Here is a 132,358-nt window from a genome sequence, read left to right as displayed (position 1 = left end):
ACATGTGTATGCGTGCATTATATTTTTCTTTGCAGCCTGCCTGTGTGTGCATGTGCTGGAATCTAGGCCATCCCTTGTGGCTTTGTGTCTGAGAGGCGGATCAGTCTATATGAGGGGCAGCCAGGCATATGGGCGTGTTTGTGTGGGGGCATGCGCACACAGGGCTTCATCTTCCTCTGTGTGTATAAGCCAGAGAGAAAGAGCATATACAGTATGGGGTTGTCCAGGGGTGTTTCCACTGGGCAAACACATGAGAGCATAATGGGAACAGGAGACTCTCTCACTTAAATTGTACACACAGAGACACACACACTTTATTTGTAGCTCTCTCTTCCTCACTATATCCTCTCCTAGAACTCAGAATCTCTCCATCACACTTCAGCGCCCCGACACACCACCTCCGAATCTACACACACATGCACATACACACCACTTTCTCTCCCACTCACAGGGTGAGTCTAGGAAACAGCTGGAAAAGCAAATAGTCGCAGGCAGGCCGAGGCCTGGCCCAGTGGCTCTCACACATGACTGGACCTTTACTTGGATGAATGCAGTCCTCACACTGATTTTTCAGCTGCAGTCAAAAAGCACAAGGAGCAGTGCAATTGCACCAACCTAAAGGAATGCTGCAGCAGTTGGCAAACACTCCCTTTGATCAACATCGCAGTGTGCGGTGAGAAGATTGGTAGCAGCGTCGTCTTCGTGTGCCACAAGTTTCTCAGGGATATTTTGGCAGCGACGGCCACACAGAGGATCACACAGTCCAGGGAGGGAGTTGTCCCAGTAACAACCAGGCCTTCCCTCTGTCCCCATTTTAAATCGTATGCTCCTAAGCTCTGCCTTGTCCTCTAACTCCTCAGCAATGTCATCATCAGCTTCCAACATCAATAAAGTTGACCCATATTCACAACAAATTAACCGCATTCTTTCCAATCAGACATGAGGGAATTTGATAGCTGAACAAAACTGGAACGTGGGGTCAGTAAGTCAGATTTCATGCTGTGAAAAGATTAGGATTTTCATGTACGTTTTGTAATATGAAACTGAATGGAAAAAGAAACTGTGAATTGCACAATTTTATCCTTTAATTATAGAAAATTCATCCATTCAGGATCAGAAACTGGTTGATATGTAAAGCAGTATGGATGTGACCTCACTGAATTAGGAGAATATACAGAGTAAAAACTCTGCATTTCATCTTTTATTTATTCAGGATCACATTGATATGGCTCTATGATGATGTGAATGAGGAGAACACACTACGCACGTCTACATCGTATCTCGCTTTCCTCTATGTATTCAGCTCTTCTGGCATACATGTTGCTGCAGGAGGGAATGCATCAAAAAGGCAGAAAATGTGTATGGGCAGGCTTTAAGAATGTGGATATATGAGGAATGTAATACAGACAGCATGTGAGAGAGCACCTTACAGAAACACAGCCCTCCTACTACAACCCTTCATTGCATCAGTCAGTCCCTGGCATGCAGCTGTACAGTCCATCATTGCTTCATCACTTAAACCTGCAGGAGTATATAGCTCATGCACAGCAGACATCACCTGTTCCACATAAACCGCTTTCAGCAGTCTGGACCCCTCATGGACCCTGCTCTGTCTGAATCCTTACAAGCCACGTAAAGATAATTCTAAACCCAAAGACCAAAGGTACAATAAAACATAAACCTTTGACCACCAAGATCCCACTGACTCTGCAGTCCACTTCACAGCATAAACACACAACCAAAAGCGTGAACGTCTGGGCCGCAGAGAATCCATGTTTTGCATCATCACACATATTTAATCCACTCCTTGTTTGTAAATACTTCTATGTGAATTATTCAGTTTGTTACATAAACAGACTCTGAATGGGCTGTTATTATATATTGCTTATCTAATCTGACGACCACTCAAAGTGCTTTTACAACATAAGTCTGCATTCACCCATTCACACACACATTCATACGACAGCGGCTAAGCCACCTGTGCATTACGAGCATTAACCATTCATCAATTCACACACAATGTTCACAGCATCAGGAGCAATTTGAGGTTCAGTATCTTGCCCACAGATACTTTGACATATAGACTGCCAAGGCCGGGGATCGAACCCCCGACCCTCTGATAGGTGGATGACCTCCCGAGCCACAGCCGCCATGTTATCTGATGTAATTGATAGGCTGTTCTTTCTTTTTTTTCCTCCTGGTAATCCTTTTGATATTTTTGTCCTTGATTTTCTATTGTTTTGTTTTTTTCGTCATTGTGCTGATCCAATGCTTCTTTCCAGTTTCTAGGGATACATAACATGCTTGATATTTCCTGAGGAAGTGATGCAGTTTAAAATGTGTCACCTGTGTGAACCACACATTGAGCCGTGTTTGTATTCCATGCCTTTAAAGCTCATTTTATTTGTGCATTCCCTGAGCAATTAAACATGTTTGCTTTTGCATTCAAGTGAATTCCTCTTTTCCTTTGCTGCCGATCCAAAATAAAATCCAAGTAAATACCAATACATGTGGAGTTATATCCACTTGGCCGAGTGGGAAATATATTTGATGGATTATTTCCACTTATTTCAGCTCCTCAGGAAGCGCTTAATGTGAAGTGGCTGGGCTGGGGAGAGGATATACACAAAGCACCGACACTTCCAGCCAGACTGAAAGCTTTGACCACCAAAGAAAAAAAGCTACACAATCATAAATCAGCTCTATCATAATACACCACCTGTGTATCACAAGTGTCAGCACAAATAGTTTCCACCAGTGTCCCTGGTACTGAAAAGAAGAAAACAGGAGAAGAAATAGAAGAAATTAGACTCATTTTCTTCTGTTTTCAGAATAAAGGAATATATGTGGTCCTTCAAACTCTAATACGCTACTGTACTACACAAAATATGTGTGGTAATGATGTGTGTGGATGTGTGAAACATGTGACAATGGGTCCAAAATACACATTACTTTGGGTCACAAGCCTAAAAGACTGAGAATCCCTGGTTTAATATCTAAAAATGATATCAAAGGTATGGCGCCGCACGAGTGGCAGCTTGTTACAGCAGCTTTTGTAGAAACAACATATTGTACATACATACACATGGGCAATTGAATGTTCTTTTCATGCAACAGCATTTCTCAAGTACAATTGCTGTTTTTGCTTTTGTGATACTTGCTGGCTGTGACGACTTAATTTCCCCCAGTGTGGGATCTTATCTTATCGTATCTTACAGTATCTTCATAAATATAGCCATGGAATAAATGCCTTGAGGTCTCTCTCATGTTAAGTGGAGCAGAAGTATGAAGTGGCATGAAATGGATATGGTCATATAAAGGACAAATACGTTAAAATAAGTACATTTCACAAATGTTTTAATCAGATTTAGAGGAATCTGAGTATTCATGATGTTTTCACTTGTTATATTCAAATCAATAAATACTGAATTTTAGACGCTTTAATCCAAAAAAAAAAATAACTGTGTCAAGATTTCCAAATTCATCCCAGTGGACGTCTTACTAAATCTTACTATACAAGCTCCATCATCAGTATTCTCAAAAGGAAATCTTCAAAGCTGCGAGTTAAAGTTCAGTGTGAGCTGTCTCAACAATAAGTTATTTTACTGACACATGTCTTTTTTAACTGATTCTATGTCTGAAATGTGTGGACAGAAGGAAAATAAAATTCTCCGAGTGGGGAGTGTTGACACGGAGGAGGTTAGCAAAGACAGAGAAGAGGCTGCACGCTGCAGACAGACGAGACAATAGGCTGCCGCGTCACCATTCAACAGCCCTGATCAATGTCTAGCTGTTGCACAACACTAACCCCCCCCCCCCCCCGCTTTTGTCTTCCTTTCTTGCTTCATTTCTTGCTGCCCCACATGCCTTCTGTCCTCACTCAGCTCAGTCCACACAGCAAAAGTCATTCTTGCCGCAGTGACAAGAAACAAACTGCTCCAGTGTGGCTTCAACAAGGACTAAAACATTAAGGGTATGATTTCATCAGTTGGCTACAGTGTCCCCCTCACATGTCCGATCCTGCAACAGAAGATTTCTCTTTACGCAATTTCTTTTATTTGAGGAAAGATTGAAGGAAAAATGTCAATGCATACAATGGGTCTCTCTCCTTTCTCCGCTCGCTGTGTTCATTCCTGCCACCCCTCCCTCTCCCTCTGCTCCCTCATGACCTCTGCCCTAGTGGGATTCATCACGAGTGGCGAAGAGGAAGCCCAAATCCCAGCTTCAAATAAATCTGTCAGTGTTTGGAAACACTGTAGATCTCCTCCCCACAGCAAACAGATAGGAGCTGCCTTCTGAAAACACAGTTGAAATTCCAGTCTAATTGTTCCGCCCCTGTGCACTAAGAAGTCTCTGTTTTCCCCTTTATTGACCACATGTCATCCTCTGAAATCATCCCTCATCACCGGGTTGATTCCATGTTTCATTTAAGGGTGTAATGCAACGCTTCTCTGGCGTTGGGTCAGAACCGAAAATGGCTCCTCACATGACAGACAGCACCGGCATGACAGCACCGGCGTCGGTTAGAAACACAGGTCCACCGACGACACACTTTCTCATGAGGATCCCCAGCAGCCAGAACAAGCTCAGCAACTGCTGCTATATTATAAACGCCATGTATAAAAGATGAGGATTGCCTTTTTATAACACAGAGCAAGCAGAGCAGACCAGCAGGGTAAGACTTTTTTTTTCTGAGTGCATTTCTAACTCCCCCTTTTTAGATTTTTCATGGCATTTTTGTCCCTTTTTGATTCAATTTCAGTGAGCTATAAAATCATACACTGTCATTCCATACTGGCAGTTTCATGAAGCACACCACACACGCCACACTTGTTCCCTATGGCTGGAAACTGGCAGCAGGTTTTAAAGAAGAGGCCGGTGTCGTTTCCCCTTTGACTAGTCCATTTTCAATGCACCATTGTTGGTTATTTTTCTTGCTGTTAGCATAGTGGCTTAGGTTGGTCTGCCTTTCCATCCACTGCAGGCTGTATGCTGTCATTTTCCTCATTTTTTTCTGTGTACTTCCTGTTTTCTTGTCCATTTTCTCAGTGCCTGAAATGCACTGAAAGTGTCACCATTCACATTCACATAATGCTCACTTTTACCACGTTTAGGCATTCATCTCCCTTCATGTTGAATTTCCTTTGGCATTTTATTTAGATCTTCTTTTGCATGTTTTTTTTTCCACAAAGCACACACATTATACCATAGACTGTACATACTTTCCAGATGAGTGCACGTACAAGTTCTTTTTGCTGTCAACAACAACAAGAGGCAGTTTCAGTGCAACCATATGGATGTCTCAGTGCACAACATTCCCGTATTTGTCATGTGTACCTATGTCACTGTTTTCTTTAGCATGAACATTAGTTCATTCATGAGTGGACACATGTGACACAGATCACAACATCCTGAAGCACGTGTTAAACTCTCGGGGTTAAAGGGAGCACAGAGCATGTGACTGCAAGATCATAGGTGAGGATAAGAAAGCAAAGGCGATGAGACGGATTGGTTTGGAAAGTGTATTTGTGATATATTGCTGATATTTATTGCTTACTAGCATCTGTTAATATTCTGAATGTTAATGTATTAGCAATCTAGCTTTTGGTTTTCTACCACTGAGGTTGAATTGATTCAAACTGATCGTAGATAACTGAGTTGAACTGAAATGAATTGAATTAAACTATTGAACTGAGTTGAGATTCCACTCTCATGTTAACAAATAAACTGCGTCCATCACATTGTGCACACATGTGACTTGACATGTGACTCAGTGCCTTGAGGCTGTCTTGCTTACTGGACCATGCACAGCAGTGATAAATGGACTCACATAATCTGGAATTGTTATTTGAATTGGAACTGTTTTAATGATCAGCTGGTATTACTGTAATAAAAAAAAAAAAGGAGTCAGATTAACGTTGTCTGCTATCAGTGGTTCGTTTTGTTATCTTTTAAAAAATCACATAGTTATTTAAAACCAGCATTAAGACAGAACAAGCCCAAATTTTACCTTAAAACTGTCACACATGTATTATTACTTGTACAAAACAGTGACATTCAAAACGATAAAGGAGACACATTAAAAAATGGAAAAAAACAAACAAAAAAAAAAAACATGTTGTGACATATAACACAACCATTTCATTCAGTTTGGGTAAGTTACCCAACAGCAATATGGAACACGCTTCAGAGGTCGGTACGACGGCTTGTCATGGGTTGTTTTCTACCCACGGACACCCGGTAAACTCATGACTGGTGCTGCATTGGCCCTAATTGGATACATTTTGACCCAGTGATTTTCAGTCTACAATCAAGTGCTTTGTCAACATTCTCTGGTTTCAGCTTTTTTTTTTAAATGTGAGTATTTGCTGCTTCATATTGTGGCATGTTTAATATATTTGGGTTTGAGACGGTTGCTTGGATAAATCCAAGCAATTTTAAGAAGACGCCTTGGTCTCTGGGAAATTGCAACTGGTAGTTTTCAGTATTTTCTCACATTGTGCTCATCTATACCTTTAACCAAATAAAAAATAGATAAATCAATAATCTGTCTATAAATAAGCAAATGATCTGCAACCATACTCATTGTACCTATTGATTTGATGACTTCTTTGAAATCCCGTCCTGTCTCGCCTTCGACCTCAAAAAAAGATGACGACTGCAAAAGATGATGAGTGCATGCCTATAAGTGCACTTGGGTGGATAGATGTGTGTATGTTTGCATGTGTTCGGTTATGTTTACAAGGTTGCCAGTGTGCAGCTGTACGTTGCAGACATTATTTCCTCTCTCCTTTCAGCCATGCCCCTGTAAGTACAAGCTGTCTTAGATGTTTTGCTCTCCTTCCAAGACAACAGGTGCAAATTTGTAGAAGCTCAACTGCTTTATACATTATCCTGCAGAATTTCACCAGAGGGAAAAAGAGAGAGTGGGAGGATTAAAAGAGGTAAGGGAGAGTTGAAAAAGTGTTCTTGTTGTCTGGCTATGGAAAACTAGTGCGTAATATGTGTCCCGTGCTCCTTTGTGCTCACGTGAGGATATACGGTATGTTTGCATCCATATGGATACGGTTTGTAAAAGTGTGTTTCTGCTTTGTGGTGTGTGTTTAGATCTCATTTTCAAAGAAAAAAAATGGAGAAAAATTAAACTGGCAACCCTGACCGTAATGCCTCAGAGCCAGAGTTATACATAGAAAATTACACACTGGTGTGCCAACCACTCCTGAGTCAAGCCTGTAACACTGGGATACAAAGAGACACACAAAAACACTGAAATACCCCACACAGATGGATACATATGATAAAATCGAGTACAGCAAGTAGCAGAAATGCATCACACACACACACACACACACACACACACACACACACACACACACACACACACACCCACACACCAAGACGTCACACTCACTGATACCGTGTCCTTGACTTTCTCTTTCAAAAGACAGTCAGCACAAGCAGCACTTTACATCCTTCCTTCATCTTTACACTGATGAAGTTCTGCTGCTGCTGCTGCTGCTGCTACATAACCACCCAACTGTTATGCAACGCAAGCTGACTGGCTTTTAATTTTTTAAACGTGGAGTTTGAAAAAGCTGTGAGGTGAAAGAGGAAAAGCAGTATTGTTGGAGCTCTCCATGCAAAGCAATAAGCTCCCTGACATGCCCAGGTTAAATTTTTCATGTAAGGAGGGGGCAAGGGAATTATTTGTTGGCGTATGTGTGTGTGCGTGAGTAACGGGCAGGGCAGACGAAGCCTGGTCAATCTGAATAAATGTTTAAGGCGATCTTTAGCTGCTCAGGCTCAGGTAAAAGCAATGAAGACAGAAGAAAGGAAACTATAAGCATTGCATGTGAATGTTTGATGCAGACTAATTCAGCTTACAGTACATTGTAAATATGTGGTGCAACAATTTGGCTCTGGAGACAGAATAGAAACAGAACTGGTGAGGGTCCCCCAGACAGTGCAGTTACCTCCCTGACCTGCCTTGGGTAAATGTTTGACTTAGAGTGTCCCTGCTTGCCGTATTTGTTGCACGCTAGTGTGCAGAGGAGGCCTGAGAGGGGGAGGAGAGACTGATGTCACCCAGAAATCAGACACTGGGATAAGCACGCACAGAATTAACCTAAGCTGAACTTTCCACAGATTCCTTCCTGGAATTCCTTATTGCATCTATAGGCATTCACGCTGTGCGTACACTCCTGTTTACTGGGGTTATGTGTACTTCTGTGGTTTCCTATTTGCTTAATCACTCCTGCATGTGCCCACCACCTCACTGCACACTTGCTCTTTTATGTCTTTATTTACGTACTCATGCACGTAACGTGTTGCTCCCTTTCTGTATGCAACCCACTTTATTTCGTGTTTTCTTAGAACAATTAACAGTGAGTCTTAACAGCAGCAATAGTAAGTCCTCTTGGTGGCGTACTAACCAATTTACAAGTCTAGTCGTGGAATTACATTGTCATTTATTCAGTGACTCAAAGGCAAGGCAGTTTCATTTACAAAGCGCGTTTCTTTACAAGTAAACTGAGTGTGCTTTATATTGAAATGCAAGTGACAAGACGCATGCCAAAGAATATAATCATGCACAAGAAAGTGCGACAATAGGAAAAGAAGAAAATAAGACTAAACTTTCACTCACTGAAAGAAACCGCAGCCATAAAACACAGACACAGACAGACATAAACATATAGTAGTTCATCACAACCCAGAGCAAACGCAAACATTTTCTCTCTGCTTCTGAATGGAAGCTGTGAAATCTCCACACAAAACTAATTCAATTTTTCTAATCTTTTTTTTTTTTTATGGGAAATATGGTGTTGGACTTGTTTACATTGCAAGTGCTTTTCAAGTTTGAGAGTCCACTTAGGAATTAATAATCTAGTGTCACAGTTTCCCCTCTTTTGAATGGATGCAGGGGGTCACCCACCCTCCCTCCCTCCCTCACAGAAGCCTCATTAGCTTGAGTTTTAGTGGACAGTTAATGTCCCATGTTGATCTTTTCTGCCCTGGCAGGAAACACTGACTTCTTGTTATTTGGTGTATAAAAATAAAAAATCTTTAATCTTGGTCAAAATTCTGAAATTGCTCAGGAGCACGCCACAGACTTGGACCTCTTATAAATCAAGAGCATGAAGTCCAGTGTGGTCACAAAAATCCTAAAGTGCTAAAATGAGACCGTTAACACTGTTCTTCTGTCGGTAACCTGCCCCAACTAGACCAGATTAGAGCCAATCAGACAAGAGGAATCCCAGGAGGAACAGTTGCAGAGGAACGCCAACACGAAATGAAACTTTGGGAAAGTGTCTGACAACATATTCTTATCTCAAGGTTGAGATGGAGAATATTTCATACCATTGAAGCAGCTATTCCCAAGGTCAACAATCAGCTTTCACTCTTTGCCAAAGAATATTCTCCTCCTGAAGCGATCCAGTGGTTCAGCACAAACCTCGTGTTGGAGGAGCCTCCAAAATATGCTTCAAAAATGGTAATGCACTGCTAAACTCTTAGCAGTCAAGCATAATGTGAAATGAATTAGATTTCTATTTGTTGTCTTGGATGAGAAGACACCACTCTAGGCAGTGGGCCTTTTTCACAGCCGCCATTTGTCACAAATTTGTGTCACCTGTGCTTTTTCTGCGATGACAACTGCAAAGTCAAAATTGTGCTGAGGTGCATATTAAATTTCAAACTGCCTTTGAATACTAGAGATGTTTGGATTTGCTTATTGAGTTTAAAAGTGATTTTTTTCTGCCTAATGAAGTCCAGATGTCACATCATCTGGACCCAGACCTCCTGACTGCAGTTGGACATAAAATTGGGGATAACATTTGAAATCGGGACTCTTTGTCCTCGCCTGCATGCCCTGTGATCTGCAGCCTTTCTGCGTGTCATAAAACAGAAGATTCACAGAAAAGTCTTATGTACAGTATGTCGACTCACCACGAGACTCTGTTGCAATACAGTCTGTTGATGGTTTAGTTACCAGAAGGAGAAAAGCAACGCTGAGTGGCTTCTTATTCCCAGAAAGTCACGCTCTCCCATGTGACCAAACCCTGCGCTCATCATTTCGTCTGGTATGTCTTCCATCAATGATAAAACCGTCACTGTGATTGCCTATGCATTCATTTTCTGTTGGTCCGAGAATTCTGAGAGTCAACAAATGTTTGTTTATTTATATATGGTGATAAATAAACTTTTATTTTTTTGTAGAATGTGACACATCTTCAGTAAACTGAATCATTTAGGGTGCATTTCCATGTATTTTTTTTGCCAGATGCTTTCCCCTTATGTCTTAGTTTTTGGGGTTTTTTTCTTTTCTTTTTTTTTTTTGTTTGACAGTCTCACTATTGCCCCTTCGCACAGACACTCACACACGGTCTTCATTTACAGTGTGAGCCTGTCTGTGGGAGTTCTCCTCAGTACAGTGTGCAGTCTGTGGGTTTTATCAGAGGTGTCCCACCTGGAGGGAGTCTGGGAGCAAAAACACAACTAGACAGATTTAGAGCTCTTTCTGCTCCGCAGGAATGAATGAGCAGTGTTTGTGTTGCATGGTGTTTGAATAGTGCTCTTTTTGGCGTGAGCCTCCCATTGGTAAGTGGCTCCTGGAGTGTGGGGATAAATAATGATGCTGTTGGATAAAAGTCTCGCATCTGTAAAATGTCAACACACAGAATGGACAGAAAATAGAAGGATAGAAAGTGATTTGTGTGTCATATTTATCAAAAGTCGGTGTCCCACTTAATAATGTAAACAACAATATACTACTTTTCTGTCTGCAGACTGTGAGTTTTTAATGGAGTGAGAGAAATGACAAAAGCCCCATCGAAGCATATTACAAAAATAATATTTGTATTGTTGTTGTTGATGATGATGTTTTTGGCCTGTGGTCTTTACTCTTCCTTAGTTTTCGGGGTTTGTGTGTGTGTGTGTGTGTGTGTGTGTGTGTGTGTGTGTGTGTGTGTGTGTGTGTGCTTTTTTTCCTCTGATGGATGAACCAGCCATGTGTTGTGTGTCCTCTTAAAATATCATTCGTGACCCAGAATAAGTCAGAGGCCTGTTTCTGCAGTATGTGACTCAGATTCAATTAAGTCAGACTGACTCAGATCAAAACCAAATTTAAAGCAGGTAATGCATAAAAACTTCACTTGTGTTGGTTGTTTATGCTTTTTCAAATATAGTTAAATTGCATTATGTTTATGTATAGCATCTGTATTACCCTTGTTTAATTACTTGATGGTATTACATGTGGTTAAAATGTCTATTAGTGTAAGCTTTGTCAAACATCACATATGGCTCAGATTGGCCTAATATTACATCACAATGATGCATGTTTCAAATTATCCTCTGCTTAATGATACAATGTACTGTTACATATTGCACATTGTGTGCACATGTTGATCATGTATTAAACACATACAGTGACTATGCTGACAACGATGATAAAAAATAACATTTAAAGCTGATGAAACTAAGCTGGTGAATCATCACATATTGCACTCATCACAAACACAATGCTATTCATGAATAATAGGGGAGAGTGTTTCACCATGACATGCGTTGCAGGTTGATATTTAAGTATGTGTCACATTTTTTATCAAAGCATTAACTCGACATTGAAGCCTTGCTGACCTTGTCATTCTGAAGTCGTCACAATGCCACATCCTTAAACGCCGTCTGTAATCTCTCCCAAACCAAAGCTCGGCTGTCAAGAGATGCTGACCTTGTAATCACAGCATCAAGGTCAGGGACCTTTGTAGCGTATCATCCACCCACCTCATCTCTCCCCTCATACGTAAAACAAGCATAATTGGCTTGATTTTCAAGTAACTGCAGATATGATTACCTCTTAAAGTTGCCCAAAATTTCATAATCAAACATAATTTACAGGGGTATTACACTTCGATCCAGAAGCCATGATGTTTCCCGGTGTTAATTGGATTGGCGGATGTTCATTTCATGCCCTGACCACTACACACAACAGCGACTGTCAGGGTAGGTCAGTAATGATCCTTGACCACTGCAGCCTTTTATTCCATACCTTGATTACAGCACAGAGAGTAAAGAGATGAGACAGATAGAACAAAAGAGAGCGGACATACAGAACAGCATGCGGTCGGGAAGGAGATACGGACAGTCCAAGGACGAATTAAACAGTGATGAAAGGAACATTTGTTGGGAAATCTTGCAAACTGATATCTTTCCAATGTTGTGCTTTTGTTAGATTATTAGATAAAATGTGTGTGGTCCTTTCAATGAAACTGCAGTAGCACAGAGAACAGGAGGGTAAATGGAGATGACACAACAATAAACAACGATAGAATAATCAGATCAGCTGGCAGGAAGTTGAGTTGAGTCTTCACATGAATTTTAACACAAAGCCTGAAACTCTAAGAGCACACTGAGGAGAGTATATCTGACATTACAGTTTTGTGGTTCCTGTAGTCATACTTTACTCATTACTCTTGAATTAAAATGCAGGCTATTAACCCATTAAATCACAGGCCGCTTTCTACTGATTCTTTATATGTCATTATCTCTAAATAGCAATTTTTCTTGTGGTTTTTGGCTTTTCTCAGTCCCTGTGTGTCATGTTTTGTCTCGCCTCCCGTCTTTGTGTGCTTTCCCGCCTGTTTTCCGTATCACCCGTGTTTCATTAGGTAATCGGCCTCTCGTGGATTTAGTCCATGTGTTTTTCCTCTTCCAGTTGTCAGGCTCATCTGTGTTTGCTTGCTTGTGTTCCTCCTGCCATCCCAGTTTGTTCTTCATTTAGTTTTTGTATTATACCTTGGTCCCTGGATTGGCCCCAGTCTGCTCCCTCACTTGTTGTTGCCTGCCTGTTTTTCTGGACTGGAATCAGCTTTGTTTTATTAAAGCTCTTTGTTTCTTATACCTGCCTGCTTGGTGTGCTACATGTGCGCCCAGTCCCTCGTTTTCCTGCAGCAATGCATACACCAATGTGATATTTTTGGGATTTTGCCATTAAACCTTCTGTTCTATTATCTTCTCAGTTGTCAATGACCCTGCTCTCCAAGCCTAATCCTAACACACTGTGCCTGTGTCTGGCTGAGTCACAGTTCAGTTCAGTCAGTTCTGTCACACTGAGCCAAGATAAACTCTTAAGCAACAATGCAGTGATCAAAAAAGCACAAAATGTTTGATGTCTAAGATAAGAGCAGTGAAGTGATCTCAGTGAAATAAAATGACTGTGACCAACACAAAATCCCAAGACATGATCTCATGAAAATAGTTTGTTCTCTGGGTTAATTTTCACAACAATGCTAGTGGTAATGTAATGATTTCCACCATAGCTCAGGCCACCAAAGCTGTCAGTTGGCTGTTCTTGTTTGCTTTACATCGCTACTGTCTCATCTGCGGAAGTCTCACCACAGCCAGGCAGGCGTGAAGCGAGGACACTGGGTGACTAGATCACATGTGACAGAGCCGCAGTGAAAGAACGTTGCATGTCAGCCAGTGTGGAGAGGAAGCTCAGAGGGCAAGGTGATGGAAGGGACAAAGGATGAGGAGAAGTTCTGGAGACACCAAGAAGACAATGAGGGAAAATGCCAGTGTCCAGAGGAAGTGAGGAAAAATGGAAAGCTCATACAATGCTTTTCACGCTGCAGGATTTTTCTTGAGAATGAGAGGAAATCAGAAAGCGTGCGCGACCAGCAGCCAGTGTGTCAGTGTGAGATTGAAATCATTAGACGTGGCTCACTGTGAGAGCTCACCCAACCCACTAGAATGAGAGGAAGTGAGAGAGGTGTCAAAATGAGATCAAGACGGCTTATGAGAGCGAGGCTGAGAAGGGGAGCGTGGGTCCAAAGGTGCTAATCTGAAGCTGTGTGTATTACATAAACAGCGTCTCTGCCTCCCTGCCAGGTTGAAGTGAAGTTGCAGGATCAAATCAGAGCATGTGAGGTCAGAGTCAGAGCCAGGCCACCACATGCAGCCAAGAGGAGACCAATAACATGCATGATGCATTGGGGTGATCTGACCAACAAGGGTTCAGTGTGAGGATAGGAAATGATTAGAGGCTTGTTGCCTTGCTTGCATGGGTTTATGGAGACTCTGCAGTGTGGTAAGATGAGCTGGCCTTTTGAAAACCACCCAAGCTTAACAGATTGGGTTGGCTTGACTTGATTTTGGTTGTTGTTAATAAAATGTCCATCTTTTAGTGATTTCTTTGATGAAACCTGACAGAATATGTTAGTGACCTTTTTGGCAAGACAAAGAGAATACACTGATGATATGAATCTGATATCAGCAATAAGAACTGGGACAAAATCCCTTTTTCATATCGTTGAAAATAACAACTAGACCAAAGTGAAGTATTTCCTTTTGGCCTGCACACCCACAGCTACATGATGGCTGATATTTGGGGTAGAAAAATCCTAGATCCAGGTGCTCCTGAGGTCAATTGAACCTTAATTTAAACCTCCATCTAAACCTGACCTGACCATGTGTGCAGCAGGGATGTCTTTTTTTTTTACCCCTGGCCCTGAGATAGTCCGTGCATGCCACTGACACTAATATCTGGCAGTAAACACACATTTTCTAAAAAGCTTCATTCACCAGCTCACATGGAAGCAAATCTTTGGGAACACTGTAAACTGAGAAAAGACCGGAGGGGTAAATAAAGCCAGCTATAGCTAAAGTTTCCGATATACTCTGGGTCCAGATTCAACTCCACAGTCTTTCAACCAATAACAAACATTCTCAGCAGTTGACTCAGAAACCACCTCCTGTCAATCTCATCCCGCTGAAACCAAACCAGGCGAAGCGCAGCAAGACACTTCTGCTGGTCACAGCCTGCAATGCTGAACAGAAGGTAGAGGCTGCTGCTGTTGTCATGGGGCAAGAAATACTCACAAACACACACACACATCAAAAGAAATGGTCAATTATTGTGTGTCCCCTTCCTTATGGGGACTATAAATCATTAAATTTTAGGGGGAAGACTGGGGTTAAGGGTAGACTAAGTGTCCAGGAAATGAATGTAAGTCTATGTCACGTGCCCATGAATGATGGAAACACTATTCTGTGTGTGTGTGTGTGTGTGTGTGTGTGTGTGTGTGTGTGTGTGTGTGTGTGTGTGTGTGTGTATGCATGTATATGTACACGTATAACAGTGTCATTTACCTACACTACATCTGTCTTACCTCTGCTACAGCGACACTTTTTCTACATGCTGCCAGCGTTGTACGCTGCAGCATGGCTCAAAATGTTTTGACTAACCATTGGATGGATTTTTATGAAATTTGGTATAGATGGTCCTCAGAGGAAGAATCTTGTCTTGTTTATCCCCTGACTTTTCAAGTAGTGCCATTTTGAGATCAAAATTTGAGTTTAGGCCACAAAAATAATGACATTCCCATGAGCCTCGGTTGTACTGCATTATGGCATATTTGCAAAAGCTAGCATGCTACCATACTCCATTAAGATGGGAAACTTTATATCTGCTAACATCTGCATGTTAGCATTGTTATTGTGAGCATGTTAGCCACATTAGTTAGCATTCAGCTTCAGCTGGCCGTGGCTCAGCAGGGAGAGGATCGTCCACTGATCGGAGGCTTGGCGGCTCCATCCCCACGTTGAAGACACTGAGCTGCCCCTCCGCCATTGGGGATGCAGAAGCCAGTGTGTCTGGCGTAGAAAGCCTATGCCAAATCAAATATGCAGATCTGCCAGCAAGTAGATGATCTGCTGTGACAACCCCCAGCGAGGAGCAGCCGAAAGAAGAAGCACAAGAAGACTTTCACGAACATTAAAAATCTAAAAGGGTGTTGTAACATTATGACAAACGTGATGGCTGGAGACCAAACAACATGCAATACGTCTGAAACCAAATACAAAAACCAGAGAAAAGAAAAAGCGATGGCTCAGAACAGTCGCTCATACTGTTTGATTTTAGCCTGGAGTCTGTTTATTCCCACTCGCATTGAAACAAAACTTTTTGCATTAAACTCTTTGTAACACTGATCATCAATCAACTGCAATTCAGACAATTTGTAAGGCTAGTTTGACTTCACAAATCTGAATGTGCTCAGAAGAGACTGTCCTAGAATTCACATGATTCATTTAACAAGCCTTTAAAACCGTTTGTGGCTGTCATCATGTTCATGATGTCTAAAATCCCATTTCTTTTGTTAGTCTCTCCTTTTCACCTTTCCCAATAATTGTCTGGAGAACTGGTGGTTATGCTGGCACTATTATCTTGGCGTTCCAGTCTGTGATTAAAAGGATTTTTTAAAATGATCGACATTTATTTTTCAAAGGTGCACTCGATGACTTTCTAGCTGTCATACATTTGCCTAAAAAGGCAAGTTATGATTTTTAAGAAAATAAGAATAAAATGCACTCACCTCTCACATCGTTGGGTTGCAATTGTAGTTTGTATTGATATTAGAATTTGTGCTATGTTAAATTCAATTTTGTACCTAATCTCCATATCTGCTGATATTGTAATTAACCTATTTTACATTTCTTTGTTTCATAATGTTCTGCTGCTGTATTTTTCCAGGCTCTGCATACAGAGTATGTTCTAAATGTCTTTCATTCATGTATTTTTACTGAATATGCACTGGTGTTATTACTTTTGCATGAGTTTCTACAGATGTGATATCACAGAAATGTGTCATCTAATCTACATTAATCTGGTGGTCAAACTCACATGTCAAGAGATAATCTGGCTCATTTGGTAGTGATCTGGGTCTCTTCAGGCAGAGAGGAGTGTCACACTGCGGTGAGGTCGTCCTGTCTTGGGTTATTGTCTTGTCATTTCCTGTTTTATTTTGAAAGTCTAACTCTCCTCTCGTTTCAGATCACTTGCCCTTCCTCTTGTGTCACCTGTTCGTCATCCCTGATTCCTGATTGTGTCCACCTGTTCCCCATTACCCTCATGTGTTTAAATAGTCTGCGTCTCCCTTTGTCCTGTGCCGAAGTGTTTCGTCTTATGTCCGATCACCAAAGCCTGCATCATAGCTCACAGCCACAGTCTGTATTTGTAAGTCTTGTTTCCTCGTCAGAGTGATTTTTTGTTGTAACTTCTGTAGTTTAGTTTAGCATTTATAGTCTTTTGAGTAATTTGCTTTCTTGGTTTGCCTCCCTTTGGAGTGATTTTCAGTTCATATAGTTCATAGTTGTAGTGAGTCTAGCCTCCATCTTTTAGGAGAGTTTTTTGTTTCTGTCCTGTTCTTTCTGTTTCTTTGTTAGCTCTTTCTCCATTCGGAGAGACTTTAGTTTAAAGTTTTGTAGCCTTTTGATTTTCCTCTCTGTGAGTGATTTTGAGTTTGATAATTTTAATAGATCCGTGATTGAGATATTTTCCTCCTTTGGAGTGTTTTTTGTTTTCTCTAGAGTTGTTGAGTATTTTCATAGATCAGGTTTCATAGCCCCTTTGTTTGCTCTGCATAGAGGTTGTCTTGACTCAATAAAAGTCTGCTCACTGTCATTCTCTGCTCCTGAGTCCTGTTTTGAGTTCGGGCCTGACAGTACACTTCGGCCAGTATGGACTCAGCAGAGGCTGGCCGGTGGGCGGCCACGTTACAGGCTCAGGAAGCCCGCATCTCTCGTCAGGAGGAGTTCCAGACGGCGATGGTGGGTCAGCTTGGCCAGCTTTCGGCCCAGGTGAGGGAGCTGACGGACCACCTGCGGCAGACAGCCCCACCATCAGCGGCGCCGGAACCCCCAGCTCCTGCTGCGGCCGCGTCCCAGGGCGTGGCCGGGATGGGAATCAAGTTGGCTTCCCCGGAGCGATACTCGGGGGAACCAGGACAATGCAGGGCTTTCCTTATTGATTGTTCCATACATTTTGAACAGCTCCCGCACGCATTCATCACAGACAAGTCTAAAATTGCATTCATGATTTCCTACCTGACAGGGAGAGCCAAAGCTTGGGCCGCCGCTGAGTGGGCTCGAGACTCTCCGCTTTGCTCCTCTTTTACAGACTTCAAAACTGCTCTCATGATGACTTTCGATCCTGTGTCGACTGACAGGGAAAAGGCCAGGGAGTTGAGCAGAGTGACACAGGGCCGGGACTCGGTGTGCGACTATGCTATTCGCTTTCGCACCCTGGCGGCGGAGAGTGGGTGGAATAACACCGCCCTGTACGATGTCTTCCTGAAGGGGCTGGCGACTCATATCCAGGAGCTGCTGTTGCCCCTGGATTTGCCTGCGGACCTGGATTCACTCATCTCGCTTGCCATCCGGACTGACAACCGGGTTCGTGAGCTCCGGCATCCGCGGAGCAGTGGTTCGAGGTCGGAGAGGGCTCCGTGTTTTCCTGCCCCGGGGGGGCAAGTTCTCCGTGATTCACCGCCTGAGCACCGTTTTCCCTCCTTCCCCACCAGGGAAGAGGAGCCTATGCAGCTTGGCAGGACACGGCTGACACCGGAGGAGCGACGACGACGCCAGCAGGAAGGCAGCTGCTTTTACTGCGGCAAATCTAATCACCTCGTCGCTACCTGTCCGGCCAAAAAGATCCAGGAGGTGAGTCAACCCCCAGCCACGGACCGCGCTCCGCGCAGCCTGACGCCTGTTAAGGTAACGCACCATGCCATCACTATGAACATTGAGGCACTCATAGACTCTGGGGCCGATGAGAGCTTAATTGACTGGGGGCTGGCGGAGACATTGGGGTTAAGATCGAACCCCCTGGCCAGCCCCATCAAAGCCAGGGCTCTCAACGGAAAAAAACTGTTTTTGATCACTCACGCCACGGAACCACTGGATCTGCAGATCCAGGGGCATTGGGAACTCCTGACCTTTTACTTGGTTACTTCACCCTCTCAGTCTCTGGTTTTAGGCTACCCTTGGTTATGTCAACACAACCCCCACGTGAACTGGATAACAGGGGCTATTATGGGATGGGGGGAGGATTGTGTGGACCACCGCAAACCGGTTCCGGTCCAGGGGAATAACATGACTGCTATTAATCACTTCTCTGTCACCTCTGCCACAGACTCTGAAACCTCCGACCTGAGCTCCGTGCCTTCCTGCTACCACCACCTCCGAGAGGTTTTTAACAAAAGCAAGGCCTTGTCACTTCCTCCACACCGGCCCTACGACTGCGCCATAGACTTGATTCCTGGCTCCCCCATACCCAAGGGCCGGTTGTACTCCATCTCCGGGCCAGAGAAAGCAGCCATGAAAGATTACATAGAGTCATCATTGAGGGCGGGGCTTATTCGTCCTTCCTCGTCAGCAGCTGGGGCCGGATTCTTTTTTGTGGGGAAAAAGGACGGATCTCTCAGGCCCTGCATCGACTACAGCCCCCTAAACGCCATCACCGTCAAAAATCGCTATCCCCTGCCCCTGATGACGTCTGTTTTCGACCAGCTGCAGCAGGCTAAGGTATTTACCAAGCTAGATTTACGCAATGCCTATCATTTAATCAGGATCAGAGAGGGGGATGAATGGAAAACAGGATTTAATACTCCTAGCGGCCACTACGAGTACTTAGTCATGCCTTTCGGTCTCACTAATGCCCCAGCTGTATTCCAGACTATGATAAATGAGGTGCTCCGGGATTTTTTAGACCGGTTTGTGTATGTGTATTTGGATGACATTCTCATTTACTCACCAGATCTAGAAACTCACAGAAACCATGTATCCCAGGTCCTCCAACGGTTGTTGGAGAATAAGCTCTATGTGAAAGCAGAAAAAAGTGAGTTTCATGCCGACACCGTCTCCTTCCTGGGCTTCATTGTAGCCCCTGGAAGGGTGCAGATGGATCCGGCTAAAGTGAGCGCTGTGGCCAAGTGGCCCACGCCTGATAGCCGCAAAAAAGTCCAGCAGTTCCTCGGCTTTGCTAACTTTTACAGGCGGTTTATCAGACACTTCAGTGCTATAGCGGCTCCGCTCCATGCACTCACCTCCACGAAGCAGCCATTCCTCTGGACTCCGGAGGCAGAGGCAGCCTTTCAGCACCTCAAGACCCGCTTCACCACGGCTCCCATTCTCACGATGCCTGATCCTCTGCGGCAGTTTGTGGTCGAGGTGGACGCCTCCAATGAAGGGGTTGGGGCAGTCCTGTCCCAGCGGTCGGAACAGGACGGGAAGGTGCATCCCTGCGCCTTCTTTTCGCGGCGCCTGTCCAGGGCGGAGCGGAACTATGACGTCGGCGACCGGGAGCTGCTGGCGGTCAAGCTGGCCTTGGAAGAGTGGAGACACTGGCTTGAGGGGGCGGAACATCCGTTTATTGTCTGGACCGACCATAAGAACTTGGAATACATACGTAAAGCCAAGAGACTGAATTCTCGCCAGGCCAGGTGGGGACTCTTTTTTAACCGCTTCTCCTTCTCTCTTTCTTACAGGCCGGGGTCCCAGAATGTCAAGCCCGATGCCCTGTCACGAATCTACGACCCCGAGCCTGTTGCCAAAGAACCAGAGCCAATCCTTCCACGGACCTGTGTGGTTGGAGCGGTGACTTGGCAGATAGAAAATGAGGTTAAGCATGCAAACGGTGAGAGCCTGCCACCTAGTGGGTGTCCCGAGAATCGATTGTTTGTCCCGGCTGAGCTGCGCCCACAGGTGATCCACTGGGCTCACACCTCGCTGCTTTCCTGTCATCCGGGGGTACGGCGCACCATGTATGCCATCTCCCGGAGGTTCTGGTGGTCATCCATGGAACGGGAGGTCCGGGAGTACGTCGAGGCTTGTTCGGTCTGTGCCAGGAATAAGACGTCCTCCAGGCCACGTATGGGACTTCTTCAGCCGCTGCCCATCCCCTCCAGACCATGGGCCGAAATCTCCATGGACTTCGTCACGGGGCTCCCGGTCTCCCAAGGTAACACCACGGTTCTTACGGTGGTAGACAGATTTTCCAAAATGACTAGATTCATAGCCTTGCCCAAATTGCCCACAGCCAAAGAAACGGCTGAGATTATGATTAACCATGTCTTCAGAGTCCACGGATTTCCTAGGGACATTGTTTCTGACCGGGGGCCCCAGTTTGTGTCACGTTTCTGGAAGGAGTTTTGTCGTCTCATCGGGGCCACGGCTAGTCTCACCTCAGGCTATCACCCGGAGGCCAACGGCCAGACCGAACGCATCAACCAGCAGTTGGAAACCGGCCTCCGATGTTTGGTGTCCCAGAACCCCTCAACATGGAGCAAACACCTGGTCTGGGTCGAGTATGCCCACAACTCCCTGCCCACCTCAGCCACAGGTTTTTCACCCTTCAAATGTGCGTATGGTTACGAGCCTCCTGTCTTCGCGGACCAGGAACCTGAAGTGTCGGTGCCCTCCGCCCATGCCATGATCCGCCGTTGCCGACGAATCTGGGCGGCCGCCCGGCAGCTCCTTATCCGCCAGGGAGACCGGGTCAAAAAGGCCGCGGACCGGAGAAGACGGCCCGCTCCTGCATACCAGCCAGGCCAGAGAGTGTGGCTCTCAGCCAAGAACCTTCACCTCCGAACCACCTCGAGGAAATTGGCACCACGCTTCGTGGGGCCATTCCCCATCACTAAGGTTATTGGTCCTGCAGCAGTTCGCCTGCGTCTGCCCCGGTCTCTCCGTGTCCACCCCACGTTCCACGTAAGCCAGGTCAAACCAGTCAAGGACAGTTCCATGGTCCCGGCCCTCCCGCCCCCTCCTCCTCCGGAAGTTATAGACGGGGGTCCTGTCTACAAGGTCAAGAGGTTGCTGGCAGTGCGCACCCGGGGTCGGGGCAAGCAGTACCTGGTTGACTGGGAGGGTTATGGCCCAGAGGAGCGTCAGTGGGTCCCGTCCCGCTTCATACTGGACCGGTCCCTCATAGACGACTTTGTCAGGGACCATCCTGAACTTCCTGGGCCGTCAGGAGTCGGCCCTTAGGGGGGGGGTACTGTCACACTGCGGTGAGGTCGTCCTGTCTTGGGTTATTGTCTTGTCATTTCCTGTTTTATTTTGAAAGTCTAACTCTCCTCTCGTTTCAGATCACTTGCCCTTCCTCTTGTGTCACCTGTTCGTCATCCCTGATTCCTGATTGTGTCCACCTGTTCCCCATTACCCTCATGTGTTTAAATAGTCTGCGTCTCCCTTTGTCCTGTGCCGAAGTGTTTCGTCTTATGTCCGATCACCAAAGCCTGCATCATAGCTCACAGCCACAGTCTGTATTTGTAAGTCTTGTTTCCTCGTCAGAGTGATTTTTTTGTTGTAACTTCTGTAGTTTAGTTTAGCATTTATAGTCTTTTGAGTAATTTGCTTTCTTGGTTTGCCTCCCTTTGGAGTGATTTTCAGTTCATATAGTTCATAGTTGTAGTGAGTCTAGCCTCCATCTTTTAGGAGAGTTTTTTGTTTCTGTCCTGTTCTTTCTGTTTCTTTGTTAGCTCTTTCTCCATTCGGAGAGACTTTAGTTTAAAGTTTTGTAGCCTTTTGATTTTCCTCTCTGTGAGTGATTTTGAGTTTGATAATTTTAATAGATCCGTGATTGAGATATTTTCCTCCTTTGGAGTGTTTTTTGTTTTCTCTAGAGTTGTTGAGTATTTTCATAGATCAGGTTTCATAGCCCCTTTGTTTGCTCTGCATAGAGGTTGTCTTGACTCAATAAAAGTCTGCTCACTGTCATTCTCTGCTCCTGAGTCCTGTTTTGAGTTCGGGCCTGACAAGGAGCTTGATTTTAAAGTCGCCAGAATCTAAAACTGGACCAAAGGGAAATTTGCTGACCCACTGACCTGTGGTTTGTTTGGACTACTCCCACATCAGCTTCTAGAAACTCTGTGTAACAGTGACCCTGAATCTATATAGTTGATGTCTTACCAGCTGATTGAGCAAGGGATAAGATAAGATAAGATAAGATAAGATAAGATAAGATAAGATAAATTTTATTGATCTGATGCAGAGAGTGTCACTGCAGCAGAGGGAAAACAGATGCAGCATACTGTAGATAAATAACTTTACTGAATGCCATATACACCAACACAAACAGTAACTGTGCAGTGCTCTGAAAAGAAAGAGCAATGCGAGCAGAAAACCAGGTGGACTTGCTGAATAGAAAATGGAATAAGAGTTCATTTGATAACTACACGTAGTTATTTGTGGCAGGTACTTTCACATACTACACAAGCCATCTTATCTTACTGGGATGTGGCTGTAGACCAGCTCCAAATAGGCAACAGTTGAGATTATCTCTAAAACAGGATTTAGCAGAATGACTGGGATTACAGGGGGGAGGAAACAGCACAGATCCACCCACTCATGTGTGTGCTCATGTGTGACTATGCATCTATTATGTGTATCTATGGTAAATTCACACTTGTGCCCACGGTTTGTCCATCTCGAACCCCCCATACCATCTGCCAAGGAAACAGAGCAACTGAGAATTTCTTAAAGTGAGAAAACATTTCATTTCACTCCTTGTAGCCTTTCATTATTCTGTGTGAAACACATGATACTTTCACAATATAGAATTATAGAGGTTTGAATTATTGATAATGCAATTGATAATGTAAATAATAATAAAACAACAGCACAGTTTAAAAAGCAATCCTGAGAAGTGATCAGTACATTTACAATATATTTCTAGTATAAATATATATCTTGAGTATATATAGTGTAAACAAAAAATAAAAGAATGATAGTCAAGGATCATTGTGTAAAATTAGAAATCACGTAGCAGGGAGACTGAAAACAAATAGTCACAAAATATTTTTTTTTCTGTGTGGTTGACCTACTTCCAGCATATCAGGTATAGGCTGAACCAGCAAAGTCATTCTGTATAATCACACAGACTTACACCTGATTGATTTCAGTCATATTCCTGCATCCAAAGTCCAGAACTGCATCGATTTACCACCAATACTTGTTAGCTGGTCAAATATGTGTCTGTGTATGTATCTGTGTAATTGTGTGTGTGTGTGTGTGTGTGTGTGTGTGTGTGTGTGTGTGTGAGAGAGAGAGAGAGAGAGAGAGAGAGAGAGAGAGAGAGAGAGAGAGAGAGCTGGTCTTGAGTGGGGCTAAAGGAGCAGCAGATCAAATAGGAGTAGGCTGCTCACATGTTAGGGATTGTGGTGACCGTGAGTGTGTGTGCATTAAGCTGTTAGTATGTACAAAGGTGCGGGACATAAGGTGGAGCTATCCTCAGAGCACCTCTCTGTTGAGCTGTGGGTGAATGGAGCTCCATCAGCCAGGTTTACATCTGCAAAAACTACCATGATGCTTTGACTGTAATGCAGAAGATCCGCTGCTGTGATAGTCTGAAATTTATATTATCCACATGAAGAAAAAAATGTAGCATAGATAAGAACAAGCAAGTTGGAGGTGTTAAGCAGAATAGATAGATAGATAGATAGATAGATAGATAGATAGATAGATAGATAGATAGATAGATAGATAGATAGATAGATAGATAGATAGATAGATAGATCCTCTGCTGCCCCCACGTGATCTTTTTATGTACTACAACTCAACAATGACAACTACACTTCTCTTTAGCGCATTTACATGCCATATTACAACCTCCTGCAGTTGAAATCATACATCCTTGAGTGCTGTTTTAAACGTTAACCTGTGTGGCGGCGCCTGACGATAACCAAAGATACAGTAGTATCAAGATAGATCACGCCCTATTACATTCGGCAGATGGCTGGTATGTTGGCATCTTTTTAATTCCAAATAAGCATAGTATATAGGCTATATTACACATGTAATGGCATTGTTATTTGTGAAATTATGGAGTACAGGCAGAGAATAGACTGAAAGCGCAAGCCTCAACTACAGTGACTAAACTAAACTGTGGAATAATATGAGAGGACACTGCTCCAGTCTACCCAATGTTCCGGGCGTTTACTGCCGACGTCTTGTTGTCCCATGTTGTGTAATTATATTTCGCGGCGTGTATAATCGGATGTTATGGATACATTAAGTTGTTTAACCTCAACATAACTTATTTCGGTATCGGTACATTTGAGTTAGCTTGGAATTAGATAAAAGGGTTTTCGTTTCACTGACAGATAACCCACCAATCGAGATCAGAGTTGATGTCACAGTTAGTTATACCAGCCTCTGGTTAAGCAACGTCAGCTAGGTAATATCACTGTAAAGTTTACAGCTGTGTTCTTCGACTCCAGGCCAATTAAAGAGCACGGCCAGGTTTACATTGGTATACAGACGTGTATTTATGTCTGAAAGTAATAAATAGAGTATTCCTATACATAAGTTTTACAATGATTAATATCTCCACGGGCCAACCTGGCGATACCGTCCGGTCCCATGGTGTAATGGTTAGCACTCTGGACTTTGAATCCAGCGATCCGAGTTCAAATCTCGGTGGGACCTCGTCGTTTTGCGTTTACAGCAAAAGCTAACAAGTTACAGCTGTCAATCTAAACTTCAGCTAAACGTCTAAATACGCAGCAGAGGAACACATAATGGTGGACTGCCTGTCTTTCCCAACCTTTCGCCTGCTAGCTGATGACCTGGGCACCAGCTAGTCTTCCAGGGGTCTGAAATATTACATCATCACGTTTCTGTTACATAGCGTGCATCTCTAAGGAACAAAATCAAGATCAACTTCTTATGCATACTTAAATGAGTTAGGGTGGGGATTTACGATTAAATTGACGTAAAGGGGGCAGCTATTCCAATGGTGGATGACATATAAGAGTGCACTAACAATGTATGAAGCTGGAGTGGAAATCCTGTGCCTACCGAGTGCCTACAGCACAGTAACAAAGACAGTTATCGACCTTGGAAAATCATACTGTAGCACACACAAAACATTTCACTCAGAAATACAGCTCACACGGAAAACCACACGTTTATGTTCAAATAACTTTATTTCCACACGCAAATTAAAGTGTATATATGGCAGTGTGTTTGTGTGTGTATTTGAAATGCACATTTCTTTTGACATTTTACTGGAATGTTTCTCAAATTATTTCACAAATACGTCAGCTGTTTTTCTACTGAGCAGCATTGGCAGAAGTGCACAGGGCCGGATCCGTGTGCAGCATGAGCCGAGAACCACCGCTCTTCTCCGACTCAGCTGCTTTCTCGCTAACATTATGTTTTATTCCCCGACAGACGACTTGCTCAGTACCACTGGAAACTGAAAAGTAGCCGGAACTGTAGCCTACAGCATGGTACACATGCAATGGAACAATTATTAAAGTATATCTCTGTAAAGTGGCAGTCAATTGTATTTTTGTGTTAGCAAAAAACAAAACAAAACAAAACAAAAACATTTTAACAATAATACAAACCATTAGAAGTAGTGAAACAGCATATTTAAACAGCAAAAACAATAATAACACAGAATATTACAAAGCAATAGGAACACTACAATAAAGACGTGAGCCATCTTTGAAACTGTCTCCTTCCCATGCTGACTGAAGTGGAGCTTTAGTAAGAAATACAAAAAACATTTCTAACAATTTATGCACTAACTTGGCACACTGTAGCTGTCTGCAAAAGCTTTATGTGACTAAAACATGCCAATGGAATTCTACACGTGGCGCTCTGTCTCATCTTTGACATGTGCACACACTCCTTACATACAGTGCACTATTTCATACGCTGTACAGTTTTTCCATGTGTTGTAGTATGCATGCTATTTATTGGCCCAAATTCCCCCACCGCTGTGGTTTTAATGGAGCGAGTGAAGAGAAAGACTGAGATTCAGATTCATTATTGCAGCACTCCACAGCTCCATTATCTCTGCACCAGTAATTCTCCCGTACTCACCGCTCGGCTCCCTGTATGGACCATTAGAGTTGTAACCCATAATGTTCAGCACAAAATCTAGTTCCAGGAAGTAAATCAGTTCGAATCAGATGAGGCTCATAATTAGCTTCACTCTACTTTACATGCACAGTCAGCTGTCGTGTGGCCAGCATGTGGTATTTTGGAGACATTTCACAGGTTGCCGCAGTTTTATCCCACTCAACTACACGAGCTGTGAATATGAACCATGAACGTCAGAAGCCCTTTCAACGTCACACATTCTACGTTCACAGGAGGTCTGCTTGACATGAAAGTAGAGATATTATTTTGGCAAACTGAAGATTTGTGCAAGCTTAGATGGCGCTAGCTAGCTTTAACAAGCTAATTTTATAACAATAATGTTTAGTGTCCAAACTTGACATGCCCGCCTTTAACTAGCTTTACTAGCCAAAATGTAAAAAGCACGACTGACTGGCCTGCAAAGGCAGAGAGCAGAAGACGTTTGCAATGTTTTCAGGTTGGCTGGCAAACAGACAGGTCATAATGCCTTTCTTTCATGCCTTTTTAGGATTTGTTTTATCCTAAAACCACATTGTCAGAGAAACTGTAATGGCTAAAACTCTGCTTTTGGACAATCTTGAAGGTGGAAATGAGCTACCAACAAATATTTTCTTTCTTCTCAGCTTTCTTGTCCATTTTGAGAAGTTGGTTTCAGAAAAAAGCTTTATTTGAATAATTTACGATCCATCAGTGACCGATCTGTTTTTTCTCCGTCATTTCTGTCTCATTTAGTTACATGGAATCATAAACTGAATAACCAGATGTCATCAAAATTTCTCAATTACAGACAACACCTGGAAAATCAGCAGGCCTAAGTAGATGCAGGTTTAGCTTTAGCTACAGCTAGCTGGGGCTATTTCGCTATATAGCTGTCTTGCTTTAGCTCATGTGTCGGCTGTCTGTCCTGTGACAGACAAGCTCACACATGACCAAACCAGAGTGCAGTTACTGCACTTGTTACACCCTGTTTTACCAGTAATTATACATTTCTATATATTCTACATTTTATAATGAAAAGTCTGATTCTGATCTCTTTAAAATTAGTTGAGAAATGTGCATGTTCAAAACTTAAGGCCTCTGGCCACCATACACTTCCCCTGACTGAAAGACAATCCTATCTTCTTTAGATGTCATCAGGAAGGTTCAACCATGATTGTGTGAATTTGGTTGTTTCATCTTGTTAACGCGACTGTTTTTTTAAGACAGCTTAAGTCAAAGGCTGGCGTTCCACACGCCAGTCATGACTCTATTATCTGTCTTAGAAAAGGGCATGTAAAAGAACATATAGATCACATCAGTGGGCTATGACATTCTTTGGTCACTGTGGTGCACGCGTAAAGCAGTCAGAGGCTTCATAAGGCAGTGCACTACACAAACACAGCTCTGCATTTGTGATATCAAAAAGGCAGGTGTGGGATTTGCACCGTTCTGTTTTTTAGCAGGAAACACATTATAAAAACTAGAAAAAATACTAAACTACTTAAATGGACTTCATCCCACCAACAGAAAACATGTACACAAAAAAAAAACTAGAATGACAGGACGACACCATAATATAAATGTTTTCTCAGTGTATACAGGTCCAATAAGTGAAGCTGTTACGGTAAAAATGTGTGTTTGTGTGTGAACATCACATGCTTTTCAAGTGCTCTTCACTCACTTTGTACTTACTGTGCATATACTGGACAATCAGTTGACCTTTATTTTGAAAATTCACTGTTTTTTTTAGTATCTGTATTCTTCATATAGTAGTAAGTGAGTGTGTGTCTTTGGTACCACAACCGTCACCTCTGTGCTTGTTCCAGTCAGATGTCGGTGGTCTCCAGCTTGTTGATAATGTCCACCTCCCCGTTGCTGCATGTCTTGCTGTTCTGCTGCCCGTTGGCGTTCTGCTTGGCGTTTTGTCCTGAAGGCGCAGCGGCAGGCTGCTCTAAACTGATGGTGGCACGACTGGTTTCAGTAATGGAGGAGCTGTGGTAGTTAAAGTGGTTGTTGGTGATCGGGGTTTCTCCCCAGCCAGTTTTACCCCAGGCAGACTTCCACTGAGCCCACTTCCTACGCAGTGCTGTTTGGGCCTGAACATCAACAGTGATGGTCAATTTAAATAACTATATTTTTGCTAGTTTTAGATTCTCTTTGAGACATGTTTCATATCATCGTTTCTACGTACCTCAGCATTACAGAAACAAAATATAATGGCCACCAGGAGTCCCTTAGAAGAAATAGGACATAGATTAAATTAAAATTTAATTAAAAGATGGGATTATCGTGTAAATAATTGTGCAAATAAAGCAGTTTTATTTGAAAAACGGGGACCAAGTGAGTTGTTGTTCTAAATTTGAAACTGGCTACCACAAGAAACCAATTTTAACCTTAATACGTGGAGCATCTGAATGTCCAATTTCCATCGGCAAGAGGCCAAACAACACTCATTTATTCAAATTCAAGCGCAGAGAGTGGCTCCATCGTGCTTTTTAGTGTAGCAGAAGCTGCTGAAAGTGCACTTCAGTTTGAAGTTGTTGCTTAATGAAAATGAAGGGAGGTTAATGGAATTTAATAGCATGAAAAGCCTTCATGCCAAACACCAATTGTGTTTGGAACAGAAAATGTCAAATACTGTAAACTGTGATGTATTCATGAGGAAATATTCTTGGTGTAAAATTGGCTACAGTTAACCTCACAATAAGGGCTTGTTTAATCCGTGACTTGAATAGGACTCTCTCTGGTGTGTAGACTCAAATGTGCAGTTTATTGGACATTTATTGTTTGCAGGTGACTGTACCTGAAAGTGGCAGAAGATATTTACAAAGAAGTCATAGATGGCCCGGCTGATGCGCCCCTCGGGCCTCCAGGGGAAAAGGATGAACTGGACTCCCAGCAGAGGGATGAGGATGAGGGTGGCTCTCACCGCCTTCATGTAGGCTGTGGACTCAGCGCAGTGGGTGTCTTTCAGCTTGGTGATCAGGACCCGGACGATGTTCAGGAGGAAAAAGAAATTCACCTGGACAGATTGATGGTGGGTGGATGGACAAATGGAGGGGGGAGGGGAGAGACAGAGATATAAAGCTGTTAATGATACTACTGCAGTATTTGGCTTTTCTAAACTTGAGGGGAAAGCATATCTTTGCATATAATCTAAATAATTACAATAACTGGCCTGATGGTGGCACTATAACAGCACCTGAACGACTGAGCCTGTCCAGGATGCAACTTTCATACCCAATCATGATACTCTCACCTGTTACCAATGAACCTGTTTACCTGTGGAATGTTCCAAACAGGTGTTTTTGGAACATTCCACATCTTTCCCAGTCTTTAGTTGCTCCTGTATATTCTAGATTTATTAACTCCATATGAAGAATCCAGACCTCTCAGGTCATCAGGGACAGGTCTATTGTGTGTTCCCAGAATCAGAACCAAACAAAGTGAAGCAGCTTTCAGTTATTATGCTCCTCACCTGTGGAACGTTCTCCCTGCACACCTGAGGTCTGCACCAACTGTCAGCTCATTTAAATCAGGGTTGAAAACTTTATTATTTGCTACAGCTTTTACTTAAAGTAAATGTATTTGCTCAATGACTTTAATAATTCTAAATGCTAAATTATTGTGTTTTACTGGCTTCTGTTTTTAATTTTCCTTTAATTGTATTTTATTTTCAATTCTCTATTCTCCTCTAATCTCTTTCTTTCTTTTTTTCTTTGAAATGTATGATTTTAATGTATTTTTATGCTTCTGTAAAGCACTTTGAATTGCCTGGTGTATGAATTGTGCTATACAAATGCCTCGCCTGTCCCAACTTGTTTGAGACATGTCGCTACATCAAATTCACAATAAGCAGATATTTACAAAAATCTATGAAGTTAGTGAAGTAAAACATTAAATATATTGTCTTTGTGTATGTTAAAAAGGATTAGCTAATTATTATATATGTGTGTGTGTGTGTGTGTGTGTGTGTGTGTGTGTGTGTGTGTGTGTGTGTGTGTGTGTGTGTGTGTATACTTTTATAAGTTACTCACAAGCAGTGCAGCTTGAATGGGCCCGTGTATGATATAGAGCAGGTGTGTGTGTGAACTGATCCAACACCTGAAACAAACACAGAGAACAAGAAAGAAAGAAAATTTTGGACACGTTTCCGATGAGCTTTCGCATGCACGGTGACTTAAAAAAGCCTGAGGGCTGAATGAAAGTCTGAATCATTCATTAGCACTACACTCTGCTCACACATATACCACTGAACGAGACTGATCAATATCTTTCAATTCCTCTCAGCCTGAAAGTGATCAGAGTAAAAGAAAGTCACATGAAGCCTGTAGTCATGTTACAGTCGATTGCATATTGTAACGTTCCTGGTCTTGATCTGGACAGAAGAACAGGAAATACGTTACATCTTACTTGTCGTTAAAGAAGAGCCCACGAGCCACAGCATAGGTGATGGCAGGCACGATGGGAAAACCTTTGGACAGAAAGAGAAACACGAACAGGAGTCTCAGATATACAGATATACAAAGATGTGAACTTTAGAGAGAAATGAAAGACTTCATTACTAATACATAAGAGCTGGATGCAGTTACACCCAGGCCTCTAGGATGAATTTTATATAAAATATAGTCAAAAATTCTAGATGTCCTCATATATTCAGGTATATGAATGTTTTTCCACTCGTATTTGGACGACTGGTATAATGCAGTCACTCCTCACTTGGAGTGGTGCTCATATGTCTTATGAGGTCTTGCAAATGCATTATTAGGAAGCACTATGATACTTAAACGTTGTCTTGGTAGACATTGTTTCAATCTTCCGGTCCATCTGCTCACTAATTGCATTTATGTGGTTTGATATGGACAAGACGGACACAGCTTGCACTGAAACACAAAAGGAAATAAGTTCCTGACTCACCCCACCCCAGGACATAATACCAGAACAGCTGCTGTTCCCCGACAAACACGGCCACGATGATGAGCGTGTGGAGGTAGATGCCTTCACACAGCATCCAGAAGTAGTTGGAAGTAGACGTATACTGAGTCAGCACAGCCAGGACCTTACAGCTCACCTGACAGACAGGGAATAGTAAGACTTCACTTTAAATATGATTTCACCCACAGTTTGAGCACTGTATGAGCACACCAAATGAGCACACGATTGAATTAAATAGAGGATTTGTAACATAAGGAAACTGAGGTGAACTGAAGTCCATTAGTGTCATGAGATGAAAATTCAGTGGCTCACTGGGTTCCTGGCATTTATGGCTTGGTTATTGGCCACAGTGAGCGAGAGCCACATTATAGTAACAATGGAGTTCAGGATGAAGGAGAGAAACATGTTCTTGTGGAGGGAGATTCTCTGGCAGCTAAGACTCCTGAAAGAGAGAAGCAGACAGAGGGAAGGGAAAGCAGATCAGCTCGGGTTTCTTTGGAGTTTTTCATACATTAATGCTGAGTCAGATCAGAAATCTCATGGCTCACTTGAAGTAGGAGAAGATGATCAGGCAGATGATCAGGGACACAATGGACAGGCCGTGCCCCACCATTGCCAGGTAGTAGAGACTGATGGCAAACTGCATGGACAACAAAATGGTTTATTCATCATAAATACAAATATATCTGACACTTATTAAGGATGGTTACACTTTGAGTGAAAGCAGGTACAGTTTATACACCATTTGCATCTGTACAGGATGTCACCAGAAGCACAGTGGCCTCTTTGACAGCACGAGAGAGAAAAGGAAACATCTGTAAAGAATATGAGCCTTTTGGGAAAATTGAGAAAAGAAAGTGTTTCCTGAATGGCTGCACATTTAGATCCACTGAAGAAAAGAGTCATGCTGTTGGCCAAGTGTCATGTTAAATGAGATTCATGGAACAATGTCCAAGACAATCTTTACCATGAGAGTTCCTACAGAAATGTGTGTGTGCAGGGCTGTGAGCCTCACCATCACTCAGGCAGAACAAATCCTCAAGGACTTGCTGATTTAAGTCAGCATAGCCTGGACTTGTAGACATGAGGTGAATTAAAAACACTTAATCCTGCAGCAAAAACTGGAGGTCGACAAAATAAAGATTCACAGTACACTTAAATCAGGGCTCCACAGACATCATTTTATGAGCTACAAGCTGAGTTTGAATTCCAAAGATGTAAAATTGGGAGTTGTTCTGTGATGCTAACAGTAAGTTTGCCTCTCCAAATGCACTGTATCGCATTGTACTTTGATACACCTTGTTTGATGAAGTTGCTCTGACACCACCCAGCCAGGGTATCAAATCAGGCTGTGTCATTTAAAGTCACATGCTCGGTTAGCACTGTTAGCATGGCAGAGGCAGGACCCATCTTGTTAGCTGCAGTTTACAGTCTTCAGTGTTCAGATCATGAGTCAGTGAGTCACTTTGTGTTGTTATGCCCAGCTGTGCAGGGACGGGTAACTTCTGACTATCAGATATCAACATCTGTCACAAAGCCTTCTGGTGCACTGCTGCATTTCGTCCTTTCAGAATTCACATTATGGGCTTCAGTGCAAATCAACCAGTGTTGTACAGATTAGCCATTGGTCTCAGGACATTAACAAAACAACTTAAAGTCTCTGGGTTACTATGCATCAGTCCACCTGACAGAGGACGAAGAGTCTTGTTTTTTTGGTTATCTAATTCCCAAAAAATAAAATGAGTCTAATTTGGTTCAAGGAGCAAAACTAAATGTGTTTCTAACTGCTGGAACACGGCGACAGCTCCAGAATCCTCTCACACACATTGGTTTCACTGCAGTGTGACTCACCTTGAGCTTGTCTTTGGTGTAGGCCTGACACTGGGTGTAGTTGGTCCATACTCTGTTGCTCTCTGGGTGGTGGAACCACTGGCCATCAGGATTACACACTTTGGTGACCTTTTCTGTTGAAGACATCATTTACACAAACATTTTTGACGCCACCATTGGGAAGAAAAAAAATTTAAGCCCATATCAATACAAACAAAAAGAAAACAGAAGACAGTAAGTAAACAGCTGTATCTGCATGTGTGAGTGTGTGTGTATTATGGCCTCACCAGCAGGGTCAAAGTCAAGAAAGTATTCAGGACACATCTGCATGACAGTCCCCGGAGCTGAATCCCCCCAGCACAGCCAGCCGTCCCACGTACGGTTACAGTAAGAACCTACAGAGGGCAGTACGGGCATGACATTGGACGGTCAGAGCATGCAAGATAAATGAGTGTGTGCACCACACACGCCCCAGTGAGACTTCACTCGCATTTAGATATAAGTAAGGTTAATCAGTCACCTGCAATCCCACAAAGGGGAGGGTTCAAAATAAAGGGATGAAAAGGAGCAGTGTGCAGCCTTCTTCCACCTCTAGATTCAAAGTGAAGAACAAGTGAGGCATCGAATCCCAAATCACCTTCTTCACAGTAAATTGTTTTATTGTACAGTGTCTACATTCCTTGTGCTGAGTAACAGATCCATTAATGCTACGTTTCGTAAAGGCAGTTTGTCTGTTCAGTGTATCTGCTGTTGCTAAGCCCCCAGTCTTTAAATCAAATAAAGCATCGCTTATGTGTCGGAGGATTCCTCCGAGAAAACGTGTTTCAGCCATGGGTTGATGTTTAGAACAGCAAAAATAAAAGCTGGTGTCCTACATTATGTAAAATATATGATACTCCATGAGTATCATGTGAGGATGAGGTGAGAAGTTCCATAAAATAGCCACAGATCACAGACTCTTTACAGACAAGGCAACATATCCATACCACTTTTCAGCTTGTCTGAGAAAACCTTTAAGAGTACCAAAGCACAAGAGTATATCATGGTATTCCATTCATGTATTTTACTTCAATCAGGCAAAGAAAACATTTGAAACCAACCCATCCAAAGCTGAATCTACTGTAATGTATCACTCGACACATGAATTATAGCAGCTGGGTCATGAGTCTGTGCTGTCAGTGGCTCACATGTCAACAGAGAGTCATAACGGTAGAGAAGTTATTACATTTTTAATAAAGTCCCTGGCTGGATGAGTCATAGAAATGATCTATTCAACATGAATGGTGTGTGCCACTTCTATAAACTGTGTGTCTAACTGCAGCTGGCTCACACAAAGCTTGTCAACAATAGACGGAAACCTGGCGGTACCAGGTTGCACAGTGGCATGTTGGGAAACGGAGCACAAAATAACATTTCAAAGGCAGTGAAGTACTGAGCGGGAGTAACAGGCACTGGGAAAGACACAAAGGGCAAGTTTCCTTTCTTTCAGACTCACTTCCTGCCTCTCTCCCTCTCTTGCTGTGCGCACACTCTGGAAACTTTTAGCAGGTAGGACGAGCAGTAAAGTTAAAAAAGAAAATCTGTATATGCATTACTCAATATTATGAAAACAGTATTTTTTCATTGAAAATGTAGGCATTTTTTTTAACCTGTTCACTGAAATTATTAGCTAATTCAGCTGCCTGCACATCTACAATGCACAATGAACCTTGCAGTGAGGGATGGAAGTGAGCTGAAGTGAACTGTTCAGTTCCACCATGCTAAATTAATTAATCCAAAAGAGCAGCTTTTTATTTTCAGAACAGTTAGCTGATTAGTTGAGACAGTTAACTACTTTAAAGGCCCCACGTGTTGGATTTGAAAATGCCTTACTTTGGCGACTCCTAGTGGTAGACAGCAATGCAGGCCACTAAGTCCTAAAGTTCACACATGCATGGCAAACCTGAACTTATCTAGACATTACCTGAAGCAGCTGTATGTGAGAATGCAAATGTCCAAATCAGCTGGACTGGACTTACTCCATAGTACAAAGTGTGTGTAATGTGTGATAGAGCAGGTCATTGACCGAAGCAAGTGACGATGTTGATGCTGTTGCACAGGGTGTAGCTGCTTCATACTCTTTTCTGCTTGCCTGTATAATGTTTTCCACTCTTTCACTGATGTTGCAAATATGTCAAAATACATATAGTACTGTAATCAATGCAAAAACAGTCATCATCACGGATCAATCTTCTTTGATCCAGGCGCTTAACCTCACCTAAACCAAACAGACTATTTTCAGTAGATTAGAACGTGTCTGACATGGACAATCTGCTGTTGTGTGCTACATGTGTGGAAAGGCAACAACTGTCTGGAGTTCATTTGAGAAAAAGGCTTAATGAAGTCAGCTTCATGATGACACTCAAGGCTAAGTCAGTAGGATTCATCCTCTGGAGACTGGTCCGCACTGACCTGCCGACACACCAACATTTCTGTTCATGACCACAAAAATTCCACACTTAGTGGTTTGAGGTTGACATAAACCTTTGATGAGATGAATTACTTATGGTACGAAGCTGTATCCTATTGATGCATCTGAAAAGATAATTATTTATAATGACCGTTTTTCATTGTTTCACGAGGATAACTGAGCGAGAGTCAGTCACACTTTTTGGATCCCAGCATGACAGTACTTAAAATAGGAGGTCATTAATGGCAAGGCTACTGAGCTCAGTGAAGATGGATTAGTTATAACAGGATATCCTGTAATTCAATTTTTTACTTGCAATATAAGTGATTACATTTGCAGAGGGAGTGATTTCATTAAAAGTGCATCAGCACTGCGAGTTGAATGCAAAATGGAATGAACATTTATCTTCCATCCGCCAGAAGCAAAACATGTTTATACCATTAAGAAGATGTAAGTTCCCGCTGGATGACTATGAATATGAAAATAACAGAACAATAGGTGCAGTCTCATCACCTTCTTCTGTGCGTGGCGGATCATGGATTATCTTCAGGTAGCACTCGTACTGAGCAGCCAAGATCTGGTGTCGGGACTTTCCTAGAACGGTGGACATGTTGCTGAAATTCTCCTGCTCCTCCACCGCCTTCACGACAGCCACCATGGAGCCCACATCCTCAGACTGGGACAACTGGGTAAAAATTCATACAATGTATATTAGAGATGTCAAAATGACGACTGTGTCCTCTTCATTAAACGCTTCTTTTTAGACTCAAATGTCACTTTATATCACATTAGAAACTAATACACTACCAACAGACAAACGCTGTTCCATTAGCATGTTATTCAATTTGAAATGGGAAAATGAAAAAACAACAAAAACATATAGCTACGACTGCACTCACCTCTGAGCCTAATGCCAGCGCAACAATCATGGAGAGAGTTAGGGTCCTCCACATGTTTCTAAAAGGGTAACAAGGACAATGCAATGATTAGACATCTTTACGCCAGATTACCGAGAAACGGCTCTGTGGTTCCCATAAAAAACAAAGTATTGTGTTCAGTTTTATTTTTATTGATGTGGTTGAAAGAAGGCTTGGGACCCTTTTATGTGACTCTTTTATGTCTGTCACTGACATCACACACAGTATCATGATTCAGTGAACTCAGTGAATACAACATCATTTATTGACAGTGGAAGCCCACTGACTGAACTATCATCTGAGGGTCTGTGAACTGAAGGAATATGCAAATGTCTGCTGTAATCTAAATTCAGATAGGTGGTGTGAGCGCACAGTCTTTAACAAGCATGCTTATGTATGTCTTTTGACAGTATGTGTGGTTTCTCATCTATCAGGACAGGAAGTTCATGCTCCACCAGGCACTCCTTTACTCCGCCCCCTCAGGGTCACAGAAACACCCGTCTGTTATTATTGTTGGGGTTAGGAGCAGCTAGTTCCCTTGAGAGTTTATTCTTGAGGCAAATAGGCCGAACAAGGGTAAAATAAATACTCGGCATAACAGCGAGAGGTGACAGCGGCAGATTCTCTAAAAAACAATACAAACACGACAAAAAGTGTCTCATTTCTGGGAAAACATGACATTTGCATGAGGGAGGAAACTGGCTCCAGTGAGTTTCAATGTTCGGACCTCATGGCCAGCATGACATAACATCTTTCATTTAGTTGTAAATGCAATACAAAGTCATCATTTTGTTGTCAATCACAATGTCAGAAGCTAAATTCAAATTTATGAAATGCAGATTGTGCTGCTGTGCATTTTTTTTTTTGATGATGACAAAGAGATTAACGTGTATTCTGGCTTCAGCGATGGAGGAAATGTTACCGTCTTTGGTTTAACTTCCACAGCAGAACCTTTTACATAATTTCAAATTTATGTTGTCCAGGCAGCAGGTTTAATATCCAAACAAATAACCATTAGAAAAAAGCTTTAAAGAGGTGTAAAACATTTACCTGAATTACAGGCAAATGTACAAAATGTGCACAAATAAAATAATTATTAATGGGTCTGAATAGAGCCCAAACACAACATAAATAAAACAGAATGGTATAATTTGCTAATCCTTTTTGACTCCTGCTCAACTGAAAACAGTATGAAGACTTTAAATTCAATGTTTTGCCTCATCAACTTCATTGATTTTTGTAAATATATATTTGTTCTGAATTTGATGCAACAACATGTTTCAAACATATCAGCACAGGAGCAACTAAAGACTGGGAAAGCTGTGGAGTGCTCCAGAAACACCACAGGTAAACAGGTTCATTGGTAACAGGTGAGAGTATCATGATTGGGTGTGAAAGAGGCGTCCTCAAAGGCTCAGTCGCTCACAAGTTTGCAAACAAACACATTTTTGACAGTTCAGAGGACAGGAAAGAGATGTGGGAACATCAGTGTGGACATCAGAGGTTTGAGGCTTTTTGGGAACAGTGCTTTGAAAAGTAAGAAGACACTTTCTTCAATCTTTGTTTGGACCGTCTGTTGTCCTTTCTACTGTTACTTGCTCATTAAGGGCAAGAGATGCATAAAAAAACAAGATACAGCCAAAACTGAATTGAACTGAAACAGAACATTGCAGTAAATGATGTTGCAGTGAGCATTTAAAGCATCGTTTAATGCATCATGTTCAGTGATTTTGTGTAACGTCTTAACTCAAAGTGAGTGAGATGCAAATGTTGTACAGAAGTAAGTACCTTTGACTCACCCCAAGAAATAAAGGCAAATACAAACAAGAAATAAAACATTTTAATTAAATAACTTCTTATATTTATAAGCTATGATAAGATTTTATTGATCCCACGCCAGGGAAATTAAGTCATTACTGATGCTAATAGGCCAGCTGTTTCCCTCTGTGCAGAGCTAAGCTAACTGGCTCTGGCTGCAGCTTCTTATTCAACGGTCAGACATGACAGTGCTATCACATCTTTTCATGTAACTCTCTCCTAAAAAAATAAACAAAAGCTGTCGGGTCATATTTGAGCTTTAAATGCCAATATAATAAAAGCCACTTTACACAGACTGCATTTATGCACATATTTTCCTTATGCATGTTGATTTGTGGGGGTCTGTGTACATGAGAGAAGTGTGTGTTAACCCCAAAAGGCGCCAGACGCCAAAACCACCCACATGTCAATGACCTTTAAAGGGGAGCTCCACAATAAGAAAAATTATATAGAAAAATATAGAATGAATTTTTCAAACAGGGAAAGCTCATCATCTTTTAAAAGACGGCCATACATAGTTGCATAGAGCTTGTAGAGCAATTCCTCTCTCTCTCATCCTGTCAGAAAACAAGTGGAAGATGTCACAGTTTTTTTTTTCCAACTTTTTGACTCTCAAATTCAAACTCAAAGTCCAAGGCATCCCAAAAAATCTTTTCACATTAGAAAGGAACCGAACCATGGTTCAATTTGATCTGGACTGAGACCACCTGTTTTTGTTGGACCAAGGTTCAGCTGTTTGATTGTGGTCTGGGTGAGGTTTCACTTCTGATATTTTGGTTCAGTCCAAAAGTTTGGACCAAATGCGGTAGGTGGGAAAGAGCCCATAGTGCCTTCTTAAGTATAAATAACACCACAGCCAATGAGCTACAAGTTAAGTGTGGGTTAATGTTGGTGTCTGTGTTAGCCGATAAATCTCCCAACAGCTCCATGCATTCCTTTAAAGGAGGCCTGATTTCTTTCTCCAGTGTGATTTTAGATGGTCTGAGAACAGTCACTGTCAAACTGGAACGCATGCCTTGCTTGTCTGGCAACAGCTTTAGAAACACTGAGCTACACTGCACCAGCAACACATCAGAATGCAGAGAAAAGTCATAAATTATTAGCAACTTTAATGATAAAAATATCAGCAGGAGTATCAGCCTTCAAACCGCTCCATCAGACCCTGTAAGGCCAGTCATCTGTGTCATACAATCTGCTGCCAAGTGCTGAAAGCAAATGCTGAGGTATGAGGAGGGGTGCAGCAGTGTCTCTTAGCAACCAAAGCATTCAAGGTAAGTGATGTTTCAGATGAATGTGTCCTTTGTAGACAGAAATCACACATGTAACAATACACACACAAAAAACCACAATGAAACAGTCCAGTCAGGGTCAAATGCACACACACATGCAATAAAAATGCTTAAGACCTCATCCTATGATTGGCCTCACCTGCTACTTCACGAGGGGTTATGGCAAAGACATCATGACTGGTTTGATTGGATAAAGGCGGGACACGCACGCCAGAAACAAAGAATATAAAAATGTGTGTTTGACTCTCACATTGCCAAAGGAGACAAACCCCAACTGAAAAAATTAAAAACAATTCTCCTGAACCAAAAGTTCCCTTTTGGTCAAAGGACAAGTCAGTGTCAGCGGCATTATGGCTAGGCTGTGTCACTAAACTTTTATTTTCTAAACATCTGTTAAAAACAGATGTGCTTCTTAGGATTTATTGATATGTCAGATGTTCAAAAAAAAAAAAAAAAAACGGTTCCAAAAATATTCCCCCTTTCTAAGCAGTAGTGTGTTCTCATTGAAAACATGAACATCAAGAATGTCTATTACAAACTGCACTGCTCGTCCTCAGGCTCACTGAGATGTAGTCTGATATGGACTACTGACAGTCATCTACCAATGAGACCTCTACCTTCATAGGCCTCCCGTATGCTTTGTTATTGGTTGACCCCATCGAGGCTCAGTCAAAATTCGAGCACCTCTATAGGACCAGCTTAAAAGACCATGTGAGTCAATTCAGGATGTCACAAACCATCACCATAAAACATCTTCTACTGTACTCCTGTTAAAATTTATGTTTGGTCTGTGTCCACCAGAGAGGAAAAAAATCAGGAATTTTTTAGAATGAATTTTCTCTTTAATGAACCTTCATGTACATTTATGTAATCTCTGAATCCTGGTCTTCCTGATTCCAGCTCATTTAGAGAACGGCTAACTCTCCACAGCCTCAAGCTTCCCTGTGAGATACTGCTCTCGTGGGGTCATGGGGTCATCAGACGGAATGATGGGAAATACAAGTACTGTGGTCTTGCTACACCAGATTTAGGTCTATTGGCCCTTGCACCCAGTGAAATGGACTGCAGATGCTGCGGTGACGTAAAACAGGATTTCGTCCCGACCCCAGAGGTCATGATTGCTTAAAGTGCAGTATGAGCAGAAGTCATTTAAAACACAGCTTTTTTCTATTACAGATAAACTGTTAATGCATGTGGAGCCAATGTAGAATTGACACCATTTCCAGGCTTGTGTCTTTGCAGCATGCAAGGATTTTGATTTAAGCTCTAGGGAAATGCAAAGCTGCCAAAGTAAGACAATAATTGGACGCAACTGCTTTTGGGAAGAATTGCAGTGACAATATCCAGACACACAGACATCACATATGCTTGAGGAAGTAGAGAACAAAAGCCCGGAGTTAAAGCTTAAATAAGACAAATAAAAGAAAACAGCGTAGCATCAAATAACCGCCTTAAGAGCAAACATTTGATCATTAGTTGATCTTCTTCTCAAGATAGCTAAAACAAATACAACTGAAGGGAACACAGAGTGCTGTGCTGATGGGATAAGATAAAATGCCAGAAACACAAGACCAGGGAGAACAGGAGGGAGCAAAAATACATGACCAATTACTCAGAGCTGACCATGATTGAGAAACAGTAAAGGCTTAACCTTTACTTACATCCCGTGCTTTGTCTGCTTAAAACTGGTGCAGTGAAAGGACTGCTAAATGACAACCTCTACGCAGTTCCTACTATATGGTAAACAGCTATTGATGTGAGGAAAAATACACTTTAATTGCTTTGCTTTGTCCCACTTCCAGTTCAAAACTTGAAGACGTTCATTTTACTATCAAGGAAACAAATATTAACATTTTAAAATCAGGTGGTTTTTCTGAAATTTAAAAATAAATAAAAAGATAATTGAAAAAAAAAAAAATAATAAAATAAAATAAAATCAGGTGGTTTTAGCATTTTACTACTAAGTTCTTCATTCAGTGCTGGAATAAGTATTCACATCCTTTAGAAAGTACCAATAAAAATATCTATTAGATGTAAAAGTCCTGCAGTCAAAGTACTGAATTACTAACAGCATCAAAAGTGAAAGTTCTGGTTCTGCAGAAAAATGATCCCTATGACTGATATATCACTATGTATAACAATGTGTAAGTAGCATTTTACTGTTGCAGCTGGTCGAGGTGGAACTACTTCATATACTTCAGATGCAGATTTATAGTTTAGTCCAGTGGTTCCCAATCTAGGGGCTGGGCCCCTCCACAGGCAGGGATCATGAGGTGATTAATGGAAGAGATGTAACCTGTAAATATATCTGTCAAGTAAGTGTAGCGGGGTAAAAAGTGCAATGTTTCCTTCTGAAATATAGAGCAGAAGTATAAAGTAGCATAGAATGGAATATTCCAATAAAGTCAAGCACTTTGAATTATATTTTAAGGTACAATGTGTACGATATGGCTACCTGTGGAAGGCAGCATATCACCAGGCTAACCGCTAAATGCTGCTCAATATACTCCGTGTTGTAGTCATTGTTTACTGTAGCTACCAGCTGCCATTGGTTTGTTAGCTATACAGCTAGTGGCAATTTTAGCTGACTGGATTCTACTGAGAGCTCGGGGCCAGTCAGCCCTGGCCTGTTACTGGGTGCTCTCTCTACTCACTCTCTGGACCCTCGGCTCAACTCAGCCCTGGCTGTCCTCCTGCTCGACACAACCAGCCATCAACGCGGTCCACACATTTCCAGCCATCCCCCCTCCTCCGCTCCTCTCCTTTCTCATCCCATCCCTTTTGTCCCTGTGATAATTCTCTTATTCGAACTCCAGTGTCCTCACCTCTCTGTCTCGCACTTTGCTCAGTAGCTCAGCCTTAACAAAAGGCTTCAAACGCTAACATTAACCCTGAAAATGAAAAAACACCCACGTCCTTTCAAACGTCATTGTGGAAAGCACCTTGAGTTGCCTTTGTGAATGAAATGTGTTACCTATTAAAACTCTTAACCCAACACCATTATAAGTTCAGTTCACGCCCATCTGTGTTAATTTCATATAACATTTCAGATGAGAAATCAGCATAAGACAGTGATTTTGGCTCATTCAACCCATGTTCATCATCTAGCCATCTAATTCAATTAGAGTTACCTTAAGTTTAAGCACTGACACTGAATTCATACTATTTTCTCAAGTTTCCTCTAATATGCCAAACTGTCAGAGCTCCCTCTTGTAGCTATGCAGGGACCATCCAAGTGTGTGTGCCTGTTGGTTCTTCTCTGTGTGCATCAGCTCAAACATTATTCCTACGTATTTGTATTCCAGTGGGGGATCTGGAGAACCACAGAGAAGCGATACAAACCCCAAGAGTGTGTGTGAGGGGAGGCAGAGGAAGGATGAAGGTTGAGGAGGATGCTATTATCATCCTCTGTCACCCTGCAACCACTTCCTCCCTTCTCCACCTCTAAACAGCCCCACAGGTTAAAAATAAGCCATTGTTACACACACACAAAGGGACATGGAAAGGACTTTCATTGTGAGGGGACATAGCTAACATCCTTGTAGCTTTGGAAACACAAACTCTCTGTTGGACATCCAAAGGTGAGGAAGTTTAATATTCCAGAATTAAGTCAAAAACTTTACCTCTGAAGCAGGGCTGTAGGCCGATTATTATTACCGATTATTGTGTTAATGAATTGATTAAGCTTCTAGTCTACAGTAGCCCAGACGTAAAATAAACGTGACAGAATGGAGAAGTTTACAAGCATCTGTATAGCATAAGCTTGAAGCTGATTGGCCCTTAGACCAAAGCTGAGGGGACGTTATTTCATGCCACCTGAGACCAGTTTTTAAAATGTTATCTCATCTGCCGCTAGCTGTATATTTTTACAACTTCATTCATTTTGACATCTTTAGCTTGTTAAGTGGTATCAACTGGGCCACGATGGTTCAGACACACTCCAACGCAAGCAGACAGACAGATGGCTAACGTGTAAAGGTTTCAGTATGCTTGAAATGAACTGGCGACGCGCAAAGGCAGGACATGCTCTTGTTGTCTCAACACCATGAATCATACAAAAATAAGTTCAATAATAAGTCTCCTATTAGATCATTTTTGTTCCCCAATAAGACCCAACAAAAATATCTGGCCTGCACAGACAGATCTTTCACTTTCATTACTAAGGAGGGTTTTGCTAAAATCAGCTGCCTGTTCCTGCTGGACATGAGACTGATGAGAGCCATGAGACTCAGACATCCATTAAATGTGCTGCAAAACCAAAACAATTAGTTAAAAGAAGTTAAAAAGTACCACAGACTTTCACAGTTGGTAATAACTCTCTGTAGGTTCCTTGACGCATTAGGAATTGATTCAGTGTTCATATTCAAAATCTGGATTAATGCACCTTCAAGGGCAGCCACTTTGAAATGCAATGCACTTTAAAAAAAAAAACCTCACTGCTAACCAAGTAGCACAGTGAGAGCCAAAAAATAACATGCAAGATCCTGTTATGCTTTGACCACAGGGAGGTTCAATTACAGGTCAGACAGGGTACTTGAACCTGCAGGCAGGGGGTGACTGAATAAGAAGGGATGCACTGCGCCTTCAAAGAACAAATATTTTGGATGCAGTCTCCCAGTTAAACTTTAGAGAGGCCCGCACGTGTGGAACATGAGTTGATCTGCAAATGATAGCCCTCACTTGGTCCTGGAGCTCTGAATGAGTGAACACCGTCTGTCCTCAGTGTTTAAGTCAGGCAGTTCTGGGCTTTCATTCTGTGGAAGTGGCCTCCTAACACTGTCTGATCCTGTAAATCACTCACAAGAGCCAGCAGCACCGGGATTTACAGCAAATGAGCTGTCCATGTATGAATGATTACGGACTTGGTTATTTTCCCATAGCTGGACCCAAAAATAGCTCCCCCAGATTGGAGCTGTGCCATCTGCCAAGCGGTGTCTTTTGATTTTTTATTTGTGTTTTTTGTCCCTGGGGCTCCAAAAGCAGCACAAGCAGTACAAGACATGAGAATAGAGGCTTTGCTCCCTGGACACCACAGTCAAACCACGATATGATCACCCCCACGTATACTTAACTCCTCTGTACAACCAAACACAAGCTTTCCCAGCAAACATCTGACCGACACTGAGCTGAGAGAGAGGACCACTATTACAGAAACCATGTTGGCCTGAGCAGCCCCCCCCAACATATCAATCAGTGTGGGAGCCAGCACACCCCGACACAGTCCTCAGATATGGTCAGCCTGACACCACGTTCAACACACGAGCATCTACTGATTCTCTTTTCATCCCATTCCTCAACTCATCTCCCTGAGGTCTTTCCTTTGTTCCCCCCTGAGAATAAGCAAATTCCAAAGATTCATCAGAAAGATGGTTCCCATTGTTAAAGTAGTCTTAAGTAAGATTTTTTTAGAGCTTTATAACATAATTTAATAATAAAGGGAGTTGGTTTTGTTTGTGAATCCTAATGCCTTAAGCATTGCTCAGACTTTAAATTCTAAATTTCAACTACTGGAATTCCAGATGACTCCTACCACTTCCTATTGTGCAAAGCGAGGGGAAATTTTTGTCACTCTAACTACAACCCCTGCACCTATTAGTATGCAACCAAGACATGTCAGTTATCTCCCAGTGAGACCAAAATAAGCACATGTTTTTTTCAGGTACTTTGGGGGTGGGGTTGTTGGCTTGTTTGTGTTATGAAAGGGCTGATGAGTGGAGCGCGAGGTGGGGGTTGGGACCAAAGTAACAGCCAAAGCACCTATTAATACACCGATAGCTGGCTGGCAAGAAAGAGCAGGCTGTTCCAGTCAAAGACACGCTGGGACACTGGTGGGGTGGGGGTAAAATTTTCCCACGGGCCAACGCACGGTCAGACCGTAGAGTCCAGGAATCATTCTGAGGTATTCAAAAGTCAAGCAAGGAACTGGTCTGAGATCAATGTCTTGGGTGTGAGGATTACAACTTGGCAACACAAGGCAGAAAGGGAGTAAAGGGTATTCCTGAAGACACTCCACCGAAATGGAGCCAAATATAGATACAAACACACAATCAAACATGGAAATAGCTTCTGCTGGTGAAATAAAAGCTGCCTTGCAAATTTTGCAGAGGCAAGTGCAAGTGTCGCTCTATTGCAGAGTGACAACTGAGGAATAAGAATACTTATTATGTACAGAAACTCCTGTTCTATGTGGATCAGGCCCAGCAGTCGACATGGAATGACTTTTGTGAAGAGAGCAAGCCCCGCAAGTCTGTAGGGTTTATAGGTGATTGCTAACATGCATGTAAAAGTGAATGAAAATCACCCAGGAAATGCAAATTCACAGAAAAACCAACAAAGCACTTGTCATTGCTGAGACCAGGTTCATAGTAGCCTTATCATAACTCCATGTATCTTCCACTGTTTTTCTCTATGTTGGTGCTTTGGCCGTGATCTGAATGTCAAATTGTGCACTGTTTTATTGGAGTGTTAAACTGCATAAGTCTGTAAGAGAGATATGTTTTAGCATATTTTGACTGATCATCATTCTGAGTGTGTTCACTGAAAACTGAAATATTTTGCTTTCAGGACAAAACTACTGCACCTCAAAAGCTCAAAAAATCTAACAGAGCATCTGCTTTTTAAAAGCTGCTGGATTAGAGGCTGATTACAGCTTCAGTGAGTCTGACAGAAAACACTATCAGCTTCCAGTAACTCTTTCCTGTCTCGTCTCATTCCGTTTTAACTCTGTGCTGACTTACTGCAGCGTCCCTAATGTTGACCAAGGACTCATCTGCCATCTGTTGCGTTTCAAATTAGTGGAGATAATCACAGCGACACTGTTCAACCCTATTCTTTTTCAATTTCTATTCATATGGTACTTAGAATTGCAACTGTAGAAGCAGGCAACAAGCCAGCTCAGGGCGTGACCTTTCCCCAACCTGCATTCATCTTCAATGATACTTTACAGCCCCATACAGAAAAAAGACAGTTATATTCATTTAATATTACTATAACAACTTTTAGTGTGTGTGTGTGTGTGTGTGTGTGTGTGTGTGTGTGTGTGTGTGTGTGTGTGTGTGTGCGTGTGTGTGTGTGTGTGTGTGTGCGTGTGTGTGTGTGTGTGCGTGTGTGTGTGTGTGTCAGTCAGTGGTAACTTTATAGAGCTCTTAATATGCTTTGTGATAATAAACTCAGTCCTATAATATTCCTATAGTCTTCATAAAGGAGCTTAGATTCTATCTATGGCGCTAAATTGTGTATTAATAGACATCTTAAAGTATTTTATGTTGTGTTGTGCTTGATGTTGATCTTGTGTTTATAATCCCCATAATGTTCCTTGAGTCACTTGTCTTGTGAAATACAGTTATTTTATATAAGTATTGATGTTAGAATTAGTATCATAATTATATTAGCTGTTGTATTGCCTTGTTCTTTTTCCTGAGGGCAAAGCTATATGACATCCTGAGTTGTATGGACACCTTTCACCCGACCACATTCAAAGCAAGCCTCATAAAACCACCACAATAAGTGACGCCAAGTACCGGGCAGCTCGTCCTTTGAGTGAAGAACAGAGACTATTTGCTTACCTTTTCTTTGAGTGAGCTGTCAAACCTCCAAATATCCCCATGCTTGCATGATCCGCGCAGAGGAGAGTCTCATGCTGCTATTCTGTCAACACTGACCAGTCTACTCAACTGTAGCAGTCAGCGGACACGCAGTAGCAAATACACAACATCCTGTTACCGCTTTCAAAATAAAACGCTCACGGCAGCGATGACCTTTTTTGTTTGGAACTATTAAGAACTGAAGTGAAGTTTGGCCACTATTTTCTTTAGTCATCATGAAAAACACACACTCTCGCTTATTAACAACACACATTTGGCTTCATTTAAAATAAAAACCGATTAATATTTTGACACTTGAGCCTAGTCATTGTTTCAAAAACCAGCTAGTACAGACAAAATATCAACTAAAATCCTAAGAGAGTACAAATATGTGCTGAATTAGTTTCATTCAACTACAACAGAATAAAAAATCTTAATCAAGGCTTTTTTAAAGTTCTTAGCTCCTGTTATTCGTAATCTGTGAAGTATTTTATAGAATATAACACACACACACACACACACACACACACACACACACACACACACACACACACACACACACACACACACACACACACACACACACACACACACACACACACACACACAATGTGCTATTCTTAATTAATTATTAAATTGTCAATGACCTGAATGGGGGAAATATAACGACTGATTTAAATTCTGGTCTTCAATTCTGGTTGCAATTCTATTCATTTATCTCGGATTTGTTTATTTATTTATCTTTGATTCTTTAAATTGCTCTTTGTCTGATATTGTTGCTTTTTGTATATCTTTTTATCTTGCCATTCTCGTGGACGGCAAAGTAAGAATTTCATTGTACTAGGAAACTTGTTTCTTGCTGTGCATATGACAATAAACACTTTGACTTTGACTTGACTTCAGCAGCAACCTGTAGTATTTTTTTAGTGAAGTACGACAGCGCCATCTGCTGTGTGTAGTTTGCGGAAGTTTGACTATATTAATATAGTAAACAGCAGCGAGATAAGGCCAGACGATAACAGGAATGTATAACGCCATTAACATCATGTAATAACAAGTTTAATCTGACTCATGTTGATTTGAGGAGTCTTATTTATCTTAGTTCATGCTGCCTTTACGTGCTGCGGGAAAACGTTATATATAAGGGCAGCTGGTCTGTATCAGGTAACGCAATTTTCACTTTCTTGTCACTTTTGAAGTCACAAAGTATTTCGTTAAGTGTTTTGTTGTCGACCTTGTGCTGTGCATGTTCTGCAGTTCAGTCATACAAACAAAGTGCATCACAACATTTCAGGTAAACTATGCAGAAGTTGCATTATTTTATTTCATATTATTGCATACCTGTGTAACCTTATTAGATTTTATATTACTCGAAGAGGAGATTCACAGGCACCAGATGAACATCTAATGAAAAAAGTGCATGTGCACTGCTTTGCAACTTTCAGCTGTGTGCAATGGAGAGCTATGATAAGCCAAATTTGATCGCATCCATAAATTACAAAATTGTTTCGCTTATAGCGCGCTTTTATTTAGTCTATGTTTGAATCGGTCTTAAACGTCAATTGCTCAAGGTCATGTAAGTAATTTAATTTACTACCACTACACTGATAGTGCAGTCTCATGACAAAGCCACTTTTTAAAGTGCTGCTGCTGGTTGAAAGCTGCATTTGAATTATATTTTAGTCCGGTCCATGGCAGTGCACCCCAATGTCCCCATTTGGCGACGGACCCGTGAAAAAAACATCGCCAGCAAATCTCTTCTTTATTCTATTTCATGGACATGGTTGTTACAGAGACCGTAAATGCATCGGCATGTTTACTGATCGATCATTGGTCCATTCTGCTCCAACTCTGGTCCAATCACAGCGCAAACGGGCAGAAGCGTGCGCCCCACCTTGTTTCGGTCACGTGATGTGAGCCTACGAAGATGGTGGAAGTTTCTTCTTCCTTGAAGTGAAGCCCGGACTGAAACCTAAACATCCTGCACACTGAGGGCTGGGAGTTGACCGCAGCGTTACCACCTTGGTTTTACAGCCTCTCTTCGGACCTGGTAAGTGATAGAAAGTAATTACTGCATTTCTCACTGGTAGAATTTGTTTTTTTCATAGCCTTTGGACTTTGGGATTTCCAGCCAGCCATGATGATGACATGAGCTAGTAGGCTAGCAGTTAGCCAGGCTGGGATGGCAGCAGGCTGTCAGGACCGGTGGCCAGCTGACATTCAACACGTACTCAGCAACTCTTGTGACCACACCGCCGCTGTAAACACACATCATGTTCTGCGTCAGTGCAGTTTATTAGCTTAGCTAACCCAGCCATCCTGTTTCTCACTGTACGGCTAACTTGGGTTAGCGTTGCCTCGTTATTCAATCCTAGTTAGAGTGAATTATGTAATCTTTACCAGCATTTGTTAGATTAGCATACCATAAACGGAATGTAGAAGGATAATGATTACAGATTGGTGATCGTTGTCTGTAGCTAATGTGCCTGCTAGCAAGCGCAGTGGGAGTTAAAGTGATCAGAGTTGTTTTCCATAGCTACGTGTTTTCACATGACGCCAAACTCCATGTAGGATCAATTAGTTTGGTGTTGCCGCGCTATTTGGGGAAGTTTACAAGCTTTGTTTTTATTGATATTAGCTACATGGTGGGATTTCCAGCAAAGCGCTGGGGCAGCGTCATTACTGCGCGTTATGGCACTCGTTTCCTGCTTTCCGGTGTCCCTCACCAGCGGCTGTTCTGACTGCATAGTTTGGTCTCCTTGGATAATTGGAGTTATGTGAGAGAAATAGAATTAACGAAGGATAGAGACAATGCTTACTCTTGTCACAGTTGTTAGCCATCTGTGACTTGACAGGGTTGGCTTGTGTCCTCATCTGTCACTGTTGTTATCTAACTTTACAAGCTCTATCAAATGTTAAGTAATCTGGTGACTGACAGGGAGGCCTGCTGCCGTCCCCTCGTCTAAGTCATGTCTGATTTTCATCAGAGACCTAGTTTGTGATCACATCAGGTTTTCATTCATTCATGACATGTAAGCTATTGTGTATTTCAAAACAAAAAACAGCCCATGATTTTACATTTTGGGTAAGTGTGGACAGTGATAGACGTCTAATAGATGCAGGACTCTCCTGTGTTGTTTCCTTGAAGCATCATAATAGAACAACCTGTTTGTCCCTGTATCTTATCATCATACAAAGCTGGTCATCGTGATGTTGTGTTTTGATGATATGCACCATTGTTTTGTCTTCTTAGTCACAGTGTAAACAGTTTAAGATAAATCCAAGGAGTCACCAGTTTAAAGAATCCATTTTTAGCCTAAACCAGATGAAGCTTTGACAAGTTTGGCTCATGTTAGAGTTTCAGGTGCGCAACACCCTGACAAAATCTACAAAACACAATTAACCGGCCTGTGGATGATGTTATTCAGCTGGTTTAAAAATCCGAGGCAGTCCATTGTAGAGTTAAATATTCAGTGACTACCCTCATCTACATCTTGCGGTCAGCCTGCTTGCGATGCTGCGAAGTCAGCAGTTGCAATTAATTATTGACTGAGACTAAAGCTGTAGCCAAAGTGAAAGTTTACCCAGGAGCTCCTCACTTTCTCCTCCTCTGCCATGTGCGCCCTGGACGAGATAGACTGAGGAGCATGCATTATTCAGTGATGCATCAAGGTAACGGACCAGATTCCAGGACAGATCACAGGACCTGACCCCCGTGCCCGTGTTTCCCTGTCTTTTCTCTTTCACTGACACATTTGTCAGCGGCATTGGATTTTTAGAGTTCATATCTTCTTGACATGCCTGTTTTTTTGTCTTTTTTTTTTTTTTTAAACTGGCAAGCAGCCATTATGGAGCTGGCGTTGACTTCTTTTAAAGGGAAAATTATCCTCCAAACCATTTATCACTGTTGTGTTTCTTCAAATGGTATTTTATGTATCTGTTACAGTGGATTTTGTGAAAATGTTTCAGTGATCTCAAACAGAAAGCAAACAGGTGTTGGTGTCAGTCCCCTCAGGCTTAGGGGACACCGTAGTGGCTCACCGTAGTGGCTAATTCATGATCCCACTAACTGAAGCAGAAATCGATGACTTGTGTGTGTGAGGACAGATGGTAAAGGCTCCAGCCTCCACATAGTAAGCTGGTATAGACCTATCAGCCACAACATTGAAAGCAGCTTCCTGGTATTGTGTAGGTCCCCTCGTGGTGCCAGAGCAGCTCTGACTCGTCTGGGCATGGACGCAGCACGTCTGGGGATGTTCTTCCCATCATTCCGAGGTTTCCCAGAAGAACATTGTGTCGTAACACGATGATCTGTTTCATTCACTTCACCTTTCAGTTGTTTTAATGTAGCTGATTGGGGTGCAGAGATCGTGATGGATGGATGGATGGATGGATGGATGGTTAGAAATCCAAGTTGCAATGCAAAGTTCAGAACAGCTCCTCAGTATAGCCTTTTTGCATTCAGCTGTTGACCGTTGTGTAGACACATTTGTGGCTCTGTTCTCAGACACAGAACAGGAACATGGGCGCAGGTAGTATTTTGCAGTCAGGTTAAAGTTGAAGATGCTACAATGACAAAATGACAATTTATATGCACAAGCAGCATTTCCCAGACTGTAGGCCTGGCCTTGGTTTTCTATTGCCTAAAACCTCACATGATGATCTGACATGTAATTGTAACTTCGAGTTTACAGTCTGTTCCCCTACTGCTATCTTGAAAGCAAATGTTAACAGTTGGTAACAGTTTCAGTGTTGAGGATAGATTCCAGGATCAGAAGACAATTTAAAATGTAGCCGGCCGCTCCATCTGTTGAAATTGATGCTGCAGGTGAGCATCATGACATTACACTGCATTCCTTTTGAGGACACTTTTTTCCAAAAATGACTTACAGCAAGTACATTGGATGTCATCAAATATTGCAAGTGCAATTTTATTTCATGTATTATTATTTGTATTTCATGTAGCTAATGGCTACATGGTGTGTTGTGGAGTTACGGTGAGCTGTTTGACCTGGTTTAGACGGATAATTGACTGTTTGACTTTTACTGAGAATAAAGCAGGGAAAGACTGGTTTAGGCCTCAAGCGCAAAAAGATGAAGGGAACAGTTGCATGTCATGAATACAGGCGAAACAAGTGAACTTAAAGAAGGTGCACGTGAGACCATCTTATTTCTACTGACAGGTAGAAGTGTCATTTTTGCAAGTCTTTCGTACTTTGGCCTAAATATGTTTCATCGAAATGATCTCACGTGAATGCTGCATATCTGTTGTAGTGTCACCACCCTAATGATGTGTTGTCTGTGCTGCAGGCCTTCATCCCAGCCCTATGTCATGGCCAGTGGAGTCACCAAGTCGGGCACTTCCAATGGTTACCCTATGAAGGCACAGCTACAAATCATTGGTAAGTTTTCAGTGTGCTGCTTCAGCTTCAGGGTCCTGTTATTGTGCATGCTGGCTCATTGTCTCACTGTCATGGCTTACTGGGACTCTTAAATAGGACAGAGGGATCATTAGTGTTTTAAGTACCACCTGTGCTTTTCTTACTGTTATGCCAAAATGACTGCTGTGTGTGTGATAAAGGCCTAATGTGAAAACTTAAACTTTTGAGCTCGTCACAACTGCTGCCTCACGAGCAAAATGTGTTTTGTACTGGTTTTAACTTCTTCTGATATAATCCAGATTTCATTGCACTCATGTCCCCCTGTTCTGCTTTTCATTTAAAAATGTGTGCTATATGCAGAATTCCCCTGTTGCTGAGTTATTGTTTTCCTTTTCCTCTTTTTCTTTCTGCACCAACACGACTGACTGTCCGCCGCACGGTTCCTGCTCCGCATCTCCCTGTTTCAGTGCTATCAGCAAAACTGAAAGAGAACAAGAAAAACTGGTTTGGTCCCAGTCCTTATGTGGAAGTGACAGTCGACGGCCAGTCCAAGAAAACCGAGAAATGCAACAACACCCACAGCCCCAAATGGAAGCAGCCACTCACTGTGTGAGTCAGTCTTGCCGGGAGTACCAGACCTATGTGACATTTAATCATATTTATGATAATCAGAATTTTGCTGTTCTGTTCCAGCCTGACCTGTGTGACGTCGTATTTAAAATGCAAATGTTTGGTCTGTTTTGTTTGGTCTAATGTTTGAATGATCACAGACATTTTACTCAGCTTTGATAGACCTCTCACCCTAACTGTTAGTCACCCTATTGTGTTAAATGTCACCAGTCTGGTATTCCAGGAAGCTCAAAACACCCGTAGCTGTTGTTAGCAAAAGCTAATTTTCTCATGTATGCCTCCAACACAGTTTTTATGTGTGCACACATTGTTTTAGATTCCAGTTTTAAGTTCAAGTTGAAGAAACTCTCAGCACTTCACACTTTTTGTTAAATCACAGACTGTTCTGTAACTGAAACTGTTGCCCATTGGTGCCCAACCAGTTTTATCAGTAATAGCTTTAAGGTGCTCATCAAGAATGTTGTGGTGCTTCAGATATGTTGAGAGGCTGAGAAAGAAAACATACAAATGCACCCAGCACATAGTAATCAGTACCTGTGCTGCTGGAGTACAGTTCACCTCACATGTACAAACACTTGTGCAAGTGTATTGATGGTCTGGTAGAATAAATTGTGGTGGCTCTTTTTGGAATTCCCCATAGAGTGAATTAAGTGATTAATGAAATCGCTGTAGTCACTACTTGAGTTTTGGCTTTGAGGAAGAAGCATATCTTGACAAATTACTGCTGACTGTAGTGTTTGGCATCCGAATTTCCTCCGAAAACTGCCCAGAGTCCAGACCTTGACGAGCATCTCCAAAGCCTACAAAACGAGACTTCCTCATAATTGTCTAAAATTGCTGGTATAACATATGATCTTGATCCTGCCTGCAGCAGTTTTCTCTTACAGTGAGTCACCATGACTTTGTTTTCGGGAAGGATTTTCTCTGTAGTGCACCTCTTGAGTTCAGGATAATGGTGTGTACAGTTTAAAGAAGTGATATGCTATCTCCAGTGGTTAAGGCTTAGCAAGGAAAATGCCACAGAGTGGTGAGAGAGTCGGTCCAGTTCGCTTACAGGAGTCCTGTTTTCAAAGCGTATGCTGTACACTCGACTCCCCGCAGTCCAGCATGTTCACACATCAGATGTCCTCTTAATTTTAGCCTGTCCGGGACCTTCTGCTGTGCACAGCGACCTTCTTAATATAGAGCTCTCCTACAGTTTCCCTCGGACCCACGAGGTCAGAGTCGTTATGTAACAAGTGTTTACTATGGGATGCAATCGGACCTGAGCCCGTGTGTCCACAAATGTTTTTCCCTGGGTCGCTGAGGGTGCCAGCTAAACAACTGTCATAGTGATGGTTATAGACACTCGCTGTCCCCGGATAGCTTGTGAACTTTATTGTCTGTGGGTTGCTTTCGGCTCACACAGCCACAGCAGCTGATGGGTTACGAACTACCAGCTGCTTTCACGTTTTTACCTGTCTGATAAGTTAATTTTTCATCCTTGTTGCTATCAGAAACACCATTTCATGACACAATATCATTTGAAGGAAATGCCCGTGTAACAAATGTTTTTTTAGGCAATGGCAGTTGCCTCCTGAAAAAGAGGAAATAGTGCTCAGTGAAAGACCTTGAAGAGCTTTCTGAAATCTAATACTCAGCAGACAAGAGCAAGACACCGCTCTTTTATACTCCTTGTATCAATGCATGGCACATTCCAACTGAATTGTTTGTTTCCACAGGATTGTGACTCCATTCAGCAAACTGGTGTTTCGTGTGTGGAGCCACCAGACCCTGAAGTCAGACGTGTTGCTCGGCATGGCCACGCTGGATGTCAGTGACACGCTCAAGTCTAACGACATGAAAAGTGAGTGTATGGGAGGTGCCCCTCAGCGCGTTGGCCGGGGTTTGATTTGGAGCCATTTGCTGCGTGTTGTCCCGCTCCTCCCTTTCCTGTCTCTCTTCAGCTGCACTTTCAAATGAAGGCTAGAAAAAGTGACTGTGTGTAGTAGACACAGCTGTTTCTGAGCTGTTTTCTGGCAAAGAACTTGTTTTGTTGCTGTTTTGTGACCTCTACTTTTTCTACTCTATTATTTACACCATGCATAATGTAGCTTATACCACCACCACCTTCTGATGAAACAGCTTTGCGTGGCCTAGTTTGCTCTGAAACAATTCATGGAAATATGTCTGACATGGCTCCAGACACACTTGGCGATGTGTATATAGATGTGCAATAAGTCACATATTGGTCCCAGATGACATGACCCTTAAAACTGATTGAGAGCACCCACCACTGATCACAATAGATATACAGCTGATACTCTGACACATAGCAGTCAACAAATACATTGCACGAGATCTTGAACGAGGAAGAGGACCCACACAATCAACAATCATGTGCTCAGATGGCTAGCTAATAGCCAGAATGGGATCTTCTTAGGTTTGATTTGGCTTCCCAGTTACCTGACAGGTCTGGCATGCCTTGATGTAACCTGCAAAGCTTTTCTTAACATGGGGCCAAAGGAAATGCATCAGAATGCAATTATATGTTTTACCAACACCCATGCTCCCCTGTTCATCATGAGAGATGAGCAAGAGCATATGGTGAAATTTGTAGGTAACAACAATTTAATGAACTCGATCCCCAAGAAAACCCCCGTCATGCGGCACCGACTGCCTCAACAGCACTTCATTTTGATCCTCCTCTGCTGGGAGAACAGACTGGAACAGCTCCTTTCGCATGGGATTGTCTCTTTGCTCACTTACCAACTCGCTGTGCGAGATAAACAAGGGCATGCTAGGCAGGACTAAACAATTTCATGGCACTATCTCCTGCTTTTGCATGCTCTGAGGAACCTGCACCGTGACAAGCCACATTCATGGCAGGGAAGTTTTTTTCATTTTCATCAGGGCCATTACTACACAGCTGTAATGGGACGACTAACGGCTGAGCTGGTTGATCAGCACAGACATGTTCCCCATTTCAGAACAGCTGGCTGTAAGCCTCAAGGACCAGTTCATATGCTTTCAATACAGCAGCCTTAACCTAAACATAATCACTGCTGTTACCAACAGTCAACAAGGCAAACACCTCCCGAGTGCGCCCAGTCAAGACGTGCTGCAGCCTCATCTTTTCTGGTGCCAGTGCCTTAGTAAAATCTGTTTGCTGTCTTATGCTTCCCAACTGAAACTCCAGCTCTTTCTCTAATTTCATCTGCAATCTCAGCAACTCAACAACAATTTAGAGCCAGATCAGGACATGAACATTAGCCCCTAGCCAGATTAATAGAAACAGGTGATGCTTGTGGGGGTTTCCAAACTTCCATCTCCTCTAAATTTTCCTTTACAGTAGCCAACATATTCCTTTAACCTTTTATCACCAGCATGTATTTTAGAATGATTGGCTAGTTTCATCAATTGATAGCTAATACACTTCTCTGAAAAGGCCTTAATCTCTATTCATGACATCACAACACCCAATGCACCAGTAAACAAAACTCTGTAAACAAAGAAGGTTTGGTGTTGACCTAAGTCATGTGAAAGCAACCTCGCAAATTGAGCATCTCCTCCAGCTGCCTATCCTGCCCTACCTAACTCAAACCTTGAGGACTTACTGACAGCAGGTACTTATGCACCAACCTCAAAAATGTGGCAAAGCAGGCTGGCAATCCTGCCAAAGCTATGGATGCGCTCCCAAAACAACTGCTCCAACCACCTTCACCCCACACTGCACAGCAAAAAAGGTAAAAATTGACCTTTCTTTGTCCTGTAACTATTTGGAAGAAAGGAACAAAATTGCACAAAAATGGCTCCATTCCAGAGCACCTGACTAACCAAGAAAAACAAAATAAATAACATAATTCCTCAACTCCTGACATGAGCTTCCAACAGCCCCCATTCTGTTATGGCCCAGCTCTGAGACCATCGCAAAGAAGGGAAACACATGTAAGAGATTAACCTAATGAAAGGAATTTTATTTAACAAAGATTAATTTTGAGTAACAGATAGAACAAAAGAGTCTGTTCTAACAAATGAAACTGTCAGAACATGCTGCGAGATTAACAAACACAGAAAACGAGAAAAAGGACTGAGTGGTGGTGGGGGGGGTGGGGGGGGCAGCGAGAGGGAGAGCCAGGCTACCAGGAAGGGGCGGGGTTTATACCATCTGGAGACATTGGCCAGCTGCCTCCAATTCCTTGATGCCCTCCAGCTCTAACCAACCAGGGACCAGCAGCACTGACAGACAGACAGACAGACAGACAGACAGACAGACAGACAGACAGACAGACAGACAGACAGACAGACAGACAGACAGACAGACAGACAGACAGACAGACACATGTACACAACACAGCAACACCACAGCAGGCCCTGGTGCTGTCACTGCATCCATTCAAAAACTAATTTAAAAATACTTGGTTACCTTCAATCTGCAACGTGGGTAAACGATGTGTTTCCAGTGTTTCCTCTTACGTTCCTCTCACATCTTTGTTCATGCTGGTGAGATGCATTGTGTGGCTCAGAGTATCATGTCAGACTGGACGGTGTTAATCCAAACATTGCTTTTCACAGTTTTTGAGTCACATCTTATCTTGTACAATATGATCACATGCCTTTTTTTTGTTAAGCGATATCACTGATGCTGAGCAGTGCGTGCTTTGGTTTGTCGGATAGTGTGGAGGGTATTTCCTTTTGCTTCCCTGTTGATGAACTTAAGTTTGTGAAGGTGGGGCTTCTATCTGTTCAGTCATCACCTTTTCTTTCCTTTATTTGAAGCTGCCACGTGGTACAGGCTGACACAGCTGTGTTCCAGCAGACAAACAAAACGTAGAGATAGTTTAAAGCTGTCAAGGCTTCTGTCTATCAGCAACGAGGCAACCCTGAAATACAGAAAGCATTTCAAAGCGTTTCCACATGTTGTTATCAGACTTTTTTAGAGTAAAAGCCAAACCACAGAGGTCGTCCTCTTTATATTTCTCAAAGAGGCTGATGCTTTTTGTCAGCCTGTCAGTTTTCCCTGGTCGATTTTTTGGCTGTTTATCTTTGGTTTGTTCTCATAAAGACTCCATTCACTGCCCTGCCTGGTCATTTTTTATGCATGGACCCTGTCCAGTGATGCTAATGATGGAGAACTCTGGACACAAATCACATGGCAAGAGCTGATTGATGTTCCATGTCAGAGCAGGATAATACACACTGATCGCCACATGTTTATTATTTAACTAACTTTTGAGGTTATTTCTCAACGTTAATAATCTATTTTGAACTGCTACTGTGTGTCTCTGGTTTGACTTTGATGAGGTTTAAAGGGACAGTGCATCTTGTCAGTGATTGGTCTAACGTGTCTGCATCATTAACAGCAGGCAGCATGTTTCACATGTCATCTTACCATCCTGTGTTTTTGTTGTCTCAATGTAGTCTCTGAAGTGGTGCAGACCTTACAGCTGTGTGCAGACAGAGACCAGTCAGATGTGGTGGGAGACCTGTCTGTCTGCCTGGACGGCATGACCGTCGACCCCGAGATGTTCGCCACGGCTGAGGCCGACCATTGCAGTGAGTTAGAGCAGAGCCACAAACTGTGGACGTGAGGACATAAGTGTATTCATAAGTTGTTACTCTTCATTCAGTATCATTTCTCAGTGGACAGCAGTACAGGGTTATGAGATAATCAAGAGGGTTTAGTTCACTCACTTTAGGTGCGAGATTTATTTGTTTGTTTGACTGGTTTTGTCCTATTTCTGCTTTATTTATGTTGGGTATTTTAGGTAAATCAAATGGGGAATCACAACCAAATGGGGATCATGTCATAAGGTACAGTATCTATTCCCACCGTCATTCAAGTTTGACTAGCGTCACATTTCTAGTTTATGTTTTTTCTGGTTTATTAAGCCTCATCCACCTTCCCTCTTCACAGGCGGAGTCGGGACAGCTCTCCAGCCGTGGACAGTGTCGAGCACAGGTCTTCTCCCAGTGGCCGAAGGTCAGTGAACAGCACAGGGTCTCCCTCGGTGTCATCAGGGGGCTCGAGGCCTCTCCGACCACCCAGGCCTTCCAGACCTCCTCCGCCAACTCCCCGCAGACCCACCTCTTCACCAGGTCAGACATTTACTATTCTAGAGACTTTTCAACTAAGAGCAGGAGGGAAACAAAGGTCACGTGCTCTCACAGTCTAACCAGTGATACTCACATGAGGCACCGCTGAGGTACATGTGTTTCTCGAGGATCTACGATTTAACTCTGTGACGTGTGATTCTTTCCTCAGCATCTTCCAGCAATGGCTCTGCACCAGCTGATGGCAGTGATGGTCAGTCAGGTTCTGATACACCGGTGCGAACACCGGCCTCAGGACCCTCATCAGCCACCTCATCAGCCCCAGACTCAAGTCCATCAGCAGGCCCAGACAGGAACTCCACATCCACGGGCTCCAGCTCTGGAGCTGCGGCAACCAGACAGCCAACCAGCAGCGTCACGCCGGCTGTCACTCCCAGGGTCCCCGCTGTCAACGCTGGTCCATTGCCTCCTGGGTTAGCTCTCACTTTGTTGTCTTTGCAGTAGGGCTCAGGGGAGACAAATAACATCAGATCTTCCATTGTCATTCTCACCAGTAAGAGTTATTGTAGTGGCCTAGCCAAAACAGCCGGTTCAAATATTTGCTGCTTTATGTAATTGAAGAAGAAGAAGAAGAAGAAGCAGATTAAAGACAGTGCAAGCTTCACAAACTTCATCTCCAGAAGGATCAATCACTCAGAGGAGGATTAGCATGTTGCAAAGAAACTGGTCTTTGAGCAAAAAGTCGAGTCTGTCAGACTCTGAGATTTCATATTAAACCTTCACTGAAACCCATAAGAAGATGTGAAAGAAAAGTGTTCAGCCTGTGTGCTGGCACTTTGTCACATCCTGAAAGTGACAAATGTGAAGGTAAAGACATGTTTTCAAGCACACGCACATACAGAGCATGTCATTATTATTATTAATAGGACAGGGTGAGATGTTTTCTTTGTCTCTAGAAAACAACAAAGGTGTGTCCGAACATTGATTACATCTGTGAGTTAGTCACTAAGGACATTTTCCGTGTTACTGTGGCTGTGACTAACTGGCTCTATTATCATTACCATAAATACCACTGTTTCAATGTCGTCATCGCGACAGCATTGTGATCTTCACTGGCTGTTCGCTGCTCTCGTAGTAGGATGACTCGCGTTGTCAGCGTTGTTTTAAATCCATTTATATCCCATGTGGTCGTAGCTGTGCACCATAACATAATGTCCTCAATTTTATTGCTGTTGTTTTATTGTCTAGGTGGGAGCAGAGGGTAGATCAGAACGGCAGATTGTATTTTGTTGATCATGTGGAAAAGAGAACAACGTGGGAACGTCCTGAACCTCTGCCCCCTGGGTGAGAACTCCTTCCCTTCTGATCTGTCTCTTCTTAGATACAGATAGTATTTTCCTTTTTAAAGTTTCTAGAACTCAAATCTATTCGTTGATCAAATGAGATCTCCCCATCTTAAATGATATAAGTACTAGTATACTGGCTGCAAGCAACAAATCTCACTCTCACAATTTCCGGGTGTTACTGGAGCCTTAGCGTAAAAAGCTAATCTTTGAATATGAAGGTGGACCTAAACTTATCTCACAGGCTGTTTGTCAAAACACCTTATTGCTGCGTGTCCTGATAAATCACTCTCTTCAAATTCTACATCGGAGTGAGGTATACACCCTGCAGTCTGTCTCTTATCTCACATGTAATTTGCTGAGGGCGGCCTGCGGCCTGATCCTGTGACACATTCACCTACCTCTCCCTCTTTCTTTATTGACATAGCTGGACATTAAATTAAGTCTTATCACAGTCTATACAAAATGTGGATTTCTGAAATCCAATAAGAGTTTGTATTTAAAACCACTGTGATGCATTCATTGATTTAAATATTGCATAATGACTTTAAGATGCTTAAGGATTTAGCCTCCCTGTCATCAGGCTTTCTTTCTTCCTCCCGTTGCCTTCCCTCATTTCATGTGTCGTTAGCTGGGAGCGTCGCGTCGACCAGATGGGGCGGGTCTACTTTGTCGATCACATCACGCGAACCACCACTTGGCAGCGCCCCACGATGGAGACTGTGCGTAACTACGAGCAGTGGCAGCACCAGCGCAGCCAGCTACAGGGCGCCATGCAGCAGTTCAACCAGAGGTTCATATTCGGGGTGAGACCTCCTCTTTGTAACGGTGGCTTGAAGATGTTACTTTGGTTCAAGCTACTTTCTGTCTCCTCCCTCATAATCTGTCTCGATGAACCAGAGTTGGACTAGTTCATTTGTTTGTGCCTCAAATCACAAATATAAACACTGTATTTGTCCTTTAGGTCCTTTTTGATTCATGTGAATTATTGTGATTCTCTGTTGTGTAGCTACAAGACCAGGTCTCAGCCGCTCAGAATAAGGAGTTTGACCCCCTCGGTCCTCTGCCGCATGGATGGGGTAAGACCCTTAAGGTTTTTCAGAAGCGTCTGACACTTTGATTTTATTCACTTGTACAAATGTGCGTTGAAGTGCTCCACCTTACCTGTCCTTTAAGAACTAAATTAAGCATTTTGTTTTCGAGAAGTAGCTTTCAACAGTGATTTCCAACACCTGTGTAACTCAGAGTTGTACCTGAATTCCTTTTGAAAGTGGCCTTCTTGGCCGCTTGTGGGGGAAAAAACTAATGGCAAGAGCATGCTGCTAGCATTTTGGCAGGGGGTGCTAATGTGACTGACATAGGAACGTGACAGGTCAAAGGTTCCTCAGCTAATGTTAGCTTCATAACATTAAATTAGGCACTGTAGGACGATAGTCAAAAGTTTAAGGAAGCTTTAAATTTGACAAGTGGAAACCCTGAATTGCCACCTTTTTCTGAGTGCAGACAAGTTGTCTCATAGACTGATTGTCATTGTTTCAGAGAAGAGAACAGACACGAATGGCAGAGTTTATTTTGTACATCACCCGACGAGGACAACGCAGTGGGAGGACCCACGAACACAGGGGTTAGTTTGTGTGTCTCAGCTTATTTAAATGTACTCTACTTGCATGTGACATAAATGTGTTTTCCGTATACTTTTATCTTCTCCTGAAATAATCCATCTCGAAATGTTGATGTCATTTTTTTTAGGTTGCTGAATGAGAAGCCTCTTCCGGAGGGCTGGGAGATGAGGTTCACAGTAGATGGTATTCCCTACTTTGTAGACCACAACAGGAGAACGACCACCTACATTGACCCTCGCACTGGAAAATCCTCACTGTATGTCCTCCACTGTTTGGTTCACTACTTCCTCAATACCTTGAGACATGACAGTCACACAACAGTATTACCTTGTTACATCAAGAGGTATCACATCACCTGATCTTACAGACCATTGGTCAGTGACCAGCAGATATTACTAAAATCAACAATTCCATGAGAACTGTCATTGACCTTCTTTTAAAAGATAGGATATGGCATAGTCAGTCTGATAAAATGCACCTTTTTTATGTACTGTAGTGAGTTAGACACTTTTAAATGAAGAGAGGTGCCAGTCAGAGTCGTGTCAGACAGATAAAAGAAGTAGAAAGCAAATAGCTCTGTCAACCGATACAAAACAATAAGCCAAATATCAAGTAGCAATGAAATGTACATCACCAAAAACCAACAGCACAACTCAGTTCAGTTTTCAGTCGGTGTATTAAAGGGAGCAAGCAAAGCAATTTTAGTGTGCAGGTCTCTGTGTGTGTCCCACAGTCAGTTGAATACAGTTTGTAATTACTGCCTTTTGTTCTCCTCACATCCATAAACCAGTTCAGTCCAGTGCAGTTCACAACCACAAAAAGAAAGGCGACTCAAATAATTTTTGTTTGGCTCTAGTGTAAGGCATTGTCATTGCAACATAATGTCTTTATAAAACAAAGACATTCGAGACGGATGAAGTGGGTTTAGGGAACGTGGGCGCATAAACGGTTGAATGACAACAGTGTGTCATTAAATAAGTGAGGTGATTGAATGAACATGCTGGATCATTGATGGAATTTTCTTCTTTTAAGTGAGCAGCTTGATAGAAACAAACCCCAAAACATGTTTTCTAGTAGGTCCTTTTTAATTATCATACCTTGGATACATGTTGTGTGGCCCGAGTTCTTCCAGCACTGCTGCATGCCACAGAGGAATGAGTGATGTGTCTTTACAGCTATGCAAAACCACAGAAAGCTGCAATCATAATGTCATGAATGAACTTATAAAAATGAACTCCTAGGCCTGGGATTAAGAGAAATTCGTGTATTTTTATTTTTGTCAGCCTATTGTTTTTTAATTTAGCTTGTAACAGCACAAGGCTAGCTCTGTTCTCACAGGTTGTTCAGTTTCAGCAGATTCGTAGCTGAATGAGTCACGGCCTCTGAAAGGCCCCTGTATTTTCAGAACTTGTGACGCATTATCCTGATGTGAGTAATGGCTCACCTGGTGTCTTTTACTTTCACTCTGTCATTCTCACGGATGAAGCTCCTCAGTTGATTCATGATAATGGCTTGTGAGCATAATATGACTTGAGAGTCATTACTTTGGTTTGCTCCCAGTGGTGGATAAACCTGTTAGGTGAATGCTCAGTATGAGGTGACAGGAGCAGGGACATACTGGGCAAATAAACTTAACTTATTGACACCCTTATGAAGACTTGTTGTATTGTAATTAGGCTGGGCGGTATGCTGGTTCACACCGAATACCGGTGTGTATTTTTGTTACGATATGAATTTCTAATATACCGCCACACCGGTATATGTGATTACACCATGTCCAGAACTTTGCGCCACGCGACACTGTTTCAGACAAGACCGTTAAACAGGCATGTCGCGGGGCGTGGTGAGGGTAAACTCTAGTGCTCTGGTGTTACGTTACGGTGAAGATGGATGGGACAGACATCGACAGTTCTGAAATCGAAGCTGCAGAACTACTAGAACATGATGACACAGAAGAAGGAAAAAAGAGGAGTCGTGTCTGTTGATTTGTGTTTGTCAGGCTAACTGTTTTATTTGCATTTCATCCTTTTATGAGAGATAAGAGCATTAGCAAGCAGAAATAAGGCTGAAAAAGTGTTTTCAACAGAGGAGTTTCTCCATACGCTTGGACGAGAGAACAGTACTCTGCCCAAATGAGCGCCTGGATATACCTGTTAAAACATCTGTCCTCCAAATGAAAGAAAAAAAATACCGTCATATACCGTGAAACCGTTGTAATTTTAAAAAATACCATGATATACATTTTTGGTCATACCTCCCAGCACTAATTGTAATATTTGGCATCAAATCAACAATGGGGGAAAATCATGCATGAAAACAGCAACAATTTTATACGATAATATTTAATATGATTTAAGCTGATGATTTAAGAGTCTGCCTCTGCTTCTCTTCCCTCACAGTGAAAACGGACCTCAGATCACCTATGTACGAGACTTCAAGGCCAAAGTGCAGTACTTCAGATTCTGGTGCCAGGTAAGAGTCATATCAGTAATCTGACAGGTTGCAGTTTCATGTAGGAAATAGTCAATAGCCAATATACACAATTTAGATGAATTACACACTACAGGTAAAAGGAAAATAATAATTTTGGGATGAACTTTCTTCCTTTTCTCCAGCAATTATCGATGCCTCAACACATCAAGATCACCGTGTCCAGAAAAACCTTGTTTGAAGACTCCTTCCAGCAGGTAAAGTGAGCCACAGCCACACACAGCTCACTGAACACAGGGACGAGGCGAGGTTCAGAGGATGTGCCTCACCTACTCCACTTCTAGCTGAAGTCGGGTCGACTTGGTCGTTACACTTCTCTAGTGGAATTTAAAATCTGTGTAATTACATCCTGAACATAATCATAGTGGATTACCTGCTGTTTTTTAGTTAAAATATTTTCAGCTTATATGTGTTCACTGCAGTTAATAAAGCTAATTAATTATTAAATATTATTATTCATATGAAGTTGAGACCAGACATTGGTATTAACTCAATAAAACTGCACAGATAAAGAAAACATTCCGATCCATAACAAAGTCATGCCAAGTGTAGTGGCACAGGGGTTACAGGTGCAACTCCTCAGCTCTCATCATCAAACCTGTACATGTAAAATCTGAGATTTATGGATGTACCGCAGTCACTGGATCATGTCCACCTCAGAGAGGACAAACAGGCCTCTGATACAGAGGGGAGGATATGAATGTATTCTCTGTGTATTATGCTTGTTTGGTAGTGGAGGTGGGCACAGAGCATCTCAGTGCACAATGATTACACCATGAATCTATCAGTACATTGTCTCTGTTTTAGATAATGAGCTTTAATGCTCAAGACCTGCGAAGGAGACTATGGATCATCTTTCCTGGAGAAGAAGGCCTCGACTACGGAGGCGTTGCCAGGTAAGTTAGGAAATGGCTGAACGTGAATGACTGCCAATGTGTGCTCACATGTAGAAAATGTGTTATGGTGTTACAAAAAAGTACTTTTTATTGTCATTGTGTTGGTCCATCAGTCACTCCTCTGAATAATTATTTGGATATTTTGCCCCTATTCTTGGCTCACAACAGGCTGACGTAGACTATTGTTATACAAACCCTCATTCCAAAAACGTTTGGATGTTGTAAAGCATGACTAAGAACAGAATGTGTTTGTAAAACCAACAGCTTTTTTTTAAACTGTTCCTGAGACCGTGTCGTAATCTCCTCTCTACAATCATGTGTTCACAAAGTGGTGAACCTCTCTCCATCCTCGCTTGTTAATGACTGAGCCTTTCCAGGATGCTCCTTTCATACCCCATCATGATAGTATCACCTGTTCACCTGTGGAATGATCCAAACAGGTGTTTTTGGAGCATTCAACATCTTTCCCAGTCTTTAGTTGCTCCTGTTTGAAACATGTTGCTGCATCAAATTCATTTATTTAGCTAATTAACCAAGTGGACCTTCTCATGTCTGTACTTACAGGGAGTGGTTCTTCCTGCTGTCCCATGAGGTCTTGAACCCCATGTACTGCCTCTTTGAATATGCCGGTAAAGATAACTACTGTCTCCAGATCAACCCAGCCTCCTACATCAACCCCGACCACCTCAAATATTTCAAGTTCATCGGACGCTTCATTGCCATGGTTAGTCACTTCTCAGTGTGTGGATTTATGTTAACTAGCTCAAAGTGGTTTTAGGGTTTTGAACTGCACACAGAAGAACTTGCAGCACAGCCACTTGATGTGAAACATGGAAGAAATGCAAACAGTAAGCAGACTGTTTGTGTCCCTCAGGCTCTTTTCCATGGCAAGTTCATCGACACTGGTTTCTCACTGCCGTTTTACAAGCGCATCCTGAACAAGCCTCTGGCCCTCAAAGACCTGGAGTCAATAGACCCAGAGTTCTACAACTCCCTCATGTGGATCAAGTGAGTACACAGCATTTTTTTTGTTTAATAACTAAATAATTACCTTTGCAAGACGAAAGTATATTGTGAACTTTCTACACCGTCGCTACTGTTAGCGGAGCAGAGCAGCAGTCATCCATAGCAAACAAGCCTGGCTGACCGACACACTGCAGCATTAAATTAACCAGCTGAGGTGAGGGGAGTAATTCTGCTCAGTCTGTGTCACCTCGAAAAACCTTGCTCGCGTCTTGTACAATGACGGCTTTCCCCAGAGCCAACAGCGCAGCAGAGAGGCTGCTTTCCACTGCTCCAGATATAACATTAATAACACAGGGGAGCAGTCCGCCTCCACATCCAGCCTGAAGACTGTGAGGTGCTTTCAAAGTAATGAATTATTACTGTAATCTTTTTTAAATGAAAAGGCTGTGGGTCATTTATCTTAATTGCCACTTAGGATTCATGTTGTATTTCAGTGGACTGAGGACACCACACAGTCCACTGGAGCAACAGGCTGAAAACAGTGCCCCCTTTTCTATGCCTGTCAAACACTCATTAGTCGAACGCTGGATGTATATGAATGGATGACAAGCTGTAATTGGTCATGCTGCTCTTTAGGGATAACGACATCGAGGAGTGTGGGCTGGAGATGTTCTTCTCAGTTGACAAGGAGATCCTCGGGGAAATCTCCACCCATGAGCTGAAACCAGGAGGAGGAGACATCCAAGTGACCGAGGAGAACAAGGAGGAGTATATTAGGTGAGTTTTGTTGAGATACGATTCAGTCATGAGTCAGTGAGTTCGACGTGGTGCTTTGTAATATCTGTGTGTGTTTGCCTCTGTCCCCCCCTGCAGGCTGGTAGCAGAGTGGAGGCTGTCCAGAGGAGTGGAGGAGCAGACACAGGCTTTCTTTGAAGGCTTCAACGAGGTCCTCCCACAGCAGTACCTGCAGTACTTTGATGCTAAAGAGCTTGAGGTGTGGATGAACTGGCAACTCTATCTTTTACATGATACAGTGCTGTGAATTGAATTTGCATTGTAGAGAGGATAGCTGGCGTCACTCTCACAGCATTTTATCAGCATGAATTAAAAATCAATAACTTGTCTCCTGTTACAGGTGATGCTGTGTGGTATGCAGGAGATCGACCTCACAGACTGGCAGAGAAACACCATCTACAGGCACTACGCTCGAAGCAGCAAGCAGATCATGTGGTTCTGGCAGGTCGGTGTGGCCCAGCAGTCGACACCTGTCTTACTGTCAATTAATTTACTGTGTACGTGTTCTTGTTCCATTAATTAAACAGCGCGTCACTTTATCCTGCAGTTTATAAAGGAGATGGACAATGAGAAGAGGATGAGGCTGCTGCAGTTCGTCACCGGAACCTGTCGCCTGCCTGTTGGAGGGTTTGCCGACCTTATGGGTAATAATTACAGCGATATAATCATTTAAGCTGGTTAAAGCTTGAATTCCAAACGCAGATGACGTGTAGTTGTAGACCAGTGCCTGGATCGTACTCGAAGCCTCACTCAAACACAGATGGTGTTTTGTTCTGTTTTGATTGTCTGTAATCTAGTTCTTCAAATGTATCTCTTCTGACTATGTTTGCCTCATCGTGGTGTGCTAAATGAACTGTGATCATTTTTGCTCCGACTGACCCGTGCTTCACTTTACAGGGAGCAATGGTCCTCAGAAGTTCTGCATTGAGAAGGTGGGAAAGGAAAACTGGCTTCCCAGAAGTCACACGTGGTGAGTTCATGCCAGCTGCTGTAGACGCCAACAGCAGATTAGTTCAGTGTGGATAAAACCCCCAAAATGAACATTTTTATTTAATGCTAAATAAGCTATGGCCCAGCCAAGCCTGTCAGTAGCAGTTCATTGTAGGAGGCTTCTATAGGTAACATAATCTCAACCAGCTACAAGCAAAGACCTCATAGCACAAGGATTTCTAGGAATGAGGAGAGTAAGATTGAGAGAGTGAGATTGACCACATCAAAGTACAGGTTTCAATACACCCGATATGCATTGAGGATGTATTGTGATCCAATCAGCCCAACCACCCCCAGAGGTGGCCAGACATGCATTGTGACCACATTGAATACAAGTGTAAATTCAATTCTGTTTACAGTCCGCATACAGCCAGCCAGGTAGTAGCCGTTAGCCAGTTAGCGAGCTACAGATATTCAAGACGAGATCATTTGTCGGCTTTCAATTTGGTCCAACAAAAGTCATTGGCATTCAGAAAAGCCAAAGCCAAGTTGTCCGGGGCACTGAAAGGGTCTCTTATTTAATGAACTGGATGCAGTGCTGGGTGATCAACTAGCACTTTGCTCTGATGAAGGGGATGTCATAGATTCCCAAGATGCTAATATTAGCATGTACTCCATTAACAAACCAGAAGAAGAAGCAGGAGCTGACCAGAGCGATCAGCTCTCAACTGGATCTCAGTGTGGACACTGGAGGCCGTAATCATAACAGCATGTGTTGATGTAATCAGGTTAAATCATATCTAGACACATGCAAGGTGCACGATGCTCATTCGAGCAAAAAGAGGCGTTATCTTGAATGAGCACTGGATGGAAATAAGTCCCATCTCAAGCTGAAATACACTTTGTTTTGTATTTGACTTCCCCAGCTTCAATAGACTGGACTTGCCGCCCTACAAGAGCTACGAGCAGCTGAAGGAGAAGCTGATGTTTGCCATCGAGGAGACGGAAGGCTTCGGGCAGGAGTGACAGCAACCAGGAGACGTCTAGATAGTGGATGCAGTCTGAAGGAGTAAGACTACCACTATTCAAATCAGGGAGCCTCTTCAGAAAGGGCGAGTGTTTTGTGTGTTTGTGCTCACGCATGCACACACACCTGTCTGTGTGTGTGTGTGTGTGAGAGACTGTTGCCTGAATGCTGCTGAAAGGAACTGGGTTTTTGCGTCTGCCACGCACGCCACGCTCGCAGCAGGCCTCTCAATGGCTGATCGGTACGTTAAAATGTTGTATTTCTTTCAAACCAAAACACAGAAGCTGCTCTTGTCTCGCAGAATGTGCAGCCAATTATGCATGGGATCCTGAAAACTCACCCTCCATGACATCTGTTCAGTGGGACTGCTGCTGTGTTTCCTCTCCACGTGTGATCATGTCAGGCAGCGGGGCGGCCTCAAGGTCACGGTCTCACAAACAGAGGGCTCACAGGTTCGGACAGTAGCGGCTTGTCCAGGTGTCTCTGACAGCCTGGTTTCTTCTGAAGTTTCTCTGCATTAAAGCATTTTGGTAAATGTCAAAGTATTGCATTTTAAGGCGAGATTGAGAGGGTCTGCTTCTTCTAAAACAGGGTTAAGTTTCACCGCAAAGCAAACTTCGTTGTTCTACGATTGTTGCGTTAGAATGAGTTGCGTCCACGTCATCATTCCTCAGCATGTCCTCAGATCTGTCACACTGTCGTCTGCATCTCTGCTTACCAATAAAGCGGATCCTTCTTTGAAGTGAACATGGCAATATAAGATGATAGCTTTGACTCAGCGAATTTAGAAAAAAAAGGTCGCTTCAAATCAAAGCTTGACTAACAACCTCGGTGCTTCGGAGACATTTGGGAGATATTTGCCTAATATAAGTAACAGCAGAGATACAGGTTTTGTATTCCTGGTTCAACAGTATTTGATCTGTGAATCACTTAATTCTTGTGAAAAGTGTTGTAACCTTCATTATTTATTGTGGTGGGAGACGTGGAAGACTTCAGCAGAACTTTAACTGACCCTAGTTTTATAGGGCCCGAGTTTGAACACTGTGATGTGGAATTGGGCGTCTTGGATGAGAGCATTGTGGGAGAAGTTATTCATCTCAATATCAGCTTCACAGACATTTTCCGCCTTCCTACTTTCGATTTACGGTCTTGTTCAAAACAGGATCCTGAGGATGAAGTAATATTTCAAGGTGACGTTCGGCATATTCAGCGCTGGAGATGTACTTGACTTAATTGTGAAAAACACCAAATGCAAGTCAAACCAAATCCATGTGCTTCAGTTTAGGTAAAACCTTAAATCTCATTTTGAATGCGTAAGCTGCAAAACTGGAAAAGAACTTGCATGTAGCTCCTCGTACACATGTAGCATTTGAAGGTGAGTGGCAGACCTGAAGTCTTCTCTTGCCCCACAGCAAACCACCGAATTGATAAGCAAAATGTAAAAAGTTAAAAAGATGCAGTGTGGTGTTTAAAACTTTGCTCCTTCCTTTTTACACTTCGAGTAACATTTTACCTTTCAGTATTCACACTTCATGATCGGCAAAACTCCCATCTTTTGCAGTTCCACAGACATGGCTTTAAAATGAATTATAAAGACATAATACGTGTGGCTACGTTTTCCTTTTTCCTCCCGTTTTTAACAGTTTTAGGTAAAGATTCTCTGTGGTTTTGATCATGCATCCCAAGAACAGCTTACTTTGTGTGCGCACAAAGAAACGTCCAAAAGCTTTACCACTGAGTAAAGAGCCAGCCTCTAATTATAACTGGAACCGCTTTGGTTTGGTTTGGATCGGCTGATGCTCCACTTTAAAGAAGATAATCTCGTTTATCTACATGAAATAAAAGCTGCAGGTCGTGTGGTTGCTCATTTTGGAGTGAATGAATGAGTTACACGCTGAGAAGACAGGCGTGATTCCTGAGGAGCGTTGGATTCGGCTGTTGTTAGTCTGACAAAGCACAGCACTTTTTACAAATTTCCCTCCACTTTCTTCTCTTGCAGCATGTGGGGCATCCAGTCCTGGTTGTCAGTAAAACTCGGCTCTTTGTTCCCATGTGGAACACGGAGGTGGTCTTTGTCATTAGCCTTCAGGTAGCCTTATTTCAACCCTCATGCATCAGGTATCTTTTTAGCAACTTGATGCCGGCAGAGATTATCCACCACATGGGCTCTACAGTCAAATGAATAATCTGGACTCTCGTCAGTCCCTCTTGACCCTGCTGCAGAAAAGAAACCAGGCCAAGTGGGGTTTGTTAAGTTATTCTGAAGAAATTGCACCAGTGTGGAAAAGCTATAATGCCTCAGCTGATGACACGCGGCCCGTTTTGAAGGCGAATTGTGACGTCAGCTAAGATAACTACTGAGACAAAGTCAGTGCGATCTAATGAATGTATCCTGATGAAAAGTTGATTGATAAAGTTGTTAGCCCTGATGCAGAGTGTTGTTTTAACCTTGTTCTGGGTCGATCCCATATTAAAATTCCTGGGACGTAGTACTTAAGCAAATGTGTAAATATCATAATTCACTTTCTTGTTTTCTCCAGAATTTTCCATGTACAACTAAACCACTGTCGCTCTTCTGTATAGGACAACAAGTTGTAAATGGTGTCGATAACAAATTTTCTTTTGTAAAAGAAAGGTTTTAATAAGAGGTTTATGGTAACACTATATTTTCTTTTCCCTGGTTAATTTCTGATGTACATGAAAGATGTGTAATATGGAAATTGTCACCTTAATAAATTAAAAATGTGTGTGCGTGTGTGTGTGTGTCATGCCTCCGGTGAATGAAATAATGTAACATCTCTTAATGTGAGTGTGATTTGTGGTCATTTCTGCCAGTAGAGAGTGGTCAGGGACACAGTTGCATCTAGATTTTTTTATTGTTAGAGTAAATTTTGGATTTTTAATCCGTCTTAGTTACTTTTTATAGTCACTACCCATTACTTTAGGTTGTTGTAGGAATATTTCCGAATATATTCGACTATTTTATTCCTTTTTTTTTTTTTTTTTTGACATTTTACTGACATTTTCAGCCATTTTCCCTAAACTTTAGTTACAATTTTTGTATTTTCTCACACATTACATTTTCTGGACATTTGAATATGTTTTGGGCATTTTTCAGACCAATTGTTTATTATTGTTTATTTTATCTTTATTATCTGACATACTAAATTAAGTTTTATAACTGGGTTCAGGAACAAGACCATGTCCCAAACACATCCCATTTCTGTATTTTGACTCATTTCCCCTTCGACTCAGCCTTCACACGTGTTCAGTTTACAGTTATGAGTTGAGGATTTGTCATTAACCAGTGCCATGGCTATATCACTTAACAATGTTGCAGAGGTCCTGGGAAAGCTCTTTGTCTCTACCCATCATGAGATGTTTCTTCTGTTAGTTTGGTAATTCAATGCATGACCAGTCCAATAAATCTTAATGCCATTCTTCAGACTATTTGGCATATTTTACTTTCATGAACATCGCTGATTTTTTGTTAGATACAGTCTGTTTTCTGTGTCCATCCTACAGCAGTTTTTTTTGAGGAGGGTGCCAGTGAGCCAGTCCTGCCCCCTGCACATAAAAGATGTTTCTTAGTGATTGCAAGTCTCACACTAAACTCACATGAAACCAACATGATGTGGCGGTGCTCGCTGCTGTGAAAAGGTGGAGACTTTAGTTTGTTTGTCTCATCCTGAAAGAAATATGCATGTGTACTGTAACATAAATGTGTAATCATATAATGCATTTACGCCATATGAAGTATTACCAGCATTTGGTTATTTCACCATGCTTTTATTCTGAATAATTCTGGGTAATACCAGCAGCTGGAATTAGTCTGGTGGCATCTGCACAAACTCTTTTGAGGACTGGGTCAACGCTTTGACTTGGACGCACCTGTTAATGTTCAGCTACATTTGGATACAGCCCCTTTCTTTGTGCTCCTGCTCGGTGGTCTCAGAATGTAGGAAATCACCAACCGCAGTGGAAGAAAACAATGACAGTTGAGGGAAAACTGGTACACCAACAAAAATTGGTCATACAGTAAAATACAGTAAAGGAGTACCAGAGGGTGGAATCTGACTCAAAATGCAAGGATATTTATATGGACATAAATATATTTTTAACTTAAATTCAGTTCATTTTTGCTACATAAAATTAGAGAAAATGTTGCCATTGGTTCTCACATTATGGCATCTTAGATGAACAACTATAGATTAACTTGCACAAAAGATCACAATAACAAAGAAACTATAAAAGAAGGAAGGGCGCTTTGCTCACAGTGTCAATGCTCTGGTGGTGAGTTCAGGATGAATAATCGTTATTCAGAAAATCTTCATTCCTTCTTTCTTTTATTATCCACAGGCTGCTTCACAATGACTGACGGGTCTGATAATCGCTAATGTTCAGGGTACATCAGGTATTCCACATTAATAAATACAACATCTACAAACCTCCTGATATTAAGTGTGCTTTAAACTAACCCTCAGCAATAATTATAAATCCAGCATAACATCAGCGTTGACTTGCATGTAAATAAATTATTAAATTAACATACAAACCAAGCAAACAGGCCTTGTGCATGAAACATTAGCTAAACAATGCACCAAATATACTGGAGCCCCCATCATAACCTGTGAAACTGAGAGGGGCGAGCTGAGGGAGGGATCTGCCCGTTCATCACTACACAGTGACATCATGACCCTTCCTTCTTTCATCGTTTCCTTTTCAAGAACACAGAAATGGTCCACTGGCTGTTTTGACAGTGTACGTACTGTACAGCTTACAGTAAAAGAAGTACAAGCAGTGCATATAATTTAGATGTTTTAATTTAAAACAAATGAAAGAATTTCCCAGACTCTGGTTGTTGGTTTTAAGTCATGGATGGAGGTTGTTCAGTCCATGTCCAGGAAACGTTCCTACGATGCTTAAAACTACAAACATGGCTGCTGCAAACAGTTTTGGTCGTTGCTCTGAATCTGCTGTAGTGCTTCAGCACCGTGTTCCATCCCGTCAGCGTCCTCTTCTCTCTCTGTCTGCCCTTCAATGGCGGTGATGGACATTGCAGCCTGACAACCCTCATCAGTCCTCCTTCCCTCTCCCTCCTCCTCCTCCTCTTCCTCCTCCCCATGTGTTTCCACCTGCTCCTGGCTGCCAGTGGAGCTGTCATCCTTCTCTCCGTCATCTCCCCCAGTCCCCGGCCTTTTTGCTTTTCTTGCAAACCTTCTTCTTCTCCCATCATCCTCTCCATCCTTCTCCTCTGCCATCGGCGCTCCCTCGAGCTCGTCTCCCTCTGCCTCTCCAGTCCCTCCTTCAGTTCCCGTCCCGTTCCCTGCCGCAGGACATTTGTGATCTCTGTAATAGCTCTGTCTGGTGAATCCCTTGTTGCAGGTGGAGCATCTGAAGCGGTAATTATCTGTGTGGGACTGCTGATGCTCAAGCATGTGAGCCCTGCGGCTGAATGCCTTCTGACAGAACAGACACTTGTAAGGTTTGATACCTAGAGGAGAGAAGACTTTGTAAGATTTAATGGAATCATGTTTCAGTGATTGTTGGAATTTACAATTCACGTCTAAGGTATGTCACCCTTCCAAAAGCAGTCTTTATATATGTGGGTCACCAGCAGTATCTAAGCTAGCGGATCTGTTCACTGAATTTCATTTCAATCTGCTCAGTCTTTACATATTCTGCTGACACACTGTCCATTTAAGAAATGAGTCGTGTGGGAATGGAAGTTTCATTAATCCTACGACTTATCAGAACATCACAAACAATATGCTTTCATCTTTGTTGCAATAAAAATATTATTATCTGTAAAGTTCACTCACCAGAATGTGACAGAATGTGGGCTTTGAGTTTGTCTGGTCTGTTGAATTCTTTGGTGCAGCCTACATGTGTCCTGATGGAAAACAGAAACATTGGCAAAAGATTAAATTGAAGAACTTGTGAGAAAAGTCTGAAAGGAAAGAATGAAAAGAAAAAAAGAATTAAATAGAGGGACATAATAGTGCAAGTGAGGGGGAAAAGGAAAGAAAGTTTGATGTAAGAAAAGTTGAAAAAAGTCCAGCAGGGAAGGAGACAAGAAGGAATTCAAGAGGAGGGACTCTTTCAGTGACTTCAGCCTATCAGGCGGTTCCCTTGGAGAGCCTCACCTAAAGGGACACTTATATTTCTTGAAAGGTTCGTGGATGAGCATGTGTCGCTTCACTTTGTCCTTCCTGTTGAACGTCGCCTCACAGAGGGAGCATTTGTATGGCTTTTCACCTGGAAAATGGAATCAGCATCGAACATATCCTTATTTTGATCAATGAATTACATATTAATCACTTCAGTTACATGAAATACAAATGGTGGTGAACATAACTGCTCTGGAAAAATTCTTGAAACTGCTTAGTCTTCCAAAGCATTCAAATGCTAACATTTTAGCCCGAGATATATCAACATCAACTAGTAGCCTCTGAGTTTTCTGAAAGTCCTTCACACCTGAGTGAATGCGTGTGTGCAGTTTGAGGTAGTGCTCTGTCTTGAAGGCCTTCTTGCAGATCTGACACTTGAACCTCCCTCCAATGCCGTGAGTGGGGAGGTGCCGTCTGAAGTACCTTTCACACGGGAAAACCTGATGGCCCGAAAGAGAACACATCAGACGCTGCACGAGGTCTTAAAATGTCACGTGAGGAACAAAAACCTGATATATCTCAACCCTGAACAAGTGATCTGCATGTTTTAAAGCTAAGACATCAAGCACAGGTGACTTATGACTGCTGTAGCTTCTAACTTATAAGTCCAAATATCACCACCATCACATCGGTGTGTGTAGTACCTTCTGACAGTGTGGGCAGGGAAAGCTGTGTGAGGCAGTCAGTAGATGTTGCTCCAGTGCCTCCTGGGTAGAATATCTGCTTTGACACTTCACACACCTGAGGTGAAACACAAGGGGGAAAAGCAGGGGGTTTTGTTACAAATATGATTGCTGTGCCAAGCAAATGCAGTAGGATACCAGTCATACCAAGAAGCACGTCAAGCAAGAGCATAAAAGGAGGACTAACGACCGCTGGGAGGGAGGATGTTCTGAGATTTGTTTCTAGAACTGGGATGAACAGATTAACAGATCAACTTTATTACCACACACAGGGAAATGTGTTTGGTCAAGTGCTTCAGAGAGAAAAACACCATAAAATCCACATTCAAAACAAATGAATACACAATAAAACCACAACATAATCATAACAAGACACATTGCAACAGTGTAGCTCATTGATGTGGTCCATGTTTCCTGGTTTACTTGGAATTCACTGCAGTATGAAGCCAAACAAACTAAATACAATGGAATAATCTGCTGACACACTGGCATCCTGGCTGCTGAAAGAAAGAGACTTAACAGACTGTTTAAGAAGTCCAGCTCTGCCCTGGGATGCGCCCTCGACCCTCTGTTCTATAATGTCATCAGTACACAAGGACCAGTGCTTGAGCTGACCTGTAGACGGTGGTTTCCTTGCGTGTGTTCTGCTGTGGGCAGAAACAGTGGGAGTACTGGTGCACTCCCAGTTCAAACAGCGACGGGAACACCTTGCTGCAGAGGTGGCAGCGGTAGGTCAGCTGCTCCTGGTGTGTCCTGATGTGCTCCAGGAACTGATCCAACTTTTGGAAGGTCTGGGAGCAGGACTTCAACACGCACTTATAAACCTGCAGGGAAGCGAAGGGGGTTATTAATCCTGCATTGAAAGACATAATAATTATTCTGTGACTTCTTATTAACATCATGTTTCGCCACATGGTGAAAAAACTAAACTAAAATTAGACTGTGGTAACTTTTGTGTTGTCTTTGTCAATCAAGAGTCATACTCCACGTATCCCCTCCTCGGCACTCACCTGCTCCCCTTTGTGCTGGGTCAGGTGGGACTTGAGCTGGAAGTAGGTCTTGAACTTGCTGGCGCAGAACTGGCACTGGTAGGAGCTGTCGATCACAACTATCTGTTTGGACTGAGCTTGGCACTGTTGGTTCTGGCTGGCCTGCATCTGCACCTGAGGATGCCCGTTCTGCATGGCTTCCCCTCGGCCGCCCTCCGGATCAGCATGAGCCTCACTCGCACTCTCCTCCAACTCCCCTGGAGCTTCTGTAATCAAGTGCCATATTTACTGAAAAATGCTGGAGCAGTAACTCAGTACCCTGCAGAAATTTCAGGACTAATAATAACAGGTAATATCAGATATTACCTGTTTGAGCTGCCTCCTCTTCTGCTTGAATTTGACTGTTCTGCTGCTGTGACACCTCCTCCTCTGGTTCACCCTGCTGCTGCTGCTGCTGCTGCTGCTGCTCCCCGCTGCCCTCCTCCTCATTGGATGACACTGGTATCACCTTTACTGTGATTGGTAATCTTGACACTGTGCTGGCCACTCCCATAGGCCACACCTTTTAGAAGAAGACAGCTGTTGTCACTGTGCTGCTGGTACTACGCTGAGTTCAGATCTCATGGGAATAATCAATGCTTACACTAATGTAGCTGCTCTGTCCTGCTCCTTATAGGATTTTGGGATGTTTACACTCAAGCAACACCAGCCAAAGTGTTATGTTCAGCTAACACATTGGTTAGTCCTCAGCCTGAACATATTTTCTTTGAAATGTTGAAAGTAAAAGAAATTGTAGCTTCTAACAACGCTGTCTCTTCATTTCCATGTCTTCCACGTGAATGCTGACTTTTTGCCTGGGACACACAGCTTCAGCCTCAGACTTTAGCATGACATAACGTATGTAGCCATGCTATGGTAAATCTGCCACTGTTATTGTAGCTGCATACAGTATGGCAAGAACGATAAGCCCTACGATAAGGTGTAGACATAGTAAGGAAGGGGGCAGCGCTTAGCAAAAGACTTATGCAAAAACAAACATTTCTGTCAGAAACAAACTGTTTCGAACCTTGTGCGTCTGCATGTGTTTCTTCACGTTGGACTTTTGGGCAAAGGCGCGGCCACAGACGATGCACTGGAACGGTTTCTCTCCCGTGTGACTGTAGGAAGAAAATAATTGGAAGTGGTGACTGGAAGAGAACTGAAATCCTTTCTTGTGGGTCACAGTCTGCCATGCTGGCCAGTCACTCACCTTCTGATGTGCTGCTGAAGATCAAAGTTTTTTGAGAAGATTTTGTCACAGAAATTACACTTGAGCTTCGGACCTTTTCCCTTCAGCTGCTCTGCTGAGTGAAATTCAGTGAATGAAAATTCATCCTGCGATCATCATACAGTTGCTATCTGTGTGCAGTTTCATTAATGAATTAAAAACATAGTCTCATCTCTCTCCTCATGTACCTGTGGCTCCGTCTGGGCTTTTTTTGCTACTCCTCGGTCGTTTTGGAATGATGACCTTTTCAAAGTCGCTCAGCTCTGTCAGGTTGGTGGTGATGCTGCAGATCTTTGTTTTGGTGCCCTGCTTCCCGGGGCTGTAGACAGGAGGGGTGGTGAATGACTGGCTCTCCACACACTGACTGGGCACCTGAGGGAGACACACATGCTCAGTGCTTTGTGTGAGACTGCTTTTCAGTTCCAGTCCTCTGTGCACACTGCATGCCTTAACTAATCACGTAATACAGCGAGATGGTCACCAAACAGCAAGCTTTACTCACTTGTACAGGATGGAAAGGCTGCAGACCCAGGGTGTGGATCTCTGCACCACCACCCCCCGCCATATGGGGCAGCGTGCTGTACACCTGGACCACTGAGTTGCTGTGACTCGCTGGGACCTGCGAAGAGAGCGGCTGCTGGCCGGGCTGTCCAGCTGGCATGGGGTGGGCCGGTGTCTGGCCAGGGGGCAGGGTGTGGGAGGACTGCTGCTGCTGCTGCTGCTGCTGCTGCTGGTGATGATGATGATGATGGTGGTGGTGGTGATGGTGCTGCAAATACGATACACCAGCTGTGTGCATGCTCAAGTTACTCTGCAATACAAAAAAGGAAGCAGATAGATTTGATCATCGTGCAGCAAAAATGTATTATTTCAAGTATATTATATGTTTAAAACGGGCTCAAATTTGTCCTGAATCATCTCATACTTATGGTGATTTTGGAGACACGATTAAATACTAAGCATGATACACAGTGGCCGGCAAGGATGCGATGCTTTGCAGGCTTTGGAGGTAGAACATCTACTGTGTGATGCTGTGCTGTATTACCTGTACGGGCGTCTGCATGGTGGCCATGGGCTGGTCGATGGAGGTGAAGGCTGAGATGGCCGACATGAGGACATCATCACTGACCAGCACATTACCCTGGACTAGAGTGTGTGTCAGAGGGGAGGGAGGGACTGTGATGTAGGTGGATACCTGACATATAAATGGGGAGTAATACACAAACAGATGAGTTCTATTTGTGCTCTTGGTTCAGAAAAAAACACACAGAACGCATGCCTGTGTGTAAAAATGTATAATTCTTAGCCATTTTGCTGAATACTGTCATCACAAGGAATAGATATTTGTCTCACAGCTCTGTTTTAACTTAATGTACATTTGCATTCTCTTTTATAAACAGTTTCTACCACATAATTCATGTTTAAAGATAAGTTTATATTGATCAAACAATCAATCACCCACATAAAAATCTATCCTCACCTGTCTGTTGGCAGGAGTTTGTGGTCCCGAGCTGATTGACGGGACAGGTGTGTAGGCATTGCTGGAGGCCAAGGACACTGTGGAGAGGGAGGGCGCACTCGACTGGCACTGCTCCCTCTTGTGTGTCATGAAGGCTGGCAGAGAATTGAACTGTTTCTTACACTTTCCACACAGGAACACGTCCTCGTCATCTGGAGAGAGGACAGAAATGGATGTTTGAGACACATGGAGAGACTGGCAGACTTCTGGTGCTGTATGCTGTAGACATAACCTCCGGCATTTTCCGACGCAAACACATGTAGATATATCTGTATGTATGTCCTTGCAAATGAATGTGACATACAGTAGTTTTATTATATTCACAGAGGTTTTGAAAGAATATGTATGTGCAGCCTTTTATTGCACACTGCAATGATGATGTGAGCTGCATAATGTTATGTTTGCTACTAAAGGAACTTTAAATAATGTATAAGAATGAATAAGAGAACAACTTTTCCAGTCTTGCATATTCACCTATTCAATAGGGTCACTAGCTTGGTGGCTATTTTGTGGTTCTACTTGGTTACACAAAGCAAGAATGCTCTTTTGACTGTGGGTCTCTTTGTTTTGTAATGCCTCAGCTGTTATTTACTGTATTCGCTGGACATACCCATAGACTGAATAGTGGACGTCCCAGAGACATTCTGGTTACTGGGGTCAGGAACTCCGCCTTGGCCATCCAGCAGAGACTGGACTGCCAACACTGTCTGGTTGTCCATGCCTGAAGAGGAGGAAGGTGGAGAAACATGAAAGAAACCACATGCTGCTAACGTCCAGTGCTCTCAATGGCTGTATGTTTCAATGAAATGTGAAAATGTGAATGTATTTGTGAGGCAGGTAATAAGGTTATAAACTGAGAGGGAAGAGTTGTGTCTAGCCCTGCAGATGGCAGGGATCATGTGTCTCATTAACACATTTTGACAGGGAGTCACAAGGGTTTGAATGACACTCTGCTAAATCTTCACATGGAAATGAAAAAAGGTGCATGCTTTAATTGATGGTAAGCAGCTCAAAGCATAAGGTCGCTGTAAATTCACTACCAGCTGACAGGCATATTGTCAGCTTGTCCTTACAGTGCTATAGCAACAATACATTGGGTTTTCATTAAAATGGCCTGTGACAAAAACGTAAAATGCAGTGTGAGTACAAAGAGAGAGCCCACGTTATTTATTTTTTTCTTCAATGTAATGAGAACGACTTACATAAGCATATTCATAAGGTCGGAACAACAATCAATCTGTTTGTTTACAGTCAGTCACTGTCCCTCCATAGAGTGCTTTGATAGTTCTGACAAAAATAGACCTTTACATCGTTTTTTAAAGAGTTTTCCGCATATTGAAATGGTACCGGTATATTGACGTTGTTCGAAACACACATTCACGTTTTATTCTAGTAGTAGTTACCTGGTAATTAACAAATTATTCCTACCTTCAAGCACTTCAAATATTGCTTGCGCCATCTTGTCGCTCCTCCGCTGCGCGATAGGTGCTCGATTGGCAGGGGCTGCCTGTTGATGTACGCTCCCTGCAATTCATATGAAAGTTCAATGAAGACACTAACACCAAGAAATTGGAGACAGGCATTTGCCTAATTAATGGCCGCAGTAGAATGACGGGGAGTACAAAATATATACTGTCTGGAAACGGAGCTTGTTTGTTTGTCGGAGGCCAAAACATTAGGACTGAGGTTTTTCGTTGCTCCAAAGTACATTTTCCCATGTGCCACACAAACGTGACACACTTGAGTTTTCAGTATGATAGTGACACACGCAATACTTGGTCAACGACTGGCGCGATATTAAGTTCAAGCTATGGTCTGTTAATTTGGTGTAAAATAGGAATACGAATGTGAAGCTAATAAGTTTGCTTTTCCGCGTAACCTGAACACACCACCGGAATCTGCGCTCGATAAAATGACAGACTACCGTTTACACCAATCAGAGGCCGTTCTCCCTGCCCTGCGGAAAGTGTAGCTGTTCGTCCAATAGTAACCCTGGGATTGATACACGTGCCGGTTTCGCGGCAAAAAAGATTTCGCGCGAAAACCGTCCGATCCTTGTTTAGATGTAGATCAGCTGGGACAATAACAACAATAACAGCCGATAACGGGGTCGGGACGGCGCTTTTATAAATGGGCCGTGTACGATGTGAGCACCAGAAGGACCAGCGGCTGCTATTTTAAAGGATGCGTGTGTATTTCGCCACTTTATTTCGTTATATTTCGTTTTGTCGAACTGCTTCCTGCGTGCCCCAACATAACGAGGGGGTTGAAGAATTGCGGCTAATAACTTAGCTAGCATGCTAATCTGCCCTATATTGTCATATTCAGCGATAAGTCTGTATACTCTGCTGAACTACCTGTCGTTTGATTACATATATTCTCAGAGATGCTTTTGAGTAATGGCGATGCCTTTAGCAGTGTAGATATTTTATTTCGATAGCTCACTCCTGGAATGCTGCTATAAAGTTTTAATAGCCATTTAATTAAGCCCAGCCTTGGATGTAACATTAAGGATAAATAATATCGTTTTGTACCCTTAAACTGGTAGTTTGCCGGCTGCATCGGGTTGTTTGCTAACTTGTTTAAGTCTTTGTTGTTAGGGCACAAGCTAGCTCGTTAGCAGGGTTGGTTGCTGTGTTAAGGGCAGTGTGGCCAGGCCTCGCGGCTGTACTGTACTGACAGGAGAGATGAAAACAAAAGATTAGCCTGCTCCCTTGCTAGCTCGCTAACCTGCAGCGTTTAATACCGCCGCGGCCCCTTTGCGACCCTTTCTTTGGTAACGTAGTAGCGCCTGAGACTGAGCTGGCTGAGTTGGTATGCATTTTGCAATATTATTTTATTTGCCAAATTTCCTGTTTGGCAGAACATCCTGTCTGGCTGTTTCACCATCAATCTGAAGTGTTTCCAGCAGTTAGCTTCAAATAGGTGATAGTCCTAGTGTTAATGCTGATGTGTTTGTAGTAGCTGGTGAATGAACGTTGAGGTGGACAGCAGAGACAGAGGAACTTTATAAAGACATGTTCAAGCTGCTTAGAAACACCTGCAAGCAAACTTTGAGAAGATTTCACCGTTGTTCCTTAAATCCACTGAGTACAGCAAATTCAAGCTGGTGTTGATACTGTCAAACTGCAGCATCTTGGTTTGTGACCCCTCAACACCCTCAAAGTCCAGTGAAGGGCTCCTCAGTGACACACTGCAATGTCAGAGACTCTGATAACAGGACAGACATCGGAGGATCTGTTGGCCGACTTCGAGACCTTGCTGAACTCTGGGAGCATTGACCTGGGCGAGGACCACCAGATAGTGATCATCACCAGCCCCAGCAATGAGGGACTCCACCCGGCCGCCGTTCCCACCAGCACGGGGGAAATCCTGCTGTTCGCCACGCCGCAGGGCCCAGCTGACGTGGGGATTCAGGACAAGAGACGGCCAGCTCTGGGAAGACCTCCGGTGAGGAGAGGGAGGAGGTGTGGGAAGAAGGTGGAGAGACAAAGTTGAGAGAAAGTGAAAGAGCGATAGAGGAAGTGGTTAGCTGAGAGGTCGTCTGTTAGCATATGCTGACATGTTTACATAAATGTGCTTCCGCCTGTGTAACATGGTGTGCATATATATTTATTCCACCCCACCTGTTGCTTTAAGACGTTTTGTTTGTCTTTTCATTCAGTCCTTTCCTCCTCTTCATACATAATTAGTACACACTTGCAGTAACACATGGTATATTACTGTGCTAGTTTTTTTGACTGTTTCTACAACAACTGTCTTTCATCAGGTCAAGAGGAAGTTGGACCTGGACAGTGACCATCAGTACGTCAGCACCACGCGACCGTCTGTAGGCCCAGCTCCACCCTCCACACCTGCCCCTCCCAGAGGTACACGCACGTGCGCGCACACGCACACGCACACACACACACACACACACACACACACACACACACACACACACACACACACACGGGCAGCTCATTCTGCTGATTTTTTTTTTTTCATTGTTACCCCAAATTCACCGTAGAAGCAGCACATCAGCTGCACATCAGCCATCCGATCCATACATGCTCTGACCTTTGCTACAGCCATCATTGTCCCAAACAGCTGTCCGTCCGGCACAGACAACAGCCTGCCGGCCTGTTTTTGTCTTCACCAGGCTGACCAAGCATGAGAAATATTTAAAACTGCTGGTGTGTTCAAAAGAGTTTTTAAGCATACAGAAAGACAATAGCTGTCATTTATTCATTGGTTTTTGCTTTAGCGTTTCTTCCTCCCGTTGATCTTGATCAGTAGTTGTGGTTCAAAAGGTGGAAAGATGAGGTAGGAGCTAAGAAAGGTTACTGATGACAGCCACGCTTCACTTCATGCACAGTAAGCAGAATAGAAAACAGGCTTTTCTTTTTTAAGTGTTTTTTTTAGTTGTTGGTTGATAAATGAACAAAATTCAAATTGTTATCATGTCTTTCAAAATGGGATAAATACAAGGCAAGCAGTGCAAATATCAACTGTATTGAAGGAATTGTATTTTAAAAATGGCACGCATTATAGTATAATGAAAATACTGAAATGGCTTAAAGAATGACACACAAATATTTTATCCTGAATTCTGAATTGAAACTGAAAAGTTTCTATGAAATAATGTGAAACTGACGAGAAGCATCTGAGATTCAGGAACATTTCTCTAAATATGAATTCCCTTGTATTTAGCTGAAATCACCAGCTTTATAGAATTTGTATAAAATCCTGAAATGTGTATGAAATTGCATTTTAATAGATTTCAGTATTTGTTTATGAAAGGAGGAAAATATACACTGAAAAGATGGAGAAAAGCTCCATGCCCGCCAGAAACAAATGAACTCTGATCACAGAGTTGTCTGACGTATAAATCAAAGAGCCTCGGCGGTCCATTTCCCTGTGCTGCAGATGAGGAGCTTGTTTCTCAGGTGTAGCTGAGAAAAGAACTCCAGTCTGTCATGAAACTCTCATGTGTTTCCTCTCTTTCTTTCCAGTTCCACGAAGCACGACGGAGAAGTCGCGATACGACACGTCCTTGAACCTGACCACCAAGCGCTTTCTCAACCTGTTGTCCCAGTCAGCTGACGGTGTGGTGGATCTGAACTGGGCCTCGCAGGTCCTGGATGTCCAGAAGAGACGCATATATGACATAACCAACGTTCTGGAGGGAATCCAGCTCATTTCCAAGAAGTCCAAGAACAACATCCAGTGGCTGTGAGTATAAAAAAAGGCTATGTGTTACCATGGCCCATGAGCAGGAAGGGCCACAATACAGCAGTAAAATGTTAAAAGTGACTGGTACGTGAGTCCATAAACCACTCGATTTTTGTTTTTGTTTTGCTGCCTATCTTCTCCTGCAGTGGTAATCGAGTTGATACAGCATTGGTTTCCCGCCACAAGGAGTTGCAGAGGGAGGTGTGTGACCTCACAGAGGCTGAGGAGCAGCTGGATGAACTCATTTCCAAATGCAACCTACAGCTCCGACTGCTCACAGAGGACCCACAGAACAAGAAATATCCTTCTGACAGGACACTTCAACGGGCGAGACAGGACATGACAGGGAGTCACCCTTAGACATGACTGCAGCAGAAGTTAGAGGTGTATGAGCCTTGTTAGATTGGAAACTGCTCACTGGCTAGCAGAGGATGGCTGTCACGATTGATTATATTCTGTTCTTCTCATTTCAAGTAATGTTTTTAACAGCAGAGCTTTATCTAAGCACTGCTGCAGTCTCGGGGCTCTGTTGGTCTAAGTGTGGCACCACTTGCAGCTGTATTGTATTCCTTAACTGCTGTGTTTGTCACATTGGGCTATGTGCGGTGCCAGGACTTAAGGAAGTCATTTGATTCTCCAGACCAGCTGGTAATGGTGATCAGAGCTCCACCAGAGACCCAGATGCAAGTTTCAGAACCCAGCAAGGTACGGGCCCTGAGCAGGATTCAGCTTTTTAAAATGTGTTTGTTTTTGAGGTTGTGAGATTTTTCATGACCGTGCACATTTTGTTCACATGTCTCCAGGGTTACCAGGTGTCGCTGAAGAGCACGCGGGGTCCAATTGATGTCTTCCTCTGTCCAGAAGACAGCTCTGGCATCTGCAGCCCCATGACAGGAAGTAGTCCTTCGAAACCGAACGCTGACCGCTCCCCGGTCCCGCCTCCCACACAACCCACAGAACAATCACAAGTTAGATTGTCCACAGCCGCCCTGGAAGTGGGTTTACCATCATCATCATCATCGCCAGAGTCCACGTCATCCACAGTGACAGCAGCCTCCCAGCAGGACCCCTCATCACTGGTGTTAGGTGGTGACACAGGTGAGTGAGCTGCTGTCATGGAAGACGGAGGCTGTGGTCAGCCTGTCTATATTACACTCAGAACGTGGATGCTAGTTAGCCTAGCTTGCTGGCGTTTGCACTCTATCCCACTATACATTACTTTTCTTCATTCATGTTATTTCAACACCTGCGAGTCATCGTCAGCTCCTGCGCACGACACAAAGGAGGGGGGCTAATTAGCATTAGCTGTCTAGATGCGTTGATGGCAAATGACCAGATAGCAGAATCTCAGCAACGGTAACGACAGCCCTCGCTACGTCACCCGGTGATCGCAGTCACAACACAGATGTGATGTGTTACGTGGGAGTGTTGAAATCACAGATGGGACAAAGCAACAGTCAAAAAATAAATGCACTGCAGCTATTTTTAGTGGCAGCGCACGCAGATATTGCATCAATCAAATAACAACACCAACATCATCAGTCAGAAGCAAAAATTCCTGATCTTCCTCATTGAAATGTTTATTTATGGTATCATGTGAATTTGAAAAGATAAGCCATCTTTGTGTTGTTTAACCTTTATTTAAAAAGGGAGCCAGTGAGAGCAAGCTCTCTTTTACAAGGACGTCCTGATTAGAGTACAATACAAGTACACAAAAGTCACAGTATATGTCAACAGACAGACCAAGGACATTAGCATGAGGGACAACATCAGTTTAAGGGAAACACAGGCGTTCACAGAGTCTCTGTTTCCTGTCGTGCTGCCTCCTGTGTCAAGCACCACGAGAGAAGCATAGCGGAGCATTTGTTTAGAGAATACCAGTGCATTTGTAGAGTCATCCTCCTTCTCATTCAACATCCTCCCACAAACGGTGTGAGCCGCTCAGGTGCTTTCAGACAGCAAGCTCCCGCCCGCCAACATCACTGTTGTGTATTTTGAATCATCACCGGCTTCTTTAAATCCATCCTAAACTCTGAATGCAGTGACAAAGAGCTGCGTATGTGCATGTTCATGAAACACCGCTGCCCTCCTTCTCCTTGCAGCTCAGGTCAGCTGCATTTGGACTGAAAACAATGGAGGCGACGGCGGCATCCACTCGTCTGAATGCACCTTTAGGGCTCCAACTAACGATTACTGTCCTTATTAATCACTCTGTCAGTTGTTTATTATCATGAAAAGCATCAAGTCCTTACATTTGAATTTGGAATCTTTACGTTAAAAATTATTAGAGCGATTATTCAGTCATCAAAATAACTGCAGATACATTTTACATCAATTGACTAATTGATTATTCATCTAATCTTTGCAGCTCTATAAACAGTTATCACCTTTCCTGCTATGACATGTCAAAATGTCAGCTGTGAAATAGACGTGTATGAAGATAATCTGTCCCGTACACGATGCGCGCTGTCACAAACACAAAGGGATGATGCTGTTTATTGATATTTGCGTGTTTAAGTCGTTAAATCCGGCTGTGATCTCAGTATTTTTCTCATTCGGCTCTCTTTAACAGAGTCCCTCCTGGGAGGAGACCCGTTCGCCAGCCTCGGAGACATGCCCGACTTTGACCTTTCACCCCTCTCCACCTCGGACTTCCTCAACGGAGAGGGCCTCTCTCTCCCATTGGACGGTTTCATCAACCTGTCCCCCCCTCACAGCCACGACTACCACTTTGGACTGGAGGACCATGAAGGCATCAGTGAACTGTTCGACTGTGACTTTGGAGACCTATCACAGGTCTTGGGGGACAGTTAAATGAAAACGGACAGGAGGACTGGCAATCAGCGTGGTATGGACAAACTGACTAAAACCCAGACCTGATGCTGTGGGTTATGGGAAAATGTTTTGTGTAGTAATTGGTCGTGATCTCCAATGACAGAATCTCAAAAAGTCCCCCAAATTGTACAGCACATGCTTAGCACTTCTCTTTGGCCATTGGAACATTTTAGCCCAAGACTTTAGCTTTAGTATAGCTATTTAAATTATTTATATGAATTTTATTTTGATATTTTTTGCCAAGTAAGGGTTTTGTTGTTATTAATGTTTTATCCAAGTGATTGTGTGTGGAGCACGGACCACAGGGCTGGTTTCCTTTTCACTGATTAGCTTACACGCTGCGGCTCATAAGGCTGGTTTCGACTCGAGAAGAGAAAGGTTTGCATCCCGCCGCTGCAGGCTGAAGCTGCGTCCATGAAGTCGGTGTCATGACGAGTGCAGATTCAGTGCCGGGTTGTCCAAAAGCATCTTGGAGCTGTTGTGCAGCTTCACGCTCTCGTTCCACAATGATAGAGGTCATTATAAGCACAAACATAAAGGCTTCTCCATCAATAATTGCAGTAGTTTTGTCTGAAACACTGGAATCCTGAAAGACTGGTTTCTGTCTCGTCTGTCTGGCGGTGACGTTCGAGGTGTCATTGACCCAAATTCATGACGCGATTTGCACATGTTCCACATCCTCCCACGGTGGATTAACAGTAGTTTTAAAGGGCCGTCTGTGTGGGGCTCAACAAGGCTTAAGATGCTTTCAGGGGGCTTGACCATCTTTCTTCACATCAGTGATAACAAAGGGTTACTGGGACATTTTGAACATTTGTTATTTTTCTTCAAGAAGCTTTGGTCATGTGGAGAAAAGCCATTTAGAGAGTGAAAGGACAAAGGTAGAGACTCCACAGTGTGGCAGATAATGTGCTTTTGAAGGAAAAATAAGCAATTCAGCTCTGGAAGGTCGAGGTATGTTTCGTCGGAGCGCCGGAAAACAGGCGATAATGGTTCACTGCAGTCATGTCGGCAAGTAGAAACACACAGTGAAGATGTCCTCTCTTCGTTAGCAGGGCGTTCAGCCAGAGTCTCAGGTGTTTGGAGCAGAGCAAAGTCTTAAATCAACGTTTTGGATGCAGACATGGGCGTCGTGTAGGTTGAGAATAGGTTTAGAAAATGCTTGAAGAAGGTGTGTGCGTGTTTGTTTTCATTTCCACTTTTTCAGCCCAGAGTTCAAGTGAGAAAAGTTGGCCAGATGCCTCTAGATGAACGCTCCTCAAACCACCTGCCGGTTACTGTCATGTGGGGAAGCTCCCAGCAGAGGAAGTTCAGAAGATCAACACAAAGCGGAACGACACAGCCATGTTTGACAGTTCTAATCAGTGGAGAGCAGCGGTGACTTCAGGAAGGGCTCAGTGGAGTGTGGGACATGCCAGATCAGTCCAGAAAGGTGGTGTTCATGCCTTAAATCGGTGGCCTCTACCATGTGAAGGAACATACCCGGGATGTCTTATCTTAGCCCAGAAGTATCCAGCCTTTCTTTATTTTATTATTTTTCTGCAATAGTCTCATCAGGTTCCATCCTCATCTACTTCTGCATGGTTTGGTTGTACGGCATTGATTTTCAGTTCAAATAAGCAGCAATAACAAAGACGTGTCCACATCATGTGCTCAGAGTGTGAGATGAGAAACTGTCCATGTGTGTGTGCGCGCGCGTGCGTGCGCGCGTGTGTGTGTTTATCGTCGTAGTTAGAAACGTCTGCATCAAACTTTATTTGTTGTTGTTGTTCTAAGTAACGTAAGCTAACATGTTTTTACATTCCTGAAGTATGGGGTTTTAATGTGTGTGCGGGTGCATGTGTGTGGAAAATACAACTCGTTTAGTTGTATTTCGTATTTATTGAAACAAAAAGGGTTTTAATCGAAAAAATGGTACAAAAAATGTTAGTTTTCTGGCAGGAAGTGACTTTATACCCAGACTTGGTAAATCCAAGCAAATGGTGCATTAATACATGTGCCCTTCAGTGGTGAGTAGAAGTATTTTGTTTGTAAATTAGCATCTCATTGGAAGCATTTATGTTTTTCCATGTTTTGTTCCCTCATAGAGAATATATTTCCCTGTCTGTCCCGTTGTGCATGTGCAACCTTTGCATTGGTTAATGATGCAAAAAAAATATTTTCCTACTGAAAAATATTCAGTATATTTGTCATTTTTGACTGAACTGACTCATGTGTAACTTAATTTTCCGTATCTTATCAGCCTTTTCTGTCGCATCAGTTTAGTTTAAGGATATGTTGATGTTGCAGGCAACATTGCTAATCTGAGGTTGTACATGTATTCTGGTGGAGCCTTTTGGTGCCTCACGCTGTCGTGAATGTGTGAAAACCTTCTAACTACAGTCAGCTTTTGTCTTGTTAAATGTTTCCTTCAGGTGTTTGGAAACCTGAAAATCCAGTGTGTAACTTCAACAGCATCCATAAGTTTAAAGCTGACAGCGGTGTTACAAGCCACTGAAGTCGTAGGCTTCCTTTATAACCCGTGTAACCTTTAGAATGTATCATATTTTTGTTTGTCTTGGTCTTTAACTACAGGCGGGGGTTGAACTGATCAGCATCACTCGCAGAATGTGAGCAGTTCACCCTTGTTAGCGATGTGTCTCTGCAGGACTAATGCAGTGCCTTGTTGAGGGAGAATATTAATTGTTGATGAATGCTCAAATCAGGATTTGTTTTTGTGTGCGGCCATGGTGACGGAATGCAATGTTTTCAGGTGTTTTGTGTGGTTTTTGTTCGAGAAACGTTCCAGATAATGCTGGTACCAGGGTTGAAATCAAATCGCCTTGATAAATGTTTGGGAATTCAAAGCATGTCGAAGGAGACATGTTCTAAAACAGCAGGTCCGGTCTGTGTTGATTTCATTCTGAAATATGCGACATTCGATCCGAACTATACAACTTTTTAAATATTGATAATGTGGTAATTTTCTGATGACTATAGAATATCTGTAGTTTAACAGAGCAAAGTGAATTGACTCCAACCCTGATCCAGTCGCTGTTCAAAGTGCTTTCAAAGGAAACTTATCCAGCAACTTAACAATCAGTCACAGTTACTCTGTTTCTTATTTTACAAATTTTATTTTTGTCGCTACATACATACAGAACAAAAAAAAAAAAAAAAAAAATCCAGGTTTGTACTTGTCAATTATTAATGGGCCCCAATATGCCATTTTGTATCAAATTTTCTTTGACAAAAATAAAAAGTTAACTATTTTTGATTTGACCCATCTGTACCACTCCTCGTCTTTCTGGAGCACAAAAGTGAATCTAGCCCTAAAAATGCAATGTCTCCTTTCACCATTCGCATTCATCTGACATGACTTAAGACTGTTGATTGTATTTAAAATGCTGGAAGAGCTACAGACATTTTCAGAGCAGTGGACCACGCTTATGAGAGGTTTACATTCTACACTTTAAAAGGTAAAAGATGCATTTCCAGTAGAGAGCATGCGTGATTGCTGTGAGTGTGTTATAGTCGTGGCCGAGGCTCCAGGTTTCTCCCTCTTCATATGTTTCCAGTGTTTGCGCCTCTCTCTCCCTCTCTGTCTGTGCTTGTTGTGTGTCTGTGGGTGTAGCGATCCTCCTGCACACCTCCAACCATCCACTCCTCCTGATTGCATCAGCCAGCACACCCGCTCCTCATCATGCCATCAGCCTGCAGTCTTCCAAGCCTGGTCCTCCCGTCATCAGTCTACCTGTGTGGTGCTGATACTCGGGCTCAGTGGTGAGGTTTGTTAGCGTCCTCGTGGTTTCCTGAACCCTCATTCATTTAGTTCCTGCTGGTGCCTCAGGTTCATGTCCTCCTGTGATGTCTGCCTGTCTCACCCAGCGTCCAGCCAGCCTCTCAAATCAAATCAAATCAAATCAAATCAAATCAACTTTATTTATATGGCACTTTTCATACATTACAGTAACACAAAGTGCCTCACAGAGGGTAAAAACAAAAACAAAACAATACAAAACACTGTGAGAACCCGAAACCTCCCACCCCCCCAAATATACACACAGATACACAATTACATACACACTCACGCACATACATAGACATACGGACAGACATACATACCCACACACACAAACATACACACACATACACACCCCCACATACATCCACTATCTGTCGCTGTGGAGACATGGCTGGGCACCGAAATCCGAGGTGAAGAAGAAGCTGCCTTTGGGGGCCATGCACACCGAAAGGAATCCTGGTCCATGACTGCGGGGGCGCTGACACAGGGACCACCCCAGCCCAGGCAGACAGGAGGCTCCACACCAAGGCGTGAAGCTCTCTAGCTACCCGGGCCAGGGCCATCCATGGAACAGCCCCCCCATCGGTGAACCAGAATCGATTCCCGGTGTGGTAGGCCCCCAGGAGGAAACACTGGAAAATGAGGGGCTAGAACAGTAAAATAAGATAAAAGGTATAGAAGCTGAGGATAAAACAATAGAATGTATAAAACAGACCATAAATAATGACTAAAACAATTGAAATAAAACATTGAAATAACACAATAAAAAATAAAAATAAAAAATATTTTTTTTTATGAAATAATAATAAAAAATGTAAGAATAGAAGTCAACTTAAGAAATTATAAATAGTTAAATGGGTCAGTTAAAAGCCTGATTAAAAAGATGGGTCTTGAGCCTCTTTTTAAAAACATCAGCTCATCAGCTTTTCTAATAAAACTACATTGAACGGCTGCAGGTACTCCTTGTCTGAGTCCTACTCTGGGGCTCTAAACTTTATTTCACATAACACACACTGATTTCCATTAGTTATTCACCATATTAACGTTTAACATATTTAACATATTTTCATTTTTAATATGCTTGTTATGTTAAAAGCCATTGTGTTGTAGGACATCTTGTAAATGGAGTTTGTGCAGGAAGAATGACTTGCATAAGAAATTGGTGAATTAGGTTGTTTTTTTTTTTTCTTTCCAACTAATAACTAGCTCAGAATGAGTGATTTAACCTGATCATTTGCTGAAAAATCAGTCAAGTCTGTCTGATGGTCAGTCCACTACTTTAGTCCAAATGTTCTTAAAGTTTTAAAAGTAAAAGTAACTAATTTTACTGTTGTAACTGGTTGAGGTTTAGTTCATTTTTAACTTGGTCTGGAACTATTTATGGATTAATCTGCTGATTATTTTCTCCATTAATTGCTTGATTGTTTGGTTTGTCTAAATTCAGAACATAAAGAGAATTCACAATTCCCCAAATCCCAAAGTGTCCAACCAACAGTTCATAACATTAGAATAATTAATAATTATGTACCATAATCAGTAAATTGAAGAACTAAAAACCTACTTTTTGTATCTCAGCAAATGTACTACACATCATCTTCAAATTATCATTACTAGGAAAATGAAATGCTGAGACTGAGCTTATCACTGTCAGAAATAACCAGGAAAAAAAATACAGTTGGAAGCGGAAGCAGAAGGTCACTGATTCGATCCCCAGGTCGGGCCTTTCTGTGTGAAGTTTGCATGTTCTTCCCGTGCATGCGTGGGTTCTCTCCAGGTCCCACAGACCAAAAACATGTTCATTAGGTTGATTGGTGAGTCTAAATTGTCCTTAGGTGTGAGTGTGAGTGTGAATGGTTGTATGTCTGTGTATGTTGCCCTGCAATTGACCGGCGACCAGTTCAGGGTGGACCCCACCTCTGGGATAGGCTCCAGCCCCCCCACAACCCCGAAAAGGGATAGTCGGTATAGAAAATGGATGGATGGAAAATACATGTGTAGATCAGTTAACTCATTTTCCAGCAGGATCATTAGAGTTAATACAGTCTCACCTGTGCAGCTAGAGGGAGCCCTTCACCCAAAACAGCAAAGAGAGAACAGGAAACCAGCGCAGCGCCTGACAGGAGTGCATGATATGTAGTAGAAACTGTCATTGTCTCTAAAATGTGACTTAGTGTTGAGTCATTTGGTGTAAAAGGTGAGTAAATCTTACACTGAGGTAATACTTACATTGCTTTACATTGTACAGGAGTTTCTATTTTTGTGGTCACTCTGTGGTCTTGGTCTGGTTATTATTATCACCTTCAAGTCCTTGAAAACTTTCATTCTCTTACATAATTTAAGGTCTTTAAGGAACAGTTTGACATTTTGTGCAAAAGCTCCTCTAATGCGATTAAGCGTGTTTCATTGTTTCCCCAATTAATGTGATATCTCCTTTGTTTAATCCGTCCAAAAAGCAAAGGATAAAAACAAGTTGTAGCTCTCCAGACTTTACTCTGAGCTCAGATACCCATCTCCTGATTCTACAGAGATATTACATTTTCTCCTCGAGCTCTCATCAAGAAAGCTAATTTGCGTATTGCCCAAAATGTCAAACTAATCTTTGAAATACAAAGAACACCTCACACTTAAATGATTTTCCTTTTATTTTTTTCTTCAGATCGCTGCCTCCTGTGGGAAATCCCAGTCACTTACCTAACATGTTTTAATATGTGTGGAATGAGGGAAAGCTGGTCAAAAAAGCTTCATATTTAACCTGTGAGGCAACCAGTATTGCATATTATATACATGGTTAGACCACTCCTCACCTGCTGCTGCTCCACAGCCAATAGTATCAGTTTAATAATTGTTGAAATGTTTGTCAGAGAGGTTTGGCTTGCACCTATGGACTACTGTGTGTTGAAGGAACCACAAAGATGTTGGTGGATGGCCACGATGTGTCATTTTCTTCTCAGTTACTTGCCATGCCTTTCTAGAGAATGCATGCGGGCGGACACCCCACCTGTTCCTCAACACACCTTCAAACAGATGCATTTCCAAATCAAAACATGTGTGATAGCTCTCAGACTTTATGCTTGAGTCATCGACGATGCTTGAGTGTGTGAGACACTGTGGAACTCATTACCTTTACTCTTCTGTATTGGTTTTAAATTTAGATAAATAAATCACTAACTGTAGGCTTTACATTTATAATGCATAAACTTTACATGTGGTCATGAACTTACATTTAGTTATTGTACAACCAAACGTAAGAACATAAGCTCAGTAACTGGATGTAATTGGAGTTTATACTGCAAAGTGTGTGTGTGTGTGTGTGTGTGTGTGTGTGTGTGTGTGTGTGTGTGTGTGTGTGTGTGTGTGTGTGTGTGTGTGTGTGTGTGTGTGTGTGTGTGTTTGCTTGCAGAGAGGTTAACTGGTGACTCTTAAGTGTCCACAGGTGTCATTGTGAGCATGAATTTGTCTCTATGTGTGTGTTTGTGTCAGCCCTGTGATGACTGTGATGAGTGGCATCTTTTTCAGGATGTACCTCACCTCTTGCCCAATATCAGCTGGCTCCAGAACGAGCAGGACGTTCAGATCTACCTGAGAACGAGTTGTAATAACTTTAACTTGTCATCTTCCTCCATCGTTAGGTCAAAATTTGAATTTGTCCAATACCTGACGAGCTAAGTAAGACATATTCCCACAGTGTCTGATGTGCTGTGTATTTAGTGGTAATAAACAAACATCTGCATGTTAACACACTAAATTTAGATGGTGTGGCTGTGGCTCAGCTTGGTGGTGGTGCTTGGTGTGTGAATGGTTAATGCTCGTGATGAGCAGGTGGCCTAGCTACCATTTTGTGTGTGTGTGTGTTTGAATGCAGAAAGCATGTTGGCTGGTCATTGGACTTAAAAAATTGCTATATAAATACAGTCCATTTAGCATGAAAATAGTTAACATTATACGTGATTAACATCATTGTGTTTTGACGTTGTGGGCATGTTAGCATGCTGATGTTAGCATTCAGCTCAAAGCACTGCTGTGCACTGCCTCAAAGAGCATCTTAGTCTCTTTGAATCATTAATTAACTAAATAATTGATCAAAATCCAGCACCTGCAATGTCACTTTGATCCTTTCAGTCACTCAATATTTTTCACAATGCACTCCTCCACAAAGGAAGAACAGGAGTTTGTTAAATATTGGCAGGTGGTCCATCTGAACAGTTTCCACACTCCCTGACAGCAGACGGTCTGTACTGTTAGGCCTACAGACATTTTCACACCGACAGAAATAGCTGGAGAAACCAGTCAGCAGTTCATAGATAGCAAACAGACAATTCTCTCTCAAAGGGGATTTCATTAATGAGGTCAATTGCAAGGTTGATCAAATATGAGCAAATATTTAAGTCACCAAATATTATAAGCCAGGTGTGAAACTGAACTACTGATTGGCTCAAACTACCCAGATCCCAGAAACCCCACAGGCCTGAGGTTCACTGTGCTTTTTGGTTAATGTTACTAAGCATGGGACATGTTTTGTCAACCTTATTTGTATAAATGGAGAACCAGGATACTGCAGTTTTACCATATGAAGCCATCCAACACCACAAACAGACTCAAAAATGACTCGAGTTGAATCAGCAACCCCCTGACAATGTTAAAACTAATAAAACATGGCATGTCACTGTGCTTGTTTCTGCCATTAACCCCCAGTGTGCTGTCACCTGTCTCATCTTTTGTGTTAGATGTCCTTGAATATTATTGAAGTTTCTTAACATAGAGTCAGATAAACTAAACGTTACACTTGGTGAGACTTTCAGTGTTAAATATTATAGTGCGCTGTATGCTCAGATACCTTCACCTGCTGCTGCTATCGCTTGTTGTAACTCCATTGGTTTAAAACTGTCGTTAATGACTTACTGCTTCTGGGGCATGGTTTGCCACTATTGACTGCTGTGAGGAGAACATAAAAAAAAGAGGACAGGGAGATGTTCATCAGTAGGAAGGTGGAGCCTGCTTGTCATTCCTTCAGTCACTTGTAACTCCTGCTGTCAGACAATGAACGGCATGCAACAGACAGTACACAACATCTGTGGTGAGTTCACTCTGTAAATCATGCGTACCTTCAAGCTTTTTCTTCTCTGGAGAAAGGTGTGTGCATGCTTTTGAGTTACTTTGAAATGAAATGAAGCTCTATACTGATGTACTTTCTTCAGATTTTACATAAACTTGTCATTTGAGACTCAGGTTGGCAACACTTTCTAACAAACTTTTAACGTGGATCAAGTGAATTACATTTACAGTGTCTCAATTTTTGTTGTACGATTTCAACAGAAATCAAGTAGATTGATTTAAAATGAGTGACTAAAATTACTTTTATCTGATATTTTGCTGAAGGATCTGTACATATCTTTTCCAGTTTGTTGAAAAAAGTGTGACTTAAGCATTAAGTATTTTAGCTTCTCTTTCATTTCAGCTGCTGCTCCACTTTCTGCTTTTTGATAGATCATTGTGATGCATCCTGTGAGTGAAACCCCTGTTTCTTCGACTGTCTTTAGATCAATGTGGTTTTCATGACACATCATTTGTTTTTCCAGGCACTGATAACGGCCACTGCCGACTGAAGTTGGTCAACTTTGAGGCTCATGAAAACCACATTTCCCATGAGACACAGGGGCTCAGCAGAAAGCACCTGGTGGTGCGAAGAGGGAAACCATTCAAACTCACTCTGCTGTTTGGCAGCTGGTCGTGGAGGCCTGCCACCGAAAGACTGGTCCTAACTGTTTGGCTAGGTATAAAACATAGAATCAATTGTGTCATTTCCAAAAGAATAAACTAGAAAATTGACATAAGTCTTACGTCTGTGCCTTAAGTAAGGAGCCGGAGCCATGATGTGTTTTACCCAACTAAGCATAAAGACAGGAGACAGTGGAAACAGCTAGCTTGGCTTTGTCCAAAGTGAAAAGACGCATACACCAGCATCTCTAACATTTTCAAATTAACACATTTTATCTCTTTTTTTCAATCTGTGCAGTAAAAGAAGTATAAAAACAGCATTTTTTTATTTTAAGGAGGTACGTAGCTTCTCTGACTACACAGTTGAAATTATTTGAGATATAGCAAACCACAAATTATTAATTGAATTTTATTTTTGTGTATATATTTTGCAAATTAGATGTGTGTTAGTTAGTGAGCTTTCTAGGCGATGAAGCCATTTTTCCTGCTTCCAGTTTTTATGCTATGCTAGGCTAACTATGTTCGACTCCAGCTCCATACTCAGCACACAAACATGAGAATGGTATCAATCCTTTTAATTCGTGGAAAAGAAGAGCCAAGTAAAGGACAGTAAAAGATGGGCAAGAGGGATGATCGAACAAACAACACAGACAAGGACAACACAGGAGAGTAAAGGTGTGAAGGGCAGCAGAGGACTGGATGCGGTAAACAGGACGGCGCAGGAAAGACGTGATAGAGTGAAACAGAAATTAACCAAAAACAATAGTGCCTCATTCAGAGCATTTTACATTTAACATTAAAACTCTGGACATGTCAGGTTGTCCCTCTCTGCAATTAAGCTGCGTTTCAGATGGGCACAAGACTTTTTACTCACCTTGCATACCTACAGGCTTAAAGTGAGACTATGCAACTTTTGCACAACATTGGCCACTGTGTCACATGCTACATTGCTGAAGACTGCCCATTATTCTGAAACCCAATAGTCTGAAAAATAATGGGCCACACACCTGCCACCATAAGCAACTAGTGATAATTATGCAGTCTAGCTTTAAGTAAACTGTGTTTTCTTTCATCATGCAGGTGATATGTCAAAAAGGATCCCAGTCCAGCCCTCTGGTAAGCAGTCCAATCCCCAAGACTGGTCAGCCAAAATCTACCCAGGTGACAGGCATCCTAAGTCAGTCACCATCCACATCTGCTCCCCTGTTCTATCCTCTGTGGGTCTGTACCACCTCCAGGTCAACATAGAGGCCACACAAAGCACAACGAGGTATGCAGTGGGAACATTTGTGTTGCTCTGCAACCCTTGGCTGAAAGGTGCGTGCCTGTACTAATACTCCTGTCTGTTACTGTTTGCATGTTTTTGTCGTTATCTTGTTATAGACCTCATTCCACACCACTGCCATTGCTTTTCAGACGATCCTGTGTACATGCCTTCAGATGTCCAAATACAAGAGTACATCAAGAGTGATTATGGGTTGGTGTACATGGGAAGCAATCTAAACATTAGTAAGCAGCCCTGGTCATTTGGTCAGGTATGTGACACCCAACTATATGCAACCATGGCTCATGTATAATCACAGCATTATGTCACAAACTGGCTCAATATATGTGCAAAGGAGTGTAAAGCAGCCAAATCAGAGTAATAACACTCCCCTTGGCAGGAGAACACAAGTTAGTCTAGTGCAGGCTGAAGGGGAGGGGCGAGACAATTATTTAAGAGTAAGACTTCAGTACAGCTTTGTTTGTGTTTCCATGTATACAGTATGAGCCTGGGGTCCTTGAGGCATGTCTGCAGCTCCTTCATGTCAGCCCTCAGCACCTCAGAGACAAAAACAAGGACTACATCCTACGAGCAGACCCTGTCTACCTCAGCAGGGTGATCTGTGCTATGGTAAGACAGCACTCACAAACACTGTATGTATGTGTGATAAAAATGTACAAACATGTACAAGCAGTTCCCTTCATGCCTTATGTTACTAATTAAACTATTTCTCTGCAGTTTCACAGTGAAGAAAGAAGCACTGGTCAGTAGTAATTCTCTGTTTTCTTGCCTCCTGTCAAAGGTGAACTGTAATGATGACTATGGTATTTTGGAAGGCAAGTGGAGTGGCAGCTACAAAGATGGTGTCAGTCCCACAGAGTGGAGCAGCAGCGCCGACATCCTTCACCGCTGGGCCTCGTCCAAGTGCAGCCCTGTGCGCTATGGGCAGTGCTGGGTCTTTGCATCTGTCCTCTGCACAGGTGCTTTGAATAACTGACACACAAGATTGCATTTATGCCAAAATCATGACATTTGAGCGTCACTGCAGAGCAGTTGCCCAACATCTCATTTCATTTTAATTGGCCTGCAGAGTCCAGTAACATTCGTAGTTATCACAGGTTTTAGTTTCTTGCCATGGTCCTGACATACACTAAACCCAACAGACTATATTAATGATACATTAGTCAGTGTTATTTTTTGGTTTCATCCTAGTTATTAGTCGCTCGTCCTTCCAGAAATCAACACTATTAATTAGTTCCAGGACTTGCTCACAAGGCTTGACCTAAAACCTAAATAAGTAGAAGAATATATTGCAAAAACATGATTCCATGAGGCCACGTTTGGTGACTGAATGGTTTGAGAATGATGGTTATGGGAAGTTAAGGTCCTCACTCACCAAGTCTCAATCCAGTTGAACACCTATAGGAGAGAAATTAGGGTCTGTCTTTTGGATGAATGCTGTTCATCCATCCAGGAAACCTCCAGAGACTTGAAGATGTGTGAAAATAGCACCGTAGCTGTTCTGGAGGCTTGTGGTGGACCAACACCTGACTAAAGTGCTATTAGTATTATTATTATAAAGTGCTATTATTCTTTGTATTTTCAGTGACCTTCAGTTTAACGCTGAAAGTTTAAACTTTTTTCTTCCAGTGATGAGAGTGCTGGGGATTCCTTCCAGGGTGGTGACAGTTTTTAACGCAGCCCATGACGGTGATGGCAACATGAAAATTGTAGAATATTACTCCAGCACGGGGGAAAAGCGCAACGTGTCGAAGGACAGCATTTGGTTGGTGTCTCTTGCTATCACAGTTGGTCTTTTACTTGTTTAGCTATCGGAATGATTTGACATTTACCTTTAATAGGAATTTTTCAAGAAGCTCTCTATTGATTTACTACAATTAAGTGTACTGCTGTGCGGTTTAACATTGAGCAAATGATTGTTTATATGAACTCAGAAACCCTGAAGCCTACATTTCTGTGGGTTGAAGTCAACATCTAAGTCATATATCTACGTCCGTCTTGCAAGTTCATTTGCCTTTGCTCATATATATCATTCCTCTTGAATGCTGTGTGCATTGGTTCATGCATACTCATTTGAAGAGAATGTGTGTGTATGTGTGTGCATCCATACCTGTGTGTCCTCTTGCAGGAACTTCCATGTGTGGGTGGAGTGCTGGATGAGGAGACCAGACCTCGGTGCTGGGTTTGATGGCTGGCAGGTAGTGGACCCGACCCCCCAGGAGAAGAGTGCAGGTGGGTCCCTGATCGAAGTGGGATTCAACATGGTGCTGCCATTTCTTCACATTTCTTTTTTTTTTAGCTTTGACTTTCAAATTTGGACCCAAATCTTGACCACCTTGCTATGTCAAACATTCTGTGCAGGGATATACTGCTGTGGCCCTTGCCCAGTAGTTGCCATTCAGCAACGTTGCCGTGGCACCCCTTACGACTTCGCATTCATCTGTGCCTCTGTTGACGCCGACGTCCTACGACTGATTGTGCACAATGGACAGGTGGTGGGCGAGACAGTGGACACTGAGTGCGTGGGACAGATCATCTACACCAAGAGCATCGATTCAGACAGACCAGAGAATCTGACACAGAATTATAAGATCAAGAAAAGTAAGACAAGGGCCCCTGTCTGAGGCTTCCCACAGAGAGATTTACTGAGTTAAAAAATACATTAGATATAGTGTGGTGTAACTTCTTTAAAAAGCAGCTAGTTGCGTGTGTGCACAGTTTGTCAGCAGAAGCGGCATCTGTTTTTGTTCTCCACATGTGTTCTAAAGTTTTCTCTGTATTTTCTGTCCTTTGTCAGGGGAACAACTCGTCAGAATGAGAGCGATGCTCTGCGGAGGTCAGTGGCTGTGAAACGAAATGTCTTGGTCCTCCTTTCCCCATGAAAGCATACAGTACACATTCACACACAAATACCTTAAAATGAAAGTTATTGCAACCTGACAGACCCCAGTGGACGTTTTTTTTTCCCCTTCATAAGCGCTTTCGAGCTGTTTTTATATGAGTTGCTTCCCATTCTGTTTATCTCATGCACACATGCACACATGGGATACGCATTCCTGCCAAAGACTTCACACTCTTCTGCTGATCTACAGGTGACAGTAAGTTGCCCAGAACGTTGAAGGGTAGTGGAAGGAGAAACAATGCAGGGCACAGAAGACAAAAACAGAAGTTAATGTGAAAATATTCTGATGCAAATTGTCACTGGTGCTTTCTGTTGGCCTCAAGCCATCCCACAGTTTTCACTTGGACAGGAATACATTTCCTCCAGGCACACTTCACTTGAAGTACAATGTAAGCTGCACAACAGATAACTGACAGCTCTCTCCATCACTCAGACAACAGCTTTAACTTGCATGGACAAATGCACCACTAAGCTTGTCTGCTTTTCTGGAAACCTAAAATTCCTCCCTAAATATCCACATACCGGTTTTGAATAATTACAAGACACAAAATAAGTTTCATTTCCAAATGAAGAATGATATTTTATGTCTGCCAAGCCTAATTTTACGAATGAGCTCACAGCATGAAGTCTGGCTGCCATTTTTTTCTCCTGCTGAAAGGTATCCTTTTATCCTTGATGAACTGTTGATCATTTTCCATTTGCTTTCACAGCTGCTCTCTCAGCACAAAATGCTTCTGATGCTGGTTCACTGCGTAGTAATGCAGGTAAGCTCCCATTGTAGTCTTGCTGTCACAATACATTTACTGAGTCACTATTCTGGCTTCATTTTCACAATGCCACAGGGTGTCTGCCACCGAAAAGGACTAATGCTGTCACAGTACTGGCATCACATGTACTAATAATATATATGCTAATAAGTAGTAATATGCTTAGTAGTAATATTAGTGTGTGTGGACAAGGAACCTGGGACGAAAGCATTTTAGACTCTATATATATTGTATATACACAATGCTGAAATCATTCCCTTATCCATTTCTTTACTATTTCTCACATAATAAACCCTCAATACTTCATCCTGTAGTGAGCAGTATATTGAAATTTCTGACATTTATGAATCATCATTTGCTCGCCACAGACTTCCGGTAGATTGGAAGGCGAAGCTTTACATTTTTAGTATTCAGGTTGTTTCAATTCAAAATTTCTCTTTTGTCCAACCACAGCAAGTTGTTGAAGACATTCCAAACTCTGAAAACTTTTACAGTTAGTCTGGAAGCATGCAACATGTACTGACTATGAGGAGCAGGAAATATGCACAAATAGCCCTCATAATATTTGAGTTGTAATGATGTGCTCTGTGTTAATGTGTCTCCACAGGGAGGTTAGATGTGAAATATTACGTGTTTCAAAGTTCCATTTTACATGGTCACTAAAATCTAATAAGATATATAACTGGTTGTGTTTGGCAGTTATGTTGTCAGTTGCAGAACATTAAAGGGACACTGATTTTATTCACCTGGAAATGAGGCAGATTAACCCACCAATCAGAAGGGATGTCTGCATACTTTCGGCCATATAGCGTTTAATTAAACACAAAAAACATTGTGTTCAAGGACTAAACCTGACATGTAAACATGTGCAGTTTACATCAATAGTATCAGTTTATTTTTCACCTGTAACAAATGCCGTCTGCTCTTCATTGACTTATTTGGTAACTATTTGAAACAATGCCCACATCTCTCCCCTTCATCTAAAGGAGAAATGTCACCTGGTTTGGGGGTGTCCCTAAACATAGATGAGGTGCCATCGGTGGGTGACAGCATCGTCATATGCGTGACGGTCACAAACCAGTCAAGCAGCCCCAGGGTCCTGACGGAGCACCTGAACGCTCAGCTGAAGGAATACAACAGCGGCCCACAGGAGACCTTCTGGGAAAGACACAAACAAGTGCACATCCAGCCAGGTGGAGGTGAGGAGCCCAGGACATTTAGGATTCATGGACAGTCTGAATATGTCCACTGTCTGGAACTATTGTTAAAAGTAATTTTAGTAATCTAATTTACTCTGTTAATTTGGTTTGATAGTTTGTTTCTTTCATGTTCATTCTTCCACATCCTTTACGTTCTCTGCAGTTCTGAGGCTCTGCCACACCATCCCTGCCTCTGAGTATGAGTCGATCCTTGCGGATGATGCCATTGTGAAAGTGGCGGTGGTGATAAAGGACGTGAGGACCAAAGAAAGAGTCCTGGCTGCACAGGAGTTCAGTATAAGATCGCCACAGATTACCATAGAGGTACAGCAGCATCCAGCATCCCCACTCTCCAACTCACCAAGTGTTACAAATAAATTATGTAGTACTGTCTTCTTTTCTTTTTCTTCTTCATCGTTGCTCACCTTGATCTCTTTCGTGGGTGTTGTTTAAACATGACAAGGTGAATTACGATTTTAATGACAAGCAAAGACAGAAATTCATATCAGAGGAGTATTCAGCGCCAGTCTCCTCTTACTGTGCATCTGTGCAACACAGGTTGGTGTTAGGAATCTTTAATTTTCACACTCATTAAAACATATCATGATGTTTATATTACACCATATTTGATACACAGAATTTGCCATATATGACAGTGTTCAGTCAGTTCAAACTGCTGTCACACAGTGTTATAGGTCATCACTGTACAGTAAAAATCACATGTACTGGCACTTTTAGCTATGGCTCTTCTGTCAACCAGAACATACAAATTCTGCCCCTTTCAGATGGATCAAATGTACTGGGCACTACATTTCACTGTATTCGACATGTTACTGATGTTAAAGTTAAGGGGATCCACACAAAAGCTAGACAATATAAACTTACGATAAAAAGATAAAATCAATAGATACAGAAAGAAAATAAAAAACAAGCATGTTCCAAAGAGCAGTAACTAAGGAATGTGTGGGATTTCATGTTGGCGTGGAGCAAATTTCAGGCAGAAGAAACTGCACAGAACAATTCATCATCCAGTTCGTTTGTGGACACGGCACAACCAGATGACCAGTGCTCACTTGACATGTATTATGAATGTCTCCGCTTGTAACTGTGACTTGTCCACAGATTGAAGGAGGGGACAGCATCCAGATGAAGAAGGAGCAAACAGCCCAGGTGTCCTTCATCAACACTCTGTCCAAAACTCTGACCGGAGCCGTGCTAACCGTTGAGGGATCTGGCTTGTTGCAGGGCAAACATGAGGCCAGGTAAGTCTGTACACAGTTGGACTTGAAGACACACAGTAAATCCTCACTCTCAAGTGGTATTTCTGGTTGTCATCTGCATGGCTCCCTAGGGTAACAGGTGTTGTTCAAAGAAAAAAAAAACAACATAAGTTCTGGGTCACATTCCTGGGGAGGCATGCACAGCTTTTTTGTTTGAGCTGGGAAGAAAAGGTGGCTGGTGGTTTAAGTGTCTGAGGAATGCAGTCTGGGAATGCTGTCGGTTTTGTTGCAGCAGCAGGAACATAATGTTGTTACATCCCAGTGTGGTCATGTCACTGTGTGGGGAGAGCGAGGGCCCATCAACCTCAGGGGATACATTTACTAATATATTCACACAATGAACTTTCCTCTCCTCCATAAAAATAATAGCATAGTATAATGACAGGAAAAACAAGCGACTGAAAACAATAACAAGTGACAATAGCTTAATAATTGAATGTAATGAAAAACCATATAAGAAAAGACACTAAATATAAAACTAAATTGCAACACAGTTCAGATTCATGTGTTGTTCTACTGGTTTTACTTCAGGCTGGTAAACAGGTTGAATCTTGCTTTCTATACAAATTAGATTTCCTCTGGGTTGCCAGGTTTGTCTGTGTTGACCAGTCTCAGGCTCAGATTCAGGTTGTATGTGTTTTGACTCTGCTACTCTGCCACTTGGTACTCTCTGCTCAGTGCTAAATGGTAATTAACTTCATTTAGATGGACCAAAAACAACTCCTTGTTAATCCTGAGGAAGGTTAAGAGACACACATTTTCTGTCTCTCAATAATCACCTCATGGTCAAAGAATGTTTGTGGTGTGAAGGTGTAATCCTCCTCTCCCATTTCCTCTCCCTGCTTCACCACTTTAACTGGACAAACTTTGTCAATGAAAGTTTGAAAAGCTTTAAAGCCATATTTTCCTGGTTTGGTTCTATTTCCGCTTTGTTTCAGTACCCTGGAGCCATGGTGGCTTTTTATTGGCACAGACAATGATGCAAAAGTTTCAGCCCAGAGAGAAATAAGTTTGCTAATTAGAAAAGAGATTCAGCCAAAAATCTAGTTAAGAAGTAACCCATCACCGTGCTAAGTACTGGAACAATGAAACTGCTTTGGCAGTGGCTTTTTTGGCTTGAGAAAGGACAGAGTGGGAGATCTGGGAGCCAGAAAAATCTCATGATATTGCTGTGGAGCATCAAAAGATCTTTCTAATTTTCCTCTTTTGTTCATCGTCTGACATTATTACCAATGTACAAAACAACTAATCTCCAGACTTTTTCAGTTTCACCGTATGTGTCTTTGTGAGAGCTGAAGTTTGCAAAGATTTCTCTTTTCCGTCTCCCAGATTGGTTCTCCTGCAGCCAGGCGACAAAATAGAGAAGACGGTGTCCATCATGGCCACCACACCTGGCACCAAACTGCTGATGGCCACTTTCTCACACAGCATCAGCCCGGGCATCGTTTCCAGGAGTTTCCACAAAGTCTCTGTCGTGACTGAATGACACCGGCGAGTCCGTCCTCCCTAAAGCTTCAACAACTGGAAGTAACCTCTTTAAACTTTTGAGTGGAGTTAAACCAGCAGCATACGTGAATGTTTTTGTACTGAGACATGCAATAAGTATTCTTTTTTATTCTTACAAGACTGTATTTAGAATTTTTTTTCTACACATCTTAGGCAAAGATGACTGATTGTGTTTCTCAGTAAAGTGTCTCAATTCAGAGATCCATTCTGAATATTGGATATAAAGACAATAATGAAATAAACCACAGTGCAAGTGTTGGAAATTTGAATAGTAACTCATATTATATTAAAGAAGAGTGATGGCAAACATCCAGCCTTTCAAAACAGTAAACAAACAAAGAACTACATTTAAGTAGTATGGAAGAAAAACACATGGCAGTAAGTTAATAACCACCTCTTCGTAGGGCTTTGTCTGCTGTTCAGGCACAATAAAACCCTGGCTATCAAGCAAACGTTATCGTCACATTTTCACATCTGGGTGTGACAGCTACCACTCTGGGTGGCCCCAGCACACTGTGGCACACAGTGTTGGGAAAGTTCACTTTCTACATGAACTAGTTCAAAGTTCAGTTCACAAATTTTAAAATGAACTAGTTCAGTTTATAGTTCATAATTCAAAATTTTGAACTAAGTTCACCGTTCCAAAAATGAACTAGTTCATAGTTCTTTTTTTTCCATATGTTGCTGCGAGCTATTATTTTTCAAAATTATTGCCACAGCCCATATAGAACCACAGACAGCAATTATTTGATCAGTTTTAACACTGTAACTAAGGATTTTTCCCATCCTCACCAACCTTGTCATAAAACTCATATGACGCCTCCTTGCTGCTTTGTCACCTCCATGCTGCTTTTTTTTTTTTTTTGATGACGCATGCGGTGGTGCGATGCTGGTGTTGCCAGATTGCGTGTTTTTTCTGCTACATGTTAAGGCCTGATTGTAGTGTGTTTTAACCAGGTTTTCGCCTGGAAGGCTCTATAGATATCTGGCACCCTATTGAATGAAATTAAACTGAGACAGCGTGCCGTTCACAGACACCAGAATGAACGAGTTCACAGTAACGTTCATCAGGCAGTAATACAGTACGTTCAGTTCACGTTCGCCCAAATATGAACGAGTTCATGAACTATCGTTCAATGAACGTGTTCAGGCACAACACTGGTGGCATGCCCATGCTGACACAACAGCTTAACAACTAAACTAAACTAGTAAACTCTGAGAGATTAGGTTGGAAGCTGTGATAAGACCTTGCATTACAGTTATTTGGTCAAGCTACAAGAAGTGGGTTGTAACCACACCTAAAGACCAGACTCATGGCCTACGATCAAGATATTATCACAGTGATCAGATGTTCTTATCTTGCCAGGGTTGCCAGTGAAGCTTCTCACCATCCATTGGCTCATACAGCGTCACAGACCACTTGGCACAGTTAGTAAGAGGAAGCTGCATGTCCTGTCAACACCCTCCGACAGGCCCAGCTGCCTGTCGCTCAACTTCCTGCCAACATGGTCAGTGAGTTGATACCTGGAATCTTGCCTTACAAGTCAAAGTTGGTCAAAGAATGGTCAAAACCAAAGCAAACAAACCCCTCCCTGCCTGTAGTGATTGTGATGACTGGTATTTCAAACTATTTCCTGTTCAAAATGTACAGCCCCCAAACGCAATATGAGATTGCTCAAGTGGTACTATTTGAGCAATTGCTCTAACTTTGTAAAGCTTCCCCAGAGCCACAGAAAACATCACACACCTGTTTCACAGACTCCACATGGTTTGTAAATTCATTCTGATGTGTAAAATTGGTGTATTGCCCCTTTATAGCTTTGCCTTGATTGTGCTGCATTGCTGTATCTCAACCATACCACTAGGTGGCAGCATTGGAGTGGCCACTTTTATGTCTGTCTGATATGTTCTCTCTGAAAATCTGTTTAACTATTGAGATGAAGAAATTAAAAAAAATATTTTGTTTTGGTTTGGTTCAATATTTCTTCTGTGGTTGTTCTGTGGTCTAGTCTCAGGCTCAGGTAAAAAAAAAGTTTGGCAGAGCCAAACCAAGTGTACACGTAGGGCTTTTGGCCTGTTTTTAATTCTGTGTCTGCTGTGAGAGAAACTAGGCTACAGGAGGGACACAATGCAACCCCAACTTACTCAAGAATGTTTCCCTGCACAGTCCCACACTGTCTTTCCTAAGAGTCAGCTGCTTTATGTATTGTTCATGTGAAGATACCGACTTTATGCAATTTGTCAAATGAGCACAGTGTCTTAAAAATGCAATTATCATAGAAAAAGTGTGGACAAGAGAAAGTCTGTGAAGGTTAGAAGTGGAGACAAAGACATTCACCATCAACCCCGAGAGACCAAGAGCAACTTTGACAATCCTAGAGAAATTCAGTGGAATCAATTGATCTCTTGTCATGAATTTCATGTAAATACATACATTTGATTAGTTTTAAGTTAATTCAACAAAGTTTTTGTTTCTCCGAATTCATAAACACGAGTTCTTCTATGTTGGAATGATGAGTTTAATAAATGCACTCATGAGAGTTCAAATAATCAAATTGAGAAGAAGCACGATCAATGTATTAGCAGAAGGCCCAGCATGCATTGTTGAGACCTGTTTTGTAGTTTAAAGAAAACAGAAATATGTGTCTTTAGCACATGTTATGATGGGTCGTGGTTGATTCTTCCATGATAATAATGAAAACAAAGCTAACCACGAGGACGGTTAGAATCAAATTCAGTCCCTTTCCCTGCACATATATAACTTTACACAATCACTGGGAGCAGCCTGAGCAGTTGTACTTGTACTAACTGCAGCCACAGCATTAAATCCTCTGTGTCATATGAAGAACTGACACTTCAAATTGAGAAAATGTAGATGGAAAACAAATCTGACAACAGATCCTCCAAACAACACAGTACATTGTTTGTGCATGACTAGAACGACAGGAGCGCTTTCTGATCTGACACCACGATCTGCAGGATGACATGACTTGTCTGTGCTTTCCACAGCGGTTACAAATCACGGGTGAAAAATTAAGACTTAATCTGGTTCATGATGTGACAATGCTGTTGTTACGGCTTGGTTGGGTGAAGGACAAAAACAACTTGGTGTGGATTAGACAGTCATTGTGGTTTGCTTTATTATGTAAGGGAGATTTGTCACCACAGTTCCAATAATAACCCTGTGGTTCAGGGATAACCGTGATGATGACCAATAGAAAGCAGCGTGGTAGGAAACAGGAGACAAATAGCAGTCTGGTCTGGTGTTTTGGTGACCCACCAAGTTCAGTTAACCCATGTTGCTAAGGCAGAAGAGAAACTTCAGAGGTATGTTTGCTAATATGAGGACAGCTTAATTTTCCATATTCTAATCCCGATTCTCCTGCATGGTGGACAAATCATCAACAGATGCTGAAAAGCCATTTTGGCCTAACAGAGACATTGAAAGAGAAGCTAGTTTGCTGTGAGAGACCAAGTCATTCCTTCCCCTGCTCACAAACAGCCCCATCAGATAGCCTGTAAAACAGTGAGCTCAGACAAGGCCACTTTACTGCAGGTCCTGCACTTCTCCCTGTCAATATAATGCCCTTATAAATGGAGGAATATAGAAGATATGAGGTCTGTATTTGGGCATCTCATTTGTGGAGAGGCTGGACGCTTCACACAGAGACACTTTGTGATGCAGCTTATAGACGAGGATTGTTTTCACCTAAAGGATTCAAGGCTCACATGTGTGTGCCGAACAGCTTGTGATCTCACCTCGGTGTCAGGGAGATTGAGGTAGAGGCGTTGGCAGACGGAGACGATAATCAGACTCCACGCTCGCTGATTTTCAGACAAATTAAACGTCAGGGGAAAGCAGGGAGCGGGACCGCTGGGCTGCTTTGAAAAGCTGAGGCTATCATAAATTATTAATGGCTCCCCGTCACGGCCTCCCTCTCTTCATCCCTCGCTCTTTTCAACCATCCTGTTCTTCATCCATCTCTCCCTCTTGGGTCCTCAGTGTTGATGGTGCTTTTTCCTTACTTTGTTCTTCTACCTCACTCTCCCTCTGTCCTCTCTCCCTTTGTCCCTTTTTAATGTTGATGCTACCTTCTTCCTCTGTGCCAATCACCTCCTCTTTTCATCCCTCCTTCCTCCCTTCTCGCCCACAGTCCATACCTGTCTGCCCTCCCTCTGTTCTCCCCCTCCTTCCTTCCTCCTTTTGACTTCACCGATTTTCATGCCTCCCATCCAGCTGCTCTTCATAACCTCCTGCCTCCTTAATCTTGATCACTTTTTCCTCTTCTCTATATCCCTCCTTCCTCCTTCTCTCTTTCTTCATCCCTTCCTCCTTATAATCCTTCTTGCATGTTTCCTCTCTGTTTTTCCTTCATCACCCTCTCCCCCTCCTCTCTTCAACCCTTCGTCCTCTCTCCTCTTCTAGTTTTATTTATCATGGCTCTGTTCGTCTCTTCCCCCTGCATGTCTCATTTCTTTTACTCAGTATTGAAGCATAAAGGCTGGCTGCCACACACAGGACTGCCTTTCTAGTTAGCTGGTAAACCTTTTTGTAGGCTGTGCTCAAGAAGAACTCAGATCCTTTTTTTTTCGCTGTACCACATTGTAGAAATACTCTGGACCTACTCCTTTAAAATTTTACTCAAGTGAAAGTACAAATGTATTAGCATAAATATATACTTAAAGTACTTATTATGCAGAATGGCCCATTTCATAACAATGTATATTATTGGATTATATTTTCTGGTGTAGTCATGTGTTCATCACTTTAATGTTGCAGCTGCAGGGCGAATTTTAAGTACTTTATATCCTGCTGGGTAGCTTGTGAATTTAACCCTGGGGATCAATAAAGTGCGATACAGTAATATGTACTGTGTTGCTCTTCAGGCTCTGTGTGCCTCAGCTTTAGGTCCTCCCCCACCCTCCTGCTATTGGCTGCTGAATCTGGGAACCTGTTACCAATCACGGTCCATCTCAGGGTACATAAGCAGCTGCACCTGCAGGCTTCCTGGTCACTTTCTCACTGCCTGCTTGCACCCAGAGTTGCATTGTTGAAAGCAGTTTGCTTCAGGACTTAGTCCATGCTCTCTTGAATGCTGTTGCCAGGTGTTGGTAAGGCTCTCCTCACTGAGCTTAAAACTGACGGTCTTGAATAACTTGGTATAATGAAGCTGGTAGTCAACTGGCTGTGTTAACTCTGCGTTTTGCCGTCCAGCTGTGGGCATGCTGACTGAAATATTGCAATGTAATCTTGGCTCTAAATAACAATACATGGATAGAAGAGACAACAGACACTATTCACAGTTGCCTCATGTTATTCTGAGCTGCAGCGACAGAATCAAAGTGTAAAAGCATCAACACTGTGAGGAACCCTGTCGGGAATGAAAGAGCCTTCAAACACAGCTGTAAAGTAAAGGTGTCCAGAGAAATTAATGGAGATATTGTTAGGATTTTCACCCTGTGTTTTAGATTGAACCCAAAGATGCAGACCAGAACAAAGGTTATAAAAGGAACACAATTTATTCAAAATAACAAAGGGTGCAGTCAAAAGGAGTGGAGAAATAACTGAGAACAAAAAGCACACTCTAACAGAGTGGAGAAAACTAAGGGAGCTCTGTTGCGACGGGTCTGAGGCAAGGCACACATGGACGCGGCAGGCAGGCAACTGAAACAGAGAAACAAACCTTGAGCGGTGGTACATAAGAAGAACATTAGCACACTCACAAGTGGAGGAGAAAGAGAGTTCATACTCACACCACAGAACACACGATTACACTAGAACTCAGGAGGAAGGAGTCTAAAACAATCCAGCAACAGGTAAGAGAGAGCTCTCCCCTTTTAACCTGTGCCTAATCAGCATTATGCACATCAGGTGCGCTCCGGGGAAGGCGGAGCTTGCCAGGTGTAGAGACACACCCAGCTACACAGACAGGGGAAACAAACAGACAAAATCTACACTGAGGAAAGGGAAAGAGAAAACACAAGGATTAGACAGGTCTGCAGGATCCTAACAGATGTAGGAGGAACAAGAGAGGAAGAGGAGTGGGACAAGGCTTTGAAGGGCAGAGAAAGGACAAGACAAAAAAAATGATGGATGTAAAGACAAACAATTCTCATACTTTACTGGACACCTTTACTTTTAATCCTGTTTGCACTGGACATGTGGACATTTTTACTTTTAACTTTTAATTCTTTGCTTGCTGTGCTTTTAGATTATTTATTGCATGCCTTTTACTTAAGAGAGCTGATTGGTCAGTAGGATGGCTGGTTGGCCAACCACTGCAACTACTGACGGCTGACAGGTTTTGACCTGATCCTCTGAAGCTTGTGTTATCATGGTGATCAACGCTGGTTAGAAGTGAGCTGTCTTTGTGATACAGGAAAACCTGACTTAAGCCCAAAGACAGCCGGCTGACACACTAATCCTGCCTCGTGGTACAGGCCCCAGGTGGCAGGAAGGTAGTGATTCTGCTCTGTAATTCCAGTTAAGTCATTGTTTTTGTATTTTAACACCATCTTTAGCTCTTTTGTCTTTCTTTTGAGTAGTTTATTCAGAATTGTGGTTTTATTTCTAGTCAGGACTGCTTAGTTTGTTATTTCAGTTTTATGTTACTCTTCTCTCTCCTAATTGGAATTGCATGTAAAAAAACTAACTAGCCACAGAGGTAATCTGTGGTTTTGATGTTATTTTCTGGTGATAAGGTTCTCTAACCTCTTGTCTAACTAAAGGCTGCTATCATGTCCTGTCATAAACAAGAAATCTCATTCTGTATGATTCCTAATGGTGTATAAATACTAGAAGCTTGGTGTTCATTTAGCACTCACTTTTCGTTGAGTCACCTGAAATGACTAGCCAACAGCAGAAAAAGTCTGTACCTGAGAGACTTCTGTGCCGCCCCAAAGTGAACACTGGTTTCAGTCTGGGCCCCGCTGTGAGACTTGTTTGGCTCCACCTCTGGTTTTACATCCATCATTTTTTGTCTTGTCCTCTCTCTGCCCTTCAATGCCTTGTCCTACTCCTCTTCCTCTCTTGTTCCTCCCACATCTCCATTAATTTCCTGTAACATTTTAAATGGCAACCAAATGACAAGTCCCATTTTTTGGTGTCACCCCCTCTGAATATCTGAATGAAGATGTAGCTGTCCAAAAACTATCCATCACTTCATTTATTCTCCTCAATTTAGTCGGTAACATGGGAAATGACTTCAAGGTTGACACTGGAAAACAATGCTTTCTAGTTTTTTGATCCACAGCAGCAGTTGAAACTAATCCTAATGAGGGTATAGGCATGACAACACCACACAATGAGCAGAACAGCAGTGCTTGCTTCCAGGGGAGTCATTTATCAAGTCACATCATTGCCGTAGATAGCAGGTATTAGATTACATTTTTGATGCGCTGAACACTGCTAATCCACTCCTCCCTCTGTTTTGCAGCCTGGAAAGCAGAAGTTTGTAAACTTCCTGCTGCAAGTCGACAAGAGGGGGAGCAATGAGGGAGCAGACTGATAGATGGGCGTTTGATGGATTCCACTGAACAGATGGAACAGCTGCGAGGCCCTGAAGTGGCCGTCCATCGTCAAACTCGTGTGAGCAAACTGAGGCAGGATTCGTAATGGGCCTATTCGCCAGATTGAAAGCTAGAACTTCGGCCCACGATGGGGGGGAAAAAAAAAAAAGGTTCATTCAAGATTCCACAGCAAAACGGACGTCCAAATATTATTTGAAAGTAGAGGCCTTCCTATTACAGTGGATAAAATATGAGAGAATTCCAGTCAAAATGCTCCGAGCTATCGTTTAGGCGAGGGGATCATTTTTCCCAGTATTGGCCTATAACTGCTTGCAATGCTCTCTGTCTTGTGCATCACCCCCCCCACGCACCCACACACACACACACACACACACACACACACACACACACACAAGCATGCACCTCGACCAGCAACCCCGGCGAGCTGCAATAAAGGCGGCGCTGATAATTATGATAATGAATCTAGCTTCTGTCTGCCGTCTATTGTCACCTGGTAATGAGTTTGTCCCGAAGGTCACTGCTGTAATAGCTCATTAGCAACGCTGGCTAATGCTACTCTGTGATGTAGCCCACAATTGCCGGAGGTGCATTGGTCAGCCAGGCTATTTGTTTGCTGTAGCGGCTGAATCGTTGTTTGACTGGCCTTTTTTTCACCATTGATCAGAGCGAGTTTCATCACCGCTGAGGGACAATGTGGCTGTGTGTGTGTTTGTAAGAGTGTATGAGCGCCATTGTTTACTTCCATTCATTGTACATGGGCATGCATGCCTGCATATACTTTCATGTGTGTTTGGCATGTGTGAAGGTTTCCTTTGTTATCTACATGTTTATTTGTTTCAATATCCTGTATGTTGCTGTGTGCATGAGCAAGAATGTGTGTGTGTGTGTGTGTGTGTGTGTGTGTGTGTGTGTGTATACACAGAACATACAACAGAATGACAGAAGAAAATATGTTACAGAAGATACACTGATGTTTCTGCAAACACATTTCAAAAAGTAAGTGTCAATGAACACAGTGTTTCAGAATATACTGTACCTCATTCTAGAAAACAAACCTTCAGACAACATTGTTTTTCGGAAATATCAATGTTTTAAAGGAAAGCAACACAAACCATATTACAGAAACATTTCATGACTAAAATGTTGCTGTTTTTGCAGTTTAGGTCCACAGTAATTTGAGCATGCTTCTCTCCATCCTGTGTGGAAGTGTGTAGTATGTTCACAAGTGCATGATCAAGAACATGTGTGAGTGTGTTCTAATGTGACCAGTACTCAGGAACCCAGCGCTGCCTCATTAGCTCAGTGCAGATGGATGTCCCCGGTCACTGCATTTTCCTGTAGACAAACTCTTGCTATTGCTGCCTATGGGGCATCCTAATATAAATGAATTGGCCCCAGCAGGTTCTTGCATGGGCACTTGGCAGCCCACTGATAACACATTTTCTCTCTAATGCAGGCCTTATTTTTCAGCCTGGGGCCCAAATGACAAATTCATCCTCATTCTGAGGCCAAGGCTCATGGAAACATATCACTAATTTCACCATAGATACATAGGTCATTTGGAGTTTGCTCATATTTTATAAACAGTGAACAGAAAATGAGCAGTTCAATGAAATCTTGTGAAACGTGATAAAATGTTAACGATATATGTAACAACATAATCCTGTCAGGCATGATAGTTATAGTTCTGGCCCTGAAATGAATCAGAGACTTACTGCTGCTGGATGCCTGCAGGAGAAATAAAACTTTAACTTTGTGACTGACTGCTGAGAGCTGGAGAGTACAGTATGTGTATTGTGTTGTGTCTCAGTTAAGGAAGGTTATTCTATCGCCTGGCATAACAAACCTATTCATGTGTCAGTCATTCTCAATTTGTTTATTCATGAAAGCATGAATCAGAGGGGAGAGTTCACAGGTTTGCTGACAGCTTTGTGAGGTTGTACTTAGGCACAGTGGTGCTTTGAGATAAGTGCTAACATCAGCAAGCTAACATGCTGATGTTTGACAGGGACGTTATCCGTGCTCATCGTGTTAGCTTAGCATGCTAGCATGCTGCTAACATTTACTAATTAGAGCTAAGTACTGTAGCTGTCGCAGGGGATGTCTTTTGTTTTGCAAGTAATTAGTCATAAACCATAGCAGACCTGCCAAAGCCTGTAGAATTTACCTTCTGGGCACTTTTTAGATATTCCACCAATATACCACCAATGCTGTTTCTGGAGCAATGCCACTAGTAGGGTAAATAAAATGGGTTAAAGATGATAATATGTTTTTTTTCCCTTTTTTTAACTAAAACTTTGGGTGTCTTCATCAAATGTCACCAACTTCCAAACAAGCTTGTGATGGAGGTGTCTCCCCTCTGACCTAAAAGCTTTAGGCATCTCACCATATGAAACCTATGAGACAACAGTCCTGAACACATCTGATGAGATTCTGAGGTAAAGAACAAACCTTTGTCACCATGTCAGTGTTAACAAGTGGAGATAAAGATGCTAGTAATTCATATATGAATTCAGCAAAAACATCCAGGCCAACCCTGTCCAACTTCCATTTCTTATACTCTCTAATGGCTGCTAGATGAAAAAAACCCTTAAAGAATAGTGGCTATAGCCTCTAATTCTTGTTTTTACGAACATGTAACATGTAACACGACATAACGACACTGTAGATATACACATAGACAATTGTGTCTTTAAAATTTGGCATGTTGCATGGTTAACCTGCAAAGTGTCAAAGAGGTCGTGAAGAGACAGAATATGCCTTCCTGTCTCCCCGTGTACTCAACGTCAAATGTGAAAGAAATTAAAGAGAGAAGAAAAACTATCACAGTGCCCATAAAAGTCAAGGAAATTGGATTGCAGTCAGCCATTTTGCAACCAGAATATGTGTCATAGTTTAATGAGTCAGTCAGCCATTTTGGCTTCTGCAGACATGACTTAATCAGTCAATTAGAGCGGCAGTTGATTAATATGACTGGACTGGGAGCAACCTCAGCCAAGAGAGAAATGGGCCGGTGAATGAATAATCACCACCGGAGTGCTGGAGCGAGGCTGCGCGAGTCATAATCATCAAAGATTAAAGGGGAAATAAACTCAAATCTTAAATATGGTCCTGGCTCTCAGCTCCTGAGGATGATGATCCATGGGCCATTCTTCTGAGTGAGTGGAAAAGGAAAAAAGTTCAAAGAATTGAACAATAACGATACCTCTGGGAGCTATAAGGAGCAGAGTAATGAATAAAAAAGTGCTGGCTATAACTCACACTCTCCTATACTTCAGTTACACAAGGCTGACTAGCCCTGAGATGCAAGAAAACTGAATCGTATGTTTTAATAATCAATATTTTATGAGATCCAGAGTAATTTTCATTTCCTTTCAGCTCCTTTTTGGTCATCTTTGAACCAGGATATATCATCATTGAGCTGCTGCTTTGGAAAGTGCTATTAGACTATCAAAACTGATCGATTACTGGGGCTGCCGCGGAGCCAGCAATGCTGAAAACTCAATACTTAAAATGTAATACCAGAACTTTAGTCCCAACTTTCATACCTTTCAAACAGTAAGTTATTGCATATAGTGTTGAAACTGCATCCATTTCTCCCATGTGTGAGCTGATGTCATCTAAGGACGTGTGCTAAAGAAATAATCTCAGCCTACTGTCTCACTTCTAATAATGTCAGCCTGGAGAACTGAGCATCAAGCCATGCTGTCACTATTATACAGTCAGAACTGTTGCTATCTGTTTCGCTGCACAACCTGCAATACAGCAGAAACAGAACCTGATAACAGAAAAGATCATTTGTGTCACACTGCGGTGAGGTCGTCCTGTCTTGGGTTATTGTCTTGTCATTTCCTGTTTTATTTTGAAAGTCTAACTCTCCTCTCGTTTCAGATCACTTGCCCTTCCTCTTGTGTCACCTGTTCGTCATCCCTGATTCCTGATTGTGTCCACCTGTTCCCCATTACCCTCATGTGTTTAAATAGTCTGCGTCTCCCTTTGTCCTGTGCCGAAGTGTTTCGTCTTATGTCCGATCACCAAAGCCTGCATCATAGCTCACAGCCACAGTCTGTATTTGTAAGTCTTGTTTCCTCATCAGAGTGATTTTTTGTTGTAACTTCTGTAGTTTAGTTTAGCATTTATAGTCTTTTGAGTAATTTGCTTTCTTGGTTTGCCTCCCTTTGGAGTGTTTTTTGTTTTCTCTAGAGTTGTTGAGTATTTTCATAGATCAGGTTTCATAGCCCCTTTGTTTGCTCTGCATAGAGGTTGTCTTGACTCAATAAAAGTCTGCTCACTGTCATTCTCTGCTCCTGAGTCCTGTTTTGAGTTCGGGCCTGACAGTACACTTCGGCCAGTATGGACTCAGCAGAGGCTGGCCGGTGGGCGGCCACGTTACAGGCTCAGGAAGCCCGCATCTCTCGTCAGGAGGAGTTCCAGACGGCGATGGTGGGTCAGCTTGGCCAGCTTTCGGCCCAGGTGAGGGAGCTGACGGACCACCTGCGGCAGACAGCCCCACCATCAGCGGCGCCGGAACCCCCAGCTCCTGCTGCGGCCGCGTCCCAGGGCGTGGCCGGGATGGGAATCAAGTTGGCTTCCCCGGAGCGATACTCGGGGGAACCAGGACAATGCAGGGCTTTCCTTATTGATTGTTCCATACATTTTGAACAGCTCCCGCACGCATTCATCACAGACAAGTCTAAAATTGCATTCATGATTTCCTACCTGACAGGGAGAGCCAAAGCTTGGGCCGCCGCTGAGTGGGCTCGAGACTCTCCGCTTTGCTCCTCTTTTACAGACTTCAAAACTGCTCTCATGATGACTTTCGATCCTGTGTCGACTGACAGGGAAAAGGCCAGGGAGTTGAGCAGAGTGACACAGGGCCGGGACTCGGTGTGCGACTATGCTATTCGCTTTCGCACCCTGGCGGCGGAGAGTGGGTGGAATAACACCGCCCTGTACGATGTCTTCCTGAAGGGGCTGGCGACTCATATCCAGGAGCTGCTGTTGCCCCTGGATTTGCCTGCGGACCTGGATTCACTCATCTCGCTTGCCATCCGGACTGACAACCGGGTTCGTGAGCTCCGGCATCCGCGGAGCAGTGGTTCGAGGTCGGAGAGGGCTCCGTGTTTTCCTGCCCCGGGGGGGCAAGTTCTCCGTGATTCACCGCCTGAGCACCGTTTTCCCTCCTTCCCCACCAGGGAAGAGGAGCCCATGCAGCTTGGCAGGACACGGCTGACACCGGAGGAGCGACGACGACGCCAGCAGGAAGGCAGCTGCTTTTACTGCGGCAAATCTAATCACCTCGTCGCTACCTGTCCGGCCAAAAAGATCCAGGAGGTGAGTCAACCCCCAGCCACGGACCGCGCTCCGCGCAGCCTGACGCCTGTTAAGGTAACGCACCATGCCATCACTATGAACATTGAGGCACTCATAGACTCTGGGGCCGATGAGAGCTTAATTGACTGGGGGCTGGCGGAGACATTGGGGTTAAGATCGAACCCCCTGGCCAGCCCCATCAAAGCCAGGGCTCTCAACGGAAAAAAACTGTTTTTGATCACTCACGCCACGGAACCACTGGATCTGCAGATCCAGGGGCATTGGGAACTCCTGACCTTTTACTTGGTTACTTCACCCTCTCAGTCTCTGGTTTTAGGCTACCCTTGGTTATGTCAACACAACCCCCACGTGAACTGGATAACAGGGGCTATTATGGGATGGGGGGAGGATTGTGTGGACCACCGCAAACCGGTTCCGGTCCAGGGGAATAACATGACTGCTATTAATCACTTCTCTGTCACCTCTGCCACAGACTCTGAAACCTCCGACCTGAGCTCCGTGCCTTCCTGCTACCACCACCTCCGAGAGGTTTTTAACAAAAGCAAGGCCTTGTCACTTCCTCCACACCGGCCCTACGACTGCGCCATAGACTTGATTCCTGGCTCCCCCATACCCAAGGGCCGGTTGTACTCCATCTCCGGGCCAGAGAAAGCAGCCATGAAAGATTACATAGAGTCATCATTGAGGGCGGGGCTTATTCGTCCTTCCTCGTCAGCAGCTGGGGCCGGATTCTTTTTTGTGGGGAAAAAGGACGGATCTCTCAGGCCCTGCATCGACTACAGCCCCCTAAACGCCATCACCGTCAAAAATCGCTATCCCCTGCCCCTGATGACGTCTGTTTTCGACCAGCTGCAGCAGGCTAAGGTATTTACCAAGCTAGATTTACGCAATGCCTATCATTTAATCAGGATCAGAGAGGGGGATGAATGGAAAACAGGATTTAATACTCCTAGCGGCCACTACGAGTACTTAGTCATGCCTTTCGGTCTCACTAATGCCCCAGCTGTATTCCAGACTATGATAAATGAGGTGCTCCGGGATTTTTTAGACCGGTTTGTGTATGTGTATTTGGATGACATTCTCATTTACTCACCAGATCTAGAAACTCACAGAAACCATGTATCCCAGGTCCTCCAACGGTTGTTGGAGAATAAGCTCTATGTGAAAGCAGAAAAAAGTGAGTTTCATGCCGACACCGTCTCCTTCCTGGGCTTCATTGTAGCCCCTGGAAGGGTGCAGATGGATCCGGCTAAAGTGAGCGCTGTGGCCAAGTGGCCCACGCCTGATAGCCGCAAAAAAGTCCAGCAGTTCCTCGGCTTTGCTAACTTTTACAGGCGGTTTATCAGACACTTCAGTGCTATAGCGGCTCCGCTCCATGCACTCACCTCCACGAAGCAGCCATTCCTCTGGACTCCGGAGGCAGAGGCAGCCTTTCAGCACCTCAAGACCCGCTTCACCACGGCTCCCATTCTCACGATGCCTGATCCTCTGCGGCAGTTTGTGGTCGAGGTGGACGCCTCCAATGAAGGGGTTGGGGCAGTCCTGTCCCAGCGGTCGGAACAGGACGGGAAGGTGCATCCCTGCGCCTTCTTTTCGCGGCGCCTGTCCAGGGCGGAGCGGAACTATGACGTCGGCGACCGGGAGCTGCTGGCGGTCAAGCTGGCCTTGGAAGAGTGGAGACACTGGCTTGAGGGGGCGGAACATCCGTTTATTGTCTGGACCGACCATAAGAACTTGGAATACATACGTAAAGCCAAGAGACTGAATTCTCGCCAGGCCAGGTGGGGACTCTTTTTTAACCGCTTCTCCTTCTCTCTTTCTTACAGGCCGGGGTCCCAGAATGTCAAGCCCGATGCCCTGTCACGAATCTACGACCCCGAGCCTGTTGCCAAAGAACCAGAGCCAATCCTTCCACGGACCTGTGTGGTTGGAGCGGTGACTTGGCAGATAGAAAATGAGGTTAAGCATGCAAACGGTGAGAGCCTGCCACCTAGTGGGTGTCCCGAGAATCGATTGTTTGTCCCGGCTGAGCTGCGCCCACAGGTGATCCACTGGGCTCACACCTCGCTGCTTTCCTGTCATCCGGGGGTACGGCGCACCATGTATGCCATCTCCCGGAGGTTCTGGTGGTCATCCATGGAACGGGAGGTCCGGGAGTACGTCGAGGCTTGTTCGGTCTGTGCCAGGAATAAGACGTCCTCCAGGCCACGTATGGGACTTCTTCAGCCGCTGCCCATCCCCTCCAGACCATGGGCCGAAATCTCCATGGACTTCGTCACGGGGCTCCCGGTCTCCCAAGGTAACACCACGGTTCTTACGGTGGTAGACAGATTTTCCAAAATGACTAGATTCATAGCCTTGCCCAAATTGCCCACAGCCAAAGAAACGGCTGAGATTATGATTAACCATGTCTTCAGAGTCCACGGATTTCCTAGGGACATTGTTTCTGACCGGGGGCCCCAGTTTGTGTCACGTTTCTGGAAGGAGTTTTGTCGTCTCATCGGGGCCACGGCTAGTCTCACCTCAGGCTATCACCCGGAGGCCAACGGCCAGACCGAACGCATCAACCAGCAGTTGGAAACCGGCCTCCGATGTTTGGTGTCCCAGAACCCCTCAACATGGAGCAAACACCTGGTCTGGGTCGAGTATGCCCACAACTCCCTGCCCACCTCAGCCACAGGTTTTTCACCCTTCAAATGTGCGTATGGTTACGAGCCTCCTGTCTTCGCGGACCAGGAACCTGAAGTGTCGGTGCCCTCCGCCCATGCCATGATCCGCCGTTGCCGACGAATCTGGGCGGCCGCCCGGCAGCTCCTTATCCGCCAGGGAGACCGGGTCAAAAAGGCCGCGGACCGGAGAAGACGGCCCGCTCCTGCATACCAGCCAGGCCAGAGAGTGTGGCTCTCAGCCAAGAACCTTCACCTCCGAACCACCTCGAGGAAATTGGCACCACGCTTCGTGGGGCCATTCCCCATCACTAAGGTTATTGGTCCTGCAGCAGTTCGCCTGCGTCTGCCCCGGTCTCTCCGTGTCCACCCCACGTTCCACGTAAGCCAGGTCAAACCAGTCAAGGACAGTTCCATGGTCCCGGCCCTCCCGCCCCCTCCTCCTCCGGAAGTTATAGACGGGGGTCCTGTCTACAAGGTCAAGAGGTTGCTGGCAGTGCGCACCCGGGGTCGGGGCAAGCAGTACCTGGTTGACTGGGAGGGTTATGGCCCAGAGGAGCGTCAGTGGGTCCCGTCCCGCTTCATACTGGACCGGTCCCTCATAGACGACTTTGTCAGGGACCATCCTGAACTTCCTGGGCCGTCAGGAGTCGGCCCTTAGGGGGGGGGTACTGTCACACTGCGGTGAGGTCGTCCTGTCTTGGGTTATTGTCTTGTCATTTCCTGTTTTATTTTGAAAGTCTAACTCTCCTCTCGTTTCAGATCACTTGCCCTTCCTCTTGTGTCACCTGTTCGTCATCCCTGATTCCCGATTGTGTCCACCTGTTCCCCATTACCCTCATGTGTTTAAATAGTCTGCGTCTCCCTTTGTCCTGTGCCGAAGTGTTTCGTCTTATGTCCGATCACCAAAGCCTGCATCATAGCTCACAGCCACAGTCTGTATTTGTAAGTCTTGTTTCCTCATCAGAGTGATTTTTTGTTGTAACTTCTGTAGTTTAGTTTAGCATTTATAGTCTTTTGAGTAATTTGCTTTCTTGGTTTGCCTCCCTTTGGAGTGTTTTTTGTTTTCTCTAGAGTTGTTGAGTATTTTCATAGATCAGGTTTCATAGCCCCTTTGTTTGCTCTGCATAGAGGTTGTCTTGACTCAATAAAAGTCTGCTCACTGTCATTCTCTGCTCCTGAGTCCTGTTTTGAGTTCGGGCCTGACAATTTGTGACACGTCAAAAGGGTAAAAACACATTTACCTCTTTCTTCTTATGCCTTCCTCAGGGTGCTCATAGACTGAATCCAAAAGAATACTTATATCGAAATAATAATACTCACTGTAGGTGTCCCTGTATCACTTGCATAACATCACATCCAAGACAAAGCAGCGGGATCACATGCATGAAGCGAGCTATGAATAAAGACTGTTGAAAAAGAAGGTAGCTCTTTAATCAGAAGCCGGATACGTGGAGCTGAAGGGAAACAAATCTTAAGGCTACTCTTGTGAGAATCTTATTTTCTAAACCTGCAACCTTTAACACCTACATGGATGTTTCTTTCCCTGCCACTTGTGCCACAGCATCAGAACTGAACTGCCATGTATTGCTCAGCAGTCTTTTTTCTCAGATATACTGTTTTAAAAGCACAGGGCCATACTTTAGCCTGTATAAACCATGGATGTACTCTCTTTGACCTCACCCATCGGTTCCTGAGGGGCCATTGTGAAGATCAGTGACAGCCGTTCCGGCTGTTGCCATCTGAAACTTATAGCAGCTAGCTGTCACTCATAGCAACCCTGCCCAAAATTTTGCACAACTGTAAGCCTTAATTTAATTGAAACATGTGAGTTATGTGAAAATTCATGACTGTACATTTGTCACAAACCTGGTAATTTGCTGTAGAGTGCAAAATGTTTTATTTCTACCAGGCTGTCAGCATGTTTATCTCTGTTGTAGAGTTGGGCATTTTGATACAGTATGGAGGTCTATGGGGATTGACAGCCAGCCTCAAGTGGCCATTTGAAGAACTGCAGTTTTTGGTGTTTCCACATTGGCTTAATTTTTCAGCCCTAGAGGTTGCCGCTTGGGACATACAGCTTTTTGCACCATATTAGAACTGCTCATCTTGATCAAATCAGGCATTTCAAGGCAAATATTCTTGCAAGGATCACACCTAATCATAAGCTGGTGAGGGTAAGATGTGCTGTTCCTTTGCTTTGTTTATTTGTTTGAGCAACGTGTATGTACTTTTTGTAACATGACAATCTCATATTCCTATATATTTGATAAAAAAATATAATGTGTAAAATGAGCAGAGCAACTTGAGCATGTGCACACAGACACAGTCTATTCTGTTGATTTTATCATGAATCTGTTTAATCCCCTTGTTTGTTTAGTTCTTGTAAGCTAAATTTAAAAGCCTAACCAAAGACTGTGGCTGCAAATAGCTTCAGTCAGACACACTATACATCTACGCATGTATACTTCCATGAACATCTTTGTGGTCTGCCGTGAGGTTATGTAAACTCAGAGGAGATAACTGGAATTTTGCTTTGGAATAATGTAATTCAGTCAGTGTTAGTCTTTAGCTCCATGACTGTCAAGAATGCTGCAGTGCTTGTAAGATGAACTAACAAACAGAATAAAAACACACCATGGTCTACTGCAGTTGTTTTCTTTTTCTTTTTTTTTACCTGATTAGGCCTCTCCTCTGGGTACGGATGGTATTTGATTGACATCTCCCTCCACTCTGCTGTTGCACCTGACAATTACTTCAACCTGAGCAGAGTTTAAAATGGAAGATTTTTGGAAATGTTCCTGTAATGGCTTCAGAGAGAGAGAAAGAGAGAGAGAGAGAGAGAGCTCCTATTTCACCTGATCAGTGCTTTTTATTGTATTTCTTGAAGCTCAAGGATGATTCCTGTAGAACGGTCCCTGATAAACCTCAGTCTGCTACCTTTATAGCTTCATACTTTTCCTCTCCACGGGAAAACGGGTCACAATTCTAAGAAAAACAAGGATCCTCCAAGGCAGTGACTGCACACAAGGACTGAATAATTAATAAATTGTCAGAGAAAACAGCAAACTCTTTTCAGCATAGCAGCCACATTCCCAGAGGAAAGAGTCATGTATGCTGAACAATAATAAGCAGTGGATAATTCCACCATGAAGGAAAATGAGTGTAAAAAGTGTTTTCATCACAGAGTCTTGGACCAACTCCAACCTCATCAGAGGGGCAAATTTATTTCGGAGTCAGAAATGCATTGGCTTTAATTTCACGCTGCACGCATTTCGATACCAGCAAGAGGGAGGAAAAAGAGAGGAGAGACAGAGAGACACAAAGAGGAGGAGATAGAAAATATGAAGTTTAATTTTCTGCCAAAAGTCACCATACCAAAGAGAATTAAAGTCTATACACTTACAAACAAAGCAGGGAGAGGGGGGAAATAAGATAAGGGGACAGGGAACGGTTTATATGGGGGTTATGTAAAGTCAGGGGAGGTAGTTGGAATTTTGATGTTTGTCTCGTCAAGAAAGCTATGGCGCGTTTGAAATTCCTTCATTTTATTTCTGGGAGCAGTGTCAAAGAAAGGTTACGAGCACAAGGAAATGGCTGCGTTGATGCTGTTCCTGTTGCTGTGAAGGCTCCTTGTGCGCCACTGAAATGAGCACTTATGCACCGCAGTGTTTCTGTGGGTGAAGATACACACCGATCAAAACAATCCTCGGTAGAGCCTCGATGGTTGAGTGGCTGCCTTCATGATGGGTGGAAATCCTCAGCTTTTACCACTGTGGACATGCAAAGCCTCCAAGTGCCTCACTTTTAGCCTCTTTCACCAAAATGTCACCTAGCAGGACCGCAGAGCGACTGGCTCACACTGTGCTGCGTATAATGACAATGACTGCTGATAGAAAGTATGATTTTCTGATGGTTCATAGAAATCCAAACCAGCTCAAACTGGGGTGTATCACTACTGTGGCTGTCTCCAATAAATTTTGTTGGCATCCAAGCATTTTGAACTGCAAATATGTTTAAGGGAAACATAATGGCCACTAAATTACACTCTGAAGTAACAAAATGAGGAAATGTTGTTAATTAACAAACCTGACAAGTCTCAAAGAAAGTTGATAATGAACGTATCAGCGAAATGGTCACCGCCAACACGTTTCATCTGTTTTAATGCCAAAATAGGCAATCTTGCAATACACTGTCCACTCGTAGTGGCTGCAGCATCAGGCTTAGTGCAATGGAAACAGGCTTAGAGAATAAATCATGACAGAATGTTTGTCCAATGAACACATGAAACAAACGTATCAAACGTTTTATTTCCGTCACGTTTCACACATGCTTTTATGTCGTTTGAGGTTCAACTCATTGTGTCTTCTTCTTCTGCAGTAGTTTAAAGGCACCCAACAGGAGAATTAATGATGTTTATATCAATGCACCCAACTCCTAATATTCACATAACAGTAGCTGATTTTGTTTTGCAGATTTTCTGGAAATTCAGTTTAATTTGATTGGAAGTTTGACTTGTGAGTGTTTGTGTTCAGCTCAGCCGCTGACTGCTCTCAGAACTCCAGTTCTTTCTGTTCTTTCCCTCCAGTCTCTCTCCTTTTTCAGCTATAATTGAAACATTTTGAATTCATGGCAGTTTGTCTTTGTTGCTATTGTGCCACCTCTAATATTCTCACTCTCTCTCCGAGCACACAGTCGGTCTTGTTTTAGATTGGTGGGAAAATACATTGTCATATATAGAGTGCATTGTGTTGATAGAGACAGATATCTTTTTTATTTCGCTGGTGGAAGTTGACGTTTTTCTTTTGACAGCAGCTTTGTGTTCCAGCATCAGCTCGTTTATCTTGTGGGCTGAGCTGTTGATACATAATGTCATCATTTACCACCTCAGTTCACCCACTGTTGACACAAAGACAGAGGTATGAGAAGTATGAGGATGGATGAGGGAGATGGCATATACTGTATGCATGTGTGTGTGTGTGTGTGTGTGTGTGTGTGTGTGTGTGTGTGTGTGTGTGTGTGTGTGTGTGTGTGTGTGTGTGTGTGTGTTGGAAAATGTCTCAAATACAGTGAAATAAATGGGAACAAAGCTGTCGGGTGACACTGATTCCACATTGAATGTTATTCCAAGTTGTAAATAGTGCTTTTAAGGAAAAAATCCTTCTATATTTATATTCTTAAATGATATTTATGGTTATCTGGGTTATTCTCAGTGTTTGTGTGTTTTGGACTTCTTCTTCTTTAAAAACAACACATACAAAATACTGTGGAAAACAATAATTTGAACATTATCTCCCAGACGAAAATTACTAAATATATTCTCAACTTCCCCAAATGGTTTCCATGGTTTGCCATTGGAAAGCTCTTCGTACCTCTGAACTCCTTCCAGCTCTGTCATTCTCTCTGCATCAGTCTGCATTCGGCTGCCTCCTGCCTGCTTTACTGTACCTGCCAAGAGCTGCTTCTATTTATGGAGCTGAGAAACTGCCACGAGGACCTCATGATACAACATGCATGACAGTACAACACACACTCTCATACAACTGTAATGCCTTCATGTGATTAGTGTACTGATGAGAAAGGCAATTAATCCTAATTAGGGACAGAAAGTCCACCAGAAAGTATGAAAGTGTGTTTTGAAAGGTCTTAAATGACAAGATACTTGTGTAATCCTCAGATCAGCCCTTGACCCCGTCTATTTTTAACTGAGCCAATAAGTTTTTAAATGCTCCAAAGATGATGACCGTACAGGAAGCTTGTTTCACGGTAATGGCTGAGTCACCACTCTGCTGCTCTGTGTGAGAAATGCATGTACAAGTCAGATGTAAGCAGGCCGCAGAGGGCACAGCTTTACATAAACACACACACAGCAGCAACACAGCGAGCAAGGCAAAACATAGCAGTAGCTAAAGTGTAACATCCACTCGGGACAAGGGGACAAGTGGGCCCCCACTTTTTTAGCCCAACAAAACGCTGTTAGCTCTCTGGCACCCCGTATTTGAACGTTCCACTTGATTAGTCTGCTACTCAGCTGATGAGACACCAGCATGTGAGGGGAGAGTGTCAAGTGGACCCACTCTCATGCTGTGAGTTGCTGAAAGTTTGTGACTAATGTGGTAATGTTGTGCTGTAAATGAAAACAACAACATAATATCACCTATGTTGAACATGTCCGACAGCAGGTGCCTATTTACAGATCCAAAAAACGCATGCATACATACTGTGACGTTAGCTGTCACCGTGTGCATCTGTGTCCCTCCACCTCAGCCATGTTTCAGGCCCTTTCACTGCCATTTTGGTCTGTGATTGTGATTGGCCGGCTTCTCAACTCTGTAAACATTGGACAACTTTTTTTGTTTCCTCATCAATTTTGTAAAACTGGGGGTTATTTCTCGCCTCAAAAACTTCCCATTGTTGGCCTGGCTAGCCAGCCACAGTCATTTCATCCAACAAGCAAAGCTTTCAAGCTTCCACCACCTGGAACTGGAACCTGCCTGTCTGCCTACCTGTGTTGATACTTGCCTGCCAACCAGTACCTTCCTGTAAGCATTTCTGTATCAACATATCACTAAATTCTTCCCATAAATATATACACACACACACACACACACACACACACACATATATATATATATATATATATATATATATATATACTTGTCTACTATTGGGTCCAATCCTGTGTTTCCTGAGCTGAGCATTCGTTTGGATTGTGTTTTTGTCCACAAGACTGACTTAAAAGGCTAAAGCGCTCTGTAGAGCTGCACATTTGAATGATAATTCTGTGGGCCAACACTACAAGCAACACCTGTCATATTACACATAGTCATGTGAGCCATTGTCGATATAAAAGGGTTGATTAGTGATTAAGCGCTGACTGATTACGACATGATGATCTTCAGCGTGATCGAGATCTGATTTTCTTTAAGCTTAAGAGCAGCTACTTCTGCTGTTCTTCCTGTGTACAAACAACAGGTTAATCTGTTGCACATCCACCTTAAAATGCTCTGAAGTGTGATTTAATCTACTTTTAAGCACTTCATCAGAAATGATGCAAGGCTTCGACAGGCAATATCAAAGCAGCAAAGATGCATGATTAGCCTGTTAACTCTGCAGCTACATTTCATTCCACAGATACCATCTGGGCCTTCAGCACTGACCAGTCAGAACAAAGCCAGCACATCAGTGTGAATGCATCTTACAGTACAAGCAAATAGACTGAGCGAACACACGTATGGACATCCATCCTGACACATAAAGGAGGAAACTGCAGACCTCGGAACATAATGTGCAACTATCTTCACCACATGCTCATTTTAAAATCTAATATGTGCTACAAACTGCGTAATGACACGAGGACAATGATGGATGACTTTATAAAGCAAGTCCAGCATGAAGAAACATGTTCAACATGCACAAGTCAGAAAGCAATTACAGCAGAGATAATTCTCATATATACACAAATGTCAGCTCGCTTCTCCCTGTCTTCTTCATCCTGTCTGTTTCTGTTTCCCTCGCCACCAGTCAGCTGCACTGTACGCGTGTGCGTGTTTTATGTGATCAGCAGGCTTGAAATGAGGTACATCTTTTTATGACAAGGAAACTCAGGCAGTGACTTTTATTTTTAGCATTTAAAAACAACAAATCCAGTCGATTAATTGTTGTGAGCCGCCGTGATTTCGATCACTTTAACCATCAATGATTCTTGCAGCTGGAGGAGGTTGTCTCAGGGAGAAAAGTGCTACTGTGTTTTAGATTTTCCATGAAAATTACACAGAGGAGACCAAATGGAGACAGAACATGATGTTTTCCAGTCAAAGAGAGTGGTTGTTTGCTAATACTCTTAACCACCTTTCTTCAGTGCAGTTGTATTTTGATAGTCTGTTTCTTTAGATTGCAGTAACAGTTGCAATAGATTGAACATTACTCACATGTAGTCCACTCACACAGGTGCTTTCACTTGCCTGATTTGACCTCTTCTCTTTGTTTCGTTGCACATGGTAGAGCGGGACACTTTACACAGTTATCAGTAATAGTTCAGAGCTTGGTGACATCACCTGGCATAGGTCCACACAACTTGAATAGAGGTCTAATTGGCCAGAGTGATTGGAACTTCCGATGTGGGTGCACAGGGCCTTTTCTGAAATCACAATCGTTTACATCTACCTAAACAATTCTGATTTCAGGCTTATTAGAGCTGTACAAGTCTGTCAGTTTGCAGACAGTTCTGGGATTGTTGAAATTTCTGTGAAAACATTGATGGGAAACACACATCTTCAAATAGGAACATCTCACATCTCAGAGATATGTGTCTATTCTCTCTCCTGCACACTCCACTTCAGGCGACTTTTCTTTCTTCTGTCCTCCCTTTTTGTTCCTCACGATACAGCCTCAATACAGCAGGATGTCCACGCCTTCACACACACACACACACACATGCACACACAAATCTATTACTGGTCCTATTGTCATTGCCAGAGTAACAGTGAGCAGTAACTTGAAACAACACCTTCAATAGCTATATCACACACACACACACAGACACACACACACACACACACACACACACACACACACACACACACACACACACACACACACACACACACACACACACACAAACAAGGCATAGATACTGTACCCATGTAGGCCCCAAATAGACCAAACAGCACAGTATATGTGCACTCTTCACACTATTACAAAGACGTAGAGATGCACATGCACACTCTGCAGCAGACTGGGTTGCTATAGTAACATGAGTGGAGAGATACATCGAGCATCTTGTTTGGTCACTGCCCTTTTCAAATGATCGTCACCTGAGGCACTTTTCTGAGGAGATGAGAGTGCAGACTCCAGATATGGAGTACAGGGCTTCCTCCATCCTGCATCCAAAGGTTTGCAGATAGTCCTGCTGCCGGTGTGCCGATCATTCAAAGCAGAACACCACAAAAATCCACCAATTTCCACTGTTAAAGTTTTCACCGGAGCTCTGCTGAAGAGCTGCAACACGGCACTTTTGTCGGCAGTATTATTGTGGCAGTTAGTTTGATTTGATTTTTATCACTAAAATAAAAAAAGGGCACTATATCCAGGCTCTAACTCTGTGTCTAACTGTGTATCCTATAATTGACTTGTGTTTTTAGTATACTGAATTATAACATGAAACATAATAGGCAGTTAAGCTAACTGGTCTTGTTTAAGGTTACTAAAGCCAAAAAGACAAACAAACAGACAACAAACAGACAGACAAACGAACCCCCTTTAAATATTTCAGTGTGTTGCAATAGATTTCTAGTGATATTGGCCAGCTGAGCCTTTATCGCCACAGCAGAGATCCTGAGGTTGTGACATCTGGCATGGCAACAAATTCTTTCCATATGCAAACATTTGTCAGCTCACCATTTATGCCCAGTGCCAACACTGAGCGTCAATGAAGGTGTGTGAGAGTAAAGGTGTGAGGGTCGGGTGATGGATGGGGATGTCGAGAGTCAGGAGACAGGAGTGTGTGACCTGTCACAGACTTGCATTTAATATTCGCTTTTATTTTAACCATAACCACGACGTGTTCCTGCTGCCTCACTGTAACCCAGATAACCAGGGTCATAACTATTCTCTAACCTCCTGACCTTAACCATATTGCAGTTGCCACATGCTGATATTGTGCAAATGAAGAATCTAAAAAACTTCAAACATTCTAAATGTTAAAATCAGCATTAGAAATGAACAATCATTGAATATAATATGTGGTTTTGCTGAATTGTGCAATGTCGATAATTGTTGTTTGGCGACAGGGGTTGCAAAGAAAGACACAGAAACACCGTCACTGATCCAGATCCAGCCTCTCTCATGTCAAGAGTTTTTTTGCGGGGCTCCCACCCATGTCAAAGCTCTTGTATGTACTTGAATTTATGTAATTATTTTTTCACAACCTTGCCCTTATTTTCATAGTTTTGTCCCTTCTTTCAATTCTGATGAAATGTTGCTCAGCAAGTTATCCGATTAGATGACCAGGCACTTTCTAAAAGATTAAACTGGGACACCACAAATCCCAGTTTCATTGCGTTGAAAAAATGTGCATGTATAACTTTGGTAAG

General features: G+C 42.9%; 5 protein-coding genes and 1 non-coding gene across 7 annotated transcripts; 4 read left to right on the top strand and 2 right to left on the bottom strand.

Annotated features, from left to right (window-relative positions):
- The first annotated feature begins 25,188 nt into the window (after positions 1-25,188).
- Positions 25,189-25,260, top strand: trnaq-uug (transfer RNA glutamine (anticodon UUG)). The gene has a single exon. It is a non-coding gene; the product is annotated as a tRNA-Gln (tRNA).
- A 484-nt stretch (positions 25,261-25,744) lies between these two features.
- calcrl2 (calcitonin receptor-like 2) lies at positions 25,745-47,594 on the bottom strand. The gene is made up of 13 exons (XM_070969313.1): positions 47,489-47,594; positions 36,799-36,856; positions 36,413-36,584; positions 33,738-33,845; positions 33,472-33,584; positions 32,169-32,260; positions 31,933-32,062; positions 31,603-31,756; positions 31,099-31,159; positions 30,723-30,789; positions 29,489-29,707; positions 28,877-28,918; positions 25,745-28,781 (listed from the first exon to the last, which is right to left on the bottom strand). Exons 1-13 carry the CDS (start codon positions 47,527-47,529, stop codon positions 28,512-28,514), a joined length of 1,527 nt encoding a protein of 508 aa, XP_070825414.1. The 5' UTR covers positions 47,530-47,594; the 3' UTR covers positions 25,745-28,511.
- Positions 47,595-49,414: 1,820 nt separating this feature from the next.
- On the top strand, positions 49,415-72,376 carry itchb (itchy E3 ubiquitin protein ligase b). Its single transcript, XM_070968288.1, has 24 exons — positions 49,415-49,556; positions 52,817-52,908; positions 53,355-53,496; positions 55,239-55,363; positions 58,918-59,052; positions 59,265-59,310; positions 59,414-59,595; positions 59,762-60,023; positions 60,799-60,894; positions 61,525-61,699; positions 61,903-61,972; positions 62,433-62,517; positions 62,643-62,771; positions 64,915-64,987; positions 65,131-65,202; positions 65,813-65,901; positions 66,466-66,625; positions 66,776-66,909; positions 67,504-67,644; positions 67,741-67,861; positions 68,003-68,107; positions 68,210-68,306; positions 68,560-68,632; positions 69,519-72,376. The coding sequence occupies exons 2-24, from the start codon at positions 52,839-52,841 to the stop codon at positions 69,616-69,618; spliced, it is 2,682 nt and encodes an 893-aa protein (XP_070824389.1). The 5' UTR covers positions 49,415-49,556; positions 52,817-52,838; the 3' UTR covers positions 69,619-72,376.
- A 996-nt stretch (positions 72,377-73,372) lies between these two features.
- znf341 (zinc finger protein 341) lies at positions 73,373-81,732 on the bottom strand. Of its 2 annotated transcripts, none has more exons than XM_070967508.1 (16): positions 81,676-81,728; positions 80,858-80,968; positions 80,209-80,399; positions 79,774-79,923; positions 79,231-79,539; positions 78,917-79,100; positions 78,711-78,801; positions 78,528-78,618; positions 77,828-78,023; positions 77,483-77,727; positions 77,088-77,296; positions 76,434-76,530; positions 76,097-76,229; positions 75,766-75,877; positions 75,442-75,512; positions 73,373-75,113 (listed from the first exon to the last, which is right to left on the bottom strand). In XM_070967508.1, the coding sequence occupies exons 1-16, from the start codon at positions 81,704-81,706 to the stop codon at positions 74,548-74,550; spliced, it is 2,787 nt and encodes a 928-aa protein (XP_070823609.1). In that variant the 5' UTR covers positions 81,707-81,728; the 3' UTR covers positions 73,373-74,547. The 2 variants fall into 2 exon arrangements, with proteins under 2 accessions (XP_070823609.1, XP_070823610.1); XM_070967509.1 differs by having other exon boundaries at positions 73,397-75,113; positions 78,711-78,804; positions 81,676-81,732.
- Positions 81,733-83,207: 1,475 nt separating this feature from the next.
- Positions 83,208-88,319, top strand: e2f1 (E2F transcription factor 1). Its single transcript, XM_070969112.1, has 7 exons — positions 83,208-83,697; positions 84,017-84,116; positions 85,242-85,461; positions 85,608-85,760; positions 86,052-86,166; positions 86,265-86,559; positions 88,034-88,319. Exons 1-7 carry the CDS (start codon positions 83,446-83,448, stop codon positions 88,273-88,275), a joined length of 1,377 nt encoding a protein of 458 aa, XP_070825213.1. The 5' UTR covers positions 83,208-83,445; the 3' UTR covers positions 88,276-88,319.
- Positions 88,320-97,117: 8,798 nt separating this feature from the next.
- On the top strand, positions 97,118-106,946 carry LOC139335561 (protein-glutamine gamma-glutamyltransferase 2-like). Its single transcript, XM_070969213.1, has 15 exons — positions 97,118-97,154; positions 97,657-97,851; positions 98,876-99,112; positions 99,212-99,330; positions 99,561-99,689; positions 99,862-100,039; positions 100,710-100,845; positions 101,209-101,312; positions 101,442-101,681; positions 101,878-101,916; positions 102,693-102,746; positions 103,736-103,948; positions 104,112-104,272; positions 105,071-105,210; positions 106,558-106,946. Exons 1-15 carry the CDS (start codon positions 97,118-97,120, stop codon positions 106,712-106,714), a joined length of 2,139 nt encoding a protein of 712 aa, XP_070825314.1. The 3' UTR covers positions 106,715-106,946.
- The last annotated feature ends 25,412 nt before the right edge of the window (positions 106,947-132,358 follow it).

This window comes from Chaetodon trifascialis, chromosome 8 (genome assembly GCF_039877785.1).
Source record: "Chaetodon trifascialis isolate fChaTrf1 chromosome 8, fChaTrf1.hap1, whole genome shotgun sequence".
NCBI classification, from domain to species: domain Eukaryota; kingdom Metazoa; phylum Chordata; class Actinopteri; order Chaetodontiformes; family Chaetodontidae; genus Chaetodon; species Chaetodon trifascialis.
Note: the sequence above shows the minus strand (reverse complement) of the source record. Positions and strands in the feature narration are given on the sequence as shown.

What these genes read in the sequence shown, in the direction of transcription:
- calcrl2 (XM_070969313.1), bottom strand. Translation starts at nt 47,529, where the DNA reads ATGGGGATATTTGGAGGTTTGACAGCTCACTCAAAGAAAAG. An exon ending in ACAGCTCACTCAAAGAAAAG is followed by an intron (nt 36,857 to 47,488) that starts GTAAGCAAATAG and finishes TTACCCTTTTAG; the next exon opens with AAACATGTGGAGGACCCTAA. An exon ending in CCATAAATGCCAGGAACCCA is followed by an intron (nt 31,757 to 31,932) that starts GTGAGCCACTGA and finishes CCTGTCTGTCAG; the next exon opens with GTGAGCTGTAAGGTCCTGGC.
- itchb (XM_070968288.1), top strand. Translation starts at nt 52,839, where the DNA reads ATGGCCAGTGGAGTCACCAAGTCGGGCACTTCCAATGGTTACCCTATG. An exon ending in TTGATGCTAAAGAGCTTGAG is followed by an intron (nt 67,862 to 68,002) that starts GTGTGGATGAAC and finishes CTCCTGTTACAG; the next exon opens with GTGATGCTGTGTGGTATGCA. An exon ending in AGGGTTTGCCGACCTTATGG is followed by an intron (nt 68,307 to 68,559) that starts GTAATAATTACA and finishes TTCACTTTACAG; the next exon opens with GGAGCAATGGTCCTCAGAAG.
- znf341 (XM_070967509.1), bottom strand. Translation starts at nt 81,706, where the DNA reads ATGGCGCAAGCAATATTTGAAGTGCTTGAAG. An exon ending in AATATTTGAAGTGCTTGAAG is followed by an intron (nt 80,969 to 81,675) that starts GTAGGAATAATT and finishes CCTCCTCTTCAG; the next exon opens with GCATGGACAACCAGACAGTG. An exon ending in AGCCTTTCCATCCTGTACAA is followed by an intron (nt 79,101 to 79,230) that starts GTGAGTAAAGCT and finishes TGTCTCCCTCAG; the next exon opens with GTGCCCAGTCAGTGTGTGGA.
- e2f1 (XM_070969112.1), top strand. Translation starts at nt 83,446, where the DNA reads ATGTCAGAGACTCTGATAACAGGACAGACATCGGAGGATCTGTTGGCC. An exon ending in CAGCTCTGGGAAGACCTCCG is followed by an intron (nt 83,698 to 84,016) that starts GTGAGGAGAGGG and finishes GTCTTTCATCAG; the next exon opens with GTCAAGAGGAAGTTGGACCT. An exon ending in GGTGTTAGGTGGTGACACAG is followed by an intron (nt 86,560 to 88,033) that starts GTGAGTGAGCTG and finishes TCTCTTTAACAG; the next exon opens with AGTCCCTCCTGGGAGGAGAC.
- LOC139335561 (XM_070969213.1), top strand. Translation starts at nt 97,118, where the DNA reads ATGAACGGCATGCAACAGACAGTACACAACATCTGTG. An exon ending in AGCCCTGGTCATTTGGTCAG is followed by an intron (nt 99,331 to 99,560) that starts GTATGTGACACC and finishes CCATGTATACAG; the next exon opens with TATGAGCCTGGGGTCCTTGA. An exon ending in GCAGGGTGATCTGTGCTATG is followed by an intron (nt 99,690 to 99,861) that starts GTAAGACAGCAC and finishes CTCCTGTCAAAG; the next exon opens with GTGAACTGTAATGATGACTA.